Source organism: Erythrolamprus reginae, chromosome 1 (genome assembly GCF_031021105.1).
Source record: "Erythrolamprus reginae isolate rEryReg1 chromosome 1, rEryReg1.hap1, whole genome shotgun sequence".
Classification (NCBI taxonomy): Eukaryota; Metazoa; Chordata; class Lepidosauria; order Squamata; family Dipsadidae; genus Erythrolamprus; species Erythrolamprus reginae.
The window spans coordinates 415,405,486-415,549,664 of NC_091950.1; the positions used below are offsets into that span (position 1 = coordinate 415,405,486).

Here is a 144,179-nt window from a genome sequence, read left to right on the forward strand (position 1 = left end):
AATAACCTCCAGCTGCCCAAGAGTAATCAAAGCAGTTAATTAACCCGGGTTAGGAAATTCCTCTAAGGTCCTCTGCACCTAGGGATGCAAAATGAGGAAGCTGGATTTTCCTAACATCATTTTTGGGATGCCGTCAGCCTTGTGGTTAAACTTGGACACCGGGTTTCCTGTTGGGTTGGCTTCAAAACCTCTCTCCTTCCCTTGCTTTGATGGTTAAACACATGTTGGTTTAGACAAAAGCATGGTCCTGGCTGAGGTGTTTTAATACAGCCAGTAATCCTTGGAATGAATGACGGGCCCGCCAACTCACTCCGCTACTCCTACTCGTAAGCTCAGGTGTGCCAAAACACAGCAGACTCCCTCCCTCCTTTTTCCCCCCCCCCAGTTGCCTTGGATACCAAAACAATGTACTTTTCCCACATCCTCATTGGATGGAGGCTGGCAGAGCTGTGTCAGCCAGCAGTCTGACGTAGAACACACGAGCGGGGAGAATGGTTGGAGGAGGCCTGTACTTAAGGAGGGTTTTTTTTTTTTCATCAGCTGCAAATATTTTGCGTCTGCAGCTGATCAAAGGAAAATTGCAGGTTTGCTGCTACGCAGCTGACCATCTGGCGTGCCGATTCGAAAATTGGGGCCAACACCAACAACACAAGAGCACATAACAGATTCAAGCTCAATATTAACCGCTCCAAACTTGACTGTAAAAAATACGACTTTAGTAATAGAGTAGTTGAAGGATGGAACTCATTACCGGACTCCGTAGTATCATCCCCTAACCCCCAACATTTTACCCTTAGACTATCCATGGTTGACCTCTCCAGATTCCTAAGAGGTCAGTAAGGGGCGTGCATAAGTGCACTAGAGTGCCTTCCGACCCCTGTCCTATTGTCTCTCCGCGGGAAGCATACCAGTAGTGGCGGAAAACAGGATCCGCCCTTGCCCTCAAGTATTGGAAGACTGCTATCTTGTCAGCCCTAGTCTTTCTCTTTGTTAGTATAAGACATTAGACATACCTAGTTCCCTCAATCGTTCATCATATAGCAATAGCAATAGCATTTAGACTTATATACCACTTCACCGTGCTTTATTATATTATTATTATTATTATTATTATTATTATTATTATTATTATTATTATTATTATTTGTTCTGTCTGGGTTCCCCCAGACCTCAACACCAACTGGAAAAAACAGCCAGACACTCTGGTAAAAGCCAAAAGTATTTTATAGCTGGAAAAAATAAACACAGAGGAAAACCTGTTCTTCCCAACAGACAGGCTATAATACTTTACAGCAGAGTCCTGATGTCCAGACAATACAGCAAGCTTCTTGCTGGCACACCCACCCCAAGGTTTCAGTAGTCAAAGGCACAAACCAGGATTCCAAGACGCCAAAGTTCACAGCCAGGTCCCAAGACTCTCAAAGATAAAACTCCACAAGCCAGGAAGGGTGGGTCTGCCTTTTAGCCTTTCCAAAGAGCACCACACCCAAACCCAGCTGTTGCCTCTTTAATGCTGAAAGTACTTAGCCAATTGATCCCTTCTCTGAGTAGCTCTTCTCTGTCGCAGATCTATTATGGCTTGTGCATTTTCCTCTAAGGAATCCAGGCTGCTTGCTGGGGAGAGCTCCCTCTGGGGGGACTCTGGCTGTCCTCCCTCTTCTTCAGCCTGGGATTCCTCCTCCTCGTCTGCCTGCACCTCCTGTTCCTCAGCCTCTCCCTCTGAGCTGGAAACCGACAGAAGATCAGCCGTTCCCTGAGAGGCCTCAGACGGAACCACAACATTATTATTATTTATTGGATTTGTATGCCGCCCCTCTCCGCAGACTCGGGGCGGCTAACAACAGCAGTAAAACAGTACAACAAAATCCAATACTAAAAAAGCAGTTAAAAACCCATTATATAAAAACCAATCATACATACAAACATACCATACATAAAATTGTGAAGGCCTAGGGGGAAAGTGTATCTTAGTTCCCCCATGCCTGGCGGCAGAGGTGGGTTTTAAGCAGCTTATGAAAGGCAAGGAGGGTGGGGGCAATTCTAATCTCTGGGGGGAGTTGGTTCCAGAGGGTCGGGGCCGCCACAGAGAAGGCTCTTCCTCTGGGTCCCGCCAAGCGACATTGTTTGGTTGACGGGACCCGGAGAAGACCCACTTTTCAGCCCTCTCTAAGCGGTTTACAGAGAGTCAGCCTCTTCCCCCAACAATGTGAGTCCTTATTTAACCCACCTTGGAAGGATGGAAGGCTGAGTCAACCTTGAGCCTACTCAGATTCGATCTGCCAAACTGCTGGCAGACAGTGAAGTAACCTGAAGTACTGCACTCTAACCACTGTGCCACCATGGCTCTTAAGTCTTCTTTGCTCTTATTAGGATCTCAGAATCGTTTTTTGGACTGTGGTGACTAGAATTAGGCACAATATTTCAAGTGTGGTCTCATCAAAGCAGTATAAAGTAGTACTATTACAGTGGTACCTCGACTTATGAACTTTATTTGTTACATGACCAGGTTCTTAAGTAGAAAAGTTTGTAAGAAGAAGCAATTTTTCCCATAAGAATCAATGTAAAAGCAAATAATGCATGCGATTGGGGAAACCACAGGGAGGGTGGAGGCCCTGTTTCCTCCCAGGAGATTCCTAGGGAGGCCCCACACAGGCTTCTCTCCACCTTTTCCGACCCTGTTTTCTTCCAGGAGATTCCTAGAGAGGCCCCACGGAGGTTTCTCCCTGCCTTTTCCGGTTACAGTTTCGAAGGCTCAGGTTTGTAAGTGGAAAATGGTTCTTGAGAAGAGGCAAAAAAATCTTGAACACCTGGTTATTATCTAGAAAAGTTCGTAAGTAGAGGCATTCTTAGAAACATAGAAACATAGATGTCTGACGGCAGAAAAAGACCTCAAGGTCCATCTAGTCTGCCCTTATACTATTTTCTGTATTTTATCTTAGGATGGATATATGTTTATCCCAGGCATGTTTAAATTCAGTTACTGTGGATTTATCTACCACGTCTGCTGGGAGTTTGTTCCAAGCATCTACTACTTTTAGTGAAATAATATTTTCTCGTGTTGCTTTTGATCTTTCCCCCAACTAACCTCAAATTGTGTCCCCTTGTTCTTGTGTTCACTTTCCTATTAAAAACATTTCCCTCCTGGACCTTATTTAACCTTTTAACATATTTAAATGGTAGAGGTACCACTGTAGGTAGAGGTACCACTGTACTTCCGTTTATCTTGATTATATCCCTCTGTTGATGCAACCTAGGGTTGTCCTGGCTGTTTTGGCAGCTGCAGCATATTGCTGGCTTATATATACGTGGTTGTCTACTAGGACAACTAGATCCCAGTCATAGTTGCTAGTGTTGAGCCAAGCATCACCTACCCTATATTAGTGAACTTGACCTACTTCATTATGTGGGCTAAATCTTAGCCACTGCATTTATTTGACCTGCTATACATTGGATTACTTTTTCCTGGCTTGGCCTGTTGAGTAAACCAAGAGCATTCAGTTACTTCATGATTCAACATACAGTATGGCCAAATTTTGAAAGAGGGTTAATTTAATTAGGCTAAATGATTTTTTAGGATGCAGCCACAACGAACTGAAACTATACCTATGTTTTCTGGAAAGTTGTATGTGATATATTAATAATAGGTCCTGTTTGCTGAAGCAGATGTGCTTATTGCTAATCTGTTCAGTCTGGTCCCTTTTAAATAGTATATACAGCTCTTCTACAGGTGTGTATTATTATTATTATTATGCTTCATCGCAGAGTCAGCTAGATCTAAGACTGGATTTGCCATTTTTATCCAAGTATTGAGACCTGCTACAGCAATAGCAATTAGTACTTAGACTTATACAAAGAACGCCTCTACTTACGAACTTTTCTAGATAAGACCCGGGTGTTCAAGATTTTTTTGCCTCTTCTCAAGAACCATTTTTCACTTACAAACCCGAGCCTCCGAAACTGTAACCGGAAAAGGCAGGGAGAAGTTTCCGCGGGGCCTCTCTAGGAATCCCCTGGGAGGAAACAGGGCCGGAAAAGGCGGGGAGAAGCCTCTGTGGGGCCTCTCTAGGAATCTCCTGGGAGGAAACAGGGCCGGAAAAGGCGGGAAGAAGCCTCTGTGGGGCCTCTCTAGGAATCTCCTGGGAGGAAACAGGGCCGGAAAAGGCGGGGAGAAGCCTCTGTGGGGCCTCTCTAGGAATCTCCTGGGAGGAAACAGGGCCGGAAAAGGCGGGGAGAAGCCTCTGTGGGGCCCCTCTAGAAATCTCCTGGGAGGAAACAGGGCCGGAAAAGGCGGGGAGAAGCCTCTGTGGGGCCCGTCTAGGAATCTCCTGGGAGGAAACAGGGCCGGAAAAGGCGGGGAGAAGCCTCTGTGGGGCCTCTCTAGGAATCTCCTGGGAGGAAACAGGGCCGGAAAAGGCGGGGAGAAGCCTCTGTGGGGCCTCTCTAGGAATCTCCTGGGAGGAAACAGGGCCGGAAAAGGCGGGGAGAAGCCTCTGTGGGGCCTCTCTAGGAATCTCCTGGGAGGAAACAGGGCCGGAAAAGGTGGGGAGAAGCCTCTGTGGGGCCTCTCTAGGAATCTCCTGGGAGGAAACAGGGCCTCCACCCTCCCTGTGGTTTCCTCAATCACACACGCATGGGGAACAGGTAGTCACAAGTCAATTTTTTTCAATGACGTAACAGAGGTGGGTTTCAGCAGGTTTTGACAGTTCTGGAAAACCGGTAGTGGAAATTTTGAATAGTTTGGAGAATCCCATCACTGCGTTGTAACCAGCGATGGGCTCCTATGAGAATGGTCAGGAACACAGTTCCGGTAGCAAAATTTGGAGCTCCACCCCAGAGCACCCAATCTGCACTGAAAGATGTTGAAACAAAAGGCATAAGCCACGCCCACAGTTTGGTAGTAAAAAATTTGGTACCCCATCACTGGTTGTAATTTTAAACAGTCGCTAAATGACTAAATAAACTGTTGTTTATTTAGGCTACAAGAATGGTGGAAGGTCTTAAGCATAAAACGTATCAGGAAAGACTTCATGAACTCAATCTGTATAGTCTGGAGGACAGAAGGGAAAGGGGGGACATGATCGAAACATTTAAATATGTTAAAGGGTTAAATAAGGCTCAGTGTTTTTAATAGGAAAGTGAACACAAGAACAAGAGGACACAATCTGAGGTTAGTTGGGGGAAAGATCAGAAGCAACGTGAGAAAATATTATTTGACTGAAAGAGTAGTAGACACTTGGAACAAACTTCCAGCAGTCATGGTTGGTAAATCCACAGTTACTGAATTTAAACATGCCTGGGATAAACATATATCTATCCTAAGATAAAATACAAAGAATAGTATAAGGGCAGACTAGATGCACCATGAGGTCTTTTTCTGCCGTCAGTCTTCTATGTTTCTATGTTTCTAGTTGGGGGAAAGATCAGAAGCAACGTGTGAAAATATTATTTGACTGAAAGTGTAGTAGATGCTTGGAACAAACTTCCAGCAGACGTGGTTGGTAAATCCACAGACTCAGTAACTGAATTTAAACATGCCTGGGATAAAGATATATCCATCCTAAAATAAAATACAGGAAATAGTATAAGGGCAGACTAGATGAGGTCTTTTTCTGCCGTCAATCTATGTATCTATCGAAAACCCTTGAATGAATTTAAGAATATTTGGGAACCGTTTTAAAGATTATCTGCTAACTGGATTTAAGTGAGATTATAGAAGTGGAGCTGGTTTTACTGGGCAGGACTGAAACCGAGGTTCTTTCAAATGTGGGTTTTAAACTGAGATTACAGGAATGACATGGAAAAAAGATGTTACACTGGATTTACAAATACAAACAACAAACCGGAAGGGTGACTTGGATAATTTTTAAAAAATTTTGGATGTACAAAAGACACGTGCAAAAGTTCCTGGTTTTCTCGGTGATTGATCTCAGTTGGTATAGACAGAAAGAAGAGAGATTACACCTCTGGCCCCATAAGGCATCTTGCGCTTGTCCTTCTGGTTTAACCTCTACATGAAACTTCTGTGTGAGGTCATCTGTCGGTCAGAGGTCCAGTGTCATCAGTAGGTGGATGTTATCCAGTTGGACAGCACAGCCCTAGGATGCACAGGTGAAGCTTCCAATGTTCTGACTCAATGTCTGGACCAATATTTCTCAAACCTTTTTTTGGGGGGGGGGGGGAGAGAGGGAGTATTGGTGGAACATCACCTTTCGGCTGTGGCGAGGAGGGCATTTGCCCAAGTTCGCCTGGTGCACCAGTTGCAGCCCTACTTGGACAGGGAGTCATTGCTCACAGTCACTCATGCCCTCATCACCTCGAGGTTCGATTACTGCAACGCTCTCTACATGGGGCTACCTTTGAAAAGTGTTCGGAAACTTCAGATCGTGCAGAACGCAGCCGCGAGAGCCATCGTGGGGCTTCCAAGATTTGCCCATGTTTCCTCAACACTCCGTGGCTTGCATTGCCTGCCGATCAGTTTCTGGTCACAATTCAAAGTGTTGGTCATGACATTTAAAGCCCTACATGGCTTTGGACCAGACTACCTCCGGAACCGCCTGCTACCGCACGAATCCCAGCGACCGATAAGGTCCCACAGAGTTGGCCTTCTCCGCGTCCCGTCGACTAAACAATGTCGTTTTGCAAGCCCCAGGGGAAGAGCCTTCTCTTTGGCGGCCCCGGTCCTCTGGAACCAACTCCCCATGGAGATTAGATTTGTCCCCACCCTCCCTGTCTTTAGTAAACTACTCAAGACTCATTTATAGCACCAGGCATGGGGGAGTTGAGATATTACTTCCCCCTAGGCCATTACAAGTTATGCATGGTATGTTTGTGTGTATGTTTGGTTTCATAATAGGGGTTTTTAGTTGTCTTATTATTGGATTGTCACATGCTGTTTTTATCATTGTTGTTAGCCGCCCCGAGTCTACGGAGACGGGCGGCATTCAAATCCAATAAAATATTATTATTATTATTATTATTATTATTATTATTATTATTTTCCTCCACCTTAAAATAAAACATTATATGAATACAAACACAACAGCAATGCTTATCATAAAACATATATAAAACTTTTTTTTTTGTTAAGTGTCAAACATCAGATATTTTTCTCCACTTTGGAATAAGACATTATATAAATATCAACATTAACACTGCACAGGTATCATAGAAGATAAGGGAGAAACACCTGTGACTGAGGCCATTAGATTAATGGGGTTGCTGATAAATTAAGGGCGTTGCGGAGTGTGCATGTGGGCGTTTATCCATTTGGCGAAAGACCATTGTTTTGATTTGAACTGTTCCAGGACTTACACAGACTTTTTGGATTTATTTATTTATTATTTATTTATTCAATTTTTATGCCGCCCTTCTCTTTAGACTCAGGGCGGCTTACAACATGTCAGCAATAGCACTTTTTAACAGAGCCAGACTATTGCCCCCACAATCCGGGTCCTCATTTTACCCACCTCGGAAGGATGGAAAGCGGAGTCAACCTTGAGCCGGTGATGAGATTTGAACCTCTGACCTTCAGATCTAGCAGTCAGCTTTAGTGGCCTGCAGTACAGCACTCTACCTGCTGCGCCACCCCGCCACCCCTGGATATTTCATAGTTAAGTACATCTTGTGGACTCATTGAAGGGTGGTAGTGGCTGTGACGCTTTCACAGCTGCCTTTATTTGCTCTGTTTGTTTTTGCCTCTCACAGCATTCCAGGACTTTTATCTGTGTGAGAGTAATTAGGCTCTGTTTAAAGTGCGTGCGTACAGCACTATTTTTGGGTAAACTGATTTTCTTTTTACTCTGAGATGGTGTGTGTGTTTGAATTTACATTCCTAATTCATTAGGGTGGCTCCTAGTGAAGAGCCCGGCATAACATCATGTCTATATCTTCATTTAAAATTTCATATCATCTAACTAAATTATCTACTGTCTAACATCATATACGTAACTTATATTTCTTTTCATAACTACTAATATATACAGTACACACACATAAAAAGGAAAGAAAACTTCTTATACTCCAACACTTTACTTAATTGAACCCATATCCTAAAATTTTATATATTTATAGAAATATAGAAATATATACAAATACAGTAATACCTCGTGTTACGAACCTAATTGGTTCCCGGGGGAGGTTCGTAAGGCAAAAAGTTTGTAAGACGAAACATTGTTTCCCATAGGAAACAATGTAAAATCAATTAATGCGTGCAACGAAAAAAACCCTCAAAAAAACGCCGCCGCCCGGCTGTCACCTTTTGAAACAGCCGGGCGCTTCTTAGCGTTCTCCCAATGCCGAACCCGGAAGTTCGGCAAAAGTTCGGGTTCAGGTGGCCGCCGAGAAGCCCCGCCCCCCCGGCTGTCACCTTTTGAAACAGCCAGGGGGCTTCTCGGCGGCCCCCCGAACGCCAAACCCGAAAATTCGGGTTTGGCATTCGGGTTCAGGAGGACGCTGAGAAGCCCCCTGGCTGTTTGAAAAGGCGTCAGCCGGGCGGCGAGGCTTCTCAGCGGCCTCCCGAACCCGAACATTTGCCGAACTTCCAGGTTCGGCATTCGGGAGGCCGCCGAGAAGCCCCGCCGCCTGGCTGTCGTCTTTTGAAACAGCCGGGGGGCTTCTCGGCGGCCTCCTGAATGCCGAACCCAGAAGTTCGGGTTTGGCGTTCGGGTTCAGGAGGACGCCAAGAAGCCTCCTGGCTGTTTCAAAAAGTGACAGCCGGGCGGCGAGGCTTCTCGGCGGCGGCGGCAGCGGGTTCATAAGACAGAAAAAGTTTGTAAGAAGAGGCAAAAAATTTCCGAACCCCGGGTTCGTATCTCGGGTTGTTCGTATGGCGAGGGGTTCGTATCATGAGGTACCACTGTATATTTATTTATTTATTTATTTATTCAATTTTTATATTAGTGTTATATCATTATTTAGTGCTACCCAATATTTCCCAAACTTAACAGCTTGAAGATGCATAGGTTTCATGCTCCAGCAAGATGGCTGGGGAACTCTGGGATTTAAAATCCACGCATCTTCAAACGGCTAAGAAATATTGAGAAATATTTTTATCTGGAGCAGGGATCCAGTATCTGAACAGGGGTGGGGGAACGCTGTACCGGTAACGGAAATAATGTTTTTCCCCCCCAGAATTAAGTCTTTGCAGGCTTTTTTTCCATTGCTACTTGCTCTGAATACAAGTTATTTTCAGCCCTAACCAGGAGATGAAATAATGTGCTGAAGCTGATCAGACTAAGGATGCTAGCTGGATGAATCTCTGGTAGGCAATTTTTCTCCCCAAAAACTGAAGTGCCTCTTATAGTCTAGTGCATCTTATACTCCAAAAATACAGTATCTTCAAGGAAAAACAAAGTACAGTTGCTTTTTGGGGGGGGGGGAAATGCACTTTTGGGACAGTTATGACCTGGATTACTATATTCAGTGTTCCCTCGATTTTCGCAGGGGTTGTGTTCCAAGACCGCCCGCGAAAGTCGAATTTCCGCAAAGTAGAGATGCGGAAGTAAATACACCATTTTTGGCTATGGACAGTATCACAAGCCTTCCCTTCACACTTTAAACCCCTAAATTGCAATTTCCCATTCCCTTAGCAACCATTTAGATTATTACTCACCATTTTTATTTATTAAAGTTTATTTTAAAAAATATTCATTAAAGGGGGACGAAAGTTTGGCGATGACATATAACGTCATCGGGCAGGGGAAATTGTGGTATAGGGAAAAAACTCGCAAAGTATTTTTTAATTAATATTTTTGAAAAACCGTGGTATAGACTTTTCGCGAAGTTCGAACCTGCGAAAATCGAGGGAACACTGTATTTCCATAGCTGCTCCAGATGTTTGGGTTCTGCACCCAAGGCACTTATGACGATTGGTACTACTACCTTTGCTTTCTTATTATTATAATTTTCCATTTATTTGCCGCCCATCTTGCGGTCCAAGGCAACTCTGAGCATCAAACAAAAATATTTTCGGTAGCTAGGCAGTATGATTATGCCCTATTCAGAAACTTTCCTACTTTCCTGACCAATTCTTGCTTGGTCAGTTGAGGACAAGCAATTTTTCGCAGCTTCAAAGAATGGCCTGTATCATGCAGCTCCAGATAATGAGGGTGGCCTGAATAGCAGGCAACCCATTTTTCTTAACAGATGCAGCAAACCATCGCCTATTATTTTTGTCTCCTTGCAAAGGTCTATTTGATTATGCGTTGTTTATTGTCTGGACATTACAACCACTAATTATGATTTAATCACTTAATAATAGGTTGGCTGTATTAAAGCATTCATTCATTTCTGCACTTGTTCATCTGTTTGTTTTTGCATTTGTTTGTTCATTCATTTTTGTATTTATTGATCTATCTTTGCACTTGTTAATTTGTTCTTTCTTTCTTTCTCTCCTTCCTTCTTTCTTTCTTTCCTTCCTTCTTTCTTTCTTTTTTTCTTTCTTTCTTTTCCTTCCTTCCTTCCTTCTTTCTTCTTTCTTTCTTTCTCTTTTTTTCTTTCCTTCCTTCCTTCTTTCTTTCTTTGTCTTTTTTCTTTCCTTCCTTCCTTCTTTCTTCTTTCTTTCTTTCTTTCTTTCCTTTCTTCCTTCTTTCTTTCTTTCTCTTTTTTCTTTCCTTCCTTCCTTCCTTCCTTCTTTCTTTCTTTCTCTTTCTTCTTTCCTTCCTTCCTTCTTCCTTCTTTCTTTTTTTCTTTCCTTTCTTCCTTCCTTCTTTCTTTCTTTCTCTTTTTCTTTCCTTCCTTCCTTCCTTCTTTCTTTCTTTCTCTTTCTTCTTTCCTTCCTTCCTTCTTCCTTCTTTCTTTTTTTCTTTCCTTTCTTCCTTCCTTCTTTCTTTCTTTCTTTCTCTTTTTCTTTCCTTCCTTCCTTCTTTCTTCCTTTCTTTCCTTTCTTCCTTCCTTCCTTCCTTCTTTCTTTCTTTCTTTCTTTTCCTTCCTTCCTTCCTTCCCCCCCTCTCTCTTTCTTTACTCCATTAGCCTTTAGAAGATCTTAAAAACCTGGCTCTTTAGACTTTTAGATCTTTATGTCTTTATAGTCTGTTCTTTTCTTCTCTTCCCTAAATTCACTTATTGCTTTTATCTTTTTCTCCAATAATAATAATAATAATAATAATAATAATAATAACAACAACAACAAAACAAAAAACAAAAAAACCCCAAAACCAGAGTTGGAAGGGACCTTGGAGGTCTTCTAGTCCAACCCCCTGCTTAGGCAGGAAATCCTATGCCTTTTCAGACAGGTGTTGTCCAACATCTTCTTAAAAACTTCCAGTGTTGGAGCATTCACAACATCTGGAGGCAACCTGTTCCACTGATTAATTCTTCCAACTGTCAGGAAATTTCTCCTTAGTTCTAAGTTACTTCGCTCCTTGTTTAGTTTCCACCCATTTAACAGAATAACAGAGTTGGAAGGGACCTTTGAGGTCTTCTAGTTCTAACCTCCTGCTTGAGCAGGAGACCTTATTCCATTCCAGATAAATGGCTGTCCAGTCTCTTCTTAAAAGCCTCCAATTATGGTGCACCCACAACGTCTGGAGGCTATTCGTTCCACTGGTTAACGTCACTATTAGTTCTAGGTTGCTCCTCTGATCGATTAGCTGTCATCTGTTGCTTCTTGTTCTGTCTTCAGGTGCTTTGGAGAATAGGTTGACCCCCTCTTCTTTGTGGCAGCACCTCAGATATTGGAAGATTGCTATCATTGTGTCTAGTTTGTAGCACCCATTATTCTTAAAACTTTTAATATTAAGAGTAAAAATCTGGCTCTTCTCTTAGGCTTTAAGGCTAGGATGTTAGTGAAACCTGGTTTGCAGTTTTGCCTTGAGCTGATTGAGGTGTTGATTATATTTTCCTTGGCATCTTTCATAATATTTTCTTCTATGTATATTTTCATCATCATTCCTGTCACCCATTCCTCCCACTAAGGACTCTATGATTGTAACTTGTTGCTTGTATCCTAAGATTTTTATTAATTTTTTTTTTTAAAACCCAATTTTTATTGAATATAAATATTAAAATTACATTGAAAACATTGATTCACACACTTTAGACTTATACACACATAACATAAGTACATACAAATGTGGAAAAAAAACAGAACAAAACAAAACAAAAAAAGAGAAAAAAACCCCAACAACTTCTAAACCTTTTCTTTTAATGGTAAACTATACTGTTGTAATATTCCAATCAGTTAAACTGTATTCCTTTTACAGTTCTTAACTTTCAATCTATTGCATTATTAATTTCAATATCTACTATATATACAATATATTATTATTATTATTATTATTATTATTATTATTATTATTATTATTATTAATTGGATTTGTATGCCGCCCCTCTCCGTAGACTCGGGGCGGCTAAGAATACAAATATATAAGAATACAAACACTTGCTTATTATTATTATTATTATTTATTCCTTATATCTCTATCTATGGCTTTACACACTCCTGTTCCCTCTACCCTGCCTAGTTTCTTCCTTTCATCTATCCAGTTATAGAAAATATTCCAGCTTTCATAAAATTCTGTATTTTCTTTGTTATTTATTTTTTTAAAAAATAAATTTTTATTATAGTACAAAGATTAAAAAGAGCAGGCATATGGTGTTGTATATATTGTATCATTCCACAATATAAGATTTTTATTAATATTGATTGCTTACTTAACCCCTATGACAATCACTAAGTGTTGTATGACATGATTCTTGACAAATCTATATTTTCTTTTATGTACACTGAGAGCATATGCACCAAAGACAAATTCCATGTGTGTCCAATCACACTTGGCCAATAAAGAATTCTATTCTATTCTATTCTATTCTATATTGCCCTGAATCTCAGGAGAAGGGCGGCTTAGAAATCGAATGGATAGACAGACAGACAGACAGACAGACAGACAGACAGACAGACAGACAGACAGACAAATAAATGTTTATGTGTTAATGCTTTGTTAGATTACTAGAGTTATTTGATTTATGGAGATGAAAGGGACAGGGTTACAAGAACTCATTTATGCCTTAGTAGATATAGTCGGAGACTTTATTGTGGGGTTTTTTTGTGTGATTTTCTTCTGAACCAACAACATAGCGGCTTCCCCCGCCCCCCCAAATAATGAAGCAACTTACAGGAAATTGTCTACAAAACCATCTACTGAACCCTTATCCATCCGTAACAAACCAATGAGACTTAACCAGGGGTAGGCTACCAGCTGGAATGCTAAATTGCTCTTACTGCTGTAGCTTGTACGTTCTTGCGGGGTCAGCGCGATTTTGCTGCTGCACCTGTGAAGGTAGCAAAATCGCGCACGGAGCCGCAGGTTAGCCTCTTTTGGCATTTGTTTATTTATTTGTTTGTTTGTTTGTTTGTTTGTTTCTTTACTTATTTACTTACTTACTTATTTACTTACTTATTTATATTATTTATTTATTTATTTGTTTGTTTGTTTGTTTGTTTAATTAATTAATTATATTATTTACATTATTTATTTCTTTGTTTATTTATTTGTTTATTTATTTGGAAACATAGAAACATAGAAGACTGACGGCAGAAAAAGACCTCATGGTCCATCTAGTCTGCCCTTAGACTATTTCATGTATTTTATCTTACAATGGATATATGTTTATCCCAGGCATGTTTAAATTCAGTGACTGTGGATTTATCTAATACGTCTGCTGGAAGTTTGTTCCAAGGATCTACTACTCTTTCAGTAAAATAATATTTTCTCATGTTGCTTTTGATCTTTCCCCCAACTAACTTCAGATTGTGTCCCCTTGTTCTTGTGCTCACTTTCCTATTAAACACACTTCCCTCCTGAACCCTATTTAACCCTTTAACATATTTAAATGTTTTGATCATGTCCCCCCTTTCCCTTCTGTCCTCAACCATCTACTGAACCCTTATCCATCGGTAACAAACCATTGAGACTTAACCAGGGGTAGGCTACGAGCCGGAATGCTAAATTGCTCTCGCTGCTGCAGCTTGTATGTTCTTGCGGGGTCAGCGCGATTTTGCTGCTGCACCTGTGAAGGTAGCAAAATCGCGCACGGAGCCGCAGGTTAGCCTGTTTTGGCATTCATTCATTCATTCATTCATTCATTCATTCATTCATTCATTTATTTTGTCCAATAAACAATGAGGGTTTTAGTGGGTATATATCTATATGCACATAGTAAAATACATGATGAAGGTTATAGAGGAGATACTCATAGTAAAATATATCTAAGAAAGAATAGAAAAGAAGATATAGTAATAGAACATATCAATGAAAGAATAGAAGAAGAGATATAGGAATAGAAGAAAGGTATAGGAGTATAGGAGAGCAATAGGACAGGGGACGGAAGGCACTCTAGTGCACTTGTACTTGTATGCGCGGAAGCAAAAAAACCCTCACCAAAATATGGGCGTACCTGTAGCTCCGTGCGCGATTTTGCTACCTCCACAGGTGCAGCAGCAAAATCTTGCTGGCACTGCAAGAACCTACGAGAACATAAGCAGAGCCCTGCTGAAACAGGCCAAAGCCCATTGAGTCCAACATTCTGTGTCACACAGTGGCCCACCAATTGTCCATGGGGATCTTGAGCAGAAGGCAAACCCTTCACTTTCCTGAGCTGCAGTGTCGAGCGCAATTTAGCGTTCCGGCTCGTAACCCACCGTTGGACCTAACCTCAAATAATTTGATAGGGTAGTACTAGTGCCAACTGATACAAATACTACTACATTTGCCCAGGTTCGCCTGGTGCACCAGTTGCGGCCCTATTTGGACAGGGAGTCATTGCTCACAGTCGCTCATGCCCTCATCACCTCGAGGCTCGACTACTGCAACGCTCTCTACATGGGGCTACCTTTGAAGAATGTTCGGAAACTTCAGATCGTGCAGAATGCAGCTGCGAGAGCAATCATGGGCTTTCCCAAATATGCCCATGTTACACCAACACTCCGCAGTCTGCACTGGTTGCCGATCAGTTTCCGGTCACAATTCAAAGTGTTGGTTATGATCTATAAAGCCCTTCATGGCACCGGACCAGATTATCTATGGGACCGCCTTCTACTGCACAAATCCCAGCGACCAGTTAGGTCCCACAGAGTGGGCCTTCTCCGGGTCTCGTCAACTAAACAATGTCGTTTGGCGGGACCCAGGGGAAGAGCCTTCTCTGTGGCGGCCCCGGCCCTTTGGAACCAACTCCCCCCAGAGATTAGAATTGCCCCCACCCTCCTCGCCTTTCGTAAGCTTCTTAAAATCCACCTCTGCCGTCAGGCATGGGGGAACTGAGATATTCTTTCCCCCTAGGCTTCTACAATTTATGCATAGTATGTTTGTATGTATGTTTGGTTTTATAATAAGGGTTTTTACTTGTTTTAGTATTGGATTGTTACATGCTGTTTTTATCATTGTTGTTAGCCGCCCTGAGTCTACGGAGAGGGGCGGCATACAAATCCAATAAATAAATAATAAATAAATACTACAGTAATAATAACAACAGTGCTTTCTCACATTTAAAGCAATGGCTAGCCAAAGATTAACAATACAGGTAGTTCTTGACTGACTGCCATTCATTTATCGGTTGCAAAAGCTCCTTGATGCGGTTACATAACTGGCTGCACCTTGGTGAGATCAGAGGAGAGATAACTGGGGAATGAAGAACTTAAGGTTGACAAGTGATGGGCTGATGCTGATTCACAAGCTTCATTGGCTCCAGAATAGAGATACCTGCCTAGATTCTGAATGTGGCCAAGCTGGTTGGGATGACAAGCTTACAACTTCACGGAGCTCAAAAACAGCCAGTTATTCTCAAATATTTTAGCCTAAAAGAACAATTTTATTTATATTTATATTTATATTTATATTTATATTTATATTTATATTTATATTTATATTTATATTTATATTTATATTTATATTTATATTTATATTTATATTTATATTTATATTTATATTTATATTTATATTTATATTTATATTTATATTTATATTTATATTTATATTTATTTATATTTATATTTATATTTATTTATATTTATATTTATATTTATATTTATATTTATATTTATATTTATATTTATATTTATATTTATATTTATATTTATATTTATATTTATATTTATATTTATATTTATATTTATATTTATATTTATATTTATATTATTTATATTTATATTTATATTTGTTTGTTTATTGATTGATTGATTGTTAGAATTGGAAGGGACCATGCGAGTCATCAAGTCCAACCCCCTGCCTAAGCAGGAACCCTATAGCACCCCAGCCAAATGGCAGTCCAATTTCCTCTTAAAAATGTCCAGAGTATTGGAGTTCACAATGTCCGCTGGTAGGTTGTTCCACTGGATGATCGTTCTGACCATCAGGAAGTTCCTCCTTATCTCCATGTTGAATCTCTCCTTGGTCAGCTTCCAGCCGTTGTTCCTCGTCCGGCCCTCTGGTGCCCTGAAGAATAAAGTGATCCCCCTCCTCTCTGTGATATCCCCTCGTATACTTGTAGACTGCTATCATGTCCACTCTGGCCCTCCTTTTCTCTAGGCTATCCATGCCCAGTTCCCGCAGTCTCTCTTCGTAAGTCTTGGTTTCTAGACTCCTGATCTAGATCTTACCAAGCCCCCTTCAACCAGGGTATTTGACATCAAAGGGTTAGAAAATTATTTGCGCCACATCAAGAACCCCTGTTTGCATTGTTATCGAAGTTGTTTCTAAGAGTAGGTTAATATGGCAAGAAGTGATCCATGAACGAATAAACTATTTATTTATTTATTTGTTTGTTTGTTTTATTTGTCAAACATGTATAGGATAGTAGTACAGTGGCACCTCTACCTACAAATGCCTCTAATTACGAACTTTTTAAGATAAGAACCGGGTGTTCATCATTTTTTTGCCTCTTCTTTTGAACCGTTTTCTACATACAAACTCGAGCCTCCGAAACTGTAACCAGAAAAGGCAGAGAGAAGCCTCCATGGGGCCTTTCTAGGAATCTCCTGGGAGGAAACAGGGCCGGAAAAGGCAGGAAAAATCCTCCGTGGGGCCCCTCTAGGAATCTCCTGGGAGGAAACAGGGTCAGAAAAGGCAGGGAGAAGCCTCCATGGGGCCTTTCTAGGAATCTCCTGGGAGGAAACAGGGCCGGGAAAGGTAGGGAGAAGCCTCCGTGGGGCCTCTCTAGGAATCTCCTAGGAGGAAACAGGGCCGGAAAAGGCAGGAAAAAGCCTCCGTGGGGCCCCTCTAGGAATCTCCTGGGAGGAAACAGGGCCAGAAAAGGCAGGGAGAAGCCTCTGTGGGGCCTCTCTAGGAATCTCCTGGGAGGAAACAGGGCTGGAATAGGCAAGGAGAAGCCTCTGTGGGGCCTCTCTAGGAATCTCCTGGGAGGAAACAGGGCCGGAAAAGACAGGGAGAAGTCTCTGTGGGGCATCTCTAGGAATCTCCTGGGAGGAAAGTTGCTTCTCTCCTTGTTTAGTTTCCAACCATTGCTTCTTGTTCTACCCTCAGGTGCTTTGGAGAATAGCTTGACTCCTTCTTTGTGGCAACCTCTGAGATATTAGAACACAGCTATCATGTCTCCCCTGGTCCTTCTTTTCATTAAACCAGCCATGCCCAGTTCCTGCAACCGTTCTTCATATGTTTTAGCCTCTGGTCCCCTAATCATCTTTCTTGCTCTTCTATTCACTTTTTCTAGAGCCTCAACATCCTTTTTACATCATGACCAAAACTGAATGCAGTATTCCAAGTGTGGCTTCACCAAGGCCTTATAAAGTGGTATTAACACTTCACGTGATCTTGATTGTATCCCTCTGTTAATGCAGCCTGTTTTGGCTTTATTCATTTATTTTTAGCTCATACTGTTTTGGGATGAAGATATTTTGCAATCCGTCTAGAAATTTTGCTCCTCCTCGGCTGTCAAGTTCCCACACTTCTTATTCCCTTCTTTTCTCTTAGCTTTTGAAAGTCTCTCTGGATGAAATCCTTTTGCCAAGCTTTTAATGGTTGCATCGTATATGCTTTTCTGTGTGTACAGGTAGTCCTTGACTTACAACAGTTCACTTAGTGAACATTCAAAATTACAAAAACACTGAAAAAAGTGACTTACGACCATTTCCCACACTTACGACCGTTGCATCATCACCCATCATGTGATTTACATGCAGATGCCTGACAACTGACTCACATTTATGACAGTTGCAGTGTCCTGGGATCATGTGATGTCCTCTTATGACCTTCTGATAAGCAAAGTCAGTGAGGAAATCAAATTCACTTAACAAGAATGATCAAGGAAATGGAGCCCCTCCCTTATGAAACCACGTTGCAATGCCTTGGTCTCTTCAGCCTTGAAAGACAGCGTTTAAGGGGTGACTTGATCAAAGTGTATAAAATCATGCATGGGATAGAAAAGGTGGATAGAGAAAAATTCTTTTCTCTATCTCACAATACTAGGACGAGGGGGCCCTCCCTAAAGCTCGTAGGTAAGAAAGCGAGGACAAATAAAGGGAAATATTTCTTCACCCAGAGGGTCCTTGGTTTATGAAATTCACTTCCAGAAAAGGTCGTGACAGCTGTCAGCCTGGATAGCTTCAAGGCAGGATTAGACAGATTCATGGATGCCAAGTGTATCAATGGTTATTGAAATGGATGTCCAAGTGCCGCCTCTATGTTGGTTGAGGCAGGCAGGGTTCCCTTGAGTACGAAAACTGCTTTGGTCGCACTGATGGATGATCTCTGGTGGGCCTGGGACAGGGGCTTGTCCTCTGTCCTGGTGCTTCTTGACCTCTCAGCGGCTTTCGATACCATCGACCATGGTATCCTTCTGTGCCGGCTGGAGGGGTTAGTAGTGGGAGGCACTGTCCTTCAGTGGTTCTCCTCCTACCTCTCCGTCTGGTCGCAGTCGGTGTTAGTGGGGGGTCAGAGGTCGACCTCTAGGTCTCTCCCTTGTGGGGTGCCTCAGGGGTTGGTCCTCTCCCCCCTGCTATTTAATATCTACATGAAACTGCTGGGTGAGATCATCCAAGGGCATGTCCATCTTGTCAGGGTTGAGTTTGAGCCTGTTGACACCCATCCAGACCCCAACAGCCTCCAGGCACCGGCACATCACTTCCACTGCTTCACTGACTGGACATGGGGTGGAGATGTACAACTGGTGATACTTTTACATTGATTCCTATGGGAAAAATTGCTTCTACTTACAAACTTTTCTACTTAAGAACCTGGTCACGGAACAAATTAAGTTCTTAAGTAGAGGTACCACTGTATTTCATTCATTCAGATCTAGGATGTGTTCTTTGAGTGTTCCCTTTATTTTTTAAGCAATGAGTATAATATCATCGCTGTCATCATCCCCTTGCCCTGCTAGTATTGGTGGAGATGTGGTTTCCCTCTTGATGTTGTCTTAATTATTGATTTCTGCCCGATTGTTTGGTATTGATCCCTGCTTATCTGAATGTTGGTTGCTGGAGGGGATTTTGTGCCTTTCCTAGGTTATTTCATTGACTTTTTTGAATGGTATGTAAATGTGGTTTATCTCCCTGTGTCTAGCGATGGTTGATTTATTGAATACTCTACTTCCAGGAGTTTTGATTTTGGCTTGGTCTAAAATGCTAATAGTTTCCCAGCTGAAAGTATGACCGAGTCTTACCATGCGTGGTAAGATTAAGGAGTTTTTATGGTGTCTTCTGACTGCTAGCTGATGTTCATGGATGTGCTCTGCTAGTCGTCTGCCTATTTACTATCCCACCTTTATTATTTTTATAATAAACATGCTTAATACTCCTTCCTCCTCCTATTTTTCCCACAACAATCCAAAACTAGAGTGAATGGCCTAAAACCATCCAGTCAGAACTCACAATCTCCTGGTGACTGGCCCAAAGTCACCCAGCTGGTTTCCATGCTTAAGAAACATAGAAACATAGAAGATTGATGGCAGAAAAAGACCTCATGGTCCATCTAGTCTGCCCTTATACTATTTCCTGTATTTTTATCTTAGGATGGATATATGTTTATCCCAGGCATGTTTAAATTCAGTTACTGTGGATTTACCAATCACGTCTGCTGGGAGTTTGTTCCAAGCATCTACTACTCTCAGTAAAATAATATTTTCTCACATTGCTTCTGATCTTTCCCCCAACTAAACTCAGATTGTGTCCCCTTGTTCTCGTGTTCACTTTCCTATTAAAAGCACTTCTCTCCTGAACCTTATTTAACCCTTTCACATGTTTAAATGTTTAAATCATGTCTCCCCTTTCCCTTCTGTCCTACAGACTATACAGATTGAGTTCATGAAGTCTTTCCTGATACGTTTTATGCTTAAGACCTTCCACCATTCTTGTAGCCCGTCTTTGGACCCGTTCAATTTTGTCAATATCTTTTTGTAGGTGAGGTCTCCAGAACTGAACACAGTATTCCAAATGTGGTCTCACCAGCACTTTATATAGCGGGATCACAATCTCCCTCTTCCTGCTTGTTATACCTCTAGCTATGCAGCCAAGCATCCTACTTGCTTTTCCTACTGCCCGACCACACTGCTCAGTCACTTGGCTTCTAACCTGATGTCTTAACCAAACCGGCTCTTATTTTTCTGGTTCTTTTATCTTCATGGTTCACTGTTCCCTAAACCCAGCCATTGTTTGCCAGGCACCATATCTCAGCGAGGCTGCCTTTTAAGACGTACATAAAGGGGATAACATAGAACAGGTGTGTCTTTCTCACCATGCCTTTGAAAGCAGACAAAGGTTGGATTTTTCCCATTGCATCGGTTTGAATGGCACAGGGGTATATTTAGAATGGCGCTGACTCTCTTGGATAGCCTGCGTTTGTACCAATCATGATTTCAGAGAAACTTGTGATGTCAAAAAGTGTTGTGGTTAGCTCTGGCCCTGCTTCTGCCCCAAGGACTGTGGATGTGGGGGAGACATCCACATGCTGCAGGCCTGTTTTGCCCCCGGTGGAATCTGCTGATGAAGGATCCTCTGACCAAGAAGACATGAGTGACAGGGAGGAGAGTGTGGCAGACAGTTCAGAAGGAGATCAATTATCTGTCTCTTCCTTGGATTCAGAACAAGAGTTAATGATACAGCCACGCATGCGGAGAGCGATGCATAGGCAGCAACAACTGAGAGATTATTATCAAAGACAATGAGGCCACCTGTGGTTGGGTGGGGCTGTGGTAATTAGTGAGGCTGCTATAAATAGCAGCCTGTGGGTTTGGCCATTGTGGAGGATTATCTGATCGTTGTGTTTCATGACTGCTTTACTGACTTTGACCTTTTGTGTGCTGATTTTTCCCCACTTCGAAACTAAACCAGAGCAAAGTGTGTTTCACTTTGTGGAAGAAGGACTGTGAATTGCCTCACAGCTGCAAGCTAAGTATCTCAGAACTGATAAGGGACTTGTACAAATTACCAGTTTGTTTGGAGACGAGGGCTCTTTGCTATACCAAAAGAGGGCTTGGTTTAAGTGAATTTTCATTATAAAGAACATTGTTTTGAATTTTCAAACGTGTGTGTCTGAAATTTGTACCTGTGAATTTTTGGGAGGATTCTACCAGAGAGCCCGACAGAACAAAAAGCATCTTAATGTAACAAATTAAAGCTGAAGACTACTTTAGTTTATGCTGGACTCATCTGTTGTTGGTTTTCTGCTCACAGTACAAAGGAGCTTCCCACTGCCATTAAAAAAAAAATGCCAGTCCATTTTACAATATTGGGATTTTAATTCACTTCAACCCTGAATTGTAAACTTCAGAGTTGACACAGTGCTCTCAATCTAAAGACATTTTTCCAATAAATCCTATGCTATTGGGGCCTGAGTCCTTCGGGATTGGGCAGCATAGAAGTCAAATTAAATTAAATCTAAGTATTGCCTACAAGATTATATGTTGCAATGTCCTGCCTGTTGGCGACTACTTCAGCTTCAACCACAACAACATAAGAGCACACAGCAGATTTAAACTTAATATTAACCGCCTCAAACTTGACTTTAAAAAATATGACTTCAGTAACCGAGTTGTCGAAGCGTGGAACTCATTACCGGACTCCACAGCGTCATCTCCAAACCCCCAACACTTTACCCTTAGTAGAAAAGTAGAAAAATAGGACCACCTTTGGTGGGAAGATTAACCAGGTTCTGTGCACCTTTGGCGTTTAGTCACAGAGATGTTTTCGGACAGTCCTGACTCTTTGGCTTAGAAACGGAGATGAGCACTGCCCCCTAGAGTGGGGAACAACTAGCACATATATGGGAGGGGAATCTTTACTTTTACCATCTTGTTCCCTGGTGGCGCTGTGGTTAGAATGCTGCATTCCAGGCTAATTCCACCCACAGCCTGGAGTTTGAACTTGACAAGGCTCAAGATTGACTCCGCCTTCCATCATTCTGAGGTCAATAAAATGAGGACCCAAATTGTTGGGGGTAGCAGGCTGACTGTGTTGTGGTTGGCTCTGGCCCAGCTCCTGCCCCAGGGAATGGGGAGGTGGATGCAGGGGAAAATTCAACATGTCACAGGCCTGTGTTATTGCCGACAGAATCAGTTCAGAGTTTAGTTTCCTCGGACAAAGAAGGTGGGAGTGACTCGGCAGAGGAGGGCTTGGCACACAGCCCAGGCAGTCAATCTCCCTTATCTTCCCTTGATTCAGATGATGACATTTTGGACCCACGCAAGCGCAGAATTATGCGTAAAAGAGACCAAGTAAGAACATAGTACAGGAAATAAGGGGGGACACCTGTGTATGGATGGGGCTCCAGTAATTAGGGCTGCTGCTATAAATAGCAGCATGTGGGTTTGGCCGTTGTGGAAGAATATCTGATCGGAGTTCGTCAGGAATCTTGTGTTGCTGGACTTTGTTCCTTTTTCACGCCTTTGAAACCAAAGCAGAGCAACGTGTGTTGGAAAAAGGGGTGTGAAGTTTCTTCACAGCTGCTAGCTAAGTACTTAATGACTGCTTAAGGGAAATTGTACAGACTACCCGGTTGATTTGGGAAGAGTGCTCTTTGCAATACAAAAAGAGTGCTTTGTTTATTTTGAATTTTGTGATAAAGAACATTGTTTGGAATTTTCAAACGTGTGTGTGTCTGAAAGTTGTACCCTTGAATTTTCGGGAGGCTCCTACCAGAGAGCCCGGCAGAACAGACTGTAAATTGCTTAGAGGTGGCTGTAAATTGCTATGGGGTGGTGTATTAGCCTAAAAGCTTCTTCTGTTTGCCAAAACTTGTGCTTTCAATATCCTAAACCTCACGGACCCACCCAATTTAGCTCCTCCAAATACACCCTAACCTTGGCAAATGTCTCTTTTCTTTTATGTACACTGAGAGCATAGGGACTGTTGTGGTTAGCTCTGGCCCAGCTCCTGCCCTAAGGACTGTGGATATGGGGGAGACATCCACATGCTGCAGGCCTGTTTTGCCCCCGGTGGAATCTGCTGATGAAGGCTCCTCTGACCAAGAAGACATGAGTGACAGGGAAGAGGAGAGTGGGGCAGACAGTTCAGAAGGAGATCAATTATCTAGCTCCTCCTTGGATTCAGAACAAGAGTTAATGATACAGCCATGCATGCGGAGAGGGATGCATACTCAACAACAACTGAGAGATTATTATCAAAGAAAATGAGGTCACCTGTGGCTGGCTGGGGCTGTGGTAATTAGTGAGGCTGCTATAAAGAGCAGCCTGTGGGTTTGGCCATTGTGGAGGATTATCTGATCGTTGTGTTTCGTGCCCGCCTTGCTGATTTCAATCTTTTATGTGCTGACTTTTCCCCGCTTTGAAACTAAACCAGGGCAAAGTGTGTTTCACTTTGTGAAAAAAGAAGGACTGTGAATTGCCTCACAGCTGCAAGCTAAGTATCTCAGAACTGATAAGGGACTTGTACAAATTACCAGTTTGTTTGGAGACAAGTGCCCTTTGCTATACAAAAAGAGGGCTTGGTTTAAGTGAATTTTCATTATAAAGAACATTGTTTTGAATTTTCAAACGTGTGTGTGTCTGAAATTGTATCTGTGCATTTTTGGGAGGATTCTACCAGAGTGCTCGACAGAACAGGGACCAAAGACAAATTCCTTGTGTGTCCAATCACACTTGGCCAATAAAGAATTCTATTCTGTTCTATTCTATCCTACGTGCACCTAATATTTGAGTCCTTGATGCAGAATTTAGATATGTGAAAGAGAAGTGATTGATAATTATTCTGCCCCGTGCTCCATCCATCCTGAGCTCAAATTCCCTCCCTCCCTCCTCCTGAATGTTGTAATTTTAGAATGGGTAACACGAGCGGGTGGTGAAGGTTTTATCTCCTCCTAGCATTCATGGAGCCTCTTGGAAAAAAAAAAACGAAGAGGAATTTTTCTGCCCACACAAAAGCTGAGCACAAAAACGTGTTCCAAGAAGCCGAGCGTGAAGTGTTTTCAGACCTGCACTTATGCCACTGGTAATGCTAAAGCAAAAATCTTCCACGTTTCTTTTTCAAAGCTACCAGAAGTGCGAGAAACACGCTACCCACTCATATTTTATTAATAGATTACATATCTTACCGTTCTTTAAAAAAAAAAAAAGTTCATAGCAGCACAGGGCATGGAAATCGTTATACGCCAGAGTTAAAAAGAAACCGAGGAAATGTAAATGAAGTTTTGAGAAGACGTCTTTCTCCATGTCGCAAGGCAGCCGCGAGGGACGAAACCCCAATCTTTGCTTCAAGGGCACAAGGTGCAAAAGTTCCCCCACCCACCCCAAAAAAAGTGTTTGGTTTTTATTTTTTTTCACCCTGTTAGGCTTTGGTGATGGATCCTTCTCGGATGAGGAAGTCGTAGATCTTCCTGGTCTTGTTCACGTCGATCTTGATCAGGGCTCGGGCCTGCGCTAGCCTGAGGCCTCCTTGCTTGTGGCACTCGTTGACCAAGGCGGCTTTGTACTCCAAGTATGCTCCAGGGACCAAGCGTACGATTTGGCAGAGCTAGGAGAAACCACTTCTGGTTAGTCAGGTGTCCTAAATACCCATCACCCATCCCTCTTCCTTTTCTTCCTGTCTCCCAGTGATGGGCTCCTACGGGAACGGTCAGGAACGCAGTTCCGGTAGCAAAATTTGGGGCTCTACCCCAGAGCCCCCAATTTGCACTGAAAGACGTTGAAACAAAATGCCGCCTTCTCTGTGGCGGCCTCGGCCCTCTGGAACCAACTCCCCCCAGAGATTACAATTGCCCCCACCCTCCTTGCCTTTCGCAAGCTACTTAAAACCCACCTCTGCTGCCAGGCATGGGGGAATTGAGATCCTCTTTCCCTCTAGGCCTTTACAATTCTATGCATGGTATATATGTATGTATGTTTGGTTTTTATATTAATGGATTTTTTAATCGTTTTTAATATTAGATTACTATTGTACACTGTTTTATTATTGCTGTTAGCCGCTTCAAGTCTCCGGAGAGGGGCGGCATACAAATCCAATCAATCAATCAATCAATCAATCGATCGATTGAATGAATGAATGAATAAATAAATAAGCCACACCCACAGCGTGGTAGTAAACATTTTGGTAGCCCATCACTGCTGTCTCCCATCTTTACCACGAGTGCATCTGCTTAATAACCCCTCAATGTTCATTCTACCTCAGTGTCTCTCAACTTTAGCAATTTTAAGATTTGTGGACTTCAACTCCCAGAATTCCAACTTCCCAGTAGAAGTGATGTGCCGGTGCCTGGAGGCTGTTGGGGTCTGGATGGGTGTCAACAGACTCAAACTCAACCCGGATAAGACGGAGTGGCTGTGGGTTTTGCCTCTCAAGGACAATTCCATCTCTCCATCCATTACTCTGGGGGAGGGGGAAATCTCTGACCCCCTCAGAGAGGGTCCGCAACTTGGGCGTCCTCCTCGATCCACAGCTCACATTAGAGAAACATCTTTCAGCTGTGGCGAGGGGGGCGTTTGCCCAGGTTCGCCTGGTGCACCAGTTGTGGCCCTATCTGGACCGGGAGTCGCTGCTCACAGTCACTCATGCCCTCATCACCTCAAGGTTCGACTACTGTAATGCTCTCTACATGGGGCTACCTTTGAAAAGCGTTCGGAAACTTCAGATTGTGCAGAGTGCAACTGCGAGAGCAGTCATGGGCTTCCCTAAATATGCCCATGTCACACCAACACTCTGCAGTCTGCATTGGTTGCCGATCAATTTCCAGTCACAATTCAAAGTGTTGGTTATGACCTATAAAGCCTTCATGGCATCGGACCAGAATATCTCCGGGACCGCCTTCTGCCGCACGAATCCCAGCGACTGATTAGGTCCCACAGAGTTGGCCTTCTCCGGGTCCCGTCAACTAAACATTGTCGTTTGGCGGGACCCAGGGGAAGAGCCTTCTTTGTGGCCGCCCCGACTCTCTGGAACCAGCTCCCCCCCAGAGATTAGTACTGCCCCCACCCTCCTTGCCTTCCGTAAACTCCTTAAAAACTACCTTTGCCGCCAGGCATGGGGGAATTGAGATATCTCCCCCGGGCTTATGCACTTTATGTATATGGTATGTTTGTATGTATGTTTGATTAATAATTGGGTTTTTAAAATGTTTTTTAAATTATTAGATTTGTTATGAATTGTTCTATTGCTGTTGTGAGCCGCCCCAAGTCTATGGAGAGGGGCGGCATACAAATCTAATAAAAAAAATAAAAATATTTATAATATTATAATATTATTTTAATTATTATTATTTCCTCTAATTGTACTGTGAGTCTTTGAAAGAACAATAAGTGCGTCTATGAGGATGGCAGGGAAAATATTCAGGCCTTTCCACTGGCCACTTATACACACAGGTATTGTGTGATTAGGGCTAATGGCCAAAACCCCATCAGGCAATGCCAGCATTTCAACTGATCTGCATTTGCAGGCCGATCCGAACAAACAATAGTGGTTTCCTATGAAATAGTGATGGAAAAGATTACACAGACAGGAAATAGATAGCATATTCCCTGCATTAGACCAGATTTGCATAACTGCAGGAATTTGGGACCAAAAACACTTTGATGAGAGGTACAATCCACACGGCCTTAAGAAGACTAACAGTAATTGGACCGGAGGGTCTTTGCAACCAGTTTCTGAATCCCGTTACCTCTTTTTCTTTCTCGTTCAGCTTTTCCGTTCCAGGGAGACCGGTGAGGTTCAACGGAGGGGCACTTCTTCTACCTGTGGGAAGGTAAGACAACAAACTCTGGTGAGAAGGAAGCAGATTTGTATGGATTTTCATTTTAACTGAGGATATTCTTCCAATCAATGACAATTGTAAGTTTTTACAATTTTCTAAGTCTTTTAAATGTCATTGTAACTTTCAAAGGTCATTAAGTGAGCTGTTGTAAGTTGACGAACACCTATCATTGGCACTTTCAGGGTATTTTGCAGGAAATAAAGGAACATTTTGTGTTATTGCGGGACCCAGGGGAAGAGCCTTCTCTGTGGTGGCCCCGGCCCTCTGGAACCAACTCCCCCCAGAGATTAGAATTGCCCCCACCCTCCTTGCCTTTCGTAAGCTGCTTAAAACCCACCTCTGCCGCCAGGCATGGGAGAATCGAGATACTCTTTCCCTCTAGGCCTTTACAATTTTATGCACGGTATGTCTGTACTTATGTTTGGTTTGATAGTAAGGGTTTTTAACTGTTTTAGTATTGGATTACTATTATATGCTGTTTTATTCCTGTTGTTAGCCGCCCTGAGTCTGCAGAGAGGGGAGGCATACAAATCCAATAAATAAGTAAATAAGTAAATAAGTAAACAAACAAGAAAGAAAGAAAGAAAGAAAGAAAGAAAGAAAGAAAGAAAGAAAGAAAGAAAGAAATATTCTTGGCATTATTGTAAAAATGGAATAAGTTTAGGAGAGGCATGAAATCCAGAGACTCTTTGTGTTTAATGTGTGTCGGGACCCATCTTGCCACACAACAGACAGGCAATTTTGGGTCATTCAAAGCACATCACACGGGCTTGATTCTTCTTGCTGGTATCTGATTTTCTTATAGCAGGTTCAAGCCCAGAACAGGTGACAGATCAAACACCAGCAACGTAGCCGAATGACTCACGTTGAAACCTGTTCGCATTATGTGATGTAATTGCTGGAAAGATGCAGTTAAGAAAATGAGTAGGGACACTTACTAAGCAATGAGCTGTCACAAGAGAAATGCCAATAATTATTATTATTTCCCCTGAAATGAGACGAAAGCTGACAAGGTGGCACAAATCTTGTGCCGCCTTCAAGATTAACGTGTTTATGCCGCAGTGACTGAAGTCCATCAGATGCCTTCGCTGTTTATTTCTGAGCAAGGACTACATACACAGACACACCCACACATGCATACGCGCGCACACACCCACCAAGGAGTGGGTGGGAGAAAAGGGAAACAGTGAGCTCAGAGGGAAAGGAAACCTGCCAGCGGTAATTACCTTAATGGGCAGTGGCTTAAAATGGAAAAAAACAAAGAACAGAAAAGAACAAAACAGCTTGCAAGTTTTTAGCTCAAGGAGCAAAAGCAGGCGGTGAGAGAGATTTTCCCATTCAACGGCTACAATTCCCCTTCCCCTCTGAGATTCTACAAGGAACATTAAAATTATTAATGTGTTTCATGTGCGCCTCATTTGAGTTCTAGTGATTCTCAATTTAATATCAAGATACTGTACTTATTTATTTATTTATTTATTTATTTATTCCAATACAGAATGAGGGTTTAGTGTGTGTGTGTGTGTGTGTGTGTGTATGTGTGTATATGATTGGATACTGTAGCCTAGAGGATAATTCTCTGCCTTACAAGGCAAAGGTTGCAGGTTCAAGTCCCAGTGGGTATGGCTAGCTGATGAGGCCAAAATAAGGCCGAAATAGATCTATCCTAGTCTCCCTTAATTTTCAAATTCAGCTTAAACATGTGACATATATATATATATATATATATATGTAGATTGTTCTGAGTTCGGGTTTTGCCCTGTGTAATGTTTTGCATGTCTATGCGACGTTTCGGTAAAATCACATTTACCATCATCAGGCTGGAGTTCCAATCTCTGTGTTTTTGCAAATGAATATTAGCAACTGACATTCCTTCTTAGCATGTAGTGTGGGGGTGGAGATTTGCTTTGAATGTAGCAAATAGATTGGGTGACTATGCTTCCGTGATCTGATTGGTTGGTGTAATCATGGTTATAGAAGGAATGGTATGAAGATTATGAAGTGTTTTGTTTAAGTCTGATTTCCAAATATAAAATTCTAAAATCATAATAATTAAAGGATTGACATATTGATTATAATGAAGTTTTTATTTTGTTTAAGGCTGGTTTCCAAATCTCTGGCAGACGTGAGGTATCATCCCGTTTATTTAAACAAAAAGATCTTTTTTCAATTTCAATAGCTTCTAGAGAGATTCTTTTATATAAATTCTCTGTTTTGTGGAGTAATTTAGTTTTTTCAAAGTCAATTTCGTGCCCTGTTCTTTTAATGTGCTGGACAAGGGAGGAGGTCTTCTCCTGTTTCTTGACTGCATTCATATGTTCTGCCATGCGCTGGCTCACTCTTCGGTTAGTTTGTCCAATGTATGTGGCTGCACATGTTTTGCAAGGGATTTCATAGATACCTTGGTATTCTAATTGGATTTTATCTTTGGGGCTCCTTAGGATATTAGATATTTTTTGGTTAGTGCAAAATGAGGTTTTGATGTTATGTTTTTGTAGAATTTTACTAATTTTATCCGTGGTGCCTTTGATGTAAGGAAGGATGGTGGTGCCATTGTCCTGTTCTTGCTCTTGTTTTTTGGGGGGTGTCTCTTTATTGATTAGGTTTGTTATTGTTTTCTCTTTGAATCCATTAGAAATTAGTACATCTTTGAGTTTGTTCAATTCAGTTTTTAAGTGCTCATGGTCAGCTAAGCGTTTGGTTCTGGTGATGAGAGTTTTGGCCACTGAGGTGATTTGTGCGGGGTGGTGGTGTGAGTGTGCATTTAGATAACGGTTGGTATGGGTTTTCTTTTGGTAGATAGTATGTCCTAGGCTGCCATTGGGTTTTTTTATAGACCAGTACATCTAGAAAGGGAAGTTGATCATTGATTTCTGTTTCCATAGTAAACTGTATTTTGGGGTGTAGGCTGTTGAGATGAGTGAGGAAATTGTCTAGTTTTTCTTTACCATGTGGCCAAATTACAAAGGTATCATCAACATATCTCAGCCAAAGTTTGGGTTTGTATTTGGCTTGCTCTAAAGCATTATTTTCGAAATATTCCATATAGAGGTTGGCTATGACAGGTGATAGAGGTGATCCCATGGGGGCTCCCTCTATTTGTTTATATCTTTGTTCATTATAGATGAAGTATGTATTGGTCAGGCAGTGGTTGGTAAGGTCTAGGATATATTTGGGGGGTTTGTGTTTGTCTTGGATAGCTGTCAAGGCTTCTGTAATAGGTATTTGTGTGAACAGGGACACGACATCGAAACTTACAAGTAGGTCATCGGGTTGTAGGTTTTGTTTTTTAATTATTTGTATAAAGTGGGATGAATTTTGAACATATGAGGTAATGGTTTCTGTATATGGTTGAAGGTATTTGGCTAAAAATTTGGCAAGGTTTTGTAGAGGGGAGCCTATAGAACTGACTATTGGCCTGAGAGGTATTCCTTCTTTGTGTATTTTTGGAAGGCCATAGAGTTTTGGACATATGGAAGATTTTTCTCTGGGGATGATTTTTTGCTGGATTTCTTCGCTGATGGGAGAGGCCTTGATTTTAGATTTGGTGGTTTTTTCTAGGTAGGTGGTAGGATCTGTGCTTAGGAGTTTGTAGGCCGGATTTTTTAGAAGATTTGTCATTTTTTCTTTGTATTCTGCTGTGTTCATTACTATAGTGGAGTTTCCTTTATCAGCTGGAAGGATTATTATATCCTGGTTTTTCTTTAGATTGATAAGTGCCTCTCTTTCTTCCTGCTGTATGTTACTTTTTGGAGGTTTACTAGAGCACAGAATATTAGTGACTTGGAGTCTAATTTTGTTAGCAGTATCTGGGTTGATCCCATGCAAAGTTGTTTCAATTCCACATATGATATTTTCAGTTGGTATTCGTCTTGGAGTTATTGCAAAGTTAAATCCTTTTGAAAGAATATTGGTTTCTGTAGTGGTGAGTATCTTGTCTGATATGTTATGTACTGTTTTGGTCATAAGTTGTTGTGGAGGGCTGGGTTTTTGCTGTACCTCTAGTATTTGGAGTTTCTTATTATGTGTGTCTGTTTTGTATTGGGTTTCTGTTTCTGCCCTCCAGATTGATATTTGTTTGAATTTATCCCAGAGTAAAGGATGTATTTGGTTACTGATTTTAAGGTGAAGAGAGAGTAGACTTTTGTTGATTTCATCAAGTATGAATCTTTTTTTGTGGAGTTCATTTCTGATTAGGGCTAATTCAGTTCTTTTTAGGATCCTCTCTATGGTTGGGGTTCTTGGGTGGAATTTTAGTTGGAAGTATTTGGGAATTATTTTTTTGTCCCTGCAGTTGCGTAGGAATGTGAGATCACATAAGATGGAGGCTTTTCTGACTTCAAGTTTTTCATAGGTCCTAGTCAGTAGGAAAGTGTCCTCCCCGTAGAGGCCAGATATTTGTTTTCGTAAATTTTCACGGGTATATGTATGTAGATTGTTCTGAGTTCGGGTTTTGCCCTGTGTAATGTTTTGCATGTCTATGCGACGTTTCGGTAAAATCACATTTACCATCATCAGGCTGGAGTTCCAATCTCTGTGTTTTTGCAAATGAATATTAGCAACTGACATTCCTTCTTAGCATGTAGTGTGGGGGTGGAGATTTGCTTTGAATGTAGCAAATAGATTGGGTGACTATGCTTCCGTGATCTGATTGGTTGGTGTAATCATGGTTATAGAAGGAATGGTATGAAGATTATGAAGTGTTTTGTTTAAGTCTGATTTCCAAATATAAAATTCTAAAATCATAATAATTAAAGGATTGACATATTGATTATAATGAAGTTTTTATTTTGTTTAAGGCTGGTTTCCAAATCTCTGGCAGACGTGAGGTATCATCCCGTTTATTTAAACAAAAAGATCTTTTTTCAATTTCAATAGCTTCTAGAGAGATTCTTTTATATAAATTCTCTGTTTTGTGGAGTAATTTAGTTTTTTCAAAGTCAATTTCGTGCCCTGTTCTTTTAATGTGCTGGACAAGGGAGGAGGTCTTCTCCTGTTTCTTGACTGCATTCATATGTTCTGCCATGCGCTGGCTCACTCTTCGGTTAGTTTGTCCAATGTATGTGGCTGCACATGTTTTGCAAGGGATTTCATAGATACCTTGGTATTCTAATTGGATTTTATCTTTGGGGCTCCTTAGGATATTAGATATTTTTTGGTTAGTGCAAAATGAGGTTTTGATGTTATGTTTTTGTAGAATTTTACTAATTTTATCCGTGGTGCCTTTGATGTAAGGAAGGATGGTGGTGCCATTGTCCTGTTCTTGCTCTTGTTTTTTGGGGGGTGTCTCTTTATTGATTAGGTTTGTTATTGTTTTCTCTTTGAATCCATTAGAAATTAGTACATCTTTGAGTTTGTTCAATTCAGTTTTTAAGTGCTCATGGTCAGCTAAGCGTTTGGTTCTGGTGATGAGAGTTTTGGCCACTGAGGTGATTTGTGCGGGGTGGTGGTGTGAGTGTGCATTTAGATAACGGTTGGTATGGGTTTTCTTTTGGTAGATAGTATGTCCTAGGCTGCCATTGGGTTTTTTATAGACCAGTACATCTAGAAAGGGAAGTTGATCATTGATTTCTGTTTCCATAGTAAACTGTATTTTGGGGTGTAGGCTGTTGAGATGAGTGAGGAAATTGTCTAGTTTTTCTTTACCATGTGGCCAAATTACAAAGGTATCATCAACATATCTCAGCCAAAGTTTGGGTTTGTATTTGGCTTGCTCTAAAGCATTATTTTCGAAATATTCCATATAGAGGTTGGCTATGACAGGTGATAGAGGTGATCCCATGGGGGCTCCCTCTATTTGTTTATATCTTTGTTCATTATAGATGAAGTATGTATTGGTCAGGCAGTGGTTGGTAAGGTCTAGGATATATTTGGGGGGTTTGTGTTTGTCTTGGATAGCTGTCAAGGCTTCTGTAATAGGTATTTGTGTGAACAGGGACACGACATCGAAACTTACAAGTAGGTCATCGGGTTGTAGGTTTTGTTTTTTAATTATTTGTATAAAGTGGGATGAATTTTGAACATATGAGGTAATGGTTTCTGTATATGGTTGAAGGTATTTGGCTAAAAATTTGGCAAGGTTTTGTAGAGGGGAGCCTATAGAACTGACTATTGGCCTGAGAGGTATTCCTTCTTTGTGTATTTTTGGAAGGCCATAGAGTTTTGGACATATGGAAGATTTTTCTCTGGGGATGATTTTTTGCTGGATTTCTTCGCTGATGGGAGAGGCCTTGATTTTAGATTTGGTGGTTTTTTCTAGGTAGGTGGTAGGATCTGTGCTTAGGAGTTTGTAGGCCGGATTTTTTAGAAGATTTGTCATTTTTTCTTTGTATTCTGCTGTGTTCATTACTATAGTGGAGTTTCCTTTATCAGCTGGAAGGATTATTATATCCTGGTTTTTCTTTAGATTGATAAGTGCCTCTCTTTCTTCCTGCTGTATGTTACTTTTTGGAGGTTTACTAGAGCACAGAATATTAGTGACTTGGAGTCTAATTTTGTTAGCAGTATCTGGGTTGATCCCATGCAAAGTTGTTTCAATTCCACATATGATATTTTCAGTTGGTATTCGTCTTGGAGTTATTGCAAAGTTAAATCCTTTTGAAAGAATATTGGTTTCTGTAGTGGTGAGTATCTTGTCTGATATGTTATGTACTGTTTTGGTCATAAGTTGTTGTGGAGGGCTGGGTTTTTGCTGTACCTCTAGTATTTGGAGTTTCTTATTATGTGTGTCTGTTTTGTATTGGGTTTCTGTTTCTGCCCTCCAGATTGATATTTGTTTGAATTTATCCCAGAGTAAAGGATGTATTTGGTTACTGATTTTAAGGTGAAGAGAGAGTAGACTTTTGTTGATTTCATCAAGTATGAATCTTTTTTTGTGGAGTTCATTTCTGATTAGGGCTAATTCAGTTCTTTTTAGGATCCTCTCTATGGTTGGGGTTCTTGGGTGGAATTTTAGTTGGAAGTATTTGGGAATTATTTTTTTGTCCCTGCAGTTGCGTAGGAATGTGAGATCACATAAGATGGAGGCTTTTCTGACTTCAAGTTTTTCATAGGTCCTAGTCAGTAGGAAAGTGTCCTCCCCGTAGAGGCCAGATATTTGTTTTCGTAAATTTTCACGGGTATATGTATGTAGATTGTTCTGAGTTCGGGTTTTGCCCTGTGTAATGTTTTGCATGTCTATGCGACGTTTCGGTAAAATCACATTTACCATCATCAGGCTGGAGTTCCAATCTCTGTGTTTTTGCAAATGAATATTAGCAACTGACATTCCTTCTTAGCATGTAGTGTGGGGGTGGAGATTTGCTTTGAATGTAGCAAATAGATTGGGTGACTATGCTTCCGTGATCTGATTGGTTGGTGTAATCATGGTTATAGAAGGAATGGTATGAAGATTATGAAGTGTTTTGTTTAAGTCTGATTTCCAAATATAAAATTCTAAAATCATAATAATTAAAGGATTGACATATTGATTATAATGAAGTTTTTATTTTGTTTAAGGCTGGTTTGTTTTCGTATATGTATATGTAGATTGTTCTGAGTTCGGGTTTTGCCCTGTGTAATATTTTGCATGTTTATGCGACGTTTCGGTGAAATCACATCCACCATCATCAGGCTGGAGTTTCCAAGCTTCGTGCTGTTGTAAAATGGAATGTTGTAAAATGGAACAAATATATATTTGTTTTCGTAAATTTTCACGGGTATATGTATGTAGATTGTTCTGAGTTCGGATTTTGCCCTGTATAATATTTTGCATGTCTATGCGACGTTTCGGTTAAATCACATTCACCATCATCAGGCTGAAGTTCCAAGCTTCGTGTTGTTGTAAAATTACAACAACACGAAGCTTGGAACTTCAGCCTGATGATGGTGAATGTGATTTCACCGAAACGTCGCATAGACATGCAAAATATTATACAGGGCAAAACCCGAACTCAGAACAATCTACATATATATATATATACACACACACATAGAAAAATACATTATAGAGGAGATACTCATAGTAAAATATATCTAAGAAAGAATAGAAAAGAAGATATAGGAATAGAACGTATCAATGAAAGAATAGAAGAAGAGATATAGGAATAGAAGAAAGGTATAGGAGATATAGGAGAGCAATAGGACAGGGGATGGAAGGCACTCTAGTGCACTTGTACTCGCCCCTTACTGACCTCTTAGGAATCTGGATAGGTCAACCGTGGATAATCTAAGAGTAAAGTGTTGGGGGTTTGGGGATGACACTATGGAGTCCGGTAATGAGTTCCACGCTTCGACAACTCGGTTACTGAAGTCATATTTTTTACAGTCAAGTTTAGAGTGGTTAATATTAAGTTTAAATCTGTTGTGTGCTCTTGTGTTGTTGTGGTTGAAGCTGAAGTAGTCGCCGACAGGCAGGACGTTGCAGCATATGATCTGGTGGGCAATACTTAGATCTTGTTTAAGGTGTCTTAGTTCTAGGCTTTCCGACTGGGGAATGACACCCTAGGACTCATTTTATGGGCACATGCCGCACATTCTTGTGCACACATGTAAAACAATCACATACATAAGTGTGAGTGTGTCACAGGGTTTTTTGTCATCACAAATGCTTCTTTGCAGTAAACTGTCATGAGGTGCCTGGCTTTCTTAAATCCAATAGGCTGGTGAATCTAGAAAGTGTGTGTGTGTGTGTATTGCCTGTTTGTGTAGCCTGCTGCACTTAAACAGCTGATAAAAACCCAACTTTTGCGCACTAATATGTGAAAAAGCGCCACAAATTGCTTCTTTTTTAAATGGTTGCTTTGAAGTCATTTAAAAACCATTTCCTGTTACAGTGGTGCCTCTACTTAAGAACTTAATTTGTTCCGTGACCAGGTTCTTAAATAGAAAAGTTTGTAAGTAGAAGCAATTTTTCCCATAGGAATCAATGTAAAAGCAAATAATGCATGCAAACCCGCCACAGAGTTGGCCTTCTCCGGGTCCCGTCAACTAAACAATGTCATCTGGCGGGCCCCAGGGGAAGAGCCTTCTCTGTGGTGGCCCCAGCCCTCTGGAATCAACTCCTCCCGGAGATTAGAACTGCTCCCACCCTCCTTGTCTTTCGTAAACTACTCAAGACCCACCTATACCGCCAGGCATGGGGGATTTGAGATATCTTTCCCCCAGGCTCCTTATAATTTATGTTTGGTATGTATGTGTTGTCTGGTTTTAATATGATAGGGTTTTAGTTATTTCTTTTAATATTACATTTGTGCCACTATAATATTGTTTTTATCATTGTTGTGAGCCGCCCCGAGTCTTCGGAGAGGGGCGGCATACAAATCTAATAAATTATTATTATTATTAGGAAAGAAATAAAAGCTCGGAATTTGGGTGGGAGGAGGAGGAAGAAGAAGAAGAAGAAGAAGAAGAAGAAGAAGAAGAAGAAGAAGAAGAAGAAGAAGAAGAAGAAGAAGAAGAAGAAGAAGAAGAGGAGGAGGAGGAGGACAGTCGCTGTCAAGAGTGGAGCATTTCTTTTCTCTGGGTGTTGGCAGAGGTTTATTCCCACTCCAAGCGCCCAGAAAAAGGAAAATGCTTTGTTCACTCTGGGCTGCCCAAAGCCTCTGTTAGCACCACCAAAAGGCTCTTTTAGCATCCCAAAAAATCCCGAGATGGACGGGATTAAAGGGGGAATTGCAAAAAACTGGCCAGGCCTTCGCGCCACTCTCAAATTTCCTGGAAAATTTTTCCGGGCTCAGATTCTTAAGTAGAAAATGGTTCTTAAGAAGAGGCAAAAAAATCTTGAACACTCGGTTCTTATCTAGAAAAGTTCTTAAGTAGAGATACCACACTATTTTGAATGTACTGATTTCATATGTCACATGCATTTTATACTAGGGGCAGCTGATGCTACATTGGAAGGTTAAATTGATTTTAATAGATTGTGGTATTTATTGTTATTTTATCGGGTCTCCATTATGCTCAGTTAGAACCCATGACAAACAAAACAATTCTTACGGAAGGCGATATTTGTAACTCAGGGTTAAACTGTGGGCTCCTTGGTGTTCTTTGACCTGGTGGTTTCCTTGTAGATGTTTCACTACCAGACAAGGTAACATCATCGGTGCATTAATCCCGCAGGCACTGATAGTATTACCTAGCTTGGCAATAAAACGTCGGCAAGAAAACAACCAAGTTCAGAGAGCACCAAAGGATGCCACAAATGCAATTCATGCTTATCCATTTGTGGCCTTCTACAAAGATGGGAGTGAGGACCGGAAACCTGTCAGCCTTTCAGAACACTTTTCAGTGGAGAGTACCAAAGCCTTCCATTTCAAACCGGAGTGGTGTTGAGTGCATTATTAAATAGGGGTCCGGACTAGAAACATAGAAACATAGAAGACTGACGGCAGAAAAAGACCTCGTGGTCCATCTAGTCTGCCCTTATACTATTTCCTGTATTTTATCTTAGGATGGATATATGTTTATCCCAGGCATGTTTATATTCAGTTACTGGGCATTTAACAACCACGTCTGCTGGAAGTTTGTTCCAAGGATCTACTACTCTTTCAGTAAAGTAATATTTTCTCATGTTGCCTTTGATCTTTCCCCCAACTAACCTCAGATTGTGTCCCCTTGTTCTTGTGTTCACTTTCCTATTAAAAACACTTCCCTCCTGAACCTTATTTAACCCTTTGACATATTTAAATGTTTCGATCATGTCCCCACTTTTCCTTCTGTCCTCCAGACTATACAGATTGAGTTCATGAAGTCTTTCCTGATACGTTTTATGCTTAAGACCTTCCACCATTCTTGTAGCCCGTCTTTGGACCCGTTCAATTTTGTCAATATCTTTTTGTAGGCGAGGTCTCCAGAACTGAACACAGTATTCCAAATGTGGAATACAGCATTCTATATAGCGGGATCATAATCTCCCTCTTCCTGCTTGTTATACCTCTAGCTATGCAGCCAAGCATCCTACTTGCTTTTCCTACCGCCCGACCACACTGCTCACCCATTTTGAGACTGTCAGAAATCACTACCCCTAAATCCTTCTCTTCTGAAGTTTTTACTAACACAGAACTGTCAATGCAATACTCAGATTGAGGATTCCTTTTCCCCAATCTGAGTATTGCATTGGCAGTTCTGTGTTAGCAAAAACTTCAGAAGAGAAGGATTTAGGGGTAGTGATTTCTGACAGTCTCAAAATGGACTGTAATAAGAATATAGAGTGTGAGTGTTATATTTCTGAATCGATCTGATTATAGTTAGGCATTTTTTTTTGTATTAGTTAGACTTCTATGATAAGCGGAGCAATGGTAGCTCCTTGAATGTTGAATGGTGTCTGTCTTTGTATGTTTAATGAAAAATAATAAAAAAATATTTTAAAAAAATAATTGATTGGATTGGATTGGATTTCTATGCCGCCCGTCTCCGTAGACTCGGGGCGGCTAACAACAGTAGTAAACAGCATATGACAATCCAATATAAACAGTTAAAAACCCCTATTGTAAAACCAACATACATACAGACATACCATGCATAAAATTGTACAGGCCTAGGGGGAAAGAGGATCTCAATTCCCCCATGCCTGGCGTCAGAGGTGGGTTTTAAGAAGCTTACGAAAGGCAAGGAGGGTGTGAGCAATTCTAATCTCTGGGGGGAGTTGGTTCCAGAGGGTCGGGGCCACCACAGAGAAGGCTTTTCCCCTGGGTCCCGCCAAGCGACATTGTTTAGTCGATGGGACCCGGAGAAGACCCACTCTGTGGGACCTAACTGGTCGCTGGGATTCGTGCAGCAGAAGGCGGTCCCTGAGATAGTCTGGTCCGGTGCCATGAAGGGGGTCCGGACTCCCTTTCCCCACTTTACAGCATAACGACTGATGGATAGGCACAGAAGGAAATACCTGAATTTGACGTAATTGGTACTGTGAGACTCAGGCCAGAATCGCTGTAAATATATAAAAAAAAAGAGCAGGTTAGCTACCCAGTTGCGGGAAAAGGACGTTTCCTGATTGTTGGTCCCCACTTAACAACAACAACAGAGTTGGAAGGGACCTTGGAGGTCTTCTAGTCCAACCCCCTGCTTAGACAGGAAACCCTACACTACTTCATGGTTGTCCAACATTTTCTTAAAAACTTCTAGTCTTGGAGTGTTCACAACTTCTGGAGGCAAGCAGTTCCACTGATTAATTGTTCTAACTGTCGGGAAATTTCTCCTTAGTTCTAAGTTGCTTCTCTCCTTGATTAGTTTCATAGAAACATAGAAACATAGAAGTCTGACGGCAGAAAAAGACCTCATGGTTCATCTAGTCTGTCCTTATACTATTTTCTGTATTTTATCTTAGAATGGATATGTGTTTATCCCAGGCATAGTTTAAATTCAGTTACTGTGGATTTACCAACCACGTCTGCTGGAAGTTTGTTCCAAGGATCTACTACTCTTTCAGTAAAATAATATTTTCTCATGTTGCTTTTGATCTTTCCCCCAACTAACCTCAGATTGTGTCCCCTTGTTCTTGTGTTCACTTTCCTATTAAAAATACTTCCCTCCTGGACCTTATTTAACCCTTTAATATATTTAGGGTTAAATAAGGTCCAGGAGGGAAGTATTCCACCCATTGCTTCTTGTTCTACCCTCAGGTGCTTTGGAGAATAGGTTGACTCCATCTTCTTTGTGGATTCTGGAACACTGCCATCGTGTCTCCCTTAGTCCTTCTTATGACTAGAGGTTGGAATGATGTCAGCCACAAATACCAACTGTGCCACTACTGGGTTGGCACAATTTTCAGAAGCCAGAGAGGGTTGGATTCTTGCCTGGCTTGGCACATCAAATGTACATCCTGCTTCCCAAGAACAATTGCTCATATCTTGGAGCAGAAAATTGGAACAAACGCTTTGCCTGGAAATGAGCCAGTCTGGTTTAGTGGTTAAGGCACCAGGCTAGAAACTAGGAGACGGTAAGTTCTAGTCCTGCCTGGAGCATGAAAGTCAATGGGGTCATTTTAGGTCAATCATCAGGAGATAGTAAGTCCTATGAACAGGCAGCTGGTTCACTTTGGACTAATCACCAGGAGACTCTGAGTTCTAGTTCTGCCTTAGGCATGAAAACCAGCTGGGTGACTTTGTGTCACTCACTCCCTCTGTCTCAGCCCAACCCAATTACGAGGTTGTTGTTATGGGGAAAATTGGAAGAGGAAGGAGTATTAGGTATGTCCAAAGCCTTGAGTTATTTATTAAAAAAATAACAAAAATGGGATATAAATAAATATCAGTTGTGTCAACCCCTAACCCCCAACATTTCTCCCTTAGACTCTCCACGATTGACCTCTCCAGGTTCCTAAGAGGCCAGTAAGGGGCGTACATAAGTGCACTGGTGTGCCTTTCGTCCCCTGTCCAATTGTCTTCCCTTTCTCTCATTTATCATATATATTTTCTTTCTTTCATATATCCTCTCCTCTAAGTTCACTTTACCCTTATATATATTACTACATCTCTATTTTTCTTCCTATGTATTTGTGTACAGTGTTCCCTCGATTTCCGCGGGGGATGCGTTCCAAGACCACCCGCGAAAGTCGAATTTCCGCGAAGTAGAGATGCGGAAGTAAATACACCATTTTTGGCTATGGACAGTACCATAAGCCATCCCTTAACACTTTAAACCCCTAAATTACCATTTCCCATTCCCTTAACAACCATTTACTCACCATTATTACTGGTACTCACCATTGAATAAGACACTTAGTGATCCTGATATTTATAAACATAATTATTTATTAACAAAATTTTTTTTTGTTATTTATTTGCAAAAATTATTAGTTTGGCAATGACATATGATGTCATCGGGTGGGAAAAAACATGGTATAGGAAAAAAACCGCGAATAATTTTTTAATTGCTTTGAAAAACCATGGTATAGGCTATTCGCAAAGTTCGAACCCGCGAAAATCGAGGGAACACTGTATTGGACAAATGAATAAATAAAAAATAAATACATAAATAAAATAAATAAATAAAATAAATATATGTATAAACAATAAAAATATAAAAGAAATCTGGTCCTATTCTGTTTTTTTCAACCAAGATTGAAAGAGCTCTCGAAAGACAAATACAGTGATACCTCGTCTTACAAATCCCTCGTCATACAAACTTTTCGAGATACAAACCCGAGGTTTAAGATTTTTTTGCCTCTTCTTCCAAACTATTTTCACCTTACAAACCCAAGCTGCCGCCACTAGGATGCCCCGCCTCCGGACTTCTGTTGCCAGCGAAGTGCCCATTTTTGCGCTGCTGAGATTCCCCAGAGGCTCCCCTCCATGGGAAATTCCACCTCCGGACTTCCGTGTTTTTGCAATGCTGCAGGGGAATCCCAGCAGCGCAAAAACGGGCACTTCGCTGGCAACGGAAGTCCGGAGGTGGGGTTTCCCAGCAAGAGGAGCCTCAGTGAAATCACAGCATCACAAAAACACAGAAGTCTGGAGGTGGGGTTTCCCATGGAGGGGAGCCTCAGGGGAATCCCAGCAGTGCAAAAACGGGCGCTTCGGCTGGCAAAAGGGGTGAGTTTTGGGCTTGCACGCATTAATCACTTTTCCATTGATTCCTATGGGGAACATTGTTTCGCCTTACAAACTTTTCACCTTACAAACCTCGTCCCAGAACCAATTAAGTCCGAGGTATCCGGACTTCCGTTGACAGCGAAGCGCCCGTTTTTGCACTGCTGGGATTCCCCTACAGCAGTGATGGCGAACCTATGACACGCGTGTCAGCACTGACACGCGTAGCCATTTTTGGTGACACGGCTGCCGGGGGCGAGAACACCGCCTCCCAGCTGGGCGCGCCTGCGCAGAGCGCAGGCTCGCCCACACGCTACCTTTGGCAGCACAAACATGCCTGTCCGGCCGGGGGAAGAATCACCCCGGCCGGACGTCAGTTTCAGCTGGGGGGATGGGCGTCGCCTCCCAGCTGATTGGCACGGCGCCAAGCGTCGGAGCCCACCACAACGGTGGTTGGCTCGCAGGGGCCGCTGGGAGCGAGGGAAGGGGTTGCGATGGCTGGGAGGGGCGAGAACATCGCCTCCCAGCTGGGCGCGCCTGCGCAGAGCACAGGCTTGCCCACACGCTGCCTTTGGCAGCACAAGCATGCCTGTCCGGCCGGGGAAGAATCGCCCCGGTCGGACGTCCGTTTCAGCTGGGGGGGGGGGCGCTGCCTCCCAGCTGATTGGCGCGGCGCCAAGCGTCGGAGCCCACCATGAACGGTGGTTGGCTCGCAGGGGCCGCTGGGAGCGAGGGGAGGGGTTGCAGTCCTATTTCAGGGTCTGCACCCCTCGCCCTCGCCCCTCTGCTCCCTGCTCGCCTTCCAGAACAGTGTTATAAAGGGAGAGAGGGAGAAAGAGAGGGAGGGGAAGGAAGGAAAAGAGAGAGAGAAAGAGAAAAAAGTGGAAGGAAGAGAAAGAAAGGAAGGGAGAGAGAGAGAAAGAGAAAAAAGTGGAAGGAAGAGAGAAGGAAAGAAAGGAAGGGAGAGAGAGAGAAAGAGAGAGAGAGAAGATAGGAAGAGAGAGAGAGAAATGATAGAATAAAGGGGAGAAAAAAAGAGAAATGAGAAAATGATTGAGGCAGAGAATGACAGGAAAGAGAGAGAAAGAGAGAGAGAAGTGACTCATGATTTAAAGCATATGGTAAAAGCACTTAAATAATAACAGAGAAAAAAAACCCCAACCCTCACCTGTTTTTATTAATACAGTAGTTATGTTTTTGAATTTGCTGGTTGTTTTAGTTTTAATAGTAATAGAGTTTGGTTTTGTTTTATTATTAATTTCTTTTAATAAAAAAGAAGGGATTTATTATTTATTTATATTTATATTTATTTGTTTGTTTGTTTATCTACCTATCTACAAAATACCAACCTTCAATTGAAGATTTAGCCAATGAAATTCAGCAACAAAAAAGTCACTAAATCAGTGATGGCGAACCTGTGGCAGTCCAGCTGGACTGCCACAGGTTCGCCATCACTGGAAGAATTCCCCCTCCCCCTCACTTATCTTAGTTCATGGCACCCCACACAAGTTAAATAACAGCAAGACCAACAAAAGAAACCAACTGACAGGTTAACAAAGAAGTCACTAAGTAGGTAAGTTAAATAATTATGCATATTTGTTATTTAAACTATAAATATCACAAAATTATGTTTTTTTCTCAAGGTGACACACCACCCGAGTTATGCTCAGTTTTTTGGCGAATTTTGACACACCAAGCTCAAAAGGTTGCCCATCACTGCCCTACAGCATCGCAAAAACACGGAAGTCCGGAGGTGGAGTTTCCCAGTGAGGGGAGCTTGGGTTTGTAAGGTGAAAATAGTTCGGAAGAAGAGACAATAAAATCTTAAACCCTGGGTTCGTATCTCAAAAAGTTCGTATAACGAGGTATCACTGTACTGTATTTTTGGGAGTACAAGATACACCTTTTTCCTCCCTAAAAGAAGCTGAAAATTTGGGCGTGTGTTACACTCTGAATGTTGCTTTTTCGAAGCTATTTCCCCAGCCCTAACAAGGTGCTAATGATCTTCCCAGCTCTTACCGTGCAGGCATTTTCATTGTTACTCTCTCGGAAGAGTGTTTTTCCAGCCCTTTCTTTCATTGCTCTACTTGCTCCAAATAAAATTTTTTTCTAGCCCTAACAAGGTCCTAATGATCTTCTCACCTTACTGGCTCCTAATGATCTTCTTGCCTTAACTTATTTATTGGCTCTTTCATTGTTACTCTCTCCGATTAAGGTTTCTTTTCCCAGCCTTAACCAGGGGATAACATAATGTGCTGAAACTGACCAGACTAAGGACGCTAGCCAGATGAATACCTGGTAGGCAGATTCCCTCCCCCCCATTTTCCTCCCCCCAAACTAAGGTGCATTTTATTAGTCTGCATCTTATTCAGTGGTACCTCATCGTACGAACTTAATTGGTTCCAGGAGGAGGTTCGTAAGGTGAAAAGTTCGTAATGTGTGCAAATCCTTCAGGAGAATCCCAAACTTCAGAAGGGAGGCGAACAGAGGGCAGGGAGGAGCAGCTAAAGGGGGCGGGTGGAAGAAGCAAGGCTAGGCTAAAGGGTGAGTGGGAAGGAAGAAAGGCAAGGGGGGCGCCCCTCCCTTTTCTTTCTTAAAAAGACACCCTTTCAGTGCCTTTGCAAGCATGCAAAATCTTTACTCCTCCAAGCTGCCCCTCCCTTTTCTTTCTTAAAAAGACACCCTTTCAGTGCCTTTGCAAGCACGTTGTTCTCTGCAAAATCTTTCCTACTCCAAGCAGCCCCTCCCGTTTCTTTCTTAAAAAGACACCCTTTCAGTGCCTTTGCAAGCACGTTGTTCTCTGCAAAATCTTTCCTACTCCAAGCAGCCCCTCCCTTTTCTTTCTTAAAAAGACACCGTTTCAGTGCCTTTGCAAGCACGTTGTTCTCTGCAAAATCTTTCCTACTCCAAGCAGCCCCTCCCTTTTCTTTCTTCAAAAAAGGGGGGGGGGAAGGAACCCCTTCATCCCAGCAGCAGCTGCTTGGGTTCGTAAGGTGAAAATAGTTCGGAAGAAGAGGCAAAAAAATCTTAAATCCCAGGTTCGTATCTTGAAAAGTTCGTTAGAAGAGGCGTTCGTAAGATGAGGTACCGCTGTACTCCCAAAAATATAACTAGTGGGTTATTTTTCATATTATAGGTCCGGTCACTGTTCAAGAAAACCTGCCCATCTAAAAAACACCAATTTCTTTCTTTTCTTATTCTTCTAACTTCAAAGCAAAACGGGACATACATGTCGGCTTGCCGGCTGAGCCACTGCTGGCAGGCGCTGCTGTCCTGGATGTACTGCAGGACTTCGGAAAGCATCGTGCGCTTCAGTCGCTCCTCTTCCCGCACCTTCTTGAGACAATCGTATGTCCTCGCACCTGTGTCCAAAGAACAGAAAGGAGAATTGAGGGGTGGGGTGTTGGAAGAGTGCTGGGACAGATTTCCCCACGTCCCCTGTGTCAAATTAAATCGAAATAGCTTTGCCCATGAAAAAGTAGGCCTGCCATCCTGGTACAGGCACGTTTCGCCAGATTGCTGGTCTGTCACAGGTAGTGGGGTGAAGGAGTTGTGGGAAACAGAAGGGAAGATGAGAAAGATGATTAGGGGACTGGGGGCTAAAACATATGAAGAACGGTTGCAGGAACTGAGTCTACGGAGAGGGGCGGCATACAAATCCAATAAATAAATGAATGAATGAATGAATGAATGAATGAATTTATTCATTCATTCATTCATTCATTCATTCATTCATTTATTAGATTTGTATGCCGCCCCTCTCCGTAGACTCAGGGCGGCTCACAACAATAACAAGAACAATGTAAGAACAAATCTAATAATTTAAAAATCACTAAAAAACCCATTATTAAAAGCGATCAAACACACAAACATGCCATGTATAAACTGTATAGGCCCGGGGGAGATATGTCAGTTTCCCCATGCCTGACAGCAGAGATGGGTCTTAAGAACTTTACGAAAGGCAAGGAGGGTGGGGGCAGTTCTAATCTCCGGGGGGAGCTGGTTCCAGAGGGTCGGGGCCGCCACAGAGAAGGCTCTTCTCCTGGGTCCCGCCAACCGACATTGTTTGGTCGACGGGACCCGGAGAAGGCCAACTCTGTGGGACGTAACCGGTCGCTGGGATTCGTGAGGCAGAAGGTGGTCCCGGAGGTATTCTGGTCCGATGCCATGAATGAATGAATGAATGAATGAATGAATGAATGAATGAATGAATGAAAAATAAATAAATAAATAAATGTCTAGTTTAATGAAACGAAGGACCAGGGGAGATAGTAGCCTTCCAATATCTCAGGGGTTGCCACAAAGAAAGAGGAGACAACCTATTCTCCAAAGCACCTGAGGGTAGAACAAGAAACAATGGGTGGAAACTAAACAAGAAGAGAAGTAACTTAGAACTAAAGAGAAATTTCCTGACAATTAGAACAATTAATTAATTATTTAATTTAATTTAATTGGATTTGTATGCCGCCCCTTTCCGAGGACTCGGGGCGGCTCACAGCATATATAGAAACAGAAAAATAATGTAAATCCAATTAATACTACAATTTAAAAACAATTAAAAGAAAAACCTATCAACCAAACATTCAGCAATCATACTTAAGGCATTCAGTGGTCAGGGGGAAGATCTAAAAATCCCTAGCCTGGCGGCAAAGATGAGTTTTTAAGTTTAAGTTTTTACGTTTTTAATCAGTGGAACGGCTTGCCTCCAGAAGTTGTGAATGCTCCAACGCTTGAAGTTTTTAATATGTTGCATAACCATCTGTCTGAAGTAGTGTAGAGTTTCCTGCCTAAGCAGGGGGTTGGACTAGAAGACCTCCAAGGTCCCTTCCAACTCTGTTGTAGTTATTATTATTATAAAAGGGGGAAATCGAAACTACTCTTTGTGCCATCCCCTGGGAGTTGCTGGTAGTTTCCAAGGTCATGGAATGGAATGCCGCACCATCTAGGCCAGTGTTTCCCAACCTTGGCAACTTGAAGATATTTGGACTTCAACTCCCAGAATTCCCCAGCCAGCATTTGCTGGCTGGGGAATTCTGGGAGTTGAAGTCCAAATATCTTCAAGTTGCCAAGGTTGGGAAACACTGGTCTAGGCCGCCAAACCAGGGACTGTTACCGAAATAATTTGTTTGAATATAATTGGACAGTTAAAGATAACTAGGGGAAAGGTGGGGAGAAGGGAAAAATTAAGCAGGTGTTTTGGGCGCAAAACCCCCAGATCCAGCGTTGCTATATTGTATTTTTTTTAAAAAAATCTCTTTATTAATTTTTCTTATATCATTCCCATCACATATTATTTTGAATTACAGATTATACATATTCTCAGTTAACATTCTGACAGTAAGTTTTGACCGGTTTCATTTCATTATATACATTGTATTTTATATTTTTAAATTCTAAAATCTATTACGTTCATTAATTATACACGGTAACTGTAGGTCGTTTCAATTGTACTGTTGTTTCATATTATGTTGCTTTTATGTTCTCTTTTGAACCCATTCATGCCATTTTTGCCATGTTCTTTTTGATTCTATTAATTTATTTCCCTTAATTGAGTTCGTGAATTCGTCCATCTCTACACATGCATATATCTTATCTATAATTAAATCTTCCGTTGGTATCTGATCACTTTTCCAGAGTTGTGCTATCGCAATTCTCGTGGCGGTGTTTATATGTGTTGTGAGGAGCATTGTTTGTTTTGAATAATGTTTTCTCCAAACTCCTAAAAGCATAGCTTCCGGTGTGAGTTCTATTTCCTCTTTCGTAATCTCTGTGAGCCAAGTATGAGTTATTGTCCAAATTTTTTGTATCAAGGGGCAGGACCACCACATATGGAAAAACGTACCTCTTTCCTTTTTACACTTCCAACACGAGTCTGATAATGTTGGGTGGATCTTTGCTAATCTCGCCGGTGGGAGGTACCATCTGTAGAATAATTTGTAATAGTTTTCCTTATATGCTGCCGAAAGGGTTATTTTGGATATTGTGGTCCATGTTCTTTCCCAGTCGGCAATATGGATGGCGTGTTGCAGATTTTTTTCCCACGCTATCATTGGTGTTTTGGTCGTATCTTTTATTCTTTCCTGTTCTAAAAGTATTTGGTATATTCTGCTTATTTGTTTGTTTTCATTTCCTATCAGAATCTGTTCATAGATTTTTGAATACCGGGTGTTTGATTGTCTTTTTTAAATCTGGATTCTATTTGGGCGTATGTCCACTAATTCATTTTATGATTTAATCTTTCCAGTTCTTGTCTAGATTTGAGTTCCCCGTTTGGGTGTAATATGTCTCTGTACTGGATGGTTTTGGCTATGTCGATCAAATTTGGGTAGATGATGGCTTCCATAGTGGAAAGCCATCTTGGAATTTTGTCGTAGTGTTTATTTTTAATTTCGTACCAGGTTTTTAATAGTGATTTACGGATCAAGTGCCTGTCAAATATAGTTTGTTTTTGCAATTTATCTTTCCATAAATGCGCATGCCAACCTGTTTGTAAGTCATGACCTTCTAATACAAGTATTCTCTTATTTTTTAAGTTAATCCACTCTTTTATCCAAATTAGGCTTGCCGCTTTGCTATATTGTAACCACTTAGCTTTATTTATTTATTTTATTTATTTATTCGATTTTTATGCCGCCCTTCTCCTTAGACTCAGGGCGGCTTACAACATGTTAGCAATAGCACTTTTTTAACAGAGAAAGGCTATTGCCCCACAATCCGGGTCCTCATTTTACCCACCTCGGAAGGATGGAAGGCTGAGTCAACCTTGAGCCGGTGATGAGATTTGAACCGCTGACCTTCAGATCTACAAGTCAGCTTCAGTGCCTGCAGTACAGCACTCTACCTGCTGCGCCACCCCGGCTCATCTTTAGTAAAGCGCACTTTCGCTGACAATGGATTTGAGTCTTTCTTTCCTAATTGACTGCGTTGGAATGGTTGACATGTAACCCACGTTTGGAACTCTGCTGTATTATATGTGTCGACAGCAGCGAGAATCTTATATGCACAAAGATGGAAAGACACGCTAATTCTCATAAAGGAAGAATGAATAGCAAAGGTTGACAGAAAGGGCAAAATTGACTTTTTAAATTGACTTTAGTTAGTTTTTAACTTGGAAACAGTTTCTGGACTTTTTTGCTCAAAAAGAGAAAAAAAATGAAATGTTGATTTTAGATTTTAATGATTAGACTGATTTTGCAATTATACAAATGGCTTAAAAAACATTGAGGTTGAATTTTTTAAAATTTTACTGCACTAAAAAAAAGTTGAAAGCACTACTTCCCCTGCAGCTAGTTTTCTAACTTGTTTTTTTTAATGTAAGTTTATTTTGTAGTGAAACTTAATTTTTTTAAAGTAACCAAACTCTCATCGGTAGGAAGATAATAAACAACAATGTCGTTTGGCGGGACCCAGGGGAAGAGCCTTCTCTGTGGTGGCCCCGACCCTCTGGAACCAACTCCCCCCAGAGATCAGAATTGCCCCCACCCTCCTCACCTTTCGCAAGCTCCTTAAAACCCACCTTTGTCGTCAGGCATGGGGGAACTGAGATATTCCCTTCCCCTTAGGCCTATACAATTTATGCATGGTATGCTTGTGTGTATGTTTGGTTTTTTAAATAAAGGTTTTTTAAAAAAATATTTTAAATATTTTAAATATTAGATTTGTTACATGTTGTTTCATTATTGTTGTTAGCCGCCCCAAGTCTATGGAGAGGGCGGCATACAAATCTAATAAATAAATAAATATAAATAAATAAATAAATAAACGTATAGGACAGTGATGCTAACCTTTATTATTAAATGCATGTGGCCAAGAGTCACTAAAAAAAAATCCTAATATTTGTCAGAGATGTCAAAACTGAATACTTCTATAAATAACTCTTACAGAGTGGTAAGAAAAAAAAATCAGATGCAATGAAATCCAAGTGATTGACATTTCCTGTTGGGCTTTGAGAAATCAACCAGATTTGCTGGAGGGAAATAACTTGCCAGAAGCCAAGAACTTTCCAACACTGCACATGCGTTGCCATCTTGTTTTCAGCCGCTCCGAGTCCTTGGAGAGGGGTGGCATACAAATCTAATAAATTATTATTATTATTATTAATTTATTTTTTTTAAGATTTAAATTTGGATTTTTTTGGCATTGTGCATGCGGCCACAATGCACAATGCTTCCTCCTGCATTGCGAAGCAGCAGCAAGGTAAGCTGAGCGGACCAAACGGTGTGGACCCCTGGGCAATGGTGATGTAACTGGCAAATCCTCAAGCCACAGAAGACATCAGATGGGGGGGGGGGGGAGAACATAGTGTAAAATCAAGATTTATTTTATTTATTTTATTTATTTATTTATTTTATTTTATTTATTTATTTATTTATTTATTTTATTTTATTTTATTTATTTTATTTAGAAACATAGAAACATAGAAGTTTGACGGCAGAAAAGGACCCATGGTCCATCTAGTCTGCCCTTATACTATTTTCTGTATTTTATCTTAGGATGGATATGTTTATCCCAGGCATGTTGAAATTCAGTTACTGTGGATTTATACGTCTGCTGGAAGTTTGTTCCAAGGATCTACTACTCTTTTAGTAAAATAATATTTTCTCATGTTGCTTTTGATCTTTCCCCCAACTAACTTCAGATTGTGTCCCCTTGTTCTTGTGTTCACTTTCCTATTAAAAACACTTCCCTCCTGGACCTTATTTAACCCTTAAACATATTTAAATGTTTCGATCATGTCCCCCCTTTCCCTTCTGTCCTCCATACAGATTGAGTTCATGAAGTCTTTCCTGATATGTTTTATGCTTAAGACCTTCCGCCATTCTTGTAGCCCGTCTTTGGACCCGTTCAATTTTGTCAATATCTTTTTGTAGGTGAGGTCTCCAGAACTGAACACAGTATTCCAAATGTGGTCTCACCAGCACTCTATATAGCGGGATCATAATCTCCCTCTTCCTGCTTGTTATACCTCTAGCTATGCAGCCAAGCATCCTACTTGCTTTCCCTACCGCCTGACTGCACTCTTGACCCATTTTGAGACTGTCAGAAATCACGACCCCTAAATCCTTTTCTTCTGAAGTTTTTGCTAACACAGAACTGCCAATACAATACTCAGATTGAGGATTCCTTTTCCCCAAGTGCATTATTTTACATTTAGAAACATTAAGCTGCAGTTTCCAAATGTAAAATAAAATGTAAAATATTTATTTTATTTATTTATTTTAATTTAATTTATTTGTTTGTATGCCGCCCCTCTCCAGAGACTCGGAGCGTCTCACAACAAAAAAACACAGTACAAATCCAACAGTTAAAAAGCAATTTAAAACACTTAATATAAAAACAGTCATACATCCCAGACAAAAACCATACATGAAACAGGAACAGCCCAGGGGAATCAATTTCCCCATGCCTGACGGCAGAGGTGGGTTTTAAGGAGTTCGCGAAAGGCGAGGAGGGTGGCGGCGGTCCTAATCTCCGGGTGGAGTTGATTCCAGAGGGTCGGGGCCGCCACAGAGAAGGCTCTTCCCCTGGGTCCCACCAGACGACATTGCTTCATCAACGGGGCCCGGAGAAAGCCCACTCTGTGGGACCTAACCGGTCGCTGGGATTCGTGCGGCAGAAGGTGGTCCCAGAGATATTTAGCTGGGGATCCTGAATGGCTGCTTTGAAATCTCTCATGCTGACAATTGTTGGGTGCCGTTGACAGCAGCTTATTTTTTTTCCCCTAGCAGGAAGCTGGACTCTAATGACAAAGCACATAGTTACTGTATTGTCTCATGGAAGGACTCACATGGGTTTCTGACCCAGCCAGCTCTTTCTCGGGTGAACTGGTCACTGCTGCAGAATTTAGCAGCTGCCATCTGGGACATCCCCTAAATATCCACCTTCTTTGCAGAATCCTGACTCTTCTCAATCAATCAATCAATCAATCTATCTATCTATCTATCTATCTATCTATCTATTTTTATTTATTTATTTGTTTGTTTGTTTGTTTGTTTGTTTGTTTTTATTTATTGATTGATTGATTGATTGCAGACTCGGGCGGCTAACAACAATAATGATAAAAAACAACATGTAAAATCCAATTTAATAAAACAACTAAAAACCCTTATTATAAAAAGCAAACATACACACAAACATACCATACATAACTTGTAATGGCCATGGGGAAGGAATATCCTAACTCCCTCATTCCTGGCAACAAAGGTGGGTCTTGAGTAATTTGCAAAAGACAAGCAGGGTGGGGGCCGTTCTAATCTCTGGGGGGAGTTGATTCCAGAGGGCCGGGGCCGCCACAGAGAAGGCTCTTCCCCTGGGGCCCGCCAAACGGCACTGTTTGGTCGACGGGACCCGGAGAAGGCCAACTATGTGGGACCTTATCGGCCGCTAGGATTCATGCGGTAGAAGGCGGTTCCGGAGGTATTCTGGCCCAATGCCATGTAGGGCTTTAAAGCTCATTACCAACACTTTGAATTATAATGACTTGAGCCTTTGTCACGAATAGCTTAGGTTTCAAAACACACATTGGCTTTTCTCTTTAAGGGGCGGCAACATCACAGAGCAGGCACAGGCAATTCATCTATACATCTTTAACTACAGCTGATGTAGTTCTCATCTTCAAAAAAAGGGGGAAAAAACAGATCTAGGAAACTACAGACCTATCAGCCCGACCTCAATACCATGTAAATATGAGCCAGCAGTGTTCTACAGCTGCCAAAAAAAGCCAATACAGTTCTAGGCTGCATAAACAGAGGGACAGAATCAAGATCACGTGAAGTGTTAATACCACTTTATAAGGCCTTGGTAAGGCCACACTTGGAATACTGCATCCAGTTTTGCTCGCCACGATGTAAAAAGGATGTTGAGACACTCGAAAGAGTGCAGAGAAGAGCAACAAAGATGATTAGGGGACTAGAGGCTAAAACATATAAAGAACTGGTTGCAAGAACTGGGCATGTCTAGTTTAATGGAAAGAAGGACCAGGGGAGACATGGTAGCAATATTCCAATATCTTGAGAGCTGCCATAAAGAAGAGGGAGTCAACCTATTCTCCAAAGCACCTGAGGATAGAACAAGAAGTAATGGGTGGAAACAAATCAAGGAGAGAAGCAACTTAGAACTAAGGCGAAATTTCCTGATAGTTAGAACAATTAATCAGTGGAAAAACGTGCCTCCAGAAGGCGTGAATGCTGCAGCACTAGAAAATTTTAAAATAAAATAAAATAATCTCTAAAATAAAATAAAATAAAATTTAAAAAAATAAAAAAAAAATAAAAAAAAAATAATAATAAAATAAATATAATAATAAAATAAAATAATAAATAAATAAAATAAATAAAATAAATAAATAAATAAATAAGATAAGATAAGATAAGATAAAATAATAAAATAAAGTAAATAAAATAAAATAATCTCTAAAATAAAATAAAATAAATAAAAAAATAAAAAAATAAAATAAAATAATAAAATAAATATAATAAAAAAATAAATAAATAAATAAATAAATAAAATAAATAAATAAAATAAGATAAGATAAAATAATAAAATAAAGTAAATAAAATAAAATAATCTCTAAAATAAAATAAAATAAATAAAAAAATAATAAAATAATAAAATAAAATAAAAAAATAAATATAATAATAAAATAAAATAAAAAATAAATAAAATAAATAAATAAATAAAATAAATAAATAAAATAAGATAAGATAAAATAATAAAATAAAGTAAATAAATAAAAAAAAAAATAAGATAAAATGGTAAAATAAAATATAATAAAATAATAATAATTTATTAGACTTGTATGCCACCCCTCTCCGAAGACTCGGGGCAGCCCATGTCACTCCAGAAGGCTGCCACTGTTCTATTTACAAGCCAGTTGCCAAGTGCCCCAAATTTGATCACGTGACTGTGGGGCTGCTGTGATGGCCATAAGTGCAAGGACAGGATGTTAAGCCGCCTTTTACAGTGCCATTGTAACTTGTAACAATTGCTAAAGAAATGGTTGTTAGTCAAAGACTGCTTGAATTAGTACCATCCAGCATATACTTACTGCAGAAATTGGTGATTCCTGCTACCCTGTATTCCTGTAGGCGCTTGATTTCAGTTCGCAGCTCAAACTCCACTGTGTTTACATTAGAATAATGGGAAATGGGGAAAAAAGCAATTAAAAACATGTTAAATTGTGGCTCCCTTGGTTTTTAAAAATCATTATTTGCATTTAAAAACAGATTATTTAGATATTACGTATAAAGCAAACACTGAAAAACTTCAACAAAAAACAAAGTGTAGAAGCAAGTGAAAAGTTAGTATGATTTTTTTTTAAAAATGATAAAAAAATATCTGACTCTTTCCTTAAGCACTGTAATAATTTTACTAAGGCTTGGATGAGAGATTGACTCTGGTCTGGTCTGGATTAAGAGAGAATAAAGTCACCCAGGGTGATCCTGTAGCCAAAAGGCAGGATTGGAACTCGTATCCAACCACCTTCATCACTGGAACACACTGGTTATGGTGATTTTTAAGATGAGATAACTTTATTGCCATTTACTTGCTGCAAACGTTATATTAATCATTGTCCATTTTGAATACGTAGTGAAAAAAGGAAATCTGAGAGTCCAAGAGTTTTCTTTAAATGAAATATATTTTATTCCCGAGTCTTTGGAGAGGGGTGGCATATAAATCTAATAAATAATAATAATTTTTATCTATTACATTTCTATGCTGACCACCTCCTCTACACAAGTGAGGGAGGGACATTTCAGTGGAAAAGGTCAGTCTGAGGCTTGCGTAAGGGAGAAAGACCACCCAATTAATTCCTGTATTAAATGTTATTGCAGTGGGCAGAGCGTAGAAACTTCTTTTTAAAGACACAAGGATAAAGCTTTTGTTCTGACTTTCCTTATTAAAGGCGAGAGATCTATGTGTTTCATTTCTCTAATTTAATTGGGCTTATTCCAATACTCCATGTGTCTACATCAAACCATTAAAAACCCATTGCTTTGTTTGGGAAATGGAGCCCAGAGCTGTTACACGTGGCATTTTATGTCAGGAAAGGAAAAATAAATAACCGTTATCTGACAAGATGATTACTGCTTTTATTTAGGGGCGGTTTAGAGAGAAAGCTATGTGTTGATCACACAGGCAAGTATTTTATTTACATACTGATTGATTCTCTGCTAAAATTCATCGAAAGCAGCTGTATAGTAATAGTACTCATTCTGGTCAACATATTTTATAATTAAAGGGCTGAACAAAGTTATTAATAGACTCATCAAATAAAACCAGATACAATAAATGAACTATCCACTCTTTCCTCTAGGAACCATGGAAAGATTTTACAATTCTAGTATTCAGGTAGTCCTCAATTTACGACCGTAACTGAGCCCAAGATTTCTGTTGCTAGATGAGAAATTTGTTAAGTGAACTTTGTCCCATTTTACAACTTTTCCTGCCACAGTTGTTAAGTGAATCACTGCAGTTGTTAAAATTAGCAACATGGTTGTTAAACGAGTCTGATTTTCACACTGCTTGTCAGAAGGTTGCAATAGGGGATCACGTGACCCCAAGACGGCGCAACCATCATAACGGCGTGCCAGTTGCCAAGCATCTGAACTTTGGTCATGTGACCATGGGGATTCTGAAATGGTCGTAAGTGTGAAAAATGGTCATAAGTCACTTTTTTCAGATCCGTCGTAACTTCAAATGGTAAATGAATTGTTGTAAATCGAGGGGCACCTGCGATCACTCCTTATCAATTTTAGTTTGATATTCAATGTTTCAACATGGTTATTTTATCCCTTTTAAAAAATGTTGACTTATTCAAAAATACTTTGGCAGGCACCTTCTTCAACCTATGGTGGTCCTGTCCAAAAGCAAAGATTTTGGAAAGGAATCCATAGATGGTTAAAAGAGATCACAAAGGAAGAAATATAATTTTTTGCCAGAAAGTATGTTACTGTACTAGGAATACGGAAGAAAACAACAACCTTAAGACAATTAATTATCTAATTATCTAATATAACGACAGCTGCTAGAATATCTTATGCTCAACTCTGGAAAAATAAATGGATACCATCAGAAAATAATATAATTGATAAAATTTATAAATGCGCTGAAATAGACAAAATGACCATGGAAATTAAGGGGAAAAACGATTTGGAATACTACAATTCTTAGAATCTATGGTATAATTGGATGGAGAATAGAAAAATGGTAAAGTGATATAATGTGTAAAGACATTACAATAACAGATAGATATATGTAATGTAATGAACAATTTGCAAAGATAAATACAAACTGAAATAGAAATGGAAATATATAAAATGTAAAAATGGAAATACTGTATGAGGAACTTGAAAAAATGGGTAAGATCTGTAAAAAAAGAAAGATATTATGGTGTATACACCTTATTTTATTTATTACTTTGTAAAACTTAATAAGGAAAACTTTTTTTAAAAGAAAAAGAAAATCACTTTGACAGGTAGAGTTGACTTCTGGAGATGGACGGCAAGCAAATAAATATGTCTGTATATTATGACTTTTTTTTAGTTTAGTGAAGCTCCTACCTTAAGCTCTTCTCCAACAGATCATAATTTGCCCAACAGGTTCAGATAGTCCTTGACTTACAACATTTTGTTTAGTGACCATTCAAAGTTACAACAGCATTGAAAAAGTGAGTTATGATCATTTTTCACACTTAGGACGTTTGCTGCAGCATCCCCACAATCATGTGATCAAAATTCAGATGCTTAGCCACTGGTTCACACTTATGACGGATGCAGCAGCCAAGGGTCACATGATCAGTTTTTACGACCTTCTGACAAGCAAAATCAAGGGAGAAGTGAGATTAACTTAACAACCTGGTTTTATTTGTTTATTTTTATTTATTTATTCACTTTTTTTATGCCGCCCTTAGAAACATAGAAGACTGACGGCAGAAAAAGACCTCATGATCCATCTAGTCTGCCCTTATACTATTTCCTGTATTTTATATTAGGATGGGTCTATGTTAATCCCAGGCATGTTTAAATTCAGTTACTGTGGATTTACCAACCACGTCTGCTGGAAGTTTGTTCCAAGCATCTACTACTCTTTCAGTATAATATTTTCTCATGTTGCTTTTGATCTTTCCCCCAACTAACCTCAGATTGTGCCTTTGTTCTTGTGTTAGAAACATAGAAACATAGAAGTCTGACGGCAGAAAAAGACCTCATGGTCCATCTAGTCTGCCCTTATACTATTTTCTGTATTTTATCTTAGGATGGATATATGTTTATCCCAGGCATGTTTAAATTCAGTTACTGTGGATTTATCTACCACATCTGCTGGAAGTTTGTTCCAAGGATCTACTACTCTTTCAGTAAAATAATATTTTCTCATGTTGCTTTTGATCTTTCCCCCAACTAACTTCAGATTGTGTCCCCTTGTTCTTGTGTTCACTTTCCTATTAAAAACACTTCCCTCCTGGACCTTATTTAACCCTTTAACATATTTAAATGTTTCGATCATGTCCCCCCTTTTCCTTCTGTCCTCCAGACTATACAGATTGAGTTCACGAAGTCTTTCCTGATACGTTTTATGCTTAAGACCTTCCACCATTTTTGTAGCCCGTCTTTGGACCCGTTCAATTTTGTCAATATCTTTTTGTAGGTGAGGTCTCCAGAACTGAACACAGTATTCCAAATGTGGTCTCACCAGCGCTCTATACAGCGGGATCACAATCTCCCTCTTCCTGCTTGTGATACCTCTAGCTATGCAGCCAAGCATCCTACTTGCTTTTCCTACCGCCTGACCACACTGCTCACCCATTTTGAGACTGTCAGAAATCACTACCCCTAAAGCCTTTCTCCTTAGACTTAGGGTGGCTTACAACATGTTAGCAATAGCACTTTTTAACAGAGCCAACAATCAGGGTTGCTGACTTATCAACTGCAGTGATTCTCTTAATAATGGTGGCAAGAAAAATTGTAAAATGGGACAAAAATTTGCTTAACCAATGTCTCAACAACAGAAATGTTGACCTCAATTGTGGTCGTAAGTCGAGGACAACCTGTTTTTTCTGTCTGGCGAGAAACGTAGTAATTCTACATCACGTGCACCTAGAGGCGTTCCACATTCGTGGTTGAGCCATGCACCAGTGAAAAGCTCCTATGTTTTTGTGGTTAGCTCTGGCCCAGCTCCTGCCCCAAGGACTGTGGGTGTGGGGGAGACATCCACATGCTGCAGGCCTGTTTTGCCCCCGGTGGAATCTGCTGATGAAGGCTCCTCTGACCAAGAAGACATGAGTGACAGGGAGGAGGAGAGTGGGGCAGACAGCTCAGAAGGAGATCAATTATCTATCTCCTCCTTGGATTCAGAACAAGAGTTAATGATACAGCGATGTATGCGGAGAGCGATGCATAGGCAGCAACAACTGAGAGATTATTATCAAAGAAAATGAGGCCACCTGTGGTTGGGTGGGGCTGTGGTAATTAGTGAGGCTGCTATAAAGAGCAGCCTGTGGGTTTGGCCATTGTGGAGGATTATCTGATCGTTGTGTTTCGTGCCTGCTTTACTGACTTTGACCTTTGTGTGCTGATTTTTCCCCGCTTTGAAACTAAACCAGAGCAAAGTGTGTTTCACTTTGTGAAAGAAGGACTGTGAATTGCCTCACAGCTGCAAGCTAAGTATCTCAGAACTGATAAGGGAGTTGTACAAATTACCAGTTTGTTTGGAGACGAGTGCTCTTCGCTATACCAAAAGAGGGCTTGGTTTAAGTGAATTTTCATTATAAAGAACATTGTTTTGAATTTTCAAACATGTGTATGTGTCTGAAATTTGTACCCTGTGAATTTTTGGGAGGAGTCTACCAGAGAGCCCGACAGAACATATGTAAACGAATAAATGAAGAAGAAAGACTTACGTGCGTGGCTCTCTATGAACTTATCATGTTCCGTCGGTCCTAATATTCTTGCAAAACGTCTCATGGTCTCGTAGAGATCTTGAACTTTCTTTGGGTATTTTCTTTCCAGAACTGCAAAGCAAAGAAGGAAATGCATAGGGAGTCAAGAATGTGTTTTGACCTACACCAGTGATGGCGAACCTTGATGCCAAGAGGGTGGGTGTGCCTGGGCTAGCATGTGTGCATATGCCTGCATCCATTCCCTCTCCCCCCCAATGCACGTGCACCAGGCGTGGGTTCCTACTGATGCAGTTCCGTGCGCCGCTCCGGTAGTGGCCCACTGATTGCGCAATTTTGGTGCAATGGCTACAATGCTGTCTTTCAATCATGCCCCCCCCCCCACTTTCCCTTCTGTCCTCCAGACTATACAGGTAGAGTTCATGGCATCGGACCAGAATATCTCCGGGACTGCCTTCTGACGCACGAATCCCAGCAACCGGTTAGGTCCCACAGAGTTGGCCTTCTCCGGGTCCCGTCGATGAAACAATGTCGTCTGGCGGGGCCCAGGGGAAGAGCCTTCTCTGTGGCGGCCCCGACCCTCTGGAATCAACTCCCCCTGGAGATCAGGATTGCCCCCACCCTCCTCGCCTTTTGCAAACTCCTTAAAACCCACCTCTACTGTCAGGCATGGGGAAATTGATTCCCCTGGGCCGTTCTGTTTTATGCATGGTATGTTTGGGATGTATGATTGTTTTTATATTAAGGGTTTTTAAACTGTTTTTAATAATTGGATTTGTACTGTGTTTTATTGCTGTGAGCCGCTCCAAGTCTCTGGAGAGGAGCGGCATACAAATCTAAAAAATAATATTAATAATAATAATATTAATAATATTAATATTAATAATAATAGTAATAATTTTTATGCTTAAGGCCTTCCACCATTCTTGTAGCCTGTCTTTGGACCCGTTCAATTTTGTCAATATCTTTTTGTAGGTGAGGTCTCCAGAACTGAACCTCTTGACAAGCAAACTCAATGGGGAAGTCGGACTCACTCAACAACCACGTTACTAATTTAACAACTGCAGTGATTCACTTAACAAAGGTGGCAAAAAAAAAAGTCGTAAAATGGGACAAGGCCCACTTAACAAATTTCTTACTCAGCAAAATTAATGCTGGGCTCAATTGGGGTCATAAGTCAAGGACAACTTGTATTATTATTATTATTATTATTATTATTATTATTATTATTATTATTTATTAGATTTGTATGCCGCCCCTCTCCATAGACTCGTAGTGGCAGGAAAGGTCGTAAACTGGGGCAGAACTCAGTTTACTCACTTAGCGACATAAATTTGGGGCTCAATTGTGGTCGTAAGTCGAGGATTACCTGCATTGCAGTTTTAAAGATGGATATGTTTTTACATGAAGCTCCCAAAGAAAGACTCCCCAGCTGTGTCTGCTTCAGTAACACAACAGATCTAGAAGAACAGATGTTTCCCTGCCCCAGAAGCCTCCAAATTGCCTTTAATTTATCTCAGACAATAATTACATAAAGCTCCAGCCGTAAGTAAAGGGTGGACGCGGTGGCCCTGCGTTTAAAGAGGCAACATGACATTAAGATCAACGACTTCAAGCACTTACCCTGAAACATTTTGAGATTGATCAGTCCGTGGTCTTTGATGATTCTGTCAGATAAAAGGTGCTTATTAGCAGTCTTTCTAATCACAAACCAGAGTCAGCGGCAAAAAAACCCCACAAACCCACCAACAATAACACCCTCTGAGGAGCTGGCGTCATCTTTCCCTTTGTGATCTTCTCGAAAAGGCCGGTCAAACACTTGGCAAAATTTGTTGGAACAGGCAGGAAACTTTCCTCCTGGGAAGGGTGAACTACTCATTTACTAGAGCAGGGTTTCCCAACCTTGGCAACTTGAAGATATTTGGACTTCAACTCCCAGAATTCCCCAGCCAGCATTCGCTGGCTGGGGAATTCTGGAAGTTTGTTCCAAGCATCTACTACTCTTTCAGTAAAATAATACAGTGTTCCCTCAATTTTCGCGGGTTCAAACTTCGCGAAAAGTCTATACCACGGTTTTTCAAAAATATGAATTAAAAAATACTTTGCGGATTTTTCCTCTATACCACGGTTTCCCCCCCCCCGATGACATCATATGTCATTGCCAAACTTTTGTCCGCCTTTAATAAATATTTGTTAATAAACTTTAATAAATAAACATGGTGAGTAATAATCTAAATGGTTGCTAAGGGAATGGGAAATTGTAATTTAGGGGTTTAAAGTGTTAAGGGAAGGCTTGGGATACTGTTCATAGCCAAAAATAGTCTGTTTACTTCCATATCTCTACTTTGTGGAAATTCGACTTTCGCGGGCAGTCTTGGAATGAATCCCCCGCAAAAAGTGAGGGAACACTGTACTTGGAAGTTTGTTCCAAGCATCTACTACTCTTTCAGTAAAATAATACTTGGAAGTTTGTTCCAAGCATCTACTACTCTTTCAGTAAAATAATATTTTCTCACATTACTTCCAATCTTTCTCCCAACTAACCTCGGATTGTGCCCCCTTGTTCTTGTGTTCACTTTCCTATTGAAATATTTAAATGTTTCGATCATGTCCCCCCTTTTCCTTCTGTCCTCCAGACTATACAGATGGAGTTCATGAAGTCTTTCCTGATACCTTTTATGCTTAAGACCTTCCACCATTCTTGTAGCCCGTCTTTGGACCCGTTCAATTTTGTCAATATCTTCTTGTAGGTGAGGTCTCCTGAACTTAACACATTATTCCAAATGTGGTCTCTCACCAGTACTCTATATAGCAGGATCACAATCTCCCTCTTCCTGCTTGTTATACCTCTGGCTCTGCAGCCAAACATTCTACTTGCTTTCCCTACCGCCTGACTGCACTGTTCACCCATTTTGAGACTGTCGGAAATCACTACCCCTAAATCCTTCTCTTCTGAACTTTTTGCTAGCATAGAACTGCCAATACAATACTCAGATTGAGGATTCCTTTTGCCCAAGTGCATTATTTTACATTTGGAAACATTAAAATCACGTGGTCCCATCGGATTTTAGAATCTTTTCTTCCCTGTGGTCCTTAAGTGAGACATCACATGACCATGACCTGGGATCCTTGTGCTGTGTTGTTATAGTTGTTCCTTCTCAAATGCTGTAAGGGGTGTGCATAAGTGCACCAGAGTGTCTTCCGCCCCCTGTCCTAATGTTTCTCTCTTACTAGTATCATGTACAGTGATACCTTGTCTTACAAACTTAATTGGTTCCGGGAGGAGGTTCTTAAGGTGAAAAGTTTGTAAGACGAAACAATGTTTCCCATAGGAATCAGTGGAAAAGTGATTAATGTGTGCAAGCCCAAAATTCACCCCTTTTGCCAGCCGAAGCGCCCGTTTTTGCGCTGCTGGGATTCTCCTGAGGCTCCCCTCCATGGGAAACCCCACCTCCGGACTTCTGTGTTTTTGTGATGCTGCAGGGGATTCCCAGCAGGGGAATCCCAGCATCGCAAAAACAGGCGCTTCGCTGGCAACGGAAGTTCGGTGGTGGGGTTTTCCAGTGAAGGGAGATCAGTGAAATCGTAGCATCGCAAAAACACAGAAGTCCTCGAAACCCCACCTCCGGACCTCTGTGTTTTTGTGATGCTGCGATTTCACTGAGGCTCCCCTCGCTGGGAAACCCCACCTGTGGACTGCTGTTGCCAGCGAAGCGCCCGTTTTTGTGCGGCTGGGATTGCCCTGCTGGGATTGCACTGCAGCATTACAAAAACATGGAAGTTTGGAGGTGGGATTTCCCATGGAGGGGAGCCTCAGGAAAATCCCACCAGTGCAAAAACAGGTCCTTCGCTGGCAATGGAAGTCCGGAGGCGGGGCATCCCAGCGGCGGCAGCGGGTTTGTAAGGTGAAAATAGTTTATAAGAAGAGGCAAAAAATCTTAAACCCCAAGTTTCTATCTCGAAAAGTTTGTATGACGAGGCGTTTGTAAGATGAGGTATCACTGTACAGTGGAACCCCGACATAAGAGCTGCTCTACTTAAGAGCAACTCGAGATAAGAGCTGGGAGGGGAGAGATATTTTTGTTCTACTTACAAGCCCAAATTCGAGATACAAGCGCCAAGGAGCTGTCTCCTGAAGCCAAACGCTAACTTCCGCGTTCGGCTTCAGGAGACAGCTGCGAAGCGACGCGCGTGTTTTAAAAGGTTGCAGCCGGCCTGGGGGGCTCGGGGGGGTGCTTGCAGCTTTCTTTCTTGCTCTTTTTCTTTCTCTCTTTTACCTTCCCTTCCTCTATTTCTTCTTTTCTTTCTCCTTCCCACCTTCTTCCCTCCCTCCCTCCCTTCACTCATTCCTCTCTTACTCTCCCCTTTCATAAGTTTCCTTGCTTCCTTCCTCTGTTCCTGTCCCTTCCCTCTTTCCTTCCTTCCTTCCCACCCTCCGTCCATTCATTCACCCATTCCTCTCTTGATCGCTTAAAGCCGGTCCCTGGTGCAAAAAGGGTTGGGGACCTCTGTCCTACAGGATTGGGTGGCAGAGAAGTTGAATATATGTAAATTTAAAAGTTTAAGAAAGTTTACAAGTTAAGTGAAAGAAACTTCATTATTCATTTATATGTACATGTACATTTCTTCATTAAAAACATGTCTTTCTGCATAATTTAGACTAACTTTGTGAGTTTTTTGAGGGCTGGAACCAATTAAAATTATTTACATTAATTCCTATGGGGAAAAGTCGTTCGAGATAAGAGCTGCTCGACTTAAGAGCCCAGGTCTGGAACGAATTAAACTCGTATCTCGAGGTACCACTGTATATAAATATACTGCTCAAAAAAATAAAGGGAACACTCAAAGAGCCCATCCTAGATCTGAATGAATGAAATATTCTCATTGAATACTTTGTTATGTACAAAGTTGAATGTGCACAACAGCCTGTGAAATTGATTGTCAATCAGTGTTGCTTCCTAAGTGGACAGTTTGATTTCACAGAAGTTTGATTTACTTGGAGTTATATTGTGTTGTTTTAAGTGTTCCCTTTATTTTGTTGAGCAGTGTATTATTATATCTTTGTATAATATCACCAATATGTACTTGACAAAACAAACAAATCAATAAAAAATAAAAATAAATAAATAGTAGAGAACTGCAGAGAAGCTCCAAAGAACTTTTTAAAAGAGGTGAAAGAATTTGGGGGGCACGGGGTGTTTGAGCATTGTCAAAAACTCACTTTTTCCGTCTTTGCCTTTCCTTTAACCGAGAGTGATAGATATCTACGACTGCAATCTTCAAAGCTGTGAAAAGTTCAAAGGGGAGTGAGTGGTGGAAGAGAGAAATGAAAAAATAATAATCTTTTAAGTGGGGTTTATGCAGCGATGGGGTGAAGCAAGACAGGATTACAACAGTGATTTTCCATATCATCACAGCAGTTGCTTTTTTTTTCTTGCTAGGGGAGAACTCAAGAACTCAGGGACCCAGGGGAAGAGCCTTCTCTGTGGTGGCCCCGGCCCTCTGGAACCAACTCCCCCCAGAGATTAGAACGGCCCCCACCCTCCTTGTCTTTCGTAAACTTCTTAAAACCCACCTCTGCCATCAGGCATGGGGGAACTGAGACATCTCCCCCAGGCCTATACAGTTTATGCATGGTATGTTTGAGTGTATGTTTTCTTTTTTGTACTGTTTTTCCCATATGCCAAAATAAGGGTGGGATGAAGCTATGGGAAAAGAAGAGGCAAGTACCTGTAAAAATAACCATTTTGTACCTCTGTTGCAACAACAACAACAACAATAATAATAATAATACATTAGATTTGTATGCCGCCCCTCTCTGAAGACTCCCCTCTCCGAAGACTGCTATGTCATGTGCTTTGTGGTTTTAAGATTTATAATGAAATGTTATGCTATGCTTTAAATTCTAATAAGCCTCTGAATCCTAAAGTCAAACTTTTGTGGTGTGCTGTCTGTTCAATTGTTATTAAGTGCAGCTATGCTCATAATCAGGATTTTCCCCTGGCGGGAAAATTTCCTTTTTCCTTTTTTCATTATTTTACTTTCTCTTTGTTTTAAACTTCCTTTTGGTTCCATTTTTTATTGTTGCGGGTCACCTAGAGCAGTGTTTCCCAACCTTGGCAACTTGAAGATATCTGGACTTCAACTCCCAGAATTCCCCAGCCAGCATTTGCTGGCTGGGGAATTCTGGGAGTTAGAGTCCAGATATCTTCAAGTTGCCAAGGTTGGGAAAACACTGACCTAGAGTAGTCGGATGGTGAGACAGACGGCAAATAAATGTAGTAATAATAAAAATACAGGCAGTCCTCAACTTACAACCGTTCGTTCAGTGGCCATTCAATGTTACAATGGCAGTGAACAAAAGAGATGGTTTTATTTTCACGCTTATGACCGTTGTAGCATCCCCGTTGGTCATGTGGTCAAAATTCAGACACTTTGCAACTGACTCATATTTATGATGGTTGCAGTGTCCCGAGATCACGTGATCCTCTTTTTACGACCTTCTGACAAGGAAAGTCAATGGGAAAGCCAGATTCACTGAACAAACGTGTTGTGGTTGGCTCTGGCCCAGCTCCTGCCCCAAGGAATGTGGAGGTGGATGCAGGGGAAACATCAACATGTCATAGGCCTGTTTTATTGCCGACAGAGGCAGGTAGTGCAGTTTCCTCGGACGAAGAAGAAGGTGGGAGTGACTTGGAAGAGGAGGGGTTGGCAGACAGCCTGGGAAGCCAATCTCCATTATCTTTGGTCGATTCGGATGAGGAAGTGTTAGACCCACACATGCGCAGACTTATGCATAGAAGAGACCAATTGAGGAAATATTACAGGAGATAAGAGAGGCCGCCTGTGTTTGGGTGGGGCTCCAGCAATTAGAGCTGCTGATATAAATAGCAGCGTGCTGGCTTGGCCGTTGTGGAAGATTATCTGATTGTTGTTCTTCAGGACCGTGCCTTGCTGTTCCCGGACTTTGTTGATTTTTCACGACTTTGAAACCAAAGCAGAGCAAAGTGTGTGTGTCTCACTTCGTGGAATAAGGAGGGCTGTGACGTTTCTTCACAGCTGCTAGCTAAGTACTTAAGGACTGATTAAGGGGATTGTACAGCCTACAAGGTTGTTTTGGGACCAGTGCTCTTTGCAATACAAAAAGGGTGCTTTGTTTCTTTTGAATTTTGTGATAAAGAACATTGTTTTGGAACTTTCAAGTGTGTGTGTGTGTCTGAAATTTTTACCCTTGAATTTTCGGGAGACTCATACCATAGAGCCCGGCATAACAAAACGTGTGGCTAATTTAACAGCTGCAGTGATTTGCTTAAGAAATGTGGCAAGGAAACACGTAAACGAAACTCACTTCACAAATGTCTCGCTTAGCAACAGAAATTTTGGCCCCAGTTGTGGTCATAAGTCAAGGACTATCTGTAATGCCATATGTGATTATGGTTGGGAGCAACCAGTGAAGATGGCCTTCAGTTTTGAGGGCCATATGCTCATGAACAGCAGAATCCCAAAGACCTTCTGATGTGGTCCTGTTGTTCATTTTAGCTCTCTATAACCAAGTTCCACATTAAAGTTTATTTTTTGTACGCAGGGAGACTTTTTTCTACCAAGCTTCTGCTTGTGTGACAGTTGAAAGGGTAGAGGCTGTTATTTTTTAATTAGAAACTGTGATTTTTATGCTTTATGAGACGAGTTTTATAATAGAATTATGCTACGAGCTGTTTTGGGATCACCTGCTTTGAAATATAAATAAATCACACTGGAAAATAAAACAATCTCCTGTGGTGTAAGGATGTTAACATGCTGTGGGAAACATGTAAAAATGTCCTAAAATTGCTTTAAAAAAAAAAGAACTAAAGTGAAATATGTTTTTTCAGATAATAACTGAGAAAGAAAACCAAGCTTTTTGTGTTTTTACCATTACTTTGCCCAGTCACGTGTTAAGATGGGTGGCTATAGAAATCAAATCAAATCACTCTATCAAACATATTTTAAAGATGCCTGTTTCTGAGAATTTCAGTACTATTGGATATCAGATGACAATTCCAGCTGAATCTTTCTGAATTTGGAACTAATCACAGTTTAACTTGGTCAATATTTGGTGGGACATTACTAACAAATTCTTTCGTAAATTACTCAAGACTTACTTATACCGCCAGGCATGGGGGAGTTGAGACACCTTTCCCCCAGGCTTTTTTTATATTTATGTTCGGATATGTATGTTGTTTACTTTTTAAACATGATAGGGTTTTTATGTGCTTTTTAATATTAGATTTGTTTTCGCTAGAATATTGCTTTTATTATTGTTGTGAGCCACCCCGAGTCTTCGGAGAGGGGCGGCATACAAATCTAATAAATAATATAATATAATATAATATAATATAATATAATATAATATAATATAATATAATATAATATAATATAATAATATAATAAAATATAACTTTATTTATTGATTGATTTATTGATTGATTTATTGATTGGTTGGTTGGTTGTTAGAGTTGAAAGGGACCATGAAGGCCATCGAGTTCAACCCCCTGCCCAAGCAGGAACCCTATAGTACACCAGCCAAGTGGCAGTTCAATCTTCTGTTAAAAATGTATAAATATATAAAATAATATAATATATAATTCTAGAATTCTAACTAGACCAGCACTGATGATGATATCTAGTTTGGTAATGAAACCTTTTCAAGAAAATAACCAAGCTAAGAGAGTACCCCACTGTAAATTTTTTTTAAGAGTCATTTTTTTTTAAAAAAAGAAAACAAATCCTGGAAATAAATTACTTGGCAACTATTGCACTTCTGTTCTGTAGCCAAAAAAAGCCTATGTGGACCTGTTCATAAAGTCATCAAGACTAAAAAAAAATGGCTGCAAGGAATTTTATTCCTTAGGAAGTAGAGAAAAGAGGAGATGTTTAGGTTTTAAACCATGGAAGCAAAACTTACCGTGTAAAAGATCGGAGTCATCCTCCACAAAATCTATATCTCTTAAATCCCATTCAGCATAATTGTCAAACTCCTGTGGAAAACAGATTTTAAAAAAGAGGAATGGTTCCGGATTAGCCCTGAATAACTTCAACTAAATATAATTTGCCAAGTTGGAATGCAGACAAATAATTGAGTGTGGTTAGATTCAAAAACATAGCTTACTCATGCTTTACCAAGGCTGACTAAAGACCGAAATCTGATTTTTCTGAATACGCACGCACAACTCAATAAACATTCATTAGACCAGCTGGATTCACAAAATATATTCAAGTAACATTTGGCGGGTTCATTTGTGGTGAAGAGCACTGTGTGCCCATTGATTTATTTATTCAATTTCTACGGCTGCCCAATTCAATCAAGTGATTCTGGGCAGCTTGCAAATGTCAAATTTTAAAACAATTTAAAAGTCCTGAAAACAACAGAAACATCCGTAAAATATACAGTGACACCTCGTCTTACAAATGCCTCATCATACAAACTTTTCGAGATACAAACCGGGGGTTTAAGATTTTTTTGCCTCTTCTTACAAACTATTTTCACCTTACAAACCCACCGCCACCGCTGGGATGCCCCGCCTCCGGACTTCCATTGCCAGCGAAGCATCCAGTTTTGCGTTGCTGGGATTCCCCTGAGGCTCCTCTCCATGGGAAACCCCACCTCCGGACGTCCATGTTTTTGTGATGCTGCAGGGGAATCCCAGCAGCGCAAAAACAGGCGTTTCGCTGGCAACGGAAGTCCGGAGTGGGGTTTGCCAGCGAGGGGAGCCTCAGTGAAATCGCAGCATCGCAAAAACACAGAGGTCCGGAGGTGGGGTTTCGAGGACTTTGGTGTTTTTGCGATGCTGCGATTTCACTGATGCTCTCTTCGCTGGGAAACCTCACCTCCGGACTTCCGTTGCCAGCGAAGCACTCGTTTTTGCGATGCTGAGATTCCCCTGCAGCATCGCAAAAACATGGAAGTCCAAAGGTGGGGTTTCCCATTAAGGGGAGTCCTCAGGAGAATCCCAGCAGTGCAAAAACGGGCGCTTCAGCTGGCAAAAGGGGTGAATTTTGGGCTTGCACGCATTAATCGCTTTTCCATTGATTTCTATGGGAGACATTGTTTCGTCTTACAAACTTTTCACCTTAAGAACCTCATCCCGGAACCAATTAAGTTTGTAAGACAAGGTATCACTGTATATGTAAAAATATAAAACAGCAGTTGTGATCATTAATCTGCTAACAGTGAAGTCAAGTAATGGGGCTCTTCAAACATTCTGAATCTTAGGTACATAAGCCAAGTTTTTAAAGCTTTGCAAAAAAGTCAACAGGGTTGGGGCCATTCTGATCTCTACAGGTGGGGTGGGGTAAGGTAGAGTAGAGTAGAATAACAGAGTTGGAAGGGACCTTGTAGGTCATCTAGTGCAACCTGTTGCCCAAGCAGAAGACCTTGCACCATTTACGGGACCGTCTCTTGCCGCATACCTCCAAGAGACCAGTAAGAGCTCACAGAGTTGGCCTCCCCCAGGTCCCGTTGACTAAGAAATGCAGGTTGGCGGGACCACGAGGGAAGGCCTTCTCGGTGGCTGCCACGGCTCTATGGAACCAACTACCGCCCGATGTCCGCACTGCTCCCACCCTGCTGGCCTTTCGTAAGACCACGAAGACCTGGCTTTGCCGGCAGGCCTGGGGCCCATAAATTTACATCTCTGATGGCCAACTGTATGAATGGTGTGCATGTATATGATGGTGAATGTCCTTTTTATAATAATTTTTTTCATGGGGTTTTAGTTTTAGATAACGATTATGTTTTAGATAATGTTCGACTTCTTTCTATCGTTCGACTTCTTTCTAACGTGAGAAAATATTATTTGACTGAAAGAGTAGTAGATGCTTGGAACAAACCTCCAGCAGAAGTGGTTGGTAAATCCACAGGAACTGAATTTAAACATGCCTGGGATAAACATATACCCATCCTAAGATAAAATACAGGAAATGGTATAAGGGCAGACTAGGTGGACCATGGGGTCTTTTTCTGCCATCAATCTTCTAATATCTAAACTGCTGGCAACAAAAGTGAGTACACCGCTAAGTGATAATGTCCGAAGAGGGCCCAAAGTCTCAATATTTTGTTAAATATTTAACAAAATGTGAGTGGGTGTACTCACTTCTGTGACATACTGTATCTAACACTCCTTCCCCCTCCTATTTTCTCCACAACAGCAATCCTGTGAGGTGAGTTGGGCTGAAGAGGAGAGACTGGCCCAAAGTCACCCAGTTCATGTCAAAAACGGGACTAGAATTCATAGAAACATAGAAGTCTGACGGCAGAAAAAGACCTCATAGTCCATCTAGTCTACCCTTATACTATTTTCTGTATTTTATCTTAGGATGGATATATGTTTATCCCAGGAATGTTTAAATTCAGTTACTGTGGATTTATCTACGACGTCTGCTGGAAGTTTGTTCCAAGGATCTACTACTCTTTCAGTAAAATAATATTTTCTCACGTTGCTTCTGATCTTTCCCCCAACTAGCCTCAGATTGGGTCCCCTTGTTCTTGTGTTCACTTTCCTATTAAAAACACTTCCCTCTTGGACCTTATTTAACCCTTTGACATATTTAAATGTTTCGATCATGTCCCTCCTTTTCCTTCTGTCCTCCAGACTATACAGATTGAGTTCATTAAGTCTTTCCTGATATGTTTTATGCTTAAGACCTTCCACCATTCTTGTAGCCCGTCTTTGGACCCGTTCAATTTTGTCAATATCTTTTTTTCAATCTCTGGGTGATTGCTCCAAAGTCACCCAGCCGGTTTTCATGGCTAAGGAAGAACTCGAACTCATTGTCTCCTGATGACTGGCCCCAAATCATCTTGACAGCTTTCATGTGTAGGACATGACTAAAATTCAAAGTATCTTGGTTTATAGCCTGGGGCTTTAACCACTAAGCTAAATTAGATCTTTTTATTTCAACGACTGCAAAGTGTTATACTGGTAGTCCTCAAATTACGATCGCAAATGAGCCCAAAATTTATGTTGTTAAGCGAGACATTTAAGTGAGTTTTGCCCCATTTTCTCCCAGAGGGTCGTTGGTTTATGGAGTTCACTTCCAGAAGAGAGGTCGTGACAGCTGTTAACCTGGATAGCCTCAAGGCAGGATTAGACAGATTCATGGATGCCAAGTGTATTGGTGGTTATTGAAACAGATGTCCATGTGCTGCCTCTATGTTGGTTGAGGCAGGCAGGATCCCCATGGGTCCCATTTGTTGGGGGTCAAGGGAAAGGGAGGGATTTGCCTTCTCCTTCTGCTCAAGATCCCCATGGACAATTGGTGGGCCACTGTGTGACACAGAATGCTGGACTCGATGGGCTTTGGCCTGATTCAGCATGGCTCTTCTTATGTTCTTATGTCCTACAACCTTGTTTGCCATAGTTGTTAAGTGAATCACTGCAAATCATAAATTAGTCACCCAGTTGTGAAATGAATTTGGCTTCCCCACTGACTATGCTGGTCCGATGGTCATGTGGCCTGGGGACACAGCGATGGCCGTATATCTGCCAAGAATCTCAGTTTTGATCACAAGACTGTGGGGATGCGACAAAGGTCATAACTGTGGGAAATGGGTCATAAGTCACATTGTTCAGTGTTGTTGTAACTTTGAACGGTCACTAAATGAACCGTTTAAGTCAAGGACTATCTATACACCGAACTGGTTATTACTAGCGACCTGTAGCTTGCCAAAAGAAGAGCAACAGAATGAGGAATCTAATGCGCTTATTTCAGTTGTGTGACGGCAGTGTCAATGTCGCTTGGCGGGACCCAGGGGAAGAGCCTTCTCTGTGGCGGCCCCGGCCCTCTGGAACCAACTCCCCCCAGAGATTAGAATTGCCCCCACCCTCCTTGCCTTTCGTAAGCTGCTTAAAACCCACCTCTGCCGCCAGGCATGGGGGAATTGAGATACTGTTTCCCCCGAGGCCTTTACAATTTTATGGGTGGTATGTCTGTATGTATATTTGGTTTTTATAATAATGGGTTTTTAACTGTTTTTAGTATTGGATTATTATTATATGCTGTTTTATTATTGCTGTTAGCCGCCCCGAGTCTCTGGAGAGACTCCAATAAATCCAATAAATAAATAAATAAATAAACTGCTCACTGTAGCGGTTCCTTGTCATTCAAGTAAGCATCCAGCATAAAATTATATTTATTCATAGCTAATCACAATACAGTGGCAGCTCTGCTTAAGAACTTAATTCTTTCCATGACCAGGTTCTTAAATAGAAAAGTTTGTAAGTACAATCAATTTTTCCCATAGGAATCATTGTAAATAATGTGTGCAAACTCATTAGGAAAGAAATAAAAGCTCAAAATTTGGGTGGGAGGAGGAGGAAGAAGAAGAGGAGGAGGACAGTCGCTGCCGAAGGAAGAAGGTAAGGGGAGGGGAATCAAAAAAATCCAAAACTTTAAGGCTTTAAAAAAAAAAGAGGGACTCTGAGGCGGCGAGGAGAAGCACGCGCCTCTCATACATCCAGTGCGAGGCTGCCTCCCATACACTGCACCAGAGAGAGAGAAACCCAGGGGGAATGGCAGGAAACTGGGCGGGCCTTCGTGCCACTCTCAAATTTCCTGGGAAATTTTCCCGGGCTTGGGTTCTTAAGTAGAAAATGGTTCTTAAGAAGAGGCAAAAATATCTTGAACATCTGGTTATTATCTAGAAAAGTTCTTTTTTTTATATAATTTTTTTTATTAATTTTTAACAATTTTTATATCACACAACATAAAACAGTGCATAGTGACACACACACATTCCCCACCACCAAATTGGGGGTGTTTCTTGTATAGTCCACTTAACCCAAGAGCAATTTATCTGTTTACATATTATAGAGTGATTCCAATTTATTTCTTGTAGTTTGGTCTCGGATTCTACTCGTCATATATCGTCTTACCTTGTCCCACCGTCCCATCAGTTGTCCCAACTCAGTTTCAATTTCCGAATTTATCCTTTTATCCATAATTTCAAATTGAATATGGTCCACCATGTACCTATACCAATTTTGCATTGTCCATTTTGTTGCATCCTTCCAGCCCAAAACTATTAGTACTGCCTGAGCGCTTTCTATTGCTGCTTTTTTTATTTCTCTAAATTCTCCCGTTCAATTCGCATACTTTCAGCAGAATGTCAGGGGTAATTATTGGCATGGGTGTCAAGATAAAGGAGTGTTTATGCATATGTTTTGGGAATGCCCGATAGTGCAGGAATTTTGGCAAAAAGTGAAAGAGGATATCAATAGAATGCTAAATATACAATGGACAATCACTAAGGAAATGGCAGTACTAGTAAAAAGCAATCTTGAAAAGTTCTTAAGTCGAGGCGTCCTTAGGTAGAAGTACCACTGTACAGCCATTATATATATATGCACAGAAACACAGGCACAGATATAAAATTAAAAATATCTAAAACAGCTGTCAGCTCGGAGACATTCTTACCTCAATGAAATCGGCCCTGGCTGGCATGTACCCTGCCATATCCCTAGAAAGGAGGGAATCAAAGGTAGGCCGGGGAGGGTCTTCAGATGCTAAAAAAATAAACATAAAATAAAAAGCATTTTTCACAATTTCCAAAGGTTTTTTGAGAGAAAAATAAGTTCAGCTACTTTAAGATGCGTGGACCTCAATTCTCATGTGGGCTGGGAAATTCTGGTGGTTGAAGTCCACATATAAATCCAATAAATTATTATTATTATTATTATTATTATTATTATTATTATTATTATTATTATATCTTAAACTTGCCAAGTTAAGAAGCACTAATAGAGGAAAAATGATTTTTTTTTAACAAAGAAAAAATATTTTGTTAACCGTACACTGGCATTTCCTATAATTTATTTAACAGTTTCAATTTCTATAGCTGCCCCCCTGCAAGCAATTCAGCTTACAGTTTAAAAGCCAACAATATCATCAAGTTAACAACAGTAATAGAAAACAGGGTGGGAAAATGCAACAATTAAAGAGATGAAGCAATCTGTAGCTGGGTCACACAATATTCCAGGTTGGTGGTAGTGCCAAGAACCAGATTTTTAAAAACATAGAAACATAGAAGATTGACGGCAGAAAAAGACCTCATGGTCCATCTCGTCTGCCCTTATACTATTTCCTGTATTTTATCTTAGGATGGATATATGTTTATCCCAGGCATGTTTCAATTCAGTTACTGTGGGTTTACCAGTTTGTTTCAAGCATCTACTACTCTTTCAGTAAAATAATATTTTCTCACATTGCTTCTGATCTTTCCCCCAACTAACTTCAGATTGTGTCCCCTTGTTCTTGTGTTCACTTTTCTATTAAAAACACTTCCCTCCTGGACCTTATTTAACCCTTTGACCTATTTAAATGTTTCTGTCATGTCCCCCCTTTTCCTTCTGTCCACCAGACTATACAGATTGAGTTCATTAAGTCTTTCCTGATACGTTTTATGCTTAAGACCTTCCACCATTCTTGTAGCCCATCTTTGGACCCGTTCAATTTTGTCAATATCTTTTTGTAGGTGAGGTCTCCAGAATTGAACACAGTATTCCAAATGTGGTCTCACCAGTGCTCTATATAGCGGGATCATAATCTCCCTCTTCCTGCTTGTTATACCTCTAGCTATGCAGCCAAGCATCCATTTCCATCCATTTCCATCTTTCGCCTGGTGCATCAGTTGCGACCCTATCTGGACCGGGAGTCACTGCTCACAGTCACTCATGCCCTCATCGCCTCGAGGCTCGACTACTGTAACACTCTCTACATGGGGCTACCTTTGAAAAGTGTTCGGAAACTTCAGATCGTGCAGAATGCAGCTGCGAGAGCAATCATGGGCTTCCCTATATATGTCCATGTTACACCAACACTCCGCAGTCTGCATTGGTTGCCGATCAGTTTCCGGTCACAATTCAAAGTGTTGGTTATAACCTATAAAGCCCTTCATGGCACCGGACCAGATTACCTCAGGGACCGCCTTCTGCCGCACGAATCCCAGCGGCCAGTTAGGTCCCACAGAGTGGGTCTTCTCCGGGTCCCGTCAACTAAACAATGCCACTTGACGGGACCCAGGAGAAGAGCCTTCTCTGTGGCGGCCCCAGCCCTCTGGAACCAACTCCCCCCAGAGATTAGAATTGCCCCACCCTCCTTGCCTTTCGTAAGCTACTTAAAACCCACCTCTGCCGCCAGGCATGGGGGAATTAAGACTTTTTTCTCTCCCTAGGCCGTTACTACTGTATACATGGTATGTTTGGATGTATGTTTGGTTTTTATATATTAAGGGGTTTTAATTTGCTTTTAGTATTGGATTTTATTGCATATTGTTCATAATTGTTGTTAGCCGCCCCGAGTTTTCGGAGAGGGGCGGCATATAAATCCAATAAAACTTGAAACCTGAAACTTCTTTGTGGCTGGTACTTACCATGAAAGGGAATGGCTAAGCCGGCTTGCTGTTTCTCCCCTGTCTGCTTCAGGTGTAACAATGAGGATGCGAAAAGGGGGTTATTGATGAAGTGTTTCATGTAATGCTTTTCACACTCTTCTTTTGTCTTTGTGCTCATCTGGTTGGCTACATCTTGCCTGTAAGGGGCCAAGAAATAAGACCGATAATGTGCTTATAAAATCTATAACCGTGCAAAGAATGTTGAGTCAAAAATGAAATGATTTGGAGAACTCTGGAAAGGTTGGTTTACTTCTGGAGCAGGCCAGGAGCTCTCCGAAAGGTTGCACAGGCACAATCTGAACCACAGGCCATTGTCCACCTCTTACTTCTACTTACTATAAAGCCCTGCATGGCATCAGACAAGAATATCTCCGGGACCATCTTCTGCCGCACGAATCCCAGCGACCAGTTAGGTCCCACAGAGTTGGCCTTCTCCGGGTCACATCGACTAAACAATGTCGTTTGGCGGGACCCAGGGGAAGAGCCTTCTCTGTGGCGGCCCCGACCCTCTGGAACCGACTCCCCCCCCCCGGATATCACAGTTGCCCCCATCCTCCTTGCCTTTCGTAAGCTTCTTAAAACCCATCTCTGTCGTCAGGCATGGGGGAATTGAGACTTTCCCTTCCCCCTGGGCTTATAAAATTTATGCATGGTATGTCTGTATGTATGATTGGTTCTTTAAATTGGGGTTTTTTAAAATTACTTTTAATATTGCGGATTTAAATAGTAAGGATGTTGGAGATATTAGCAAGGTCCCTCAGGCAGAGAATGAGGGGATGTTCAAAGGGGAAGTTGCCGTAAATGTCACCAAACCATCAAGTACAGTTAGTAGAAATAAAAAGAGGACACATTTTCTTGTGGGTGATTCGACCGTTAGAGGTGTTGATTTGGGACAGAGCAAGGATGTGGTTAAGGTGCTGAGGTGTCTCCCAGGGGCCACTGCCAGCAGGGACAGGAGGCGGATTACAAACATTGTTAAGACTGTGAGTAAAGGTAATAACGTTGATGTGGTGGTGCATCTTGGTACAAATGATTTGTCCCAGAGAAATGTTAATGTAGTAAAAAGAGATTTTCAATGTCTAAGTGTGGAGCCGGGTAAAATAACTGATTCAGTGACTTTCTCAGAGGTGTTACCGGTTTGTGGCCAAGAGGATAAAACAACGTGTATCAGAGAGTTTAATGTGTGGTTAAGGCAGTGGTGTAAAGCTGAAGGTTTTGGCTATGTAAGTCATGATGTCAGTAGGTGGTCTAATAGGGAGTTGTTTAAGAGGGATGATTTGCATCCATCATACAGAGGTACCCAGGTGCTCGGTGAGGAATTCAGAACTTTTTTGGACAGGCATTTAAACTAGGTAAAGGGGACAGAGATGTAACTGATGTGGGTGATTTCTGTCCCCGACCAATGAGGATAAAGCAGTTTTTGGAAGCTTATGAAAAGGGAGCTGCAAATAATATAGATGTAGTTGTTGATGATAAGGGGCAAACTAATAACGAAAATAATGTTCTTCGGGTAATGTGCACAAATGCTCGAAGCTTGAGCAACAAGCTCTGTGAATTAATGGCCATAATATCTAGAGATAATTTGGACCTGGTTGCCATAACTGAGACATGGTTTAAGGATTCTAATGAATGGGAAATATCCATACCAGGATATACACTGTATAGGAAGGATAGAATAGAGAGAAGGGGAGGTGGAGTAGCCATTTATATTAAAGAAAGTCTAAAAACAACACTAATTCAAAATACGTGTCAAGATCTAGAGACTCTCTGGATTTGCATGCAAAATAAAGAAGGTTCTGTCATTAGAATTGGGGTGATCTATAGGCCTCCAGGGCAATCCGAGGAATATGACAACAAGATGGTGGATGAAATTACCCAAATGGCAGTAAAGGGAGATATTGTGGTTATGGGTGATTTCAACATGCCTGATGTTGACTGGAATATCCCCAGTGCCCTTACATGCAAAAGTAAGAATATAGTAGAGGCCTTTACAGGAGCAGCTCTGGCACAGCTGGTTAAGACACCAACTAGAGGGGAGAATATTCTAGATTTAATTTTTACGAATGGGAATTGGGTTTCAGATGTCAAGGTGGGAGAAAATTTAGGTTGCAGTGACCATCTATGTTTGTGGTTTGATGTAAAAACTCATTGTGAGCAATCCTATAATGCAACCAAAGTATTGGATTTCAGAAAAACAAATTTTAATGCAATGGGAGAATATTTAGATAATGAATTAAAGGGGAGGGATAAAATGGCAGGAGCGAGCATCCAGTGGACTGTATTAAAAAAGGCCATCTTAAAAGCCACTGGACTGTATGTAAGACAAATAACTAAAGGTAAAAGGAAGAAGAAACCGCTATGGTTTAGCAATGATGTAAGGGCTATAGTCAATGAAAAAAAGGCTGCCTATAGGAGGTATAAAGAGTCTGGAAGTATAGCTGATAGGGAGGTATATAAAATGAGACAGAAGGAGGCGAAACAGATAATATATGCTGCTAAAGCCTCAAAAGAGGAAGAAATTGCCAAATCTGTAAAGAAGGGGGATAAAACCTTCTTCAGATATATTAATGATAAGAAGAAGAAAAACTGCGGCATCACGAAGCTTAGTACCGGGAATAATACATGCATTAATGGGAATAAGGAGATCGCTGACCATTTTAATAGCTACTTCTGTTCAGTTTTCTCAAAAGACACCTTACAAAATAATACTATAGAGGGATATAGCATTGCTTCCAGCTGTACGGATTCAGCTCCAGTGATCTTAGAAGCCGATGTCTTAGAAGAACTTGAACGATTAAAGATAAATAAGGCAATGGGTCCAGATGGCATCCACCCCAGAGTTCTTAAAGAACTCAGATCTGTCATTGCTACCCCCCTGACTGATTTGTTTAACCAATCCTTGTTAACAGGAGAAGTTCCTGAGGATTGGAGAATGGCCAGTGTTGTGCCTATTCACAAGAAGGGCAGTAGAGAAGAAGCTGGTAACTACAGGCCAGTTAGCTTGACATCAGTTGTAGTTAAAATGATGGAGACTCTACTCAAAAAGAGGATAAATCAGCACCTAAAAAACAATAACTTATTAGACCCAAATCAGCATGGCTTTACTGAAGGCAAATCATGTCAGACTAATCTCATTGATTTCTTTGACTATGTCACAAAGGTGTTGGATGAAGGTGGTGCCGTGGATATTGCCTACCTGGACTTCAGCAAAGCCTTTGATACGGTTCCACATAAAGAGCTGATAGATAAATTAGTGAAGATTGGACTTAATCCCTGGATAGTTCAATGGATTTGCAGCTGGCTGAAGCGTAGACATCAGAGAGTTATTGTTAATGGCGAGTATTCTGAGCAGAGTCAGGTTACAAGCGGTGTGCCACAAGGATCTGTTCTGGGTCCTATTCTTTTTAATATATTTGTGAGTGACATAGGGGAAGGTTTGGTAGGGAAGGTTTGCCTATTTGCCGATGACTCTAAAGTGTGCAATAGGGTTGATATTCCTGGAGGCGTCTGTAATATGGTAAATGATTTAGCTTTACTAGATAAATGGTCTAAGCAATGGAAACTGCAGTTTAATGTTTCCAAATGTAAAATAATGCACTTGGGGAAAAGGAATCCTCAATCTGAGTATTGTATTGGCAGTTCAGTGTTGGCAAATACTTCAAAAGAAAAGGATTTAGGGGTAGTGATTTCTGACAGTCTCAAAATGGGTGAACAGTGCAGTCAGGCGGTAGGAAAAGCAAGTAGGATGCTTGGCTGCATAGCTAGAGGTATAACAAGCAGGAAGAGGGAGATTATGATCCCACTATATAGAATGCTGGTGAGACCACATTTGGAATACTGTGTTCAGTTCTGGAGACCTCACCTACAAAAAGATATTGACAAAATTGAACGGGTCCAAAGACGGGCTACAAGAATGGTGGAAGGTCTTAAGCATAAAACGTATCAGGAAAGACTTAATGAACTCAATCTGTATAGTCTGGAGGACAGAAGGAAAAGGGGGGACATGATCGAAACATTTAAATATATTAAAGGGTTAAATAAGGTCCAGGAGGGAAGTGTTTTTAATAGGAAAGTGAACAAAAGAACAAGGGGACACAATCTGAAGTTAGTTGGGGGAAAGATCAAAAGCAACATGAGAAAATATTATTTTACTGAAAGAGTAGTAGATCCTTGGAACAAACTTCCAGCAGATGTGGTAGATAAATCCACAGTAACTGAATTTAAACATGCCTGGGATAAACATATATCCATCCTAAGATAAAATACAGAAAATAGTATAAGGGCAGACTAGATGGACCATGAGGTCTTTTTCTGCCGTCAGACTTCTATGTTTCTATGTTTCTATGTTTCTATTAGATTTGTTTACATTGTCTTTTTACTGCTGTTAGCCGCTCCAAGTCTGCGGAGAGGGGCGGCATACAAATCTCATAAATAAATAAATAAATAAATAAATAAAATAAACTTCAATTGGCACCAAAGGCCTTGCTCGAACCCTTGACCGGCATTACAAGAGTAATCCAAAATTCCCTCTGAAACCCAATGGCGGCTTGGACCTGGTGGACTGGTTAGGTAGAACAATCTAGTCTAATGAAAAGAAGGACTAGGGGTGACTTGACAGCCGTCTTCCAAATAATTGAGGGGCTACCACAAAGAAGAGGAAGTCAACATAGTCAACTGAGATATGTTAGTGCAGTGGTTAAAATGCAGTATTTATTTATTTATTTATTTATTCATTCATTCATTCATTCATTCATTCATTCATTCATTAGATTTGTATGCCGTCCCTCTCCGTAGACTCGGGGCTGCTAACAACAATAATGAAACAGCATGTAACAAATCTAATATTTAAAATAATTTTAAAACCCCTTATTTAAAAAACCAAACATACACACAAGCATACCATGCATAAATTGTATAGGCCTAGGGGGAAGGGAATATCTTAGTTCCCCCATGCCTGATGATAAAGGTGGGTTTTAAGGAGCTTATGAAAGGAGAGGAGGGGGGGCAATTCTGATCTCTGGGGGGAGTTGGTTCCAAAGGGTTGGGGCCGCCACAGAGAAGGCTGGTCGCTGGGATTCGTGCGGCAGAAGGCAGTCCTGGAGATATTCTGGTCCGATGCCATGAAGGACCAACACTTTGAATTGTGACCGGAAACTGATCGACAACCAATGCAGTATTGGAATCTAACTCTGCCCACAGCCAGAGGTTTGATCCTGGCAAGCCTTCCATCCTTCAGAGGTGGCTAAAATGAAGACCCAGATTGTTAGGGGCAACATGCTGACTCTGTAAACCGCTTAGAGAGGGCTGTAAAACACTAGGAAGCAGTATATAAGTCTAAATCCTAGTGCTCCTCTCTGCAGCTTCACAGAAGGAGATGGGTGGATTGACAGCATGGCAATAGAAGACTGGACAATGTGATGGATTTCTGGGTGTGGGGGCAAGGACTTGAACTTTTAACTGGGTGGAGAAACCTGGGACTTCAGATTCGGATTTTACCCAGATGTACCAACATGGCTGTTAGTACAGGGTACATGTGTGTTAGGGTTTGCCACTGTAAACTTGTACTGTCACTTTAAATGTTACAGTTGCTACTGAGAAACTGTACTGTCACTTAAACAGTTAAATATTTCTAAGCTGGTACGTCATTAGAGGGCGCCAGTACTCCATCCCTCAAATGACGCATTTCTGCTCAGTCATTTTCATTATTACTTTGCCTGGAGGGGGGAGTGTAATTAGCTTTGTGCGTATTTTTATTGTATTTGCTTAGTGCTTGTTATGAATTGTTTCTATCTTTTGTCTATATGTAAATAGTACTTATTAAGCATAACTAAGTCTGTGTCTTTGTTTCTTTGGCTATATCACACACCCATGCTCTGTTAAAATTCTCTGCTCGGTGTATGTCGAAGGTCTCATAGCCAAGCTATACCGAGACATGCCAACAATGGCTCTGTTAATAAATTGGGACTTTGAGAAATACAGTGGTACCTCAAGATACGAACCCCTCGTCTTACGAACAACTCGTGATACGAACCCGGGGTTCAGAAAAATTTTGCCTCTTCTTACAAACTTTTTTCGAGTTACGAACTGGCGTTCGGAGACTGCTGGGAAGCCGCGCGGCTGTTTTAAAAGGTGACAGCCGGGCGGCGGGGCTTTCCAGCACCCCCCGAACCCAGGTTTGGGGTTCGGGGGGGTGCTGGGAAGCCCCCCAGGCCGGCTGCGACCTTTTAAAACAGCCGCGCCGCTTCCCAGCTGTCTCCTGAAGCCGAACGCCAAAGGCGAACTTCCGCGTTCGGCTTCAGGAGACAGCTGGGAAGCGGCACGGCTGTTTTAAAAGGTCGCAGCCGGCCTGGGGGGCTTTCCAGCACCCCCCCCAAACCCGGGTTCCGGGTTCGGGGGGGTGCTGGGAAGCCCCCCAGGCCGGCTGTCACCTTTTAAAACAGCCGCGCGGCTTCCCAGCAGTCCCCGAAAGCCGTTTTTTTTGCGGGGGGTTTTGGTTGCACGGATTAATTGACTTTACATTGTTTCCTATGGGAAACAATGTTTCGTCTTACGAACCTTTCGTCATACGAACCTCCTCCTTGCACCAATTAAGTTCGTATCATGAGGTATTACTGTACTTTGCATTTGATTTATTTTTGAATGCGGTATGGAACCCAGACACTGGGATCACATGACTGCATTTTAAGAGTTTTGCTGAAAACCGTTAGATTCAAATTTTGGCAAAACTGTGCCATAGCAAACGGGTTTGCTTGATAGCCAGTGCATTTATTTAATGACCTCTGCAAAAAAGGTGGCCAACCTAACTTATGAGGGTTGACCAGAAAGCAATGTACCACATTTTTTTCTCAGTCTACAGTAATGGTATGAATGTGAAACTTTAGATATACATTATTTAAATTGTCAAGAGTATGTGTGTAAATTTTGTGTTTCTTCAGACAGATAGCGTAGCTGCGCAATGTTTTGAAATGGCGTCTGTAAGTGATGTACGTTATAAGCAGCGTGTCGTCATTGAATTTCTCACTGCGGAGAAAGAAACTGTTGGGAACATTCACAAAAGTTTGTGTACGGTTTATAGAGAATCTGCAGTCGACAGAAGTACGGTTAGTCGCTGGGCACAGAGGGTGAGGCCATTAGAACAAGGAGTGGTACTGACAGGGCATACACGCCTGTTGTGGTTAGCTCTGGCCCAGCTCCTGCCCCAAGGACTGTGGATGTGGGGGAGACATCCACATGCTGCAGGCTTGTTTTGCTCCCAGTGGAATCTGCTGATGAAGGCTCTTCTGACCAAGAAGACATGAGTGACAGGGAGGAGGAGAGTGTGGCAGACAGCTCAGAAGGAGATCAATTATCTAGCTCCTCCTTGGATTCGGAACAAGAGTTAATGATACAGCCATGCATGCAGAGAGCAATGCATAGGCAGCAACAACTGAGAGATTATTATCAAAGAAAATGAGGCCACCTGTGGTTGGGTGGGGCTGTGGTAATTAGTGAGGCTGCTATAAATAGCAGCGTGTGGGTTTGGCCATTGTGGAGGATTATCTGATCGTTGGGTTTCATGCCTGCTTTGCTGACTTCAACCTTTGTGTGCTGCTTTGAAACTAAACCAGAGCAAAGTGTGTTTCACTTTGTGAAAGAAGGACTGTACATTGCCTCACAGCTGCAAGCTACATATCTCAGAACTGATAAGGGACTTGTACCAATTACCAGTTTGTTTGGAGACAAGTGCTCTTTGCTATACAAAAAGAGTGCTTAGTTTATTTGAATTTTCGGTATAAAGAACATTGTTTTGAATTTTCAAACTTGTGTGTGTCTGAAGTTTGTATCTGTGAATTTTCGGGAGGAGTCTACCAGAGAGCTCGACAGAACACAAGCCCTTGTGTCTCGCTAGAGGAAGGAGGTAAAATGGGACAGAGATTACATGGAAAAATAGGGAGTTTAGAAGAAACATCATTCTTTCCTGTGTGTAAATTTCATTGTGTTCAATAATTGTTGAAGAAAAAAAATGTGGAGCGTTACTTTCTGGGCAACCCTCATACAACCCTTGTCACATGCAACTCTGATAGCCCCATCAGTGTCCTAGGTCAAAGTTTGCCCATATATATCCACTGACATCTGGAAGATTCCCCAACCGGTTAATCCTCAGCAAACTCTCACCAGTTTCCAAAGCCACAATCCATCACTGCTTCCAGAAGGGCCATTTCTTCTTGAGCGATCCAGGTAGGATCAAGGACGGGGAAATTAGAGGTCTGCAATGGGAAGCAAATATCAAAAGAAAATCATTTGGGATGGCAATTGTGTAGGCTGATGAATTCCCATGAACCCCCCCCCCATAGGAAGGTATTTTATTTGCATTTCCACTAAATGTGTGTCAGGGTAGACACACATGTACACACACACGCACGCACGGACACACAGAGGAATGTGGAAGAAGAGAGAAAGAATTAGAGAGAGAGAGAGAGAGAGACACAAGGAAAGAAAGAAAGAAAAAAAAGAGAAAGAAAGAAAGAGAGGGAGAGAGAAAGAAAGAAAGAAAGATAGAAAGAAAGAGAGAGAGAAAGAAAGAGAGAGAGAGAAAGAGAGAGAAAAAACAGAGAGAGAAAGAGAGAGAGAAAGAGAGAGAGAAAGAAAGAAGGAGAGAGAAAGAGAGAGAGAGAAAGAAAGAGAGAGAGAAAGAGAGAGAGAGAAAGGGAGAGAAAGAGAAAGAAAGAGAGAAAGAGAGAGAAAGAAAGAAAGAAAGAGAGAGAGAGAGAGAGAAAGAAAGAAAGGGAGAGAGAAAGAGAGAGAAAGAAAGAAAGGAGAGAAAAGAGAGAGATGAGACATTTTTTTCCGAAATTCCGGTTTGCCTGTTGGGCTGTTTTTTGCCATTTTCAGGCTTCAGGAGTCTGGAGGCTTCAGTGATGCCTGTGCACATGTGCGGGGGGGGGGCCAACACCAAGGGGGGTATGCTCATGTGCGGGGGGGACAGTGCAGGGCATGTGGGGATGCATGGGGAGAGGGCACAAGTATAGGCATGTGCACATGCGCTAATGCGTACACGCACACCCTTTTGGCACGTGAACCAAAAAAGCTTCGCCATCACTGCCCTATACTATTTCAGACAAATGGCTGTCCAATTTCTTCTTAAAAACTTACAGTGTTGGAGCATTCACAACCTCTGGAGGCAAGTCGTTTCAATACTTAATTGTTAATTAATTAAGCTTACAGAGCTGAGATTGTTAATGGCACACGGCACAACAATCTCCCCATCCTGCCAAGGGGGCAGAAAGGAGGTCAGGCATAGGGCACCCTAGAAGAGAGAACTTTATCTGAATTACAGGAGGGACATTTCCTATCTCTCTCTCTCTCTCTGTTCACTTAGCAACCATTTCAGTAAACTATTTCAGGAGGGAGAGTCTTCAGAACCAGCAGTTAAAAAATCAGGACTCCCTCCTAAACACACCTAGAACAAAATGATTTTTTAAAAATCCCATGCCTTTAATGTTATGGGTTACTCTCTTCCTGCATTTGGGTCAATGGGGGCTATCCCTAAAAGTCAAACCATTGTGGACATGTACAGGTGAAACTTAAAGAATTAGAATACTGTGCAAGAGAGTTCATTTATTTCAGTAATGCAACTTTAAAGGCGAAACTAATATATGAGAGAGACTCATTACATGCAAAGCAAGATAGTTCAAGCTGTGATTTGTCCTAATTGTGATGATTATGGGGTACAGCTTATGAAAACCCCGAATCCACAATCTCAAAAAATTAGAGTACTATTGTGAAAAGGTGCAATATTCCAGGCTCAAAGTGTCTCACTCTAATTAAGCTTATTAATTAGCTTAAATAAGCTAATTAACCCATGACACCTGCAAAGGGTTCCTGAGCCTCTAAATGGTCTCTCAGTCTGGTTCAGTAGGACTCACAATCATGGGAAAGACGGCTGACCTGACAGTTGTGCAGAAAACCATCATTGACACCCTCCATAAGGAGGGGAAAACCTCAAAAGGTCATTAAAAACATAGAAACATAGAAGACTGACGGCAGAAAAAGACCTCATGGTCCATCTAGTCTGCCCCTATTCCATTTCCTGTATTTTATCTTAGGAAGGATCTATGTTTACCCCAGGCATGTTTCAATTCAGTTACTGTGGATTTACCAACCATGTCTGATGGACGTTTGTTCCAAGCATCTACTACTCTTTCAGTAAAATAATATTTTCTCACATTGCTTCTGATCTTTCCCCCAACTAACCACAGATTGTGCCCCCCTGTTCTTGTGTTTATTCCTATTAAAAACACTTCCCTCCTGAACCTTATTTACCCCTTTAACATATTTAAATGTTTCGATCATGTCCTCCCTTTCTCTTCTGTCCTCCAGACTATACAGACTGAGTTCATGAAGTCTTTCCTGATACGTTTTATGCTTAAGACCTTCCACCATTCTTGTAGCCCGTCTTTGGACCCGTTCAATTTTATCCATGTCTTTTTGTAGGTGAGGTCTCCAGAACTGAACACGGTATTCCAAATGGGGTTTCACCAGCGCTCTATACAGCGGGATCACAATCTCCCTCTTCCTGCTTGTTATACAGCTATGCAGCCAAGCATTCGACTTGCTTTCCCTATCGCCTGACCGCACTGTTATGTCCCATTTTGAGACTGTCAGAAATCACTACCCCATAATCCTTCTCTCCTGAAGTTTTTGCTAGTGCAGAAGTGCCAATACAATACTCAGATTGAGGAGCTTGGAACTAAGGAGAAATTTCCTGACAGTTAGAACAATTAACCAGTGGAACAGCTTGCCTGCAAAAGTTGTGAATGCTCCAACACTGGAAGTTTTAAGGAAGCGATTGGACAATTACTTGTCTCAAATTGTATAGGCCAGTGATGGCGAACCTATGGCACGGGTGCCACAGGTGACACGCGGAGCCATATCTGCTGGCACGTGAGCCATTGCCCTAAAGCATGTGTGTGCCGGCCAGCTGATTTTGGTTCACAATCTCCCTCTTCCTGCTTGTCCTGCTTCCTTGCAAAGGAAGTTGGATATTTCCAAATTGCAAGCCCACAATTCCCTTCCCCGGATCCCCATGCAAAGGCCTCACCGAAACCTGGCATGGTGAAAAAAATGGCCAAACTGGAAGTTCGGAAAAACGGAGTTCTGCTTTGCCTGTTGTGCTGTTTTTTTGCAATCTGGAGCCTTCAGGGGAGCTTCCTGAAGCCTCCAAAGTGTAAAAAACAGCGTAACAGCCAAACTGGAATTCCATTTTTCTGAACTTCCAGTTTGCCCATTGGGTGGTTTTTTTGCACTCCGGGGCTGAAGCCTCTGGAGAATGAAATGACCTCCCCCAAGGCTGAAAATCAGTTGGCTGGTGTGCATATGCGCACTGGAGCTGATATAGGGCAACACAAGACTTTAGGAGAAACCCTTCCACCCTTCCACATCTCACAATACTAGACAACACAGTATCAACAGTAGAGACTTTCCCATTTCTAGGTTCTATCATATCTCAAGACATAAAATGGTGATCTAACATCAAAAACATCATCAAAAAAGCACAACAAAGAATGTTCTTTCTGCGCCAGCTCAGGAAGCTCAAACTGCCCAAGGAGCTGCTGATACAGTTCTACAGAGGAATCATTGAGTCTGTCATCTGCACCTCTATAACTGTCTGGTTTGGTGCTGCAACAGAACAGGACCGACACGGACTTCAGAGGAGAATCAGAACTGCAAAAAAAACAATGGCTGCCAACCTGCCTTCCACTGAGGACCTGTATACTGCACAAGTCAAAAAGAGGGCAGGGAAAATATTTACTGACCCCTCGCATCCTGGACACAAACTGTTTCAACTCGTACCCTCAAAACAACACTACAGAGCACTGCACACCAAGACAACTAGACACAAGAACAGTTTTTTACCCCGAACCCCATCACTCTACTAAACAAATAATTCCCTCAACACTGTCAGACTTTTTACTAAATCTGCACTTGTATTTCTACTAGTTTTTTCTCATCATTCCTATCACCCATTTCTTCCCATTTATGACTGTAACTTGTTTGTATCCTAAGATTTTTATTAATATTGAATGTTTCTTCATTGCTTATTTGACTCCTACCACACGATTCTTGACAAATGTATCTTTTTTAAATATGTTAAAGGGTTAAATAAGGTCCAGGAGGGAAGTGTTTTTAATGGGAAAGTGAACACAAGAACAAGGGGACACAATCTGAAGTGAGTTGGGGGAAAGATCAAAAGCAACATGAGAAAATATTATTTTACTGAAAGAGTAGTAGATCCTTGGATCAAACTTCCAGCAGACGTGGTAGATAAATCCACAGGAACTGAATTTAAACATGCCTGGGATAAACATATATCCATCCTAAGATAAAATACAGAAAATAGTATAAGGGCAGACTAGATGGACCATGAGGTCTTTTTCTGCTGTCAGACTTCTATGTTTCTATGTTTTTCTTTTATGGACACTGAGAGCATCTGCACCAAGACAAATTCCTTGTGTGTCCAATCCCACTTGGCCGATAAAGAATTCTATTCTATGTGGATGCTGCTGAGTCTCTAATGAAAGCAATGCCTTCAAAAGAGGCTAAGTGCAACCCAGCCATGTGTGGGGTCACCCACGAACGCGAATCCTAGAAAGAAGAACCTGGACACATTCTCTCTCTGGGCGGAGTGACATGGTGTAGAGCAGGGGTCGGGAACCTATGGCTCGCGAGCCAGATATGGCTCTTTTGATGGCCGTATCTGGCTCGCAGACAGGGAGCGCGCTACCGGGCCCCGGGCAAATTGGGGCCCGCAGTCAGCGGCTCCTTGCACTGAGCTCCCGCTCGCAGCTGTCCCCTGGCTCCTGCTCGATGCCACGGTTTTCGGCGCTGTCCTGCTGGGCCCCAAAGACGGAAGGCAGGAAGGAGGAGAGCTCCATTCTTCTCGCCTTTTTCCCGCCTTCCGTCTTTGGGGCACAGCAGGACAGCGCCGAAAACCGCGGCATCGAGCAGAAGCCGGGTGACAGCTGCGAGCGGGAGCCCCAGGAGGGAAGTACCGGCAGCGCCCCGCCCAGCTGAAGCTTCACTGGCGTCGGCGGCAAATGTCCTTTGTGGCCCGGTGGGAGGGGGGGGGCTGCAGCGGCCGCAGGCAGTCGCAGGGAGATGGCGGCGGCGAGAGGGAGCTCCAGCTGGGCTGGGGGTTCGGGGGGGCCATGAACGCCGCCCGGAGCCAATGGCTTCTTTTGGGCTTACTTGAATTCCTGCTGCTGGTAAGCGCGCACGGGTGGCCGGGTGGGAAGGGCGAGGCGCGAGGGGGAGGCAAGTGGAGAAGCGGAGAGAGAGAGAAGTGGACCAAAAGAAAGAAAAGGGAAAGAGAGGGAGGGAAAGAGAAATGGAGAGGAAGGAAGGAGGGAGGGAGGGGAGGGAGGGAGAGAAGGAAGGAAGAGAAAGGAGGGTAGAAAGAGAGGGAGAGAGAGAGGAGAGAGAAAGGAAGAGGAGAGATAGAAAGGAAGAGAGAGAAAGAAAGAGGGATAGAAAGAGAGAGAGAGTGAGAGATGCTCAGTGAGCCTTTCTTTGAAGTTGCCTTTCTTTCTTTCTTTCTTTCTCTCTTTCTCTCTTGCTCTCTTGCTCTTTCATTCTTTTTTCTTTCTCTTGCTTTCTTTCTTTCTCTTTCTTTCTCTCCTTCCTTCCCTCCTTCCATTTCTTTCATTCCCCCTCTCTATTTTTATTTCTCTTTCATTCTTTCTTTCTCTCTTTCTTGCTTTCTTTCTTGCTTTCTTTCTTTCTCTCTTTTACCTTCCCTTCCTCTATTTCTTCTTTTCTTTCTCCTTCCTACCTTCTTCCCTCCCTCCCTTCCTTCAGTCCTTCCTCTCTTACTCTCCCCTTTCATAAGTTTCCTTGCTTCCTTCCTCTGTTCCTGTCCCTTCCCCCTTTCTTTCTTTCTTTCTTTCTTTCTTTCTTTCCTTCCTTCCCTCCCTCCATTTCTTGCTTTCCTTCTCCTTCCTCCCTTGTTTCCTCCCTCATTCCCTTCTTTCACTCCTTCTTCTCTTACTCTCCCCTTTCACACCTTTCCTTGCTTTCTTTGCACCCTTCCTCTGTTCCTGTCCCTTCCCTCTTTCCTTCCTTCCTTCCCACCCTGCGTCTATTCATTCACCCATTCCTCTCTTGATCGCCCCTTTTACTATTCCTTCCTTCCTTCCTTCCGATGTGGGCCTGGGCCAGCAGAGTAGTTTGCTTTTGCACCCCGTCTCGAGCTCCCTTGGTGCCAACCCGGCCCTCCCCACTTCAGAGAGAAGGGGGAGAAAGAGAGAGAGAGAAAGAGAAAGAGAAAGAGAAAGAGAAAGAGAGAGATAAAAAGAGAAAGATAGAGGGAGGGAGAGAAAGAGATAGAAAGAGACAAAGAGAGGGGGAGAGAAAGAGAGAGAGAAAGAAAGAGAGAAAGGGAGATATGTACGGCTCTCGCGGAATTATATTTCAAAATATGTGGCGTTTACGGCTCTCTTAGCCAAAAAGGTTCCTGACCCCTGGTGTAGAGCCATGTACCCCTTTTTATTTAGGAACATAAGGAAATGGGGTATAATTACATATACATGTCAAATGATACAACTTCAAATGTATTTTTTGAGTTCTTCCTTTCCCATAGATATCAAGAAACAATTTCCTTGGAACTTCCTAAAAGCAGATGTTTATTCACACCTAATTTCTCTGAAGGCTTCTTCTTTATCTGGCTAATCTTCCTTAATCACCCTGTCCTGCTGTTGTTTGCTTCAGGCAATGAAAATTTCCCCTTTGATCCTGTCCTGGGAGTGGTGAAAGCTTTGTTTATTGTGAGATGTTTATTTGAGCCCCAGGAATTTCCCAGGAATGCAGATTAGTGTCCTCCTGTCCTGGTTTTATAGAATCAGGGGTTTTTTTAATGCTAGAAATCCAGATTTTTAATACAATCCTATTCTAACATAATTTGCTATACTGCAACAATTCTATTCTACATGCCCTCCGATATGGCTTCACGTGCCACCTATGGCACGCGTGCCATAGATTTGCCATCGCGGATATAGGGGCTCCTGTTTGAGCATGGGGTTGGACTAGAAGACCTCCAAAGTCCCTTCCAACCCTGTTATTCTGTTAAGCTGCTTTATATTCAATTTAGTTTTGAGTTTGTTCCAGCGGGAATGGGTGAATTCCATTTTTACTCATACCTGCAGGCATGAAAAATGGCACCCAGACCTGCCCCTAAAAAAAACACACCTGATAATTAGTGTACAAATGTCCATTGCTGAGTAACAGATTTAACAAGCAGCATAGTCCAAATGAGTACTTTTGTCACTCAGGCAAACTGCACTTACATACTGACATTTTAAGAGTTCCAGTGGCACCCCGCAGGAGTTTTAAATAATTATGCCACACACAGTAAACATTACTCAAGCTGTAATTATTGTTAGTTATGAAGCATTGTTGCAGAATGCAGCAAAGAATTTCTTGCTAATTTAGCTGTCGGCCAGCTAATCCCAGAGGGAACATTGGCACGGGTGATTAAAACAAAATAAAGCAAAACTTGCTTTAGGAGTGTTAATGGGCTGGAAAATGTTAATTGTTCTGCACGACAAATTATTAACAAAAGATATTTTCTGATTCAGACTCTATCTGAACAAACGCATTACATAAGTAACGTTTTGTTCAGATTGTCCCAACTGGACACGTCAACTGAGGGTTGTGGAAATTGGTTGAAATTAACATTCTCTGGAATCCACTCAATTGGTTTACAGTAGTCCCTCGATTATCGCGAGGGTTCCGTTCCAGGACCCCTTGCGATAATCGAAATTTCGCGATATAGCGGTGCGGAAGTAAAAACACCATCTGCGCATGCGTGCCACTTTTCCATGGTGTTTTTACTTCCGCACCGCCAGCCCGCTGCCCGCCACTTGTCCGCTGCCCGCCCGCTCACCTCGCCAGCAAGAGGGGAAGACCCATGAAAGATTCCTTGGGCCGCCTAGCAGCTGATCTGCTCGGCAGCGCAGCAGCAGCCTGCGCTGCCGAGCAGATCAGCTGCTAGGCGGCCCAAGGAACCTTCCATGGGTCTTCCCCCTCTTGCTTGTGAGGGCGCTTCAACGTTTCCGGACGGCAAGCTCGGACTCTTTCTTTTTCCCTCAGAGGACGCTTATGACAGGCGGCTGAGGCTTCGAGTGTGTCCCCTTCCACCGCCAAGGTCTCCCAGGAGTCCACACCCCCTTTTAAGGCGCCCGCAGATCAAGCGCTCTAGCCAGGCCCGGGCGCACGCCCCCTCTTCCCGCTTCGGTGGGCCTGCCCGGCGCGGGGGTCTCTTCCCCCTCATGGACACTCTTCGTGCCTGGCTTCCTTCTCTCTCCTCCCTTCCCCCCGCTTTCCTCCGGGCGTGTTGGAGAAGAGGGTCTTCTTCCGCTCTTATTGTCTTGGGTGGGCGGGAGGCAGGAGCTGCAGAAAGGGAAACTTTTTTGTTTTCCTTCGCTCCGCCACCCAAGAGAGCGGAGAGGCAGCGGGGGCGCAAGGAAGAAGAAGCGGTGGTGGCGGCGGCTTCCTTCGGGGGCAACGCCAGCAAGAGGGAAGATGACGCGCGGGCGGCACAGGGGGGGGGGAGGCAAAGCTCTGCGGCTCCAGCCACTTTCAGCCAAGCCTCCCCGGCCACGGAGCCAGGGGAAGCCGAGCCGGGCGTGGAACATCGGCGCAGGAGGCAGGACACGATCGGGGCGACCGGAGCAGCAGCGCCGCCGCCGTCACGCCCGGCTCGGCTTCCCTGGCTGCGTGGCCGGGGAGGCTTGGCTGAAAGTGGCTGGAGCCGCAGAGCTTTGCCTCCCCCCCCCTGTGCCGCCCGCGCGTCATCTTCCCTCTTGCTGGCGTTGCCCCCGAAGGAAGCCGCCGCCACCACCGCTTCTTCTTCCTTGCGCCCCCGCTGCCTCTCCGCTCTCTTGGGTGGCGGAGCGAAGGAAAACAAAAAGTTTCCCTTTCTGCAGCTCCTGCCTCCCGCCCACCCAAGACAATAAGAGCGGAAGAAGACCCTCTTCTCCAACACGCCCGGAGGAAAGCGGGGGGAAGGGAGGAGAGGTCTTCCCCCTCTTGCTGGCGTGCGTGGGCGGTGGGGAAGACCCATGGGAGATTCCTTGGGCCGCCTAGCAGCTGAGGGTCTTCCCCACCGCCCACGCACGCCAGCAAGAGGGACACTCTTCGTGCCTGGCTTCCTTCTCTCTCCTCCCTTCCCCCCGCTTTCCTCGGGGCGTGTTGGAGAAGAGGGTCTTCTTCCGCTCTTATTGTCTTGGGTGGGCGGGAGGCAGGAGCTGCAGAAAGGGAAACTTTTTGTTTTCCTTCGCTCCGCCACCCAAGAGAGCGGAGAGGCAGCGGGGGCGCAAGGAAGAAGAAGCGGGTGGTGGCGGCGGCTTCCTTCGGGGGCAACGCCAGCAAGAGGGAAGATGACGCGCGGGCGGCACAGGGGGGGGGGAGGCAAAGCTCTGCGGCTCCAGCCACTTTCAGCCAAGCCTCCCCGGCCACGGAGCCAGGGAAGCCGAGCCGGGCGTGGAACATCGGCGCAGGAGGCAGGACACGATCGGGCGACCGGAGCAGCAGCGCCGCCGCCGTCACGCCCGGCTCGGCTTCCCTGGCTGCGTGGCCGGGGAGGCTTGGCTGAAAGTGGCTGGAGCCGCAGAGCTTTGCCTCCCCCCCCCCTGTGCCGCCCGCGCGTCATCTTCCCTCTTGCTGGCGTTGCCCCCCGAAGGAAGCCGCCGCCACCACCGCTTCTTCTTCCTTGCGCCCCCGCTGCCTCTCCGCTCTCTTGGGTGGCGGAGCGAAGGAAAACAAAAAGTTTCCCTTTCTGCAGCTCCTGCCTCCCGCCCACCCAAGACAATAAGAGCGGAAGAAGACCCTCTTCTCCAACACGCCCGGAGGAAAGCGGGGGGAAGGGAGGAGAGGTCTTCCCCCTCTTGCTGGCGTGCGTGGGCGGTGGGGAAGACCCATGGGAGATTCCTTGGGCCGCCTAGCAGCTGAGGGTCTTCCCCACCGCCCCACGCACGCCAGCAAGAGGGACACTCTTCGTGCCTGGCTTCCTTCTCTCTCCTCCCTTCCCCCCGCTTTCCTCGGGGCGTGTTGGAGAAGAGGGTCTTCTTCCGCTCTTATTGTCTTGGGTGGGCGGGAGGCAGGAGCTGCAGAAAGGGAAACTTTTTGTTTTCCTTCGCTCCGCCACCCAAGAGAGCGGAGAGGCAGCGGGGGCGCAAGGAAGAAGAAGCGGTGGTGGCGGCGGCTTCCTTCGGGGGCAACGCCAGCAAGAGGGAAGATGACGCGCGGGCGGCACAGGGGGGGGGAGGCAAAGCTCTGCGGCTCCAGCCACTTTCAGCCAAGCCTCCCCGGCCACGCAGCCAGGGAAGCCGAGCCGGGCGTGACGGCGGCGGCGCTGCTGCTCCGGTCGCCCGATCGTGTCCTGCCTCCTGCGCCGATGTTCCACGCCCGGCTCGGCTTCCCTGGCTCCGTGGCCGGGGAGGCTTGGCTGAAAGTGGCTGGAGCCGCAGAGCTTTGCCTCCCCCCCCCTGTGCCGCCCGCGCGTCATCTTCCCTCTTGCTGGCGTTGCCCCCGAAGGAAGCCGCCGCCACCACCGCTTCTTCTTCCTTGCGCCCCCGCTGCCTCTCCGCTCTCTTGGGTGGCGGAGCGAAGGAAAACAAAAAGTTTCCCTTTCTGCAGCTCCTGCCTCCCGCCCACCCAAGACAATAAGAGCGGAAGAAGACCCTCTTCTCCAACACGCCCGGAGGAAAGCGGGGGGAAGGGAGGAGAGGTCTTCCCCCTCTTGCTGGCGTGCGTGGGCGGTGGGGAAGACCCATGGGAGATTCCTTGGGCCGCCTAGCAGCTGAGGGTCTTCCCCACCGCCCACGCACGCCAGCAAGAGGGACACTCTTCGTGCCTGGCTTCCTTCTCTCTCCTCCCTTCCCCCCGCTTTCCTCGGGGCGTGTTGGAGAAGAGGGTCTTCTTCCGCTCTTATTGTCTTGGGTGGGCGGGAGGCAGGAGCTGCAGAAAGGGAAACTTTTTGTTTTCCTTCGCTCCGCCACCCAAGAGAGCGGAGAGGCAGCGGGGGCGCAAGGAAGAAGAAGCGGTGGTGGCGGCGGCTTCCTTCGGGGGCAACGCCAGCAAGAGGGAAGATGACGCGCGGGCGGCACAGGGGGGGGGGAGGCAAAGCTCTGCGGCTCCAGCCACTTTCAGCCAAGCCTCCCCGGCCACGGAGCCAGGGAAGCCGAGCCGGGCGTGGAACATCGGCGCAGGAGGCAGGACACGATCGGGCGACCGGAGCAGCAGCGCCGCCGCCGTCACGCCCGGCTCGGCTTCCCTGGCTGCTTGGCGGGGGGGGGGGAGGCTTGGCCGAAAGGGGCTGTACCCGCAGAGCTTTGCCTCCCACCCCTCGCCCCTGTGCTGCCGGCGCGTCATCTTCCCTCCCAGACTCCCCCGGCAAAGTGACGTGGAGGAATGGAAAGCTGAAACCGGGCGGTTTGAGTTTCCCATTCCTTCAAGTCACTTCGCCGCTGCTCTCCTGGCTAAACTGTGTGGCAGGAGACAGGCTTTGAGTTTTTGGCTGGGGGGGAGAAGTAGAACCTTCCTAACTCCCCCCCCCCACCAGCCAGAAGGAGCGGCGAAGTGACGTGGAGGAATGGAAAGCTGAAACTGGGCGGTTTGAGTTTCCCATTCCTCCAAGTCACTTTGCCGCTCCTCTCCTGGCTAAACCGGCGGCAGGAGACAGGGTTGGGGGGGGGGTACTGGGAAGCCCCCCAGGCCGACTGCCACCTTTTCAAACAGCCGCGCCCTTCCCAGCTGAGTCCTGAAGCCAAGCGCCTTTGGAACTTCTGCGCTTGGCTTCAGGACTCAGCTGGGAAGCGGCACGGGTGTTTTAAAAGGTCTCCCCCGGCATGGGGGGCTTCCTAGCACCCCCCCAAACCCGGGTTGGGGGTTCGGGGGGGTGCTAGGAAGCCTCCCATGCCGGCGGGAAGACCCAGGGAAGGTTCCTTTGGCCGCCTAGCAGCTGATCTGCCCGGCGGTAATGCAAACTCCACCATCTACGCATGCGTGCAGATGGTGGTGTTACTTCCGGGTAGAAAACTCGCGATATAGCGTTTCGCGAAGCTCGAGATCGCGAAACTCGAGGGATCACTGTATTACAGATTTATTATAGAATAGAATAGAATAGAATTTTATTGGCCAAGTGTGATTGGACACACAAGGAATTTGTCTTGGTGCATATGCCCATGTCCATGTTGTTTTGCTGTTTGATTGATTGTATGCTTGTTTTTTATATATATTGGGATTGTTTTATGAATTTCTTAACTTAAAATTGTAATTGGATTGGTGGGCATTGGATTTGTCACTATGTACTGTTTTTTGCTATTGTTGTGAGCCGCCCCGAGTCTGCGGAGAGGGGCGGCATATAAATCCAATAAATCTAATCTAATCTAATCTATATGCTCTCAGCGTACATGAAATAAAATATACATTTGTCAAGAATCATGTGGTACGACACTTAATGATTGTCATGGGGGTCAAATAAGCAATGAAGAAGCAATATTAATAAAAATCTTAGGATATAGAAACATAGAAAACATAGAAGACTGACGGCAGAAAAAGACCCCATGGTCCATCTAGTCTGCCCTTTTACTATTTCCTGTATTTTATCTTACAATGGATATATGTTTATCCCAGGCATGTTTAAATTCAGTTACTGTGGATTTACCAACCACGTCTGCTGGAAGTTTGTTCCAAGGATCTACTACTCTTTCAGTAAAATAATACTTTCTCATGTTGCCTTTGATCTTTCCCCCAACTAACTTCAGATTGTGTCCCCTTGTTCTTGTGTTCACTTTCCTGTTAAAAACACTTCCCTCCTGAACCCTATTTAACCCTTTAACATATTTAAATGTTTCGATCATGTCCCCCCTTTTCCTTCTGTCTTCCAGACTATACAGATTGAGTTCATTAAGTCTTTCCTGATACGTTTTATACTTCAGACCTTCCACCATTCTTGTAGCCCGTCTTTGGACCCGTTCAATTTTGTCAATATCTTTTTGTAGGTGAGGTCTCCAGAACTGAACACAGTACTCCAAATGTGGTCTCACCAGCGCTCTATATAAGGGGATCACAATCTCCCTCTTCCTGCTTGTTATACCTCTAGCTATGCAGCCAAGCATCCTACTTGCCTTTCCTACCGCCCGACCACACTGCTCACCCATTTTGAGACTGTCAGAAATCACTACCCCTAAATCCTTCTCTTCTGAAGTTTTTGCTAACACAGAACTGCCAATGCAATACTCAGATTTAGGATTCCTTTTCCCCAAGTGCATTATTTTACATTTGGAAACATTAAACTGCAGTTTCCATTGCTTTGACCATTTATCTAGTAACGCTAAATCATTTACCATATTACAGACCCCTCCAGGAATATCAACCCTATTGCACACTTTAGAGTCATCGGCAAATAGGCAAACCTTCCCTACCAACCCTTCCCCTATGTCACTCACAAACATATTAAAAAGAATAGGACCCAGAACAGACCCTTGTGGCACACCGCTTGTAACCTGTCTCTGCTCAGAATACTCGCCATTAACAATAACTCTCTGATGTCTATGCTTCAGCCAGCTTGAAATCCACTGAACTATCCAGGGATTAAGTCCAATCTTCACTAATTTATCTATCAGCTCTTTATGTGGAACCGTATCAAAGGCTTTGCTGAAGTCCAGATAGGCAATATCCACGGCACCACCTTGATCCAACACCTTTGTGACATAGTCAAAGAACTCAATGAGATTAGTCTGACACGATTTGCCTTCAGTAAAGCCATGCTGATTTGGGTCCAATAAGTTATTGTTTTTTAGATGCTGATTTATCCTCTTTTTGAGTAGAGCAACAAGTTACAGTCATACAGTAACAAGCAACAAGCAACAAGTTACAGTCATACAGTAAACATGGGAGGAAATGGGTGATAGGAATGATAGAAACATAGAAACATAGAAGTCTGACGGCAGAAAAAGACCTCATGGTCCATCTAGTCTGTCCTTATACTATTTTCTGTATTTTATCTTAGGATGGATATATGTTTATCCCAGGCATGTTTAAATTCAGTTACTGTGGATTTATCTACCACGTCTGCTGGAAGTTTGTTCCAAGGATCTACTACTCTTTCAGTAAAATAATATTTTCTCATGTTGCTTTTGATGAGAAAAACTAGTAGAATAGAAGTGCAGATTTAGTAGAAAGTCTGACAGTGTTAAGGGAATTATTTGTTTAGTAGAGTGATGGCGTTCAGAAAAAACCTGTTCTTGTGTCTAGTTGTCTTGGTGTGTAGTGCTCTGTAGCGACGTTTTGAGGGTAGGAGTTGAAACAGTTTGTGTCCAGGATGCGAGGGGTCAGTAAATATTTTCCCCGCCCTCTTTTTGACTCATGCAGTATACAGATCCTCAATGGAAGGCAGGTTGGCAGCAATTGGTTTTTCTGCAGTTCTGATTCTCCTCTGAAGTCCGTGTCGGTCTTGTTGGGTTGCAGAACCAAACCAGACAGTTATAGAGGTGCAGATGACAGACTCAATGATTCCTCTGCAGAACTGTATCAGCAGCTCCTTGGGCAGTTTGAGCTTCTAAGATTGATGTGGACAGCCTACATTTTCCCACCTTTTCGTTGGTGGTTCTTGCTAAATTAAACTACTGAATTTCAGTTTCAAACAGTCAAATTAAGAGGTATTTTCTCCTCTGGAACAAACAAGGCACAAGAGATTGGTTGGAGGCTTCCTGAGGTCCATTTTATTTGAAAACCCTCCGAAAGGAATTTTGTTTTATTTGTTAAATTTATTTGCTGCCTATCTCACCGTAGGTCTAGTTCAGGCACTTTGCAACAATAAAAAGGAAGAAATGGAAGGAGCTTTCCCAGAACAGAAGATAGCAGACCAATAAAAAGAACATAATGATAACACATCAATGTAATAACTGAAAAAGATAGAATGACGGAGAGCAGAGAACAAGGGAAGGAATTGAGATGGAGTCTGACATTAACCCAGTGTTCTGCCGGGCTCTCTGATAGAAGCCTCCCGAAAATTCAAGGGTACAAATTTCAGACACACACACGTTTGAAAATTCAAAACAATGTCCTTTATCACAACATTCAAAAAAAACTAAGCACCCTTTTTGTATTGCAGAGCACTCTTCCCCAAAACAACCTTGTAGGCTGTACAATCTCCTTAATCAGTCCTTAAATACTTAGCTAGTAGCTGTGAAGAAACATCACAGCCCTCCTTCTTCCAACGAAGTGAAACACACTCACACTTTGCTCTGCTTTGGTGTCAAAGGCGTGAAAAATCCAGGAACAAAGTTCAGAAATAGCGAGGCAGGATAATCTTCCACAACGGCCAAACTAGCACGCTGCTATTTATAGCAGCATCTCTAATTACTGGAGCCCCACCCAAACACAGGTGGCCTCTCTTATCTCCTGTAATATTTCTTCAATTGGTCTCTTCTATGCATAACTCTGCGCCTGCGTGGGTCCAAGGCTTCCTCATCCGAAGCGACCAAAGATAATGGAGATTGGCTTCCTGGGCTGTGTGCCAAGCCCCCCTCTTCCAAGTCACCCCCACCTTCTTCTTCGTCCGAGGAAACTGCACTATCTGCCTCTGCCGGCAACAAAACAGGCCTAGGACATGTTGACGTTTCTCCTGCATCCACCTCCACATTCCTTGGGGCAGGAGCTGGGCCAGAGCCAACCACAACACCCAGTAGCCACTTCCAGCTAGTATTTATTTAACAAACAAACAAATAAATAAAAGTATTTTGAAAATTCCTTTCTCAATGTCCCACAGAGTGGGCCTTCTCCGGGTCCCGTCAACTAAACAATGTCGGTTGGCGAGGCCCAGGGGAAGAGCCTTCTCTGTGGCGGCACCGGCTCTCTGGAACCAACTCCCCCCGCAGATTAGAACTGCCCCTACTCTTCCTGCCTTCCGTAAACTCCTTAAGACCCACCTTTGCCGTCAGGCATGGGGAAATTAAACATCTCCCCCTGGGCACGTTTAATTTATACATGGTATGCTTGTGTGTGTGTCTGTTAGTATATGGGTTTTTTTAAATCTTTAAATATTTTAATTAATTGGATTATTATGATTTGTTTCACTTGTTGTGAGCCGCCCCGAGTCTTTGGAGAGGGGCAGCATACAAATCCAAATAATAAATAAATAATAAATAAATGTACCTCGCAGGGTGGTTGTTATGGGGAAAGTAGGAGGAAGGAGCATTAAGTACTATATTTTTCAGACTATAAGGTGCACCGGAGCATAAGATGCACCTTAGTTTTGGGGGAAGAAAATAAGAAAAAAGCTGATTGCCAGGCCTCCTGGAATACCCCGAATCAGCTGTTCCCAGAGGTGAATTTTAGCAACAGGTGCATTGGTTATGAACTCTGCGCCTTGCTTTTTTTTTCTTTTCCTGCATCTCAAACCTCAATTTCAAAGGCTTTTTTTCTCAAGCTCCATTTCAGAGGCTTTTTCCAGCCTCCGAAACCTCTGCTTGAGTTGCTGGGCATGGCTACATTCGGGATATAAGATGCACCCAGATTTTCACCCTCTTTGGAGGGGGGAAGGGTGTGTCTTATACTCTGAAAAATATGGCACATTCACCAACTTCTTTTTTTTAATTTTTTTTTAATATTTTTGTATTAGAAAAAAGTAAGTTTATATATACAGTAATTATAAGTAGCACACAAAAACACACATACAACTTTAAAAACAAGAGAAATAACCTTGCTCTCTGTTTCCTTATGTGTTTTCACTTATACATTTCTAAATTGTTTGCAGATTTTCATATCGGTATCATACATGCTTATACAATTTAACTGTATTTCTTATAATAGTAATAAAAATAATTTGAATTTGTAATAAAGACTTAATTGTTAATAGCAAATAAAAATCGTTCTAAATCAAATAAATGTATCTTCCCTAATCTTGAATTGTCTAACATTTGATTTATTCTTGCTTATCTATATTCTAGCATATATGTTTCATCTTCGTTTTCATAAGATCTCCTCAATGTGGTATATTTAAGTTAATTATTTTCTTTCTTGTTCTTTTTTGCAACCAATTATACCATTTATCCCAAATTTTGTAGAAGACTGAGTCTTCTTTCTCTTTTATATGCATGGTTAATCTATTCATTTCTGCCAATTCCATTATTTTGTTTTTAATATAAATGTTGGTGGGCATTAAAGGCGGAATAAAAATCTAATAAATTTTTTAAAAGATAGATGGCAACAACTGATGAAAGCAAAACAGATGAATTAGAACTGTATACTTACCATGATTTCATAGGGATGGTCACTCTGATGCTTCTTGTATTCAAATCCTCTTGTGAAGCACTGGAAATACAAGGTTAAGATTTTTTCTCTCTTCTGTTCTTGATACAAGCAATTTGGAGGAATCCCAAAATACGGGGTCCCAGCCTCCCTTTCCCACCAATGCCACCACTTCGTCCCAAGCAAAAGGATCCTTTTATTGGTGTCATTTACAGAAACATTTCCAGCAAACCTTTTCCTTGTGCTGGCATTGTTTCATACAAACGCCAGGAAGTCACGCACCCAGAATAAAGTTTTTTGGGGGGAGGGGGAGGCGAGGTGGGGGAATCCCCTCTCCCTTTCAAACCAGGTAAATAAAACCAATGTCCAAAACTGACAAGAAGTCTCTTCTGTATTCTCTTCTATATTATTTTACTGAATATTATTTGACTGAAAGAGTAGTAGATGCTTGGAACAAACTTTCCAACAGACGTGGCTGGTAAATCCACAGTAACTGAATTGAAAAATGCCTGGGATAAACGTAGATCCATCCTAAAATAAAATATAGGAAATAGTAGAAGGGCAGACTAGATGGACCAGGAGGTATTTTTCTGCCATCAATCTTCTATGTTTCTATGGTTTCTAAGTAACATGAGAAAATATTATTTGACTGAAAGAGTAGTAGATGCTTGGAACAAACTTCCAGCAGACGTGGTTGGTAAATCCACAGTAACTGAATTGAAACATGCCTGGGATAAATATATATCCATCCTAGGATGAAATACAGGAAATAGTAGAAGGGCAGACTAGATGGACCAGGAGGTCTTTTTCTGCCATCAATCTTCCATGTTTCTATGTTTCTGGAAGAAAGAAGAGAATTCTTGTCCGTTTCCGCTTGGCCTGGCTAACAGTGGAATAAAGATAAAGATTGCATTCTCAATCTCAACTCTAAAGCATTCTCTCCTCTCTTTCTCTCTCCCTGGAAATATAATTTACCTGCAAGCATAGCAGGAAAGGAGGCGGGCTGCATTCGGAACATTTGATGTAGGGCTCTGCCAGGTAAGAGGAACACCCTCGACATGGTGGCTTGTCGAAAGGGTCACCTGAGGAAGGGCGAAACTAAAATGAATCTTATAAACAAGATTATAAACTCCTTCGCAAAGATTGCCAAACCCATAACGGAGCTCCTAAAATCGGGGAAGCCCAGGAACGAAACCCCAGCCGGGACAGCTCAGTGTGGTATATTTAAGTTAATTATTTTCTTTCTTGTTGAAAGCCCTTCATGGCATCGGACCAGAATATCTCCGGGACCGCCTTCTGCCGCATGAATCCCAGCGACCGGTTAGGTCCCACAGAGTTGGCCTTCTCCGGGTCCCGTCGACTAAACAATGCCATCTGGTGGGACCCAGGGGAAGAGCCTTCTCTGTGGCAGCCCCGACCCTCTCGAACCAGCTCCCCCCAGATATCAGAGTTGCCCCCACCCTCCTTGCCTTTCGCAAGCTCCTTAAAACCCACCTCTGTCGTCAGGCATGGGGGAATTGAAATTTCCCTTCCCCTTATAGGCTTATAGAATTTATACATGGTATGCTTGTATGTATGAGTGGTTCTTTAAATTGGGGTTTTTAATATTAGATTTGTTCACATTGTCTTTTTTATTGTTGTTAGCCGCCCTGAGTCTTTGGAGAGGGGCAGTATACAAATCTAATAAGTACAAATACAAATACAGCCCCTACAGTGGGAACCGACCTGCACCTAATTAATAATAATTTATTAGATTTGTATGCCACCCCTCTCTGAGGACTCGGAGCGGCTCACAACAGTAACAAAATACAATATGATACAAATCCAATATTGAAACTAATTTAAAAAACCCATTATTACTAAAAAAACATTCAATTCTACACAATCACACCATTCTCAAATGCTAGAGTCAGAAAGATTGGGGGGGGGGGGCGAATTAGTCCCCCCATGCCTGTCGGCATAGATGAGTCTTTAACATCTTGCGGAATGCAAGGAGGGTGGGGGCAATTCGAATCTCCCGGGGAAGTTGATTCCAGAGGGCCGGGGCTGCTACAGAGAAGGCTCTACCTCTAGGTCCTGCCAGACGACATTGTTTCGTCAACGGGACACAGAGAAGGCCAACCCTGTGGAACCTAATTGGCCGCTGGGATTCGTGCGGCAGGAGGCAGTCCCGTAGGCCTTCTGGTTTGATGCCATGTAGGGCTTTATAAGTCATTAGAGCATCTTTTGGCAACTTCACAGGTAGGTTTCTCTTAGCCAACTTCTTATCTGCAGAACATTTGTGGTCCACCAGCGGCCTGTACAGCTGATAGCGGATCCCATTCGAGAGTAGAACAACGGTGATGCCCCGGCAACCTGTGCAGCTGGCATCCGAGTCAAAAAGTGAGGAGGACCTGGTGCCAGAGGCAGAGGTTCAGCCAAGCTCGTGGCTGTGATGAGGAAGAAGAGGCGTCTCCTGTTCTTGATGCAAGAGCCCGCAGAGCTGCCAAGAGACAGGAATGGTTACTCCAGAGGAGGTCTCCTCGGGAGTAAGACTGGGGGTTAATTGGCCACAACCATAGTCTACTTAAGAACAGCAGAGGCAGCTGAAAGGCTGCAGGAAACCACAGAACTGTGTATCTGTCATAATTCTCTACTCTACCACTTTCCTGCTTCGTCTTGTTTATCAAGAAAGACTTCCAGGCATTTTTGCCAGGCCTTTGAAACTTCCTGAGATAACAAGAAATAGAGTGTTCCCTTGACTTTCGCATGGGATAAGTTCCAAGACTGCCCGCGAAAGTCAAAACTTCTGCAAAATAGAGATCCTTCCTTCCTTCCTTCCTTCCTTCCTTCCTTCCTTCCTTCCTTCCTTCCTTCCTTCCTTCCTTCCTGGTTTTACTTACCCCCAGAACCCGCAGGGGCAACAGGGCAGCAAACTGGGGGCTTTGCTGCGCTTGCTGTGGCGGGTGGCAGTAAGGCTCGGCTTCAAGTGGAGCGTACCAATGCTCCGAGAATTAAAGGGGAGAGATCAGGAATGCTGGGGCGGAAGTGGAGCTTTTATTTAAAGAAGCGGGACGGCTGGGATGGTGGGGGAGGAGGAGAGTTAAAACGCACAGTATTGTACATCGGGCGGCCCCGGAAAACTGTTGGTGGGCAAAAAAAACCCCCCAGAGTATTTTTTTTAATAATATTTTTTGAAAAACCGTGGTACAGACTTTTTGCAAATGTCGAACCCACGAAAGTCAAGGGACCATTGTAATTGCATTGCTCTGATTTAAGACTTTGTTGAACTTATGCCAACTCCTAATGAAGATTAATTATTAAAGAGGTTTTTTGTAACAAAAGATGGCTTTTACATTTGTGTGTGTGTGTCTACACTACTTGGTGACGCAGTGGTTAGAGGGCAGTACTGCAAGCTGCTTCTGCTGACTGCTGGCTAGAGTTCACCAGTTCGAATCTCACCAGGCTCAAAGTTGACTCAGTCTTCCGTCCTTCCGAGGTGGGTCAAAGGAGGACCCAGATGGTTGGGGGAAATATATGCTGACTCTGTAAACCGCTTAGAGAGGGCTGTAAAAGCACTGTGAAGCGGTATTATTATTGTTGTTGTTGTTGTTGTTGTTGTTATTATTATTATTATTATTATTATTTATTAGATTTGTATGCCGCCCCTCTCCATAGACTCGGGGCGGCTCACAACAATAACAAAGACAATGTAAGAACAAATCTAATAATTTAAAAAACACTAAAAACCCCATTATTAAAAGAAAGCATACACACAAACATACCATGTATAAACTGTATAGGCCCGGGGGAGATGTTTCAGTTCCCCCATGCCTGACGGCAGAGATGGGTCTTAAGAAGTTTACGAATGGCAAGGAGAGTGGGGGCAGTTCTGATCTCCGGGGGGAGCTGGTTCCAGAGGGTCGGGGCCGCCACAGAGAAGGCTCTTCTCCTGGGTCCCGCTAAACGACATTGTTTAGTCGATGGGACCCGGAGAAGGCCGACTCTGTGGGACCTAGTCGGTCGCTGGGATTCATGCGGCAATACAAGTCTAAGTGCTATTGCTATTGCTACTAAGTCTGTTATTAGCAGTGGTTTATTAATTAAATAGTTTGTCCAACCTGTGTGTTTGTTGCATTCATAACTGGGGCAGAATAATTTGGTATGCGTGTCCCAAAGGTGCTTTCTCCCCCCAAGAGGTTTTCTGATTTTTCTTTAAAGACGTTTCGCTTCTCATCCAAAAAGCTTCTTCAGTGCTGACTGGATGGTGAGGATCGGAAGGATCCAAAACTATCCAGTCAGAACTGAAGAAGCTTCTTGGATGAGAAGCAAAACGTCTTCAAAGAAAAACCAGAAAGTCCAGTTACCTCTTGCAAAAAGCACCTTTGTTTGTTTGTTTGTTCGATTTCTAGGATGCCCTTCTTCTGAGATTGAGGGCAGCTTACAACATATTAATATATAACAATGGAAGAAATCAAAATTGAATAAAACAACAGTATAAAAACCATTTAACCTAAAACGTATCTCCAACAGTCAGACAATAATACAAAAGCAAAGTCCTTCAACTAGGTAAAAAAAAAAACCTAGACACACATACAGCCTGGGAGAAACCCCGCTTAGCAGTAGTGACTGCGAAAGAGATCTTGGAGTCTTGGTGGATAATCAACTAAACATGAGCCAACAATGTGCAGCAGCGGCCAAAAAAGCCAACACAATCCTAAGCTGCATCAACAGGGGGATACACTCCAAGACCAGGGAAGTATTAATACCATAATACTGCGCCCTGGTCAGACCACATCTGGAGTACTGCATCCAGTTCTGGTCACCTCACCTCAAAAGAGACATTGAAACTCTGGAGAAGGTGCAGAAAAGAGCAACCAAAATGATCATTTATTTATTTATTTAATTAATTAATTTGTATGCCGCCCCTCAATAATAATAAACAATATATAACAAATCTAATAATTTAAAAGAAACACTAAAAGCCCCATTATTAAAAGCAAACATACACACAAGCATACCATACATAACTGTATAGGCCCGGGGGAGATGTCTCAGTTCCCCCATGCCTGACGACAGAGGTGGGTTTTAAGGAGTTTACGAAAGGCGAGGAGGGTGGGGGCAGTTCTAATCTCTGGGGGGAGCTGGTTCCAGAGGGTCGGGGCCACCACAGAGAAGGCTCTTCCCCTGGGTCCCGCCAAACGGCATTGTTTAGTTGACGGGACCCAGAGAAGTCCCACTCTGTGGGACCTAACCGGTCGCTGGGATTCGTGCGGCAGAAGGCGGTCTCGGAGATATTCTGGCCCGATGCCATGAGGGGCTTTATAGGTCATAACCAACACTTTGAATTGTGACTGGAAACTGATCGGCAACGAATGCAGACTGTGGAGTGTTGCTGTAACATGGGCATACCTAGGGAAGCCCATGATTGCTCTCGCAGCTGCATTCTGCACGATCTGAAGTTTCCGAACACTTTTCAAAGGTAGCCCCATGTAGAGAGCATTACAGTAGTCGAACCTCGAGGTGATGAGGGCATGAGTGACTGTGAGCAGTGACTCCCGGTCCAGATTACGGGACTCGAAACCAAGACTTACGAAGAGAGATTGCGGGAACTGAGCATGGATAGCCTAGAGAAAAGGAGGACCAGAGGGGACATGATAGCAGTATACAGGTATATGAGGGGTTGCCACAGAGAAGAGGGGGTCACTCTATTCTCCAGGGCAACAGAGGGCCGGACGAGGAACATGGGCTGGAAGCTGACCAAGGAGAGATTCAACCTGGAAATAAGTTCACAGGGCCAGCCTCTTGCCCCCAACAATCTGGGTCCTCATTTTACCCACTTCGGAAGGATGGAAGGTGAGTCAACCTTGAGCTTGGTGGGATTCAAACTGCTGGCAACTGGTAGTCAGCAGAAGCAACCTGCAGTACTGCATTCTAACCACTGCGCCACCACGGCTCTTGATTTGCTTAAAAACCCTGGCAAAAAGCTCATTAAAATAGGGCATGACTCTAAACCACCCTGTGAATTCTGGGCCCAATTGAGGACGGGCTGTGTCAATTGTGCATCTCTCATCTCTCATCTGACATTCAATCAAAGTGATCTCATGATGTCTTTACTAAGTCTGCTGGCACCTTTAATTGTCACTAGATTTATTACTTAATTTAATCTAATTTGCGGTAGATATTATCAGGACAGTGGGTGAAGTTCCCACTTGAATTGGGTATGTTTATCAATACCAAAAGCGGAAATAAAACCACTAAGAAATGCAAGCTACGTGGTGTTTTTAAACCATTCAATTAAGTGGCCATTCAAGGCAGCAGTTGTGAATGACAACTATTTGGTGACCTTCTGTTGATTAACACACCTAACAAGGCCAGAAGCCTTTCTCCTTAGTCATGGCCAGATAGAATTCTCTCTTACAAACTTGACCCTGGATTCTCCCTTGGGTCATTCTTGGTCAAGTGGACCAGGTGTCCACTTGACTGGTTTTTGCAGCCTTATTTGAAAAGAAACCATCGCAAAAACAACATATATGATAGGAAAAAACGTACTCTTTCCAATTAAACAAAAATGAAGATGATTGAAGGTGTGAAAACAGAGCAATAGAAAAAACTGGTTCTTTCTAATGAAGATGATTGAAGGTGATGGAACAGCTGTTTTCTGACCTTCAATCATCTTCATTTTTCTTTCATTAGAAAAAACACATTTTTTTCTATCGTATATATTTTTTTTTGTTTATTTATTTATTTATTTATTGGATTTTTATGCCGCCCCTCTCCGTAGACTCGGGGCGGCTAACAACAGTGAAAAAACAGCATGTGACAATCCAATATTAAAACAGCTAAAAACCCTTATTATAAAACCAGACATACATACAGACATACTATGCATAAATTGTAAAGGCCTAGGGGGAAAGAATATCTCAGTTCACCCATGCCTGACGGCAGAGGTGGGTTTTAAGGAGCTTACCAAAGGCAAGGAGGGTGGGGACTATTCTAATCTCTGGGGCGAGTTGGTTCCAGAGGGTCGGTGCCACCACAGAGAAGGCTCTTTCCCTGGGCCCCGCCAAATGACATTGTTTAGTTGACGGGACCCGGAAGAGGCCCATTCTGTGGGACCTTACCGGTCGCTGGGATTTGTGCGGCTGAAGGTGGTCCCGGAGATAATCTGGTCCGGTGCCATGAAGGGCTTTATAGGTCATAACCAACACTTTGAATTGTGACCGGAAACTGATCGGCAACCAATGCAGACTGTGGAGTGTTGGTGTGACATGGGCATATTTAGGGAAGCCCATGATTGCTCTTGCACCTGCATTCTGCACGATCTGAAGTTTATGTTGTTTTGTGATGGTTTCTTTTCAAATAAGGCTTCAACTTCAACTGGTCCACTTGACAAAGAATGACCCCCTTTAAAATCCAGGGGTGAAATGCTCCCGGTTCCCTCGTGACTGCCAATCGTCAGAGAGCCGCTTGCAAAGGGAGAGCGAGGCTCCACCCACCTGCCCAGATGCCACTATTTTGGTTCTTTTATCCTTTGTGCTTGTGCAAAGTGTTCTGTGCATGAGCAGAGGGCAAAACCCCCCAATGACGGCATCCGGGCAGGTGGGCGGAGCCTCGCACTCCTTTCATGACCAGATCTCCTACGACTGACAGGCACTAAGAGAACCGGGAGCGTTTCACCCCTGTTAAAATCCCTCTGTTAGAAAATGGCAACTTTCTGAGAAGCAAAAGTTTTTTGGGGGGGAGGATATTCTGTTCCACCTGCCAGCTAAGGTCAAGGTACACATCACGAGGGACGTCCCATTGCTTTCATGCCTGGCTGTGACTCACTCTGGGATTTGCTCTTGGCCTGGAGGGGAAGGGCCAACAACAGTGGAGCTCTTTGTCAACCAAGCATCTTTACTGCCATCTGGTGGTTATACAAATGCTTGCAGGCCAATTACAATCACCCTAAAAGGGATGGGGGGTGTTTGTCAAACTCAGTTTCGTTGAGGGCTGCATTAGGTTTGTGTTTGACCTTAGAGGGCTGGGGGAGGCAGAGGGGCATGGCGTGGACGGTGGTGTGCATGGCCATGGTGTGCGTGACACAGGACTCGTGACACAGGGCCAATTACAGTGGCACCTCTACTTAAGAACTTAATTCATTCCATGACCAGGTTCTTAAGTAGAAACGTTCTTAAGTAGAAGCAATTTTTCCCTTAGGAATCAATGTGAAAGCAAAAAATAAATAAATAATAAGAAGCAAAGAGCCGGGGTTGCGCAGCAGGTAGAGTGCTGTACTGCAGGCCACTGAAGCTGACTGTAGATCTGTAGGTTAGCGGTTCAATTCTCATCACCGGCTCAAGGTTGACTCAGCCTTCCATCCTTTCGAGGTGGGTCAAATGAGGACCCGGATTGTGGGGGCAATAGGCTGGCTCTGTTAAAAAGTGATGTTGCTAACATGTTGTAAGCCGCCCTGAGTCTAAGGAGAAGGGCGGCATAAAAATCGAATGAATGAATGAATGAATGAATGAATGAAGGAAGGAAGGAAGGAAGGAAGGAAGGAAGGAAGGAAGGAAGGAAGGAAGGAAGGAAGAGTGCAAACCTATTAGGAAAGAAATAAAAGCTCGGAATTTGGGTGGGAGGAGGAGGAAGAAGAAGAAGAGGAGGACAGCTGCTGCCAAAGGAAGAAGGTAAGGTGAGGGGAATTTTAAAAATCCAAAGCTTTAAAGCTTAAAAAAAAAGAGGGACTCTGAGGCAGCGCCCAGAGAAAGGAAAATGCTTCGTTCGCTCTAGGCTGCCAAAGCCTCCTTGAGCGCCACCAAAAGGCTCCTCTGACAGCCCAGAAGAGCCCAAGATGGCTGGAATTAAAGGAGGAATGGCAGGAAACTGGCTGGGCCTTCGTGCTGCTCTTAAATTTCCTGGGAAATTTTTCTAGTCTTGGGTTCTTAAGTAGAAAATGGTTCTTAAGTAGAGGCAAAAAAAATCTTGAACCCCCGGTTCTTATCTAGAAAAGTTCTTAAGTAGAGGCGTTCTTAAGTAAAGGTACCACTGTATCTGCAAGCCTTACTCCCGAGTAGACCTTCTCCTCTGGGACTCTTCTTGCCTTCTAGCAGCTCTGCGCATGGGCTCCTCCTGTTCTTCCTCTCTCATATCAGCCTCTGGAGGTGGGAGTGACCTCCCACAAGGACCCTAGGTGAATCTCTGCCTCTGGCACCAAGCCTTCTCCAGACTCCAGGTCTGGCCCAGGTTCCTCCAAAGTCTCCTCGTTGTCCGATTCCGCTGCCAGCTGCACAGCATAGCAGAACATGCCTTTATTTCTTGGTTGCTAAATATAAAATTTAACCTGGTGTATTTTTTAAAAAAAGGCAAATGGCTTTGAGAACTGCAGAATTGGAAGGGAGACCACCATGGGCTATTCCAGCTCTCTGAAATCTGCTGGACAATTATTCCATCCTTGGCCTCTTAAAAGCACCCGAGCAGCAGAGAACTCACAACCTCTACTGTTAAAATCGTCCCACAATTATTATTGTCGTTGTTGTTGTTATTATTATTATTATTATTATTATTTAGATTTGTATGCCGCCCCTCTCCGTAGACTCAGGGCGGCTCACAACAGTGATAAAAACAATATATAATCACAAATCTAATAGTTAGAATCTAAAATAACAATAGTACATTTAAAAAGTCTAAAAAACAAGGAACCCCAATATATAAAAACATACATACAGTCATATCATGCACAAAAACTACCTAGGCAGGGGGAGATGTCTCAGTTCCCCCATGCTTGATGACAGAGGTGGGTTTTAAGGAGTTTGCGAAAGGCAAGGAGGGTGGGGACAGTTCTAATCTCTGGAGGGAGCTGATTCCAGAGGGTCGGAGCCGCCACAGAGAAGGCTCTTCCCCTGGGTCCCGCCAGACGACAATATAAGGCTATCGTGCTTCACATATGAGGCATGTTCAAACTTCACCAAGCCATGGAGTCCAACGGTAAGTACTATTAATTTACCCTATTTAAAAAAGGGTCCCCCCCCCCCCCAATTTCAGAGTTAACTTTACTTACTGCTGAATGAAGCCAGGTGATCCATGATCCTTTTTAAATTGTAAAGGTAGTTGTCTTCTTTTGAACGATGCTTTATGGACTCAGTCACTGCGACAAGGGGGGAAAAAACATATATCTAGCCATATCTAAGCACTGACATTCTATTAAAATGAAACAAGCTCTGCTTAACTCTAACTGTGTAAATCAGTGGTTCTCAACCTTTCTAATGCCGCAACCCCTTAATGCAGTTCCTTGTGTTATGGTAACCCCCAACCATAAGTCTAGCGGCAATTCTCCCAACAGAGCTTTAAACTGATTGGCAGGAAGGTCAACGGGACACCCCTACTGTAAACGCCTGATTGGTCGTATTATAAAAATATTTTTATATATATATTTTATGTGTTTTTAGTAGGAAAGTGAACACAAGAACAAGAGGACACAATCTGAAGTTAGTTGGGGGAAAGATCAAAAGCAACATGAGAAAATATTATTTTACTGAAAGAGTAGTAGATCCTTGGAACAAACTTCCAGCAGACGTGGTGGATAAATCCACAGTAACTGAATTTAAACATGCCTGGGATAAACATATATCCATCCTAAGATAGAATACAGAAAATAGTATAAGGGCAGACTAGATGGACCATGAGGTCTTTTTCTACCGTCAGACTTCTATGTTTCTATTCCAAGGTACCAGAATAGAAGCTTTAGTTCCTAACACCATGGGAAATTTGTCTTTTCCCATGGTTTTAGGCAACCCATGTGAAATAGTTGTTCGATCCGCAGACTCAGGGCGGCTAACAACAATGATAAAAACAACATGTAGCAATCCAATTTAATAAAACAACTAAAAACCTTTCTTTATAAAAACCAAACATACACACAAACATACCATGCATAACTTGTAATGGCCTAGGGGGAAGGAATATCTTAACTCCCCCATGCCTGGCGACAAAGGTGGGTCTTGAGTAGTTTGCGAAAGACAAGGAGGGTGGGGGCCGTTCTAATCTCTGGGGGGAGTTGATTCTAGAAGGCCGGGGCCGCCACAGAGAAGGCTCTTCCCCTGGGGCCCGCCAAATGACATTGTTTGGTCGACGGGACCCGGAGAAGGCCAACTCTGTGGGACCTTATCGGCCGCTGGGATTCATGCGGTTCCGGATGTATTCTGGCCCAATGCCATGTAGAGCTTCAGGACCATTTGTAGCATCACTAGCAGGGTGTCCAGGGGGAAAGCGTTTTGAAATTCCCTGATATTTCCCTGTAACCTGCGATCTAGTTAAGGCATGGTCATAGATCAGCGTTTCCCAACCGGAAGGCAGGAAGAAGGAGAGCTTCATTCTTTGCGCCTTTTTCCCGCCTTCCTTCTTTGGGGCCCAGCAGGAGAGCGCCAGAAACTGCGGCATCAGGCAGGAGCCGGGAGGTCGGAGGCACTGGCAGCGCCCCGCCCAGCTGGAGCTTCCCTGGCGTCGGCGGCAAGTGTCCTTTGGGGCCCGGCGGGAGGGCACTGGCGGTGGGAGGGGGGTGGCGGCTGCAGCGGCGCAGGCAGTCGCGGGGAGATGGCGGTGGGAGCGGGGGGGTGGCGGCTGCAGCGGCGCAGGCAGTCGCGGGGAGATGGCGGTGGGAGCGGGGGGTGGCGGCTGCAGCGGCCACAGGCAGTTGCGGGGGTGGCAGCTGCAGCGGCCACAGGCAGTTGCGGGGGGTGGCGGCTGCAGCGGCGCAGGCAGTCGCGGGGAGATGGCGGTGGGAGCCGGGTGGTGGTGGTTGCAGCGGCCGCAGGCAGTCGCGGGGAGATGGCAGTCGCGGGGAGATGGCGGGGAGATGGCAGCGGCCGCAGGCAGTCGCGGGGAGAGCTCCAGGGTAGAGGCACCGACGGTGGCAGTTGGACGTGCTGCTGGACACCGTACATGCTGGCGCTGCGGGCCTGGCATATACGGTGTCCAGCAGCACGTCCAGCTGCCGCCGTCAGGGCTCCCGCTTGCAGTCAGCTGAGAGAGAGAGAGAGAAAGAGAGACATATAAGAGAGGCAGAGAGAGAGAGAGAGACATAGCAAGAGAAGCAGAGAGAGAGAGAGAAAGAAAGAGAGACATAGCAAGAGAGAAAGAGAGACATAGCAAGAGAGGCAGAGAGAGAGAGAAAGAAAGAGAGAGAAAGAGAGAGAGAGAAAGAGAGATAGCAAGAGAGGCAAAGAGAAAGAAAAAGACATAGCAAGAGACAGTGAAAGAGAGAGAGCAAGAAAGAGAGAAAAAAGCAAGAAAGAGATAGCAAGAGAGACAGAGAGAGAGAGAGCAAGGGAGAGAGAAAGACATAGAGGAATGGAAGGAGGGAGAGAGAAAGAGCAAAAAAGAGAGGAAGAAAGAAAGAGGGATGGAGAGAGAGAAAGAAGGGAAGGAAGGAAAAGAAAGAGGGAGAAATAGAGCGAAAGGGAGAAAGAGAGAGGGTTTTTTTGTCCAAACTTTTCTTTAGCCCGCCCCCCCGCCCCCTTCAATGTTCCCCAGGATTTTGAAAATATGAATAATGTGCCGCGGCTCAAAAAAGGTTGGGAAACACTGTCATAGATGATGTCATACCAAATGGCTAAGCTGTGGAGAAATATCCGTAGCCAAGGAAGCAAGTTGTTGCCACAGTTATGTTCATTTTTGCTCGACTCTGCCAGGCAGTGCGATCCGGGTTTTTTTTTTTTACATGATTTTTCCCTGACTTTTAAACATTTTAATACTATTTTGTTTTTCCCCCTGATTTATTCTGGTTTTTTCACAATTTCCCTGATACTTCCCGAACTTTTATTATTTATTAGATTTGTATGCCACCCCTCTCCGTAGACTCAGGGCGGCTCACAACAGCAATAAAACAATTCATGACAAATCTAAAAATTTAAAAACATTAAAACCCCATTATTAAAGCAGACATACACACAAACATACCATACATAAATTGTATAGGCCCAGGGGAGATGTCTCAATCCCCCCATGCCTGATGGCAGAGGTTAATAATAACTTCCCAAACTGCCGATTTCCCTGATAATTCCCTTATTTCCAAGTTTGCTGGACACCCTGCCCTAGTCATGTGACTAATTTGGGAAAAAATATTTGAACTTTGGGCTCAATTTAATCATATGACAAGGACTATCTCTATCTAAAAAAAGAATGGATGGCCGAAAATCATGGATTCCTGAAGAGGAAAGCCCATAGATAGGAATGAGAACAAAAGGCAATGTGTAAAATATTGTAGGGATGAATGTGGCATTCCCCAGCCAGAATGGGTGGACTTCAACTCCCAGAATTCCCCAGCCAGCATGCCAGGTTAGGGAATTCTGGGAGTTGAAGTCCATGCATCTTCAATTGCTAAGGTTAATAAAAGACTGTTCTTACACTCCTTTAAAGTCTCCTCTAAATAAGCTCAACTCTTAGTGGATTCATGAATCGTTCACAGACATGCAGTTTTCTTGGGAAGTATGCCAAAGTGGTTTGGCCCTTGCCTTCTTCTTAGGCATTTTGGCCCCGGGGGGGGAGAGCCCAAGTAAATAAATTAATCTCTCATCCAAATAAGACTGATGGGGTTTATTTGGAATTAACGCCGTTTGCCCCCTAGAGGGCGACAAAACGCCACATCTCGTCCTCACCCATCTCAACAGCTTTCCTCCCTCACTCTTTTCCGACATCGCTGCTGACGTCAGCGGCACGCGCACCCCCTCGTCCAATGAAGCGGGAGCCGCCGGCGCACGCGCACCTCCCGCCCGCGTGGCTCTTCGCGGCATGCGCACTCCCCGATTTTGCCGCCCTCCCCCCTTTCTTCCCCCCCGCATTACCGCCGCGCATGCTCTCTTTCCAGCGTTACTTTCTCCCGCTTCTCCTCCCACCGAATCAACCCCCCCGCCCCCGGCTTATTTATTATATTGGTTTGTTTCTTCCTTCACTTTTTTCGTTCCAACCGAAGCCGGCTTATCACCCTCGGGCGGCTTTCTGACGTTCAACGATACCTGCTCCGGACAACGACCCGGGCGGAAGGTCCTTAAATTTTTCTCTTTTTTTGCCTTGCCCTCCCTGTTGATGCTTTGCCGGCGCGCGCACACCTCCTCCCGCTCCCGCTCGGACGTGCTCGGGCGCGATCGGGAGTGGGCGGGACATCGGGCTGGTCGCGCACGCGGCATCTCCCTCTCTCTGTCCCGGTGGGCCCCGCCCCTCGTTTCCCGCCGTTTGGAGAGAGCTGCCGCGTGCGCGCGCGCCCAGGAATGTTAGTCTGAGGCGCGCGCGCGGGAGGGAGGTTGGCGGCCACGCGCTCTCCGGGGGTCCGTTTTATAGCACGAATTGAGGAAGAGGAGGGCGACGCTATAACTATTTGGATCCCCCCCCTCACGTTTTTTTAAAAAATAGACAATATTTATTTGAGGGTTTATATCCCATATTGGATATAAATTCAGCTCTAAAATGAACCATTAGCAACGAGAAATGGGAAATTAATTACCAAAAATAATGCGGTCTGGTAAATAAATCGAGTGCTTTTCAGCCTCAGACATTTCAGACCTGAGGACTTAAAATTTCTCAGAATTCTGAGAGTTGAATGAAGTCTACACATCTTTGGTTTCTGAGTACGGAGTCCTTGGTTTACCACCATAATTGAGTCGACATTTCTGTTAAACGAGATGTTTTAGTTTTGCCCCATTTAATGACCCTTCTTGCCACCGTTCTTAAGTACTTAAGTCACTGCAGTTGATAAGTTGGTAACCTGGTTGTTACGTGAATCTGGCTTCCCCATTGACTTTGCTTGTTGGAAGGTTGCAAAAGAGGATCGGCACAGCAAGTCAAAAATATGAGTTAGTTGCCAAGCCACCTGAATTTTGATCACATGATTATAAAGATGCTGCAAAGGTCATAAGTGTGAAAAATGGTCATAAGTCACATCTTTTTGTGCTGTTGTAACTGGTCACTAAACTAACAATAGTAAGTTGAGGACAACCTGTGTTTCTGGAGAGTCTTAATCATGACTTTTCAAAAGGCAAACAGACTTTCTTAAGTTTAGTTGCTTTTTTTGAAAAGCGCCTTTGGGTAAAGTTTCTGGGGTTGAGAAACACTATTTTGGGAAGTTCCATTCAGAGCCTGGCTCAGACCTTGTACTGTAAGTCACCCATTGAGTTCACTTATTCAGAATGAAATCCCGCCCGCATGGCTGCCAAATTCTACTTTACAAGAAGGAGCTACTTATTCCATTTCTTGCATTGATCGAGCCTTGCTTTCTTGCAGGCTCTTTCCACCCTCCCTCTCCATTTCTTTGTTTCTCTTCTCTTTCCTCCCTCCTTGTACTCTTTTCCTTCTGTCCCACTCCCACTCTTCCTTATTCTCCTTCCTTATCCCCTTCTTTTCTTTTCCAATTCTCTCTTATTCTTTCTTTATACCCCCCTTCCTTCCCATTCCCTCCGTTATCCTCCTTTCTACCCCCTCCCTCTTCCTTTCTTCCCATTCCCACCCGTATTCTCCTTTCCCCCCCTTCTTTTTCCCACTCTCTCTTACTCTCCTTTCTATCCCCTCCCTTCCTTTCCTCTTCCTTTCTTCCCATTCCCTCCCTCCCTTATTCTCCTTCTTTTCTACCCCTCCTTTTCTTTCCATTTCCTTCCTTCCTTTTCCCATTCCCTCATTCTTTCTTTTTACCCCTCCCTCCCTCCCCATTCCTTCTCTTCTTAATTCTCCTTCCTTTCTAACGTTCCCTTCTTCCCTTTCTTCCTCCCTTTGCCCATCTCGGTGTCAAAAGCAACTCTAGGGGAGGTGCACTACCTCAAGAGTTTCCAACCTTGGCAACTTTGAGACTTGTGGACTTCAACTCCCAGAATTCCTCAGCCTGAGATTTTAAGAAGCAGGCTGAGGAATTCTGGGAGTTGAAGTCCACAAGTCTAAAAAGTTGCCAAGGTTGGAGACACCTGCACTACATTGTGCTGAATCAAACAGACATTTTCCTTTCATTGTTACATACATTAAACAAGTTGTCAAAATAGGGAGCGCCATATCTAATCCTATTCCAGTTAAGAGTGGGATACACCAAGGCAGCATACTTGGACCAACACTCTTCCTATTCTATATAAACATTTGCGATCACATTACAAGCAACTGCGTTCTCTTCGCCCATGATGTAAAACTTTTCAACACCACCGATAACACAGCTGCTTTCCAATAAGACCTTGACTTTGTGTCTGGAATGGCCAAACATCTGGCAACTCCAAATCTCAACCAAAAAATGTTCTTTCCTACACATTGGCAAAAAGAAACAGAACACCAAATACAAGCTGAATAAACAAGACCTTACAGACAACCCTCACTCTGTAAAAGACCTTGGAGTACTCATATCCAATGACCTAAGTGCCAAAGCCCACTGCAACAACATCGCCAAAAAGGCTTCAAGAATTGTTAACCTAATTTTACATAGCTTCTGCTCGGGTAATCTCACACTACTAAACAGAGCATGCAAAACTTTCGCCAGACCAATCTCTGAATACAGCTCATCTGTCTGGAAAACCACACCACATTTCGGACATAAACACTCTAGAAAATGTCCAGAGATACTTTATTAGAAGAGCCCTCCACTCACAACGGAATACCCTAGGCAACTAGACTTACAATCCTAGGTTTAGAAACCTTAGAACTACATCACCTTAAAAATGACCTAAGAATAGCCCATAAAATCATCTGCTACAACGTCCTTCCTGTCAACGACTACTTCAGCTTCAACCACAACAATACACGAGCACACAACAGATACAAACTTAAAGTAAACCGCTCCAAACTCGACTGCAGGAAATACACAAGTTTAGTAACCGATTAGTCCACGCGTGTAGCTCACTACCTGACCATCTGTAATATCCCCTAACTCCCAACACTTTACCCTTAGACTATCCACTGTTGACCTCTCCCGATTCCTAAGAGGTCAGTAAGGGGCGTGCATAAGTGCACCAGAGTGTCTTCCGTCCCTTGTCCTAATGCCTCTCTCACATACTTGTATAATGTATATAAACATTGTTTTATCTTTGCATATCGCCATTGCGAACTTGACAAAACAAACAAACAAATAAAAAATAAATAAAATCAACACCCCAGGTTCCCCCAGATCACCCCGTCATCCATAACTGATAGCAGCAGACCACTTCCAATCGCTATTACATTCTTCCCATCAGAGTTAAATGCGGTGCATGCAACAATTAAAAATTCCCCCCAGCCCCATCCACTCTCTAGAAAGAGTCCCGCCCGGAACCTTTCTGACGTCTGCGTGTTTCCCCCGGATCGCTTAAGGGGCAGGACCAGCAAGATGGCGACGGCTGCCGTAGATCCGCGTGGGGAGGCAAAAGCCTTCAGCGCTGAATTGGAGGAAAACGATAGTGGTAAAGCTGGGAAGGGGATTTGTAACTGGTTAGTCGGCTAATGGATGGCCGATGGAAGAAGGGGCGGCGGCAGTTGTGGAGAAAGCAAAAGGGTTTCTGCTTATAAAGGATAAACTATGGGGATGTGTGATTAATATTGCCTTTCCCCCCAGTTCATTAGATCTGGTGTCTGTCGCTTTCCCATTTTTCAGCCACCCACATGGTTAGGGTTCACTCGCTTTTCTTGGGTTACCAATAAAGGAGAATATTTGTAGGTCGTGGTTGAAATGAGGGGTCCTTGGTGCTCTGCGAACTTGCTTGTTTTCTTGCAGACCTTTCATTACCTAAACTAGGTAACGTCATCAATGGTAGGTACTGATGATGTTACCTAGTTCGGGTAAAGAAAAAACGAAAACAAGCAAGCTCAGGGAACACCAAAGACCCCTCATTTTCTTGCATTGGTTTAGTTCTTAGGTCGATATTAATTGCCACTACTAGAAAATATTAATTGTAGCTCAGAATTGAATTGTGGGGTCCTTGATACTCTCTAAGGCTAAGCTTGGTTGTTCACTTGCAGATGCTTAGTTCTCCAACTAGCCAATGGGTAACATTGGTTATAGCAATGTTACCTAGCAATGAAAAACAATAACAACAACCAAGCTCCGAAAACACCAAGGACCTCTTCCATTATTTGCTTCACAAAAGGCAGCCCTCTAAACCTTACACAGATGACGTTTGCTCATAAGGTAGAAAAATTGAGAGATTGATTATGCTGATGTGGAACCCTTGTGACCAGATAAATAAATTTCCCCTGGAGGATCTGTTTTCAACTTGAGCCTTCAAGTTATTCACTGTTCACTGATAGCTACTGTAACTCAGTCCATCCTCCTGGCTGTTGGTCATCCTTTGCACTATCCTGTTTTGTATGGGTTCTGACATTCATTTTCATAGTGTTGCTTGTACTATTGGGATCTTTGTAGATATCACAGCATCTGAATATTTTTACAAGGCCTTCCTGGCTGCTCCTAACAACTGCTACTCCACTGCATATTTGTTGATTGCTTTTTCTTTACTGTTAATGGATAATCCTAAAAGAAGATATATACCACATCATTGACAATCCTGGTTGTTTATTGTACCTTTGTCATTAAATTGGTTGTCTTCATCTTTGATTTTAGGAGAAAAGATTTCCATCTTTTTTGGCTATCAAGTAGTCACATTAGCCTAGTACTTATTGTTGATGTTTCTTCCTTTGATTTAAAAACCATATCTTCTTTCAGTCCAACTTCCCTTAATATACTGTATATTCAGCCTTGAATAAATTAGAGTATACAACCTTCTCTCATTTCTTTGCCATCTTGCAAAACAGTTCTTAATCCTTAGACACAGCTCAAAAATATATAAAAGATCAATAGTATCAAAACCCTCTGTGAGATCAAGCAGATGTGGATTGAGTGTAGTACCCCATCTTGGTCCTGCCAGAAATCATCTTAGTTGTACAAAACACACATTTTCACTAGTTCCCTGAAATGATATAAGCTCCTCTTGTTCTTATGGACTATTAGTTTTTAAAAAGTGATGGGCATTTGAATTAAATTGAATTAAATAAATTTAGATAGAATATTTTGGTTATGGATATGATGCAAGTAACAAGGATATTGTTATTACACTGTTGGTTATTACCTATAAAGCCCTTCATGGACCAGATCAGGATACCTGTGAGACCGCCTTCTGCCGCACGAATCCCAGCGACCGCTCAGGTCCCACAGAGTTGGCCTTCTCCGGGTCCCGTCGACTAAACAATGTCGTCTGGCGGGACCCAGGGGAAGAGCCTTCTTTGTGGCGGCTCCGACCCTCTGGAATCAGCTCCCTCCAGAGATTAGAACTGCCCCTACCCTCCTTGCCTTTTGTAAACTACTCAAAACCCACCTCTGTCGTCAAGTGTGGGGGAACTGAGACATCTCCCCCTGTCTATGTAGTTTTAGTGCATGATATGACTGTATGTATGTTTTTTTAATATTGGGGTTCCTTGTTTTTAGATTTTTTAAATGTACAATTGCTATTTTAGATTTTAAATTATTAGATTTGTTAATACATATTGTTCTTTATCACTGTTGTGAGCCGCCCCGAGTCTGCGGAGAGAGGCGGCATACAAATCTAATAAATAATAATAATAATAATAATAATAATAATAATAATAATATTCTGTTTCTCTTATGTAGGATCAGAGTCTAGTTCAGGGGTTCCAGAAGATAGCTTTTCAAGTGATGATGGAGAACAAGAGGATGAAGTTGATGATACACCGAAGACTCCAGATACCAGTGTTAAAGATGAAGAGGAATCCAAAGAAGCTGGAAATGCTGGATGGGCTGAAGCCATGGCTAAAGTGCTTAACAGAAAGGTTTCTAGCGATAAGCCCACTATCCTGTTGAAAAACAAGGAGCGGGATGTAGAACAAAAAAAAGAAAAGCAAGAGAGATTGGAGCAGAGGAAGAAGGTAGGGAAAGCAGATGGATGTTACCATTAGTATTCAAGAGATGTGCAGTGGCTGAGATACAGGTCATGCTCAACGTATGATCATAATTGAAACGAGAATTTCCATTGCTAAGCAAGGGGGTTGTTAAGTGACTTCCCTCTGATTTTACTTTTTTGCCATCGTTTTTAAGCGAATCATAGAACATGTTAATCACATGGTTGTTAAGCAAATCCAGATTTCCCTCATTCATTTTGCTTGTCAGAAGCTGGCTGGGAAGATTGCAAATCATGATCATATGACCTGACACGGTGCAGTCATCATAAATACATGCTGGTTTGTCAACTGCCCAAATTTTGATCACATGACCATTGAGATGCTGCAGTGGTCATTGTTAAATCACTTTTTTCCAATGCCATTGCAACTTTGAACAGTCAAGGATTCCTTATATGACAAAACCCTGATTTTGGCAGGTTATTGTTAACTACCCAACTGTCTTGAATACATGGACAGCCATATAAATTAGATTAAAAAATAAATGTAAATAATCTGTTGTTAGATATATAAAACAAATGTTTTAACTCTTTATGTTAAAAGATTTAGAGGTTGTCCAACTGTAGATGGGTCGGCATGGCTTACACTTTTGAAAGGTTGCTGTCAGGGGTGTCAAACTTGCAGTGTCACAGCATCATGTGATGTATCAGGACTTTTTCACCATAAACCAGGTGTGGGTGTGGCCAGTTCATGATGCATCTGGTCCTTGAGCCAGGAGTTTCATAGCCCTGGTATATATTGTCCAAGTTCCCTTAAACCTTGGGAACAAGATAACAAATGTCATGGCACCAGATTTAGGATATTCCATGACTTCTACCTCCTTGGAGGGGGAAACATCTGTATTTTCATAGTGTATATCCTGTGTGATATGTAGTTTCAGTTTCCCTAAAGTTGCTCTTTGATGTGGAAGAGGGAATATCAATAATCATAATGAGAGTAATCATAATGAGAGTATTCTCTTGCAGCAGATTAGCTAGAATTCTTCCTTCACTGCTCTCTTTATTAAATGACTAATTTCTCCCCTGTGTTTGTAACCCAGCTGAATAAGAAGCGGGAATGGGAAATTATGTGCCGAGTGAAGCCAGATGTTGTCAAAGACAAAGAAGTTGAGAGAAACCTTCAGAGGATTGCCACCAGGTAAAAGTGAACATTTGGACTTTGGAAAGATTTTAGATTTAATAAGGATATTTTCTTTATTTTATTTTTATAAATAACTCAGGGCAGTGAACATAACAAAATCTTGTTCTGCCTTTGCGCATGCCATAGACACAGAGTTAAATGCGCAGGTCTTTTTTTGTTACCAAAGCTATGGTGTGGCCCGTACCAGTAGCAACCCGCTATTGGCTGTGACTGGTCCAAAGACACTGAGCTGGCTTTCATTCCTAAGGCGGGACTTGAAGTCCCAGGCTCCTGGTGATTGGCCCAAAGTCATCTGCTGGCCTACGTGCCTAAAGTGGGATTAAAATTCAGCCTTCTGGTGATTGGCTCAAAGTCATCAAACTGGCTTTCATGCCCTAAAGTGGGATTACAATCACAGTCTCCTGGTTTCTTAACCACTTCAGCAAAAAGAACCAAAAAGTTTTGCAGGGTGAGCTTCTTTTGATCAAATCAAATTCTTGGCTAATTGGAGTGACTTGAATGATTTGTATAGGTAGTCCTTGACTTGCAACCACAATTGAGCCCAAACCTTTTGTTGCTAAGTGAGACATTTTTATTTTGGTAAGTCAGACATTTTTAAAGTGAGTTTTGCCCCATTTTACATCATTTCTTGCCTCAGTTGTTAAGTGAATCACGAGTTGTTAAGTTAGTAACATGGTTGTTAAATGAATCTGGCTTCCCTATTGTCTTTGCTTGTCAAAAAGTCACAAAAGGGGATCACATGACACCCTCCAGGACATGGCAGATATATTTATAAATGTGAACCAGTTGCCAAATTTGCATCCAGATTTTGATCATGTGACCATGGGGATGCCCATGTTACACCAACACTCCGCAGTCTGCATTGGTTGCCGATCAGTTTCCGGTCACAATTCAAAGTGTTGGTTATGACCTATAAAGCCCTTCATGGCACCGGATCAGATTATCTCCGGGACCGCCTTCTGCTGCACGAATCCCAGCGACCAGTTAGGTCCGACAGAGTGGGCCTTCTCCAGGTCCCGTCAACTAAACAATGTCGCTTGGCGGGACCCAGGGGAAGAGCCTTCTCTGTGGCGACCCCAGCCCTCTGGAACCAACTCCCCCCAGAGTTGAAGTCCAGATATCTTCAAGTTGCCAAAGTTGGGAAACACTGGTTTAGAGTTAAACACGAATGTATTAAACAATCAAGTTTGGTTTCTTTGAATAAGATTGGTAATTTAAAGAAAAATATTCTGCTATCCTAACCCAGGGCTGTCAGACTGATTTTAATTGAAGGCCGCATCAGGATTGTGTTTGACCTCAGGGGAGGAGGGTTGTGGCTGGGGTGTGTGGCCTGCTCGATGTCACTCTTGTCAGGGATGCCTGTGGTGGCGCTTTGACAGCGAAAACAGGCTCTAGAGCTCAGTTTTCGGCTGCAACCCTCTGCCAGTTGGGAGGGCCAGTTTTCACTGGCAGGGAGTTGCAGGAGGCTGTAACAGCTGAAAACTGAGCTTAGGAGCCATTTTCGCTTGTAGAATCACTACAGGCCGATCCTTCGCTGTTTCCAGGGCAACCCCCCAGGCCAGATCTAAGTTCCCCATGGGCCAGATCCAGCCCCAGGGCCTTGATTTTGACACCCCTGTCCTAACTCTACAGTTAGTCCTCAACAGCCACTGGTTTGATGATTATTCAAAGTTACAATAGCACTGAAAAGTGACTTACCACTGGCCCTCACATTTAGAACTGCCACAGCATCCCCATGGTTACGTGACCAAAATTCAGGCACTTGGCTACCGGCATACAACAGTTGCAGGGATGGTGTGATCTTCATTTGTGACCATCCCATCTGGCTTCTGACAAGCAAAGTCAATTGAAGGGAGGAATCCTGGTTCTCTTTAACAATTCTAGCAAAAACAAACAAAACCAGACCAAAAATTGGCATGACTCACTTAAGTGCATTGCTTAGCAATGGGAATTCTGGCCCCAATCGAAGAGTACCTATAATTAGGGTTCCTTGCTGAGGCCCTGTCGAGAGGGGCCATAAACGTTGCTTCTGTCATCCAGCCTAGCTGCCTAATGATTCCTTTCCATTCCCAGGGGGGTAGTTCAGTTATTCAATGCAGTCCGGAAGCACCAAACCAATGTGGATGAGAAGATAAAAGAAGCAGGCGGCTCTGAGAGGAAGCGAGCGAAATTGATCTCCTCGGTTTCCAAAAGAGACTTCATCAGCGTCCTCCGAGGAATGGATGGGAAAGAAATGGAAGAAAACCCTGCTAGAAAGTCATCAAACAGCCGTCAGGTAAAGGGTGTTCTGTCATTTTTTTTGGTGCTGTCATAACTTGTGAACAGTTGCTAAACAATAGAATAGAATAGAGTAGAATTTTTATTTTCGGTGCTGTCATAACTTGTGAACAGTCGCTAAACAATAGAATAGAATTTTTATTGGCTAAGTGTGATTGGACACACAAGGAATTTGTCTTGGTGCCTATGCTCTATCTAATTGATTCTATCAATTGATTCCAAGTCAAAGACACTGTGTAGCAGGGGTGTCGAACACAAGGCCCAGGGGCTGAATCCAGCCTGGGGGCTGTTTAGATCTGGCCCACGGGCCTGGCTTGGAAACAGCAAAGGACCAGCCCACACTGCGTCTGCCAGAGAAAACTTGAGCTGGAGGAGGGAGTGTCCCCGCCCCCCATGCTCCGTTTTCACTTGCAGAGGGCTGCAGGAGGACCTGCAGGCTGAAAATAAGATGCAATGGGATGTGCATGTGCATTTATCAAATATCTATTAACCTTTTTAATTACTATACTAATCATCATTTCAGCAAATAATATATATCAACTTTTCATCAGCTGAGAGGGCATAGGAATTATGTCTTTTCTCCTTATCGGATGATGGTCTAGTCGTCCAGACACCAACACAGCTGCACTTCAAGCTATCACCTACAACCGTGTCGGAGATATTGGCCTTATTATAACCACTCTTTGACTAACAACCTCATCATCCATTAATTTACAAGAACTTATTTCTCAACATGAAATAATAACCACTATTCCAACAATAGGCCTATTAGCTGCAGCCATAGGCAAATCCGCACAATTTGGCCTACACCCATGACTTCCCTCCGCTATAGAAGGTCCAACCCCAGCCCGGCTCCATTTTTTCTGGTAGGGGGCTATCAAAACAAAACAAAAGGAGAAATGTTTTTCCTTTTGCATTTGAGCGTGCAAGAAGTGACAGAAAAGGAGAAAAGAAAAGACGAAAAAGAAGGAAAGACGGGAAGAAAGCAAGGAAGGAAAAATAAGGAGAAAGGGGCAGGAAGGAGAATAGCTATAGCAATAGCATTTAGACTTATATACCACTTCATAGTGCATTTAAAGGCCTCTATAAGCAGTTTACAGAGTCAGCCTATTGCCCCCAACAACCTGGCTCCTCATTTTACCCACCTTGGAAGGATGGAAGGCTGAGTCAACCATGAGACGGTGGTGAGATTTGAACTGCTGAACTACAGCTAGCAGTTAGATGAAGTAGCCTGCAGTGCTGCACTCTAACCACTGCGCTACCCCGTTCTTCCAAGAATGAAGAGAGAAAGAAAGGAAGGGAGGAAGCTCCTTAGCACTTGGCTACCACAGATACCCCCAGCCCAAGTCCCATGCCACGCCCCCCGTGGCCATGCCCACGGCTGCCACAGCCATCCCAGCCCTCCGAGATCAAACACAACCCTGATGTGGCCCTCAATGAAATCAAATTTGACACCCCTGCTGTTCATGGATTTGAAAAGAATAGGAATATTCTTTATTAGCCAAGTGTGAGGAATTTGTCTCCAGTAGATAAGCTCTCAGCGTACATACAGACAACAAAGCGATAAGTCAATAAGATCCATCTTATTTAAGATACATAAGATGCAATCTTGAAGATACAAACAACGTGATCAATCATAACAGTAGGAGAAGTTAGTAGGAAAGATGAGAAGGATAAGAGCAATACATCCTTACTACATGGGCAAATATCTTGAGGCATAAGACTGTTGTGGGAATTAGGTGTTTAGCAGAGTGATGGCAGGGGGTGAGGGGAAACTGTCCCTGTTTTGCCATGCAATGCCCTTTGGAGGTGTCCAGAGGGGAGAAGTGGAAAGCTTATGTCCAGGATGTGAAGTATCTGTAGATATTTTCTCAGTCTTCTTTCTGACTTCTGCAAAATACAGGTAGATCTCGACTTACAACAGTTCATTTAGTGACCGTTCGAAGTTACAACGGCACTGAAAAAAATGTCCATTTTTTACATTTGCAACCGTTGCAGCATCCCCATGCTCATGTGATTTAAATTCAGAATGCTTGACAACTGGTTCATATTTATGACGGTTGTGGTGTGCCATGACCATGTGACACACACCCCTTGTGACTTTCTGACAAGCACAATCAATGGGGAAGCCAGATTCACCTAACAACTGTGTTACTAACAACTGCAGTGATTCACTGAACACATATGACAAGGAAAGTTGTAAAACGGGGCAAAACTCACTTAACAAATTTCTCACTTAGCAACATAAATTTTGGGCATAAGTCGAGAACTACCTGTACCGTCTTATATTCACTTTTCCATTTCTGTTGCCTTGTGCTGAATTCTCCTTTACTTTCCATCTCCTAAATTTTCAGAATAAACTGAAATCTGAAGACGCTCCAGCATGGAGTATATTACGAGACGATTACATGATGGGAGCCTCCATGAAGGACTGGGACAAAGAAAGCGAAGAGGAGGACAATGCTGGAGGAGACAGAGACATTAAGCAGGAGAGCAGAAGTGATTCAGATTGATAATAATCAGAAATCATCCAGAAATCCAGGGGTAGTTTTGATACTATGGATTGGGGCTTAAAGGATGCTTTAAGTCCCAAAGTCCACTTTAAAGAACATGAAAGATCTTGAGTTGGTTAGCTAACATCCTGTGGCAATATTGCGTCAGTTTAGCCAATCAAAATGCCATTGCATAATTATGATTGTTTGTAAGCTACCTGGAATCCTAAACTCGAGTGGGTTGTATATATGTCTACATGCTGTACCTTTGCAGTTAGGAAAGAGATGGGTTTTGTAGTGGAAACTTGATTGACGGCCCCATCGGGCACCCATCATTAGATCGGTCATTTTACTTTGCAGGTTTATTTGAGGTTTTACCGACTTAACGTCTTTATTTATATATTGACTTAGTGAAAGCCTGAGATCATAAGATTTTGCTAAGAGTCAGTCTATAATGGCTCGGTCACACCTGCCTGGCACCAGTGAAAAGCAAAGTACTTCAATTAGAGCCCAATGAAGCAAGAGTCTTTCTTTTCTTTCTTTGTCTATTTCTTATTTAGAAACAGGTCAAATAGATTACTTCTGTAACAGGAGACCACGTATATTTATCCTTTTCCATTATTTATAAAAGCGTCTGCTAAATGCAAACTTTCATTTGATCTGTTTCACATCTGAGAAACATAGAGAGAAAACTTTCATTTGTGGTGGGAATGGAGGTTTTGAGGAAACGTGCAAACTTAGAGAGAAAATTCCATGCTTCCCACTGACTCATTCCATGGACTTAAGCAGCCATTCGGCATTTCAAAAGAAAAGTATAACTAACAAAAAGAGAAGAGCCTTCTCTGTGGCAGCCCCGACCCTCTGGAACCAACTCCCCCCAGATATCAGAGTTGCCCCCACCCTCCTTGCCTTTCGCAAGCTCCTTAAAACCCACCCCTGTCGTCAGGCGTGGGGGAAGTGAAATTTCCCTTCCCCCTAGGCTTATAGAATTTATATATGGTATGCTTGTATGTATGAGTGGTTCTTTAAATTGGGGTTTTTTAGATTATTTTTAATATTAGATTTGTTTACATTGTCTTTTTTATTGTTGTTAGCCGCCCAGAGTCTTTGGAGAGGGGCGGCATACAAATCAAATCAAATCAAATAAATAAATAAATAAACAAAAAGTTATTTGTTATATAGGCTGTACATTTTGCCTTCTTTTCTGTGTATACAAGTATTTCTCTGCAGTTTTTTAAATGAGCCCAGTGTTCGCTTGGTAGCAAATGGGCCGGTTGCTGGAAACCAGAAATAAAAGAGTTTCTGACAATGGTAAATGGGCCAGTTGTGCAATCAAAATACAGTCATGTGAATACCAGTTGGGGCAACTTTAGAACTTTGAATAGTCGCTCAGCAAGCAGCTGTAAGTCAAGGGCTACCTGAATACAGTGTTCCCTCGATTTTCGCGGGGGATGCGTTCCGAGACTGCCCGGGAAAATCGAATTTCCGCAAAGTAGAGATGCGGAAGTAAATACACTATTTTTGGCTATGAACAGTGTCACAAGCCTTCCCTTAACACTTTAAACCCCTAAATTACAATTTCCCATTCCCTTAGCAACCATTTAGATTATTACTCACCATGTTTATTTATTAAAGTTTATTTTAAAAAATATTTATTAAAGGCGGACGAAAGTTTGGCGATGACATATAACATCATCGGGCAGGAAAAACCGTGGTATGGGGAGGGGGGGGGAACCGCAAAGTATTTTTTAATTAATATTTTTGAAAAACCGTTGTATAGCCGTTTCGCGAAGTTCAAACCCGCGAAAATCGAGGGAACACTGTGTAGCTATCACTTGAAAGAAGAATATGTTGCTACATCAAGAACAATAATAGCTGTATATATATATATATATATATTCATTTTTAACTAGTTAGTCCCTAAAATTTAGCTTCTTAGTTCCCATATACCGTATTTTTCAAAGTATAAATTGCACCTCCCCCCCCCAAGAGACTGAAAATTTGGGTGTGTTTTATACTCTAGCTTTATTAAAGGTTTTTTTTCCAGCCATAATGAGGTGCTGATGATCTTACCTGCTTGCAGGGTTTTTCATTGTTACTGTCTCCTAAGAAGGTTTTTTCCAGTGCTTGCTACTCGCTCTGAATAAGGGTTTTTTTCAGCCCGAGCCACGGGATAAAATAATGTGTTGAAGCTGAGCAGACTAAGATCACTAATCAGATGAATACCTAGTAGACAGATTTCTCTCCCCACACACATTTTCCTCCCCAAAAACTAAAGTACATCTTTTATTCTGTGCATCTTATACTCCAAAAAATACGGTATGTAACATTACAGTGAACGTTAATACTTTTCCTAAGCTGTGTCAGATAAATATGGAAATAGATGTAGCCTTTCAAGCTTCAATCGTGTATTGTTGCCTTATGAATTAATATCTGTTGGCAAAGCATAATGAAAATGCTTTGTAGAAATGAAAAAAAAATGCAAGCATTTGTTCTGAATGCAAAATTCATATCTTGAACAAACAGTTATAAAGAACTGGATCCTAATTTTGATTTCTATTTAAAAAAACTGAGCACAGGAAAAAAGATGCGAAATGTTTGTAATATTGTACAGCATTGTTTCTCTCTAAAAAATAAATTCCTGACACTTTCAAGTGTCAATCAAAAAGTTATGGGGAATGCTAAAAATTTTGCAACATTCTGATTATGAATTTATTATCTGTTTTTGTCCTTTTCTTATGATTAATGTGTATAACCTACCTAGGGTTACCTTGATATTTGGGGCTGCAAAAAAATAAACAAGATGAAATGTTAAAAAAAAGTGATTAAATGTTGATTCACATGATGAAAAGTTTTTATCTTCTTTATCTGGTCTCTTCAGTAGGAAAAACTACTAAATTGTATTGTGTTAAAATGGGGGTGATGGACTCCTGCTGAAATAAATCTGGTGGGTTTTTTAAATTTGCATTTTGTTTTACAGCAGTTTGCAACTATTTGGTTTAGAGAAAGAACACAGCAATTTCCAAAAAGGGCACCTCTTCCCCCCTCCCCAAACATTGGAAGAAAACATTAAAATAGCTGAGGAAATAAACCATATCCAGCTTTGGACTCTTTAAAAGACAAAGTTTGTGTGATTATCCTTCAGTGGCCTTCATGTGTCATAGCCCTTTAATAAGATCTTGACTTGTCCTTTATTAATTCCAATAATTTAACTTGATTAGACCGTTGAAAGAAAAATAGAATAATAAATTTTTAGGCCAGATTTTGGTAGCCTTTTTAAAGGGAAGGTACAGTGATGCAAAACTGTTAAACTTACATTTTAGTCCTAAATACGCAATTTGTAGAAGGAGGTGTTTCTAGTTCTGAGTAGGACATCTGTCGACCTAATTTAAATTTAAATTTGAATTTATTTCCTTTAATGTTGGAAAACCATTTTTCGCATGAGACTCTTTGATGGAAGACACATTTCCACATGCATTGATTTTTTTAAAAAAATAAGCTCATAATGCCATGTTGCCATGTCTCCTTTTTTCCTTCATGTTCTAAATCTAAAACAATGTTTTCTTTTGTTAGTCCGGAATATAGTGTTGCTGAGTTTTCATTGCATGGCCTACAGTAGCTCCTGCTGTTGTGGGTGCGTGAGAGAGAGGGAGGGAGAGGAAAAAACCCATTTATTCTAAACAAGTAACATTTTTAAAAGGATTATTTTGTGCTCACTTAGACAAAACCCATATTCTGGCAAATCCTAGGAGTATGCAAAATGTTTTGAACTCAAAACAATTTGAACTCAAAATGGTTTCATTTACCAACTCTGTTCTGAATTCTAAACTTTTTGAGCTTAAAACTGGTCGATCCAAATTCATTGGAAATGATATACAGTAGTACCTCGTGATATGAACCCCTCCTCATACGAACTTTTTGAGATACGAACCCGGGGTTCGGAATTTTTTGTCCTCTTCTTACGAACTTTTTTCGCCTTATGAACCCAACGCGGCACCGGGATGCTCCACCTCCGGACTTCCGTTGCAAGCGAAGCGTCTGTTTTTGCGATCCTGGGATTCTCCTGAGGCTCCCCTCCATGGGAAACCCCACCTCCTAGGATCGCAAAAACGGGCGCTCCACTGAGCACCGCCGCCCGTCTGTCACCTTCCGAAATAGCCGGGGTGCTTCAGGGTGTTTTCCCAAACGCCGAACCCGGAAGTTCGGCAAAGGTTCGGGTTCGGAAGAACGCCGAGAAGCACCGCCACCTTCCGAAACAGCCGGGGCGCTTCTAGGAGCGGAGCTTTGACGTCACAGAGACGTCCTTCCTGGCCGGCCGAAACATGGACTCCAGGAAGGACATCACCGTGACGTCAAAGCTCCGCCCCTGAATTCCCTATTGGGATTCCCCACCTCCGTTTGAGCCTCCCAACCAGCCGACAACTCCACGGCTTTTCTGAGAAGGTGACAGTTGGGCGGCGGCGCTTCTGGGCGTTCTCCCGAACGCCGAACCTGAACTTTTGCCGAACTTCCGAGTTTGGCGTTCAGGAGAACGCCGAGAAGCCCCCCGGCTGTTTCAGAAGGTGACAGACAGGCGGTGGGGCTTCTTGGTGTTCTCCTGAACCTGAATCTGAACTTTTGCCGAACTTTTGGGGTTTGCGCCCGGCTGTTTCAGAAGGTGACAGCCGAGCGGCGGCATCCAGCAGAGCAGCGGTTTTGCGATTTTTTGGGGGGGCTTGCACGTATTAATGGGTTTTCCATTGTTTCCTATGAGAAACATTGTTTCGTCTTACGAACTTTTCACCTTAAGAACCTCCTCCCGAAACCAATTCAGTTCGTAAGACAAGGTATCACTGTATTGGTGTTCATTAAGTCTTTCCTGATAAGTTTTATGCTTAAGACCTTCCACCTGTGTAGAGCGCTGGTGAGACCACATTTGGAATACTGTGTCCAGTTTTGGAGACCTCACCTACAAAAAGATATTGATCAAATTGAACGGTTCCAAAGATGGGCTATAAAAACACCTTTCAGCTGTGGCGAGGGGGACGTTTGCCCAGGTTCACCTGGTGCGCCAGTTGCGGCCCTATTTGGACTGGGAGTCATTGCTCACAGTCACTCATGCCCTCATCACCTCGAGGCTCAACTACTGTAATGCTCTCCACATGGGGCTACCTTTGAAAAGTGTTCGGAAACTTCAGATCGTGCAGCTGCAGCTGCGAGAGCAATTATGGGCTTCTCCAAATATGCCCATATTACTCCAACACTCCGCAGTCTGCATTGGTTGCCAATCAGTTTCCAGTCACAATTCAAAGCGTTGGTTATGACCTATAAATCCCTTCATGGCACCGGACCAGAATATCTCCGGGACTGCCTTCTGCCGCATGAATCCCAGCAACCGGTTAGGTCCCACAGAGTTGGCCTTGTCTGGGTCCCGTCGCCTAAACAATGTCGTCTGGCGGGACCCGGGGAAGAGCCTTCTCTGTGGTGGCTCCGACCCTCTGGAACCAGCTCCCCCCAGAGATTAGGATTGCCCCCACCCTCCTTGCCTTTCGTAAACTCCTTAAAACCCACCTCTGTCATCAGGCATGGGGGAATTGAAACATCTCCCCCTTACCCGTGTTGTTTTGGTGTATGATTGTGTGCTTTTTTTATATATATATTGGGGTTGCTTTTATGAATATTTTAACCTAAAATTGTAATTAGATGGGTAAATATTAGATTTGTCACTATGTACTGTTTTTGCCATTGTTGTGAGCCGCCCCGAGTCTGCAGAGAGGGGCGGCATATAAATCCAATAAATCTAATCTATCTATCTATAAGAATGGTGGAAGGTCTTAAGCATAAAACTTATCAGAAATAATTTAAATATGTTAAAGGGTTAAATAAGGTTCAGGAGGGAAGTGTTTTTAATAGGAAAGTGAACACAAGAACAAGGGGACACAATCAGGTTAGTTGGGGGAAAGATCAGAAGCAACGTGAGAAAATATTATTTGACTGAAAGAATGGTAGATACTTGGAACAAACTTCCAGCAGACGTGGTTAGTAAATACACAGTAACTGAATTTAAACATGCCTGGGATAAACATAGATCCATCCTAAGATAAAATGCAGGAAACAATATAAGGGCAGACTGGACGGACCATGAGGTCTTTTTCTGCCGTCAATCTTCTATGTTGTTAAGTGAACCATGCAGTCATTAAGTGAATCAAGCTTTCACCATTGACTTTGACAATTGACTTTGCCAGAAGCCAACTGGGACCATCACAAATGGGGAATCACATGATCCCGGACACTACAACTGTTGTAAATACATACTGATGGCCAAGCACTCAAGTTTTGATCACATGACTGGGGATGTTGCTGCAAAGTCTGGTACTGAATCACTTTTTTCCATGCAGTTGTAACTTTGAACAGTCACTAAGTGAACTGTTGTAAGTCAAGGACTAGCGGTATAAACTTGTAAAGATAAGATTGCACTTCTGCACTTCTATTCCACTAGTTTTTCTCATCATGCCTATCATCCATTTCTTCCCACTTAGGACTGTATGGCTGTAACTTGTTGCTTGTATCCTAAGATTTTTATTAATATTGATTGTTTCTCCATTGCTTATTTGACCCGTATGACAATCATTAAGTGTTGTACCACATGATTCTTGACAAATGTATCTTTTTCTTTTATGTACACTGAGAGCATCTGCACCAAGACAAATTCCTTGTGTGTCCAATCACACTTGGTCAATAAAAATTATATTCTATTCTATTGTTGAAGCCACTTTCTGGGAAATTTTAGTGTTATTTTCCAGCCTGTTGCAAAAGAATAGAATTTAGGTCAGGGTTACAGTATTAGCTATGCTACTCCTTTACTGTGAACTGCATTAATTCGGAATGATTGTCCCATGTAATTAGATTACATGTTAGTTGCGAAGTCATGTCCAACCCATCACAACCCCACGTACAATGTTCCTCCAGGCCTTCCTGTCCTCTATCGTCCATTTAATCTCATTCTGACTGCTTCGTTGCCTCCATCCATCCACCTCATTCTCTCCTTCCTTATTTTACCCTCCATTGTTCCCAGCATTAGGCTCTTCTGCACCAAGACAAATTCCTTGTGTGTCCGATCACACTTGGCCAATAAAATTCTATTCTATTCCATTCCATTCCATTCCATTCTATATTCTATTCCATTCTATTCTCCAGTGAGTCCTTCCTTTTCATTAGGTGGCCAAAGTCTTTGAGTTTCATCTTCAGATTTGACCTTCTATTTGTTTGTTTGTTTGTTTGTTTGTTTTGTGAAGTACGTATTGGTGGCAGTGTTCCCTCTAATTTTTTTGATGGGTGGACGGAAAAGTATAGTGTCTGAGCGGCAGTCCCTTCGGGACTGGGCGGCACAGAAATAATAAATAAATAAATAAATAAACAAACAAACAAACAAACAAACAAACAAATTAAAAACCCACCCTGTTTTGCCTCAGAGATGTACTGTGTGTCTATAACAGTGAGCTCATAATAGGGCAACTCTATCAATATCAAAATGCCACTTAAATAGTTGAGCTAGTTTCAAACTAGATTTTGATTTTCTTTCTCTCTTCCTTACTCCCATTCTTTTTCTTTCTCTTTTCCTTCCTCTCTTTTTTCTATCTGTTTCTCTCTCTTCCTCTCTTCCTCTCTCTCTCCTTCCCTCTCACTCTTTCCCTCTCGGCTTCTGGGCAGGTTTGGAAAACTCTGAGTTGATGATGATTTTTAAGTGAGCGATTGCTCACTGCTCAGCTTAGAGGGAACTATGATTGGTGGTATACAAAGATATAATAATATTTACATACATGATGCTAGCAAGAGGGAAACATTAGGACAGGGGAGGAAGGCACGCTGGTGCACTTATGCACGCCCCTTACTGACCTCTTAGGAATCGGGAGAGGTCAAGAGTGGATAGTTTAAAGGTAAAGTCGAGTTTAGAGTGGTTTATTATTTATTTATTTATTTTGTTTGTTTGTTTTATCAAGTACATATTGGAGGTATGTAAAGATATAATAATATTCATATACATGATACTAGTAAAAAAAATAAAAGAAACATTAGGACAGGGGACGGGAGATACTTTAGGTTTATATCTGTTGTGTGCTCGTGTGTTGTCGTGGTTGAAGCTGAAGTAGTCGTTGGCAGGAAAGACATTGTAGCAGATGATTTTAAGGGCTATGCTTAGGTCATGTTTAAGGAGACGTAGTTCTAAGCTTTGTAAACCTAGGATTGTAAGTCTAGTTACGGAGAGTATTCTGTTGCGAGTGGAGGAGTGGAGGGCAGTCCACTCCTCCACTCGCAACAAAAAAAGAAAAGAGCTGTCAGGGTTGATCTCCTCTAGGACTGACCGGTTTGATCAGCTTGCAGCCCAAGGGACTCACAGGAGTCGTCTCCAGCACCAGAGTTCAAAGGCCTCCATTCTTTGGCACTCAGCTTTTCTTGTGGTCCAACTTACACAACCATATATTGCAACTGGGAAGACCACAGCCTTGACTACATACACTTTTGTTGGCAGGGTGATGTCTCTGCTTTTTACTATGCCGTCTAGATTTGCCATACTTTCCTCCCCAGGAACAAGCATCTTTTACAAGAAGAAGAAGAAGAAGAAGAAGAAGAAGAAGAAGAAGAAGAAGAAGAAGAAGAAGAAGAAGAAGAAGAAGAAGAAGAAGAAGAAGAAGAAGAAGAAGAAGAAGAAGAAGAAGAAGAAGAAGTAGTAGTAGAAGAAGAAGAAGAAGAAGTAGAAGAAGAAGAAGTAGAAGAAGAAGTAGTAGAAGAAGAAGAAGAAGAAGTAGAAGAAGAAGAAGAAGTAGAAGAAGAAGTAGAAGAAGAAGAAGAAGAAGAAGAAGAAGAAGAAGAAGAAGAAGAAGAAGAAGAAGAAGAAGAAGTAGTAGTACATCCATCTTTGATATTCACATTTCTCAGGTTCCGAGTTATAATAACACTTCATGATTGTGCGATTCTCTGACATTGAGAATTTCTGCTGCTTTTTGATTTGTAAGCTTTGCTTGCTTTGTTCCTGTAGCTCATTTGTTGATGGCTGCCCAGCTTCCACAGCAGCCACCGCGGTCCTTTTTCTCCTGGGCGACGACCAAGCCAGTATGGACTTCTTTTTGTTTTGTCTCTGCGTTAGTTTAAATGGGTTAGGTACGTTTAGTCTGGCTCCTCTGCTTTGACCACTCCAGCAAGTTTAGACCTACCAGTAGTTTACACTATCACCAGCACAGCTCTCAGCTTCACTGAAGCACACAAGCCCCACTGCCACGACAAGGCATACCCATCAGTGTGGTTAGAAGAAATACAGAATTAGAAGAAATACAGAAAATTTGCAAAATAGGAATACCAAAATCTGATCTGGCACCAGTAGAAATTCCAATAAAATCTGGAGTCATTGCACAACTGGAACCTGATGAAAACTTGGAAAGACAGCAAGAAGCTGCAGATGAGACACTTGGCACTATTTATTTATTTATTGGATTTGTAGGCCGCCCCTCTCCGGAGACTATGACTCAAAGGCAGCAAGAACTGAAGGAACAAATACTTGCTCCTGCAGGGTCCAATGCAGAGCGAAAGGGACTGCCAACCTTAAAAAACATAAGCAAGAAACAACTTGTCCCACTGATGGAAGATATTAACTCTGCACTTGCAACTGTCAATGTAACTTCAATTGAAGAATTGAATCAGCTTGCCTACAGCAGTGTTTTTCAACCAGTGTGCCGTGGCACACTAGTGTGCCGCGAGACATGGTCAGGTGTGCCGCGAAGAAGGAAGCTCAGGTTCCAATCTCGCAACTTTTTGCTGAGTGAGTGAGAGTGAGAAAGAGAGAGAGAAAGAGTGAGAGAGAGAAAGAAAGCAAGAGAGAAAGAAAAGAGAGAAAGAGAGAGAAAGCAAGAGTGTGAGAGAAAGAAACAAGAGAGAGAAAAGGAGGAAGGGAGCGAGCGAGAGAGAAATGAGCAAAAAGGGGAGGGAAAAAGAGAAACGAGAAAATGATTGAGACAGAGAATGAGAGGAAAGAGAGAGAAACAAAAGAGAGAGATAAGTGACTCTTGATTTAAAGCATATGATAAAAAGCACCCAAAGAATAAGAGAGAAAAAAACCCAGCCATCACCTGTTTTTGGAAATGGTTCAAGAGTGTGTATACACACACACACACACACACACACACAAGGGTGGGGAGGAGACAGGGATGGAAAAAGAGAGGAGAGTGTCTTAGGGTGTCATTTTGGTTGGTGGTGTGCCCAGGATTTTGTAAATGTAAAAAATGTGCCGCGGCTCAAAAAAGGTTGAAAATCACTGGCCTACAGTACAGCTGTGATAGTAACTGAAGAACTAGGGTTAATGCAACAGAAACCAACTGGAAAACCAAAATGGAAAATCCGACTAGAACTGAAAATCAAAAGCTTGAGATCAGATGCAAGTAACTTGAAGAACATTAAGGAGCAGAAACTGAACAATCAGAAGATCAAAGACTATTTGACAAAAAAGTACTGGCTTAGTACAAGAAAGATTGAGGAAGCTCTGGAAATTGTAAAGCAGCAGATAACAGCAACAGCCAGAAAAATTGAGCGATATGAAGCTAGGATCACCCAGTACAGGCAGAATCAAACATTTCAATCCAACCAGAGGCAGTTCTTCCAGAACCTGCATCAGCAAACAGATAAGAAAATTGAAAAGCCAGAGGTGAAAATAACAACAAAGTTCTGGAAAGATCTCTGGGAGGTCGAAAAAGACTATAACAGGACTGCTGGGTGGATAAAGGAGTTTGAGAAGGAATTCTCAGGGAGCAATATGCAGCAGCTGGAGATAACACCTGAAATGATTGCAGAAAGAGTGAAGAGGGTAAAGAACTGGACATCCCCTGGCACTGATCAGGTGCATGGTTTTTGACTGAAATACCTGACCAGCCTGCATGCAAAAATGGCCGAATTGTTCAACAAAATGCTGCAGACACGAAATATCAGTGAATGGCTTACAACAGGCAGAACATATTTAATGCAGAAAGACGCAGCGAAAGGAGCCATACCAGGAAACTACAGGCCAATAACATGTTTACCGACCATGCTCAAACTGCTGACAGGTATCATAGCTGACAGAATTCAGGACTACCTAGAAGAAAATGACATCATGCCAGTGGAGCAAAAGGGCAATAAAAGACAAAGTAGAGGTACGAAAGAGCAGCTTCTAATTGATAAAATGATTTCGGAGAACTGTAAGAACAGGAAAACAAACCTATACATGACCTGGATTGACTCATTGCCACACAGCTGGATCATAAAATGCCTGGAAGTCATTGGAGTCAATGAAAACATCAGGAAATTCATAGAAAAGGCGATGAAATATTGGAAGACTGAGCTTTTTGTTGGGAATGAAAGCTATGGACTGATCAACATCAGAAGGGGCATCTTCCAGGGGGACTCTTTGTCCCCATTGCTATTCATCATCACTATAATCCCGCTGTCACTCATCCTACAGAAAACAAACCTAGGCTACCAAACTGCTAGGAATTCACCAAAAATTTCACACCTGTTGTATATGGATGACCTGAAGTTGTACGGAAAAACAGAAACTGAGATACAGTCACTAACCAACACTGTGTGAATCTTCAGCAATGACATCAGCATGGAGTTTGGCCTGGATAAATGTGCCACAGCGGCACTGAAAAAGGGGGAAATCACTGAAAGCGAGGGCATTGAAATGCCAAATGGTCAAACCATCAAGTGCCACCAGCCAGAACGTACAGATACTTAGGCATCATGCAACTGGATAATATCAAGCATGGCCATGTGAAAACTGTGATCAGCAAAGAGTACATCCAGAGGACCAGAAAAATTTTGAAGAGCAAACTGAATGGTGGCAACACCATCAAAGCTATAAATACTTGGGCCATACCTGTCATTAGATACACAGCTGGCATAGTGAACTGGACTCAAGCAGAGCTGGACAACTTGGACAGGAAAACCAGAAAATTAATGACAATCCATCATGCACTACACCCCCGCAGTGATGTTGACAGGCTGTATTTACCAAGGAAAATAGGCGGCAGAGGACTTTTGCAAGTGAAGCAGACAGTGGAGGAAGAAAAGCATGCATTAGCTGACTATGTGAAGGAGAGCAAAGAGTCAGCGTTGATGGAAGTTAACAATAGGAAGCTTCTCAAGGTGAAGCAAACTAAGGACCAGTACAGAAAAACTGTAACTCAGTGTCGTATGGACAGTTGGCGGAACAAAGCATTGCATGGCCAGTTCTTGGAGAAGATTGAAGGCAAAGTGGATAAAGAAAAGACCTGGTCATGACTTACAAGTGGAACACTCAAAAAGGAGACAGAAGGACTGATACTGGCGGCACAAGAACAGGCCATTAGAACAAATGCTCTCAAAGCTAGAATTGAAAAATCAACAGACGATCCAAAGTGCAGACTCTGTAAAGAAACAGATGAAACAATCGATCACATACTCAGCTGCTGCAAAAAGATCGCACAAGCATAGAGATGATGCTGTGGCACAGATGATCCACTGGAACTTGTGCCGGAACTACCATTTCCCAGTGGCAAAGAACTGGTGGGATCATAAGCCCGAAAAAGTGGTTGAAAATGAGCAAGCAAAACTACTGTGGGACTTCCGACTTCAGACTGACCGAATTCTGAAACATAACACACCAGACATCTTGATTGTGGAGAAAAAGAAAGTATGGATCATCGACATCGCAATCCCAGGGGACAGCAGAATTGAGGAGAAGCAGCTAGAGAAATTAGTGAAATACGAAGATCTAAAAATCGAGCTGCAACGACTCTGGCATAAGCGAGAGAAAGTGGTCCCGGTGGTACTTGGCACGCTGGGCGCAGTGCCAAAGGATCTCAGCGGACATTTGAAAACCATCGGAATTGACAAAATCTCCATCTGTCAATTGCAAAAGGCCGCTTTAATGGGATCGGCAAACATAATTCGCCGCTACATCACGCAGTCCTAGGTGCTTGGGAAGTGCCCGACTGGTGATGAAATACAAACTCCAGCATAGTGATCTAGTTTGCTGTGTTGTATTGACATAATAATAATAATAATAATAATAATAATAATAATAATAATAATAATATATTATATTATATTATATTATATTATATTATATTATATTATATTATATTATATTATATTATATTATATTATATTATATTATATTATATTATATTATATTATATTATATTATATTATATTATATTATATTATATTATTATCTGACTTCAGACTGACCGAATTCTGAAGCATAACACACCAGACATCCTGATTGTGGAGAAAAAGAAAGTATGGATCATCGACATCGCAATCCCAGGGGACAGCAGAATTGAGGAGAAGCAGCTAGAGAAATTAGTGAAATACGAAGATCTAAAAATCGAGCTGCAACGACTCTGGCATAAGCCAGTGAAAGTGGTCCCGGTGGTACTTGGCACGCTGGGCGCAGTGCCAAAGGATCTCAGCGGACATTTGAAAACCATCGGAATTGACAAAATCTCCATCTGTCAATTGCAAAAGGCTGCTTTACTGGGATCGGCAAACTTAATTCGCCGCTACTTCACGCAGTCCTAGGTGCTTGGGAAGCGCCCGACTGGTTATGAAATACAAAATCCAGCATAGTGATCTAGTTTGCTGTGTTGTATTGATATAATAATAATAATAATAATAATAATAATAATAATAATAATAATAATAATAATAATATGTACAGTGATACCTTGTCACAGAAGGAATTATTATTACTATCTTTTAATTTCTTGGCTGCAGTCCCCATCTGCGGTGATCTTGGAACTACCTGTAGGTGCTAAGGTTTCTGTTGGTACAGAAAGGGATGTTGAGGCAACTTTATGTTGTAACCTTCCTAATGTTCTACCCAAGGTGAACTCTTCTGAAAGTCAAGGACTTTTCAAACCAGGCAATTCCGAAATGACTGCAATATATTATCTAGGTGCAATCCTTAAGCAGCTTAACATGAAACATTGCATAAAATTTTTTCCCCAGCAAGGGCTGATACAAATAATTGGATTTGCAGAATGAGATTATCAGGATCAGCTGGAAGGGACTTTGGAGGTCTTCTAGTCCAGCCCTTTGCTCAAGAAGGATACACTGACCAGTTTCTTTAAAACCTACCTAATTCTCCCACTATATCATATTTCATCGAAAGAGCTGGAGTGGCACAGCAGGTAGAGTGCTGTACTTCAGGCCACTGAAGCTGACTGTAGATCCGTAGGTCAGCGGTTCAAATCTCATCACCGGCACAAGGTGGACTCAGCCTTCCAATCTTCCGAGATCGGTATAATGAGGACCCGGATTGTGGGGGCAATATGTTGGCTCTGTTAAAAAGTGCTATTGCTAACATGTTGTAAGCCGCCCTGAGTCTAAGGAGAAGGGCGGTATAAAAATCAAATAAATAAATAAATAAATAAATATTGCCCCCAACAATCTGGGTCCTCATTTTACCCACTTCGGAAGATTGGAAGGCTGAGTCAATTTGAGCCGGTGGTGAGATTTGAACTGCTGAACTACAGCTGGCAATTAGCTGAAGTAGCCTGCAATGCTGTACTGTAACCACTGCACCACAACAGCTCTATAATGTAATGTAACCTTATAATAAAAATAGACCTAGTACTCTTTCCTGAGAGTGAGAACAATAAACCAGTGGAACAGCTTGCCTCCAGAAGTTGTGAATGCTCCAACACTGGAAGTTTTAAAGAAGAGATTGGCAATTGTTTGTCTGAAATGGTATAGGGTTTCCTGCTTGAGCAAGGGGTTGGACTAGAAGACCTCCAAGGTCCCTTCCAACTCAGTTATTCTGTTATTTGCCCGATAGAGGGATTGCTTCTGGATTTACTCAACCATAAATGGATGCTTTGGGAGTTTCAGGTTTTTTTTGTCTCGCTCAGAAATGAGCAGCTATTGACTTCACTAGCAGTGTAAAGGATTTACAGCAGGGTGTAAACCTTTATTAGGGTCCCAGCAGTTGAAATTTACAATGAAAGCCGCTGTGAGCTACAGACTTTAATACCCAGCATCAAGGAGACCTCTAATCTACGCAGCTGTAAAAATAATATCCCAATGCAGTTTCAGGGGGAGTAGCCAAACTTTGCAAATTGAGAGTGTATCCTTTGAGTCTTCGTTGTCCTCCTGATCTTTAATAAAACACATCAGATTACCCGGCTGGGAGTGTTCCTAATCAGGGCCAATTCTATGCTGGTAGGTTACCTTTAGTTAAGGAACAATAAAGCAGGGCGTGGTGCAAGGATTTAGTAGCACGGAAGCCACAAGCAGAAGTTCAACTGGTCCAGAATGCAGCAGTGTGAACAGCAAATGGGAGCTCTTAGGCTGGCTCGTGTGTTACCAAAACTGCACTTTCTAGGTTCAATTCAAGGTGCTGGTCATCACCTTTAAAGTCCTAAATGGCAAATGACAAGGTTATTTATTTATTTGTTTGTTTGTTTAGAAACATAGAAGATTGACTGCAGAAAACTATTTCCTGTGTTTTATCTTAGGATGGATCTATGTTTATCCCAGGCATGTTTAATTTCAGTTACTGTGGATTTACCAACCACGTCTGCTGGAAGTTTGTTCCAAGGATCTACTACTCTTTCAGTAAAATAATTTCTCATGTTGCTTTTGATCTTTCCCCCAACTAACTTCAGATTGTGTCCCCTTGTTCTTATGTTCACCTTCCTATTAAAAACACTTCCCTCCTGAACCTTATTTATTTATTTATTTATTTATTTATTTATTTATTATTTTATTATTTTATTTATTTATTGGATTTGTATGCCGCCCCTCTCCGGAGACTCTTTAACATATTTAAATGTTTCGATCATGTCCCCCATTTTCCTTCTGTCCTCCAGACTATACAGACTGAGTTCATGAAGTCTCTCCTGATAAGTTTTGTGCTTAAGACCTTCCACCGTTTTTGTAGCCCAACCTTAAGACCTGGCTATGCCAGCAAGCCTGGGACCACGATCAATCGATACACCGTTAGATCCGGCCACAATAAGACTGTATGTCTGTATTAAACGGGGTTTTATATTGTTTTTAGCTATTGTAAGCCGCCCAGAGTACTTCGGGATTGGGCAGCATACAAATGTAGTTAATAAATAATAAATAAATAACTAAATAAACTGCACCAATTCACTTAACCACCATGGCAAAAATGATTGTAAAATTGGGCATTTATTTATTTATTCGTTTATTTATTTATTTATTTATTGTTAGAGTTGAAAGGGACCATGCAGGTCATCAGGTCCAACCCCCTGCCTGAGCAGGAATCCTATAGCACCCCAGCCAAGTGGCAGTCCAATCTCCTCTTGAAAGTGTCCAGAGTTGGGGACATGACTCACTTGTGCCTCATTTAGCAACAGAAATTCTGGTCTCAGTTGTGGTAATATGTTAGTTAGTTGGTTAGTTAGTTAGTTTATCTATCATCTATCTATCTATCTATCTATCTATCTATCTATCTATCTATCTATCTATCTATCTACCTACCTACCTACCTACCTACCTACCTACCTACCTACCTACCCATCTCTTTGATTGATTGATTGATTGATTGATTGATTGATTTTTTACAACATGTTAGCAATAGAATTTTTAAAAACAGAGCCAGCATATTGCCCCCACAACTTGGGTCCTCGCTTTACCCACCTCGGAAGGATGGAAGACTGAGTCAACCTTGAGCCGGTGATGAGATTTGAACTGCTGCCCTGCAGATCTAGCAGACAGCTTTAGTGGCCGGCAGTACAGCACTCTACCCACTGCGCCACCTCAGCTCTTTTTAAGTAGAGGATTCCCTGTACTTTTGCATCAGGAAAAATGGTTCCCTTTGAAAAACAAAGCAATGGTCGGCAAGGTAGGTTTACACTCCCTTTAAGTAGTCATAGTATACTTTTGTTTTTGTCCTCCAATCATAAAAATATTGGTATATAAGCAATGAAGGGCTACCAAAATTTTTACTACCACGCTGTGGGTGTGGCTTATGCAGGACGCCCTGCATTTTCTTTCAACATCTTTCAGTGCAAATTGGGTCCTCTGGGGTGGAGCTCCATTTTCACTACCCCACTGCGTCGTCCCCTCCTCCCCATCCACGCCGCAGCCCACCCTTGTGTTGTGGTTGTCTCTGGCCCAGCTCCTGCCCCAGGGAACGGGGAGGTGGATGCAGGGGAAAATTCAACAGGTCACAGGCCTGTTTTATTGCCGACAGAATCAGTTCAGAGTTTAGTTTCCTTGGACGAAGAAGAAGGTGGGAGTGACTCGGCAGAGGAGGGCTTGGCACACAGCCCAGGCAGTCAATCTCCCTTATCTTCCCTTGATTCAGATGATGATATTTTTGGACCCACGCAAGCGCAGAATTATGCGTAGAAGAGACCAAGTAAGAACATATTTATTTATTTATTTATTTATTTATTATTTGGATTTGTATGCCGCCCCTCTCCGAAAACTCGGGGCAGGAAATAAGGGAGGCCACCTGTGGTTGGGTGGGGCTCCAGTAATTAGGGCTGCTGCTATAAATAGCAGCATGTAGGTTTGGCCGTTGTGAAAGAATATCTGATTGGAGTTCGTTAGGAATACTGTGTCTTCTGGACTTTGTTGCTTTTTCACGCCTTGGAAAAAAAAGCAGAGCAACCTGTGTGCGTGTGTGTCTCACTTCGTTGGAAGAAGAAGGGTGTGAAGTTTCTTCACAGCTGCTAGCTAAGTACTTGATGACTGCTTAAGGGAAATTGTACAGACTACCCGGTTGTTTTGGGACGAGTGCACTTTGCCATACAAAAAGAGTGCTTTGTTTATTTTGCATTTTGTGAGAACATTGTTTTGAATTTTCAAATGTGCGTGTGTCTGAAATTTGTATCCTTGAATTTTCGGTAGGCTCCTATCAGAGAGCCCGGCAGAACACCCTTGTATATAAGATAAATCACTTAGAAACATAGAAGTCTGACGGCAGAAAAAGACCTCATGGTACATCTAGTCTGCCCTTATACTATTTTCTGTATTTTATCTTAGGATGGATATGTGTTTATCCCAGGCATGTTTAAATTCAGTTACTGTGGATTTATCTACCACGTCTGCTGGAAGTTTGTTCCAAGGATCTACTACTCTTTCAGTAAAATAATATTTTCTCATGTTGCTTTTGATCTT

The 144,179-nt window shown here is 42.6% G+C and overlaps 2 protein-coding genes across 3 annotated transcripts; one reads left to right on the plus strand and one right to left on the minus strand.

Annotated features, from left to right (window-relative positions):
• Positions 1-24,451: 24,451 nt before the first annotated feature.
• Positions 24,452-114,428, minus strand: TADA2A (transcriptional adaptor 2A). Of its 2 annotated transcripts, none has more exons than XM_070735289.1 (16): positions 114,237-114,428; positions 110,285-110,371; positions 101,239-101,345; positions 100,267-100,326; positions 83,128-83,219; positions 74,953-75,110; positions 72,999-73,087; positions 67,489-67,561; positions 63,766-63,829; positions 60,168-60,211; positions 58,548-58,658; positions 53,697-53,768; positions 44,880-45,012; positions 39,007-39,050; positions 27,051-27,124; positions 24,452-24,913 (listed from the first exon to the last, which is right to left on the minus strand). In XM_070735289.1, exons 1-16 carry the CDS (start codon positions 114,382-114,384, stop codon positions 24,728-24,730), a joined length of 1,542 nt encoding a protein of 513 aa, XP_070591390.1. In that variant the 5' UTR covers positions 114,385-114,428; the 3' UTR covers positions 24,452-24,727. The 2 variants fall into 2 exon arrangements, with proteins under 2 accessions (XP_070591390.1, XP_070591391.1); XM_070735290.1 differs by lacking the exon at positions 114,237-114,428 and adding an exon at positions 113,880-113,955.
• A 3,097-nt stretch (positions 114,429-117,525) lies between these two features.
• Positions 117,526-127,214, plus strand: RRP15 (ribosomal RNA processing 15 homolog). The gene is made up of 5 exons (XM_070735291.1): positions 117,526-117,620; positions 119,822-120,096; positions 121,166-121,263; positions 123,340-123,541; positions 125,898-127,214. Exons 1-5 carry the CDS (start codon positions 117,548-117,550, stop codon positions 126,054-126,056), a joined length of 807 nt encoding a protein of 268 aa, XP_070591392.1. The 5' UTR covers positions 117,526-117,547; the 3' UTR covers positions 126,057-127,214.
• Positions 127,215-144,179: the final 16,965 nt, after the last annotated feature.

What these genes read in the sequence shown, in the direction of transcription:
- TADA2A (XM_070735289.1), bottom strand. Translation starts at nt 114,384, where the DNA reads ATGTCCCGCCCACTCCCGATCGCGCCCGAGCACGTCCGAGCGGGAGCG. An exon ending in GATTGTGGCTTTGGAAACTG is followed by an intron (nt 75,111 to 83,127) that starts GTGAGAGTTTGC and finishes GGCCCCTTACAG; the next exon opens with GCAAGATGTAGCCAACCAGA. An exon ending in ACCAATTACGTCAAATTCAG is followed by an intron (nt 27,125 to 39,006) that starts GTATTTCCTTCT and finishes ACCTTCCCACAG; the next exon opens with GTAGAAGAAGTGCCCCTCCG.
- RRP15 (XM_070735291.1), top strand. Translation starts at nt 117,548, where the DNA reads ATGGCGACGGCTGCCGTAGATCCGCGTGGGGAGGCAAAAGCCTTCAGC. An exon ending in ATTGGAGGAAAACGATAGTG is followed by an intron (nt 117,621 to 119,821) that starts GTAAAGCTGGGA and finishes TCTCTTATGTAG; the next exon opens with GATCAGAGTCTAGTTCAGGG. An exon ending in AGTCATCAAACAGCCGTCAG is followed by an intron (nt 123,542 to 125,897) that starts GTAAAGGGTGTT and finishes CTAAATTTTCAG; the next exon opens with AATAAACTGAAATCTGAAGA.